The sequence below is a fragment of the Haemaphysalis longicornis genome, unplaced genomic scaffold, assembly GCF_048455015.1.
Source record: "Haemaphysalis longicornis isolate Haplotype H1 unplaced genomic scaffold, Haemaphysalis longicornis Haplotype H1 scaffold_6, whole genome shotgun sequence".
NCBI lineage: Eukaryota > Metazoa > Arthropoda > Arachnida > Ixodida > Ixodidae > Haemaphysalis > Haemaphysalis longicornis.
Window position 1 is genome coordinate 100,759,324 of NW_027526407.1, and position 139,535 is coordinate 100,898,858.

The window sequence follows — 139,535 nt, forward strand, 5'->3', positions numbered from 1 at the left end:
TACTTCGCAAAAAATGTAGGACACTTATCGCCTTCTGACGTCAGTTATGATAGGGTTTTATTTCTTCGTCTTTCGTTTTTTCCGGCTCGAGACATACTGTTATTATCAGGGCCTCTTTGCGCACTTCCCACATTCTTAGCATTTAAATCCACTCAGTTGTAGACTACGCAAGTATGACTCTGCGCTGCCTGGCTCGTCTTCAGTTATCAGGTGGTCGAGTTAAGCGCAACTGCCTATTCAGACAGAACGGTAAAACACGTGTTTTCGGCAGTGAAGAATAAAAAAATAGTTCCGCATTTCAATATTCCTGGTATAAAACGGCTTCTTCTAAACGATGCTTGCGGATTACCCTTTTGTTTACACATTCGACAACAATTCTATCACGTACAAAACCGAGGGGCACCGCGTATAAAGACGTTTACTCAGCTTCTTAACTATGCTTACGTGTTTTGAAGGCGAAAGCTTGACAATACCTACTAAAACCCTTTAACTGCTACATTGTACTTTCGTATTTTTTGTCGAGCTTGTTTGTTTGCCATTTGGAGCGAAATACTTCGACCGGCTCATTTGCTTGGTTGCTTGGAGCCATACCAACAACGGAGTACCCACTTTGGGGGATTGGCCAAGTCAGATTGTGGTCTCATATCTGAAAAAGGTTGAGAAATAAAACTTAGGCAAACTCGAAGCCCCAACATTAGGGTAAAGTGATGGTACCAATTTGAGAACCTAACAAAAAAAAAATCAATACTGCTGTTATAATAGTTATTTTAACGTTCATAAAATTCATATTGGTTGATACGTTTGACTTACAAGTTCAGCAATTTGATTCGGCAATGAAAGAGTGAAGGGTGAGACAAACATCTCCATCACACAAACAAAGCCCAATGCCCCAAATGACAATAAATTAGGCACCCTCAAGGCAAGGACCAGGCGACGGAGGGGTAGCTCCAGGTAGCGATTTTGGAGGGAGGAGAGCTGCCGCAAGACTACAGGAAATAGTCGATTTTATCCTCCTCTTAATAGAAGCCGCACATTGCCATTGGCGCTATGCGTGCGGGGAGTAGGTTAGAATTCAAATTACCTACACCCTCTTACCGTCTGAAATATTCAAATTTTCTACACCGTCTTTCCTGACTGTCGATCCCATGTTTTCTGCCTAACGGGTATTTAAATTATTACCCTAAGTGAAATTTTGGACCTAATTTCATGCCATGCATTACCACAAACTGGTCTTCTACACAGGCCATCCTAATTTTCTTTGACAAATTTTACACTCGTTATTGGTAATCGCTTGTAGTGTTTACGTCTTCATCTTTCATAAATAACAGCAGTTTTTGGCGCTCTTTGTGCCAGTTGACCTTGCGCCATTAACTTCCAACCATCATCCTCACCAATCCACAGCTCCTCATGAATCCAGTTATGCGCTGACGGTGTGCACCTGTATTACTCACGAGAAATCCCGTTCACGTGTCATGCGGGACGCACCTTTCTGCACCTATTACGTTTACTATTCGCAGTTTTGTCAATTTTGCGAAGCGGGCACATTATTACCTCAAATCTCCCTATTCCTGGACTATCCCCTGCCTGCGTATTATCCAAGAAGAAAGAAGCAACAACAATGACAACCTTCGTTCCAGCCGCAGCAACATGCGGAGATAGGGTTATCGAATGGCAATACGGTTGAGGTAAAAATATTTCTTAAAGTACGGTACAACACACCCCAGAAACACAGCGTCCCAGATATCAATAAAATATTGCTCTATTGTTCAGGGCTTCTTGCAATAACTGCTGTTAGTTTTTCAAGGTACAAAGACGCCGTTTATTTTGCCTTATTTTCAGTTGAAGAGTTGACAAGAGGCAGAAAAGTTTCCTATGACCTTTTCTTTTTAATTGGACGCCATATTCATTGGCACGCTATGATGATAGACCGTCATGCAGAGTATGCGTACTCATCGAAAAGCCCATTTCAAGAGGAGACTGCCCAAGTGCGTAGCGTCTATGAGCATTCAGTGGATGCCCTTCACTGGTTCTAGTGCTTCGATTGCTGCACGTCAATGCCCGACTTTATGTGGTTTATAGTGATGTTATGATTTTGTTGTAGCTGGGGTTTAAATGTAATATGTTTGCTTTCTAGCTGGTCGCGTTTCATATGCGACAAAAGTGCACACCCCCTTGGTAGCGGTTATTCGAGTGGCATTTGCTTCCCATGTAGTAATAAAACTGCGGAGATAGGGCAGCGGCAGTGCATTGGGCTCCTGTTGTGGGCATCCGAGTTAAATAGCATGGGACCACACCTGCCCTCAGTATTATATTACTTGACATGACAAGTACTTAAACAACATAACAATAAGGACGGTTTTTTAATTGTAACACTAAGGGCTTTTGCCTTAAAAATGGTGTTGATGATGACACATGAGCAGGTGTTCATGTGATTTCTTGCTAATTACTTTTTTGTATCGAATATTGCCCATTGACATTGGAGTGAACATACAGGTAAATCCTTCTTCATCTTGAGATCGAAGTGCGCATGGTAAACGCACCGCTGGGACAAGTGTCGAACATGCATATGTCTACATCAGAAACTGATTCATTTTTTGCTGTCGAGACTATGAACTGAAGGGTAAAACAATCGTTTACAAAAACAGAAACCGTGGAAGACAATATACAGAAGCGGGAGTAGGCCGCCGAGCATTGCTTGGTTACGTTTGGTAGGACTCGTAGGAGACGACGGGCTCAGACCAGTCCTGCCTGCAGCGCCACACACAGCAGCTGCTGTATATTGCCTTAACAACGAGCTTTCTAGCTCGCATGGCATTCTTTCCCTGTTCTTTTTACGTCATGTGGTCCCCAGATTACACCAATGCAGCTTGAGTATTTGGTAGAATCTGCCCTCACTAGCTATTGTATGCAGATCTCCCTTCACAGATCAGTGTTTGTAAAGACAAAAAAGCTCTAGCAGGATGGCTTTACAAACAAAAACACTCACGGATGTGCATTGTTTGAGAGGCTTTGCACTTATGTAGGACGGTATGTTTCCTAGAACGCCCTTCAATCGCCGCACGGCCCTGTTCCCCTCTGGGACCTTGAATGCAAGGTTTCACACTCGATAGACGTGAGGGTGTAAGGTAGGGCATTTTTTGTTCTCGCGCCCCAAATATGACAGCAAAAGTTTGGGACTGTTTGTTGCCTTCGTGACTACACGTGGCGTCATTAAAAACAACCAGGTAGCCTAAGCACTCGTAATTAGCACTTTTGACAAGCAAAAGATAGCAAAATTTTAATGAGCACTCTTCGCAAGAAAAAAAGACCGCACATAATTAAAAAACCCTATAATGTCGCATCCCCAGCCATCCGCCACGCAGTCTTTGCCCGTGTTCGCGGAAATGAAAATTCACTATGTTGGCCTTGCGCTGTATGGTCCACGTCGTTGTTGTTGTAAGCGGTTAGTAAGAAAAATAAAGAAAAGGGATTAATAAAAGAATTGAAGCCATAGGTAGCCATCCTATTCCGGTAGGCCACCGGCCATGGCTGTCGTCTTCGCCCGGAGAATCAGAGATTCCTCTTCTTCGTGCGGGTTGCAACGAAGCGCGTACTTAATGCTCAGGAGAAGAGGAGAGTAGCGTGAGGAGGAGGAATTGTACGGACATGTCCAAAGAAGGTTGGTGGTGTTGTAGGGAGTTTGCGTACGGTCGGCAGAAGGGGTAGAGGGTTGAACTGACATAGCGAAGTCGGGTGAAATTGTAGTAGGTCTGGGTTCGGAGGAGGAGCTGTAGGCGGTTGTAAGAGAGGGGGGGGGGGGGGGGTGATATAGAATGCTCGGGAGTTAAAGTAGCGAGCTAGAATGCCGCAGTGAGGGGGTGGTGGATTTGGCAGCCCCTTTGGTTGACGTGGGCCACCCAGCCTTCGCATTCTTTCAAACTGCGCGATTTATAAAATCGCAGAATTACGAGGAATTAACTGCGGGATAATTTGAACGCTGTATAGTTACTTCTACGTAGCGCAGACGAACGCAACCGTGAATGATGGTCTTTGATCAGAACGCGGTTTTTTGCTGAAATAGAAATGGGAAGGGTGATCATAGGCATTCAAGGTACACTAATACGTCACCGTTAGTTAAGAAGGCGTGGGTATGAACTAGTTGGCTTTCCATACGACCAAGGCTTTTTAAAGCGGGAATATTTGCACGAAGGACGTGACCAACAGGGACAGGCGATACTTGTCTTTGGTTAATCTAGTTTTTCCCTGCTTTACCTTTTTTACAACTCCACGTTTTTTTAAAGACGATAGGATAGGCTTTCTTGGTTAACCCAACACAAATATTTTGTATTTCTGTCAGACTGTCACTCAATTCACCGCATCGATAGAAGTTCAACGATTGCTTGGTGAAGTATTCTGTGTAAGGAAATCCGCTCCAACCTACTGAGCTTATAGCGTGCATGATGCTTATCAACATTGTTTAGCAAAAGAGAAGGCATTAGTTGTACCTGAAGCAAAAAATATGTTCCTTACACAGGGTAGCAGCGTTGTTTTTTAATAAAAATTTCACGATGAAATTGGTTTTAATGTAAACACCGCCAAAACAGTCCCGCAGACGGGACAGACCAAAGTAAGAACAATAAAAAAGTTGTTATCGAGCTGTTGTAAGTGTAATGGAGAAATAAGTTCTCGACAGATGACGCACCATCAGGTGGAGGGGGTAAAATCAATCTATTCCATGAAACCTATTTCAATTCTTGAATTGTATTCTACTTTATGTTCTTGGCCTGCAATTGCCTTTGTGTAAGCTTGTTCGATGTTCGACCCCGCCCCCCTTATGTTATACCCCGTCAGGGGCCCTTAAGTGTAAATAAATGATGATGATGATGATAAAACCTCGATTGCATTCATTATGAAAGACAGTTGGTGGGGGAACAAGAGCGTTAGGATTGGAAAGGGGAGAAAAGAGGAGGAGGCAGAACACTATCGTCTATGGCGAGAGTTGCAGCGAAGCAGCCAGAGACGCGGCATACGTAATTTCTTGCACGCGCTTTTTGCGTAGTCTCAGCCTTCGCCCGTAGATATTCTTGTACAGGGTCTGTGTGTAGCCATTGAAGGAGAAATGTGGAAACAGAAGTGGCAACGTGGACCCTGTATTAAAATTTGCGGACGGTCGCTTGGAGATAACTAATGCGAGGTTTAGTAAGCAAGTCTCGTTAACTCCTGCCATTGTCTTTCCTGATGCCTGGTAAATCGCTAAGTGCAGTTTCATGTTTTTTTTGCATTGAGCGAACAAAATTGTTGAGCCTACTTGTGCACTTGAAACTAGTGTACCTGAAGTTGAAAATAATTTTGGTCGTGGATGGGGTTAGACACATTTTGTCGGCGGAAATAAGCTGCACTGATTTAGCTGGTTCCTGAAAGGGTCCTATCATGTACCTGCTCTGCAAATTTTAAATGCAGAGCATTTCTTTAACGCACGATGTCACCCGGCGTTGTCGGCGTGCCTCGGCGTCCGCAACAGCCGTTCCAGGTGCGCCTTCTCACCCACTCCTCCTCTCCCGCATCACGCTACCCTCCTCACTCTCAACAACAGGTCCGCACCCCTCCCCCTACACTATATAAAAAAATAATACTTACCGGAGCCTGGTTTCGATCCCTCGGCCCTGCGGGCGGGACGCAATGTACATGGTGCTCTACCCACTGCGCCACAAAGCCGACACAGAATGGAAGGCTACGAACGCGCCTTACATCCTTGACTCATTCAAACTACGTCAAGAAGCTGATGATACAACGCATTCACTACCACCAACTCCCCAAACACTAAACGTTAACGCAATACACCCATCCCCTATGCGACGCATTTACTCGAGTCCCCCTCGCGGGGAGATGGGCGCTTTATTTTTATTTTGAGAGTATGGTATGCTGGTAGATGAAATGAGTGGAGCGGCGCTATATATTTCCTTAGTCGCACATTTCGGAATTGTAGCACAATAGCGCAGCGCAGAGGAACAAACCGCATGCCAAACCTTTCGCGTCGAAAAAGGTCCATTTTTCTGGCGGCAGCACATAGGACTGGTGCATTGTAATCTCTAGGAGACGCGCATGCGTGAGGCCGAAGTGAGGCATGTTTATTGAAAATGACACCGCGAATCGAGTTGCCATTTGCGTATTTGCTTTTTGAAAGGCAATCAAAGAGTGTGAAAATAAAAAAAAATAATACGGTTCACGTGCTGTATTCTGCGAACTCAAACTCTTTACGACGCGGCGGTGTTGGAAAGCGTCACTGATTATATATGGAGCGTAAATCTGTTGAGCAAGCGTTGGAATGAGCAGTAGCACGTATTACAAAACACCCTCAGGTTTTCGTGCGTTTGCGTAGCTTCTAAATTCGGCCGCTAGCTAGCGCAGCAGTTCTCGAAGGCTGTGCTCTTGACCGTTCGTATGTGTTTGTATTCCCCGTGTTCCGGTACTCGCTTCTACCCATATAGCGTCGGTGGCGTGCATTTGAAGGGGGGGGGGGGGGGCTACTACAGTTAATCCGTGAGCCTCCTCCGGCCAGCTTCTCAAAAGGTAAGTCGCCTATCTATTTCAATCTCGATTGCCCACAACGCGATATCCTTCTTACGTTCACCCCCCAAAACATTCATCGTCGTGGTCGTTCTTCACCACTGCACGCTGCTGCCCTTTCTTAAAAAGTAATTAACGGTAGCCTAGCTCCAGGGCTTCTCTTTGTGTGACGCCAATTCTTGGGATGCACTCTACGTATGTTTCAAAAAAAAAAAAAAAAAAACTACTGTGATCATACTGCAGGTTGTTTCAAAACGGCATAAGCAAGCTTCACTTCCTGCATGTACGCGAACTGGCCCAATGTATTAAATGGCCGTCAATAAAGGCTAGCTGCAAAATAAGAAAACATTCGTTTCGTTGTACGTGGTCAGATTTGGGTTTCGTGACTTTTTTAGCCTTTTTTTAGAGCACGCCTTTTTTAGGGGGATCGTTGTACGTGGTCAGATTTGGGTTTCGTGACTTTTTTAGCCTTTTTTTAGAGCAACCTTTTTTAGGGGGACCGTTGGCATCCTGTCAAAAAATAATGTGTTTGTCCATTACCCGGTTGGTGGGATGAAGATATCTGATAAGATTTCCAGACAGGCGGCGCATGAGTGAGACCGGGCTTTTATTGTGTCAAAACGGTTACTTGAATATCGTGAAGAAAAGACGGTGCTAGATAAGACAATACCTGCATCGAGCACGAGGAAGGAGCACATGTAGTATTCCTTTATCTCATAAACGACGTATCGATGTACAGGGCCGTCCACGCTAGGTGCGAACACGGCGCAGCGTGGCCGTGCTCCGCGGAGCGTCAGCGCACAAGCCGCGGCCGCGCATCGAAGCTCAGCGGCGCAGGCGCACAGGGGCTTGGAGGCGGGGCTTCGTGTCGTCTGCTATAGCGCGGGAGCGCGCCGTGCTTGCTTTGCTGTGAAGCTCGCCTAACTCTTGGCATGCCTGTAGCGTCTTAGCGCGCCGCGACGCGTTGCGGGAAAGCGCACTTTGCTCACTGCGGCGCGTTTGTAGTTTCTGCGTAAGACGACTGAGCGCTTCTCTTTTTCCGTGCCACCATCCCAGTTCGATGCATATATTGTTACAAACATTTCTCGACTGGTTTGGTTGGGATTATGGGGTTTAATGCCGCAAAACGACTCTGGCTATGAGTTTCGTCGCTCTTTCCGGTACGCTTGGACTATCCGGTTTACCGTTGAAAGCGGCTGATTCGTCATTTTCGGATATCTGCCCCTGAGTGTAGGCTTGCAAGCTGATATCGACAATTTTCCTTCTTTGGTCATCTGGAACATGTGACATCGCTGTCCTCCCGAACGTTCGTGGGAAAAGTGGTGTAGCTCTGCTAGGTTGCAGCCGTTTTATTACCGAATGAATGTGGGAAAGAAGAAGAAATAAAAAAGCGCAATCCCAAACTGAAATGCTCATAGCGTGACGTTGTGTCAGGCGATAAAAATACCGCGAGTAAAACGTCGGGTGGCTTCAGCGTTCACAAAGAATGGGACCATATTTCCCTTGGACAAAGCCGAGAGTTAGCTTAGAAATCATTTTCAACTCGCCAGCAGATAAGACACTGCCATGCCCGTGATAGCACAAGCCGCCATAGCACGCTTTAGAGCGACCTAGGGAAGCGAGAACGCGAAGGCGGGCGAGGCGACAGGCTTCTTCCGAGGAAGGGGGGGGGGGGCACCTGAAATTTGAAGCGTAGTGGCTAAGATTGAGCGTAGGTTGAGTATAAAGGAGGATTGATTTAGAGAAGTCGTTTCGTGTCGTGCAGTACCGGAATGGAAAGTGGATGAACTACAGTAAGCTGTCACAATCCTTGCGATTGGATTGAAGTAATATTGAACATACTGGTCATTTTTCTGTTCGTGGCGTTGATAGTCCATGCGTTTTGAGATGGTAAAGAGAAGGACGCAGAAGTGATGGACCGCAAGAAGAGAGAAGCTGTTACACAACGGTGGGGCATGGAACTAGTGACCATAGCTTCATTACTCACATAGGCCCATTGCGGGGAAGTACGAATCAGAACAGAAAAAAAAGCTACGCAGCAGGTGGCAAGAAAGGGTAGGTAGAGCCCCTGTGTCTCAAAAATTAGCCAGGTATATGCTTCGAAACTAATGATATATGAACTATAACGCAGCAGGCTACAGTGGGACCAGCCCAAGACTCTGCCGCAGAGAAGGATGATCGTGCTGGATGCGTGAGACCCGCTTGCTGGGCGGCTGCTTGAACTATCTCGACAATGGGCGATGATCTTGTAAAAAAATTGAAAAAGCTTGCCCAAGGTTATACAAGGCTTGATCCATAGCGAAGCCGAAGGATTTCTTGCTATCTAAGCACTGAAAGACACACCACCACGCATTCCATTAGCTTTGAAATTGTTTATTTACATGGCCTGTCGCCGCTTTCCACTTCGGTAGTAGCAGTCATCGTCATATCCATCTTCTTCCTCATGCACGACTGCTGGGCCCAATACGTTTTGTCGGCAGGTTTGCCCATTTCGCCCAAAGTGGAATGCGTCATGACGCGCTAAAACCGGCGGCAACCGCCTTCGCGAACTGGGCGTCTGTAGAGCAAGCTGTATTATCCCCCTCTTCCCCCCCCCCCCCCCCCGTTGAGGTGCAGACGCACGCGAACTTTTTCCTTGGTAATTATTTTGCGAGTGCCAGGCGCAATCCTGGACTTCTCCAAGCGCTCGTCGTGAGGTGAGGGCTGACATCAGCGGTAAACTGCGGGAGTAACCATGACCCGAGGTTTGCTGATGACGCCGCACACCGCACACATTTACGGCCTGCAACAACAGCACCGCTGTTAAACAAGCCAACAGATATCGAGACCAATGTCGCGGGATCGAAACCCAGCCGCATGTTGCCAAAATTCCATGGATGCGAAATGCACGGACCCTCATGTGCTGCATAATGCCAGTGCGCATTAAATAAATCCGGGTGGTCAAAATTATCCGCAGCTCTCCTCTTCATTAAATAAAAAAACCAGTCGAGAAATGTTTGTAACAATATATGCATTGAACTGGGATGGTGGCACGGAAAAAGAGAAGCGCTCAGTCGTCTTACACAGAAACTACAAACGCGCCGCAGTGAGCAAAGTGCGCTTTCCCGCAACGCGTCGCGGCGCGCTAGGACGCTACAGGCATGCCAAGAGTTAGGCGAGCTTCACAGCAAAGCAAGCACGGCGCGCTCCCGCGCTATAGCAGACGACACGAAGCCCTGCCTCCAAGCCCCTGTGCGCCTACGCCGCTGAGCTTCGATGCGCGGCCGCGGCTTGTGCGCTGGCGCTCCGCGGAGCACGGCCACGCTGCGCCGTGTTCGCACCTAGCGTGGACGGCCCTGTACACTCAGATCGTTCCTTTACGCGTTTAGTAATATTGTTGCCTCTTTTAGACTTTGGGCCACGACAAATAAAAAAAAACTTACAAACGGCTGATAGTCTTGCAAAAGAGGTTGCTCTGTATATTTGAATGATTATGAGGTTTAACGCGCCGACGCTAAACAGGCGATGAGGCGAGCCGTAGTGGTGGGCTCCGGAATACTTTTTACCACCTGTACATCTTTGAAGGAGCCACGAAGGCAAAATACAAGCTGGGTTTATTAGAAAGACTGCGTAGTCCCGATAACAATGATACCAATATCATCGCAATCTTCGAACAAGTAACAGAGATATGAAAGAAAACGTATGAAGCAGTCGCGACCCCCTAGCCAATTTCCCGCAACTTTTCTATGACGTCACGGAACCTTGTTTGTGCGATTGGCGGCTGCCTAACTGACCTGTCGCGAAGACGCATGACTGGACGTCTGTAATGGGGCCTCTAGTTCCATTTGACCGCATCACTTGAATGCTAACGTGCAGTTAGCGCACTGAAAATTGCGTTTTATTGATGGCCCTTATGACGTCTTCTTGCTCATAACACATCACTGTGCCGCAAATTTTGAAGGTTATTAAATACTTCTTGCTTTTGTTTTGTTAAAAAACATCTTTTGGGGCTGTAATGGAGTTGAGTGAGATACTGAATCCTAGTTCTTTCAGATTACACAAAGTTTTTTTTCTCTTCATGGCTCCTTTAACGTGCTCCGAACCGCGCACGAAGGTGTTTTCGCTTTTCGCCTCCATGAGAAATGCAGCCGCCGCGGCCGAGAATCGAACCCGCGTCCTTGGGCAAAGCAGCGCAACGCCTTAGCCACTGCGCGACCGCGGCAGGTTTGGTCCGTATTTGCTAATTTGCGGGGACGTTAGTCCGACTTGAGAACGGGTTAGTATTTCTTCAGTGCAGTATGCTTAAGACTGGCCTAATTGATTATATGAATCTTTTACAGTTCATACAGAAAGAAAACCTTCCGTATTAACGACACTAGTAGTATGTACAGCCTCCCAAATTTTTAATAATATAGCGGGAGTGACGACCGACCGGTATGTCAGCGTCTTATGACGGCGTTCAGCAGCGAAATAGGCGAGAGTACGCGCACGCTCATAGAGCCATCTGCTGAATGAGTGTAGTCTGCTACGCTGTTTTCTTGAGAGTGGCACACCCCCTGCCACTGCATCTGAATCCCTGTTCACGAGAAACCGGGGTTATTTGAAGCGCATGCGCATAGCAAGTGCGCGTTTGATTTTTCTTTTGGATACCTGGCGCCGCACAGCGTGCAGAATACCAACTGAAAGATAACTAAACGTAGAACAGGACGGGTTTTTGATCGGATTGGCCGCGGGGCGCTGAGCGATATATTATGATAAATTAAAAAAAAATTTGATAAAAATAAAAAAAAAATCGCGCCAATCCACCCCGTGAATGTGGTTGGAGAGCAAAGCTCTAAACGGCACCCATAACGATTACCCATGCGACGTCATTTAAATTTAAACGCACATCGCTCTACAAATAGTAAAACCAGAGAGAAGTGAAATGCACTTAACCACACCATTTATTACTTCAAAGAGATATTCTTGGTAAGGTTAAATCAATGCATGATGCATGAACGGTGTTTGGTTGAGTTGTATTGGTGTAGCACAAGAGTGGAAACTTTTTTTATAAAAGTAAACCACGCTCCAACCCGGTGTTAGACGATCTGACTTCTCCGTCTCTGCGCCGCGGACGGAGGCGACGAGATTTGCGGCAGAGAAGGAGGGGAAGGAGGAAGAAATACTTCTGTTCAGATTCCTGAAAGGCCCAGAGTGCAGCCCTGGGGAGTGATTCCTTCTTCTGTGGGGCCCATATGCAGTCCGCGCGGCCTGTGTTCTGTCCACCACTGAAGCTGGGTAGGTAGAGAGGGCCTGGACAGCAGCATCTCCCATTGCTCTTGTTGGGTAGTTGACGGAAAGAGAGGAGGGTGCTCAGGGCTAAACTCGCGCACCCCGATTACGAAGCGGAGTGTTCCTACTTCTGAGCAAAATTTACATTAAGCGTCGTAGCGATTCGGATGCATTAAGTGAAGACGCGTAGGCTCTGGGAAAGAGGCCGGATTGTATCAGCCGTAGGGTAGTTTGTTGTTCTCTGGAAAGGTCAGGGTAAGGCGAAGGTACGGTCTGTCTCAGGAGGCGATAATCCTGGGTTATCTCCCTGAACATGACAAGCGGGTGACTGTCCTCGTGCAGCTCCATAGCGCGGGAGTTTTACGTAAAAGCGCAGGCTTGTTGGGTGGGCGTATTTGTTGCCCTCCATTGAAGCGTGAGGGTGTGTCCAGATGAGCTGAATGGAACAGTTTGGGGAGTGGTTTTTTAGCACGCGCAGTGCAGGTCAGAACACCCAACCCGACTGGTAATTCCAGTAGGCTTGCTGGGAATCGGTGACTACCCTCCGAACCCCTGGTTGAGTGAGAGCCAAGGTGATTTCTGCCTCTTCTGCTGCCGTAATTTCTTGGGTCCTAAGCGAGGTACACGCAAGAAGGTTGGTTCTGGAGGTAGGCACGATGATGGCGTATTGCTGCCCTTGATGTTTGGAGGCGTCTGTGTAGATAACTTCATGATCCCCACCGGGGGTGGTGTTTAGCGCTTGAGCCCGTGCGTTTCGGTGACCCTCGTCATGTGAGGGGTTCATATTTCTAAGCAAAGGGAGCATCTTTAGTTTTAGCCACCAAGAGTCGGGGAGTACATCAAGCGGAGTGACATTCTGGGCTGCCCAGCCAATCTGGTGAAGCATGCGGTTACCCACCGCAGTTCTGAGTCGGACCTTCTGGTTAGAAAGATGGCCATCTATCAGCTCCTCCACCGTGTTGTGGAGCTCCGTGCTAAGCAGCCTCTGTGTGGACGCACTCATAAGAAGACCAATGGCCTGCTCAACCGCCTTTCTAATCATTATATAAAGCATCTCTATGTCTTCCCTGTCGAGAAGAAGTCAGGGGGTTGACGTAAGTGATTCTCGAGAGGACAAAAGCTTCAATTAATCGAAAGGTACCGGATTCCTTTAGGCCTCGCTTCTTGGTGGTAACTCGCCTGATCATGTGTACGATTTGATTATTGCTGTTTTTGAGGCGCTGCAAGGATATGTCGCTCTTGGTGTTAGCCTCGAGATGTAGGCCCAGTATCTTGATGCTGGGGCTTCGAGCATCAAGGAGTATTTGATGGCCTGGGCATCAAGGAGTATTTGATGGCCTTGATGGCCTGGGAATCAAGGAGTATTTGAATGTATTCCTTGATTTGACGTGAGGGCGGACGACAAGGAGCTGTGATTTTTACGTGAACACTGGAGGCCACAGGCTTTAGCACATTGGCGTACTAGAAGTGAGATTCCATGCATTGGTCTGAGCTTCCTTTAATTTTGTAACTCTTAGCACATGCGCAAGGTGTGACAGGGCCGCTAGACGGGCGTGAGTGGTCGCTTGACGCTTTCACGTGGCATTCTGCGAGAACGCAAGGGGTAAACCCGTAGATGTGCTTGGTGAGTACACCACCTGTCTTCCCCGTCTTTGCTTGGGCTCGTAGCTAACTCGGTAAGACAACGGGCTCTCGCCTTCTTAGTCTATTAGTTCCAGGTTCGATTCCCGGTGGTGCCAGTAAATTCTTTTATTTGTTCGCTGGAGTTTTCTGGTGACACCAACGGTCGCGAAAGAACCCTAGGGGGGTAGAGGTAAAAAGCTTTGCTATAAAAAACGTGTGTTTTACGCTGCTTAGCTACCATTGGCGGTAACGAAACGGCCTTGCAAGATAAGAAAAACAGGGGGTGTGTTGCCCTGACAAGAACAGAGGAGCAGACGACCCTCCCACAACAGATAGTTCCATGCGCGTGCGCGTACCCTCGCACTTTTTGCCGGTGAACACCGTGATCAGACGCTAGCATGCCGATCGGTCGTCACTCCCGCTATATTATAAAAAAAATTGGTGGCTGCACTCTTTCAGATATTCCAAAATACACAGAAAGTACGAACCAACTACGGCAGGCAATATTTTTTGCTTGAACAAACCGATATTCCAAACAAAATTGCAGACCAGAACATTTTTCAACTGCCTCAGAAACAAATTCAAAACGTCGGTTAAACATTTCGGTAAGAATATGTGCCTAAATGGCTAGAACTGTGGATGTCGTTGCCGTTTAGACTTGTAGTTTAGTGCGCTGGTTTTTTAGGTGTGCGAATAGTTGAAGGTCAATAATAGTTTTACTCTTGTTGTATTATTGTACTTTATAGCACTTTACTTTGATGTCCTTCAATGTACTTCGTTGTACTTCATTGTGCAGTGGTGCACAAGTTGCATATACTTTTTCATTACTCAAACACCAGTTTTCTCAGCTTGTATACTTTGTTTTATACTGTGTGTTTATGCTCCAACGTAACTTGACGATTTCGTTAGGTCATCTTCACAAGTTTACAATTTGTGGCGCGTCTATTGTATGTTTTTTTGTCTCTACAAAAGTTGCAGTGAAGTTTTGCTTATTCATTGCACTCAAGCTGCCACAGAACTGCACCAATGGGGGGCTGGGCCTCTGTCATGTTTTTGTAGCCTTTAACCACAGCTGTCTCCTCGTGATTTTGAGGAAATACAATATTTGAAAAACACTTCCATAGGTTTGTTCACAGTTTGCGATTTGGGTCTTTGGAGGATTGACGACTGATTGGGCGCCCTTTGAGCGAAGGTAGGGCGCACTTTTATCGAAGGTTTTGGAGTACCTTTGCGCAGTTTTAATGGGGGTAAGCTTTCGCGCTTCTATCACATTTTTTTGGAAGGGATGGTGAAATTTTATAAATGCTTCAATTTATGTAAGTGAAAATATTTTGCTACGTGGCCGATTTCTTGGCGGGTGCGTTGCATTTGACCAGACCGTAGCTTGAGATTAAAGTGTGTTCCGGAACTGCCTTAAATTTTTAAGTGCAGCGCATTTTCGGGGATCGCCTTGTCGCCGTTGCTCGCTCGCTGTACCCAAGTAGACTTACACAGCGTTCCGTCGTAGCCGCTGTCGTCGCGGCGTAACCCAGAGGTATCGAAAGACAAGCGGTTTATATAGACATAAGCGGTGGAAAATCGTGAACCACTGGTGCTTGTCATGCATCTCCGCATTGTTTAGCGCAAAAAAATCTGTATGTATACAGTCGGCAAAAGGCTTGTCTATAACGCGCGAGCGGCGTGCTCTGGAGTGCGCGCGAGACACCTAGTGATAACGCCTTGTTTGGTAGAATGTGAGTTTCGGTAGAATGTGAGCACGCGCGATCCGCATCAGCGCGATGGCTCTTTCCCTTGTCGCTGTGCACGTCGCCTTCGCTTCCGTTCCTTCTTTCGCCATGAGGAGCGCTGCCTGCACTGCCGGGCCGGGAAACAATAGCGGCAATGAGCGATTGCTAGTACAGCGTTGGCTGCGTTTAACTATGTGCAACGCCTATTTTTCGCGGCACGCCACACAATTTAGGCTAGAGTTTTTTCCTGTATACGAGACAACGAACGACAATCGCTGAAACGCATAGCTGCCGGTGTTTTATACTGACTAGATATCGGCCCGTGATCGCTTGCACAGTGCATTAGGTATTGTGGCGTGAGCTCGTCAGCAGTGACATGCAAAGCCGAGCCCACAAACTGGATAGTGGTGCTCACGGGACTCATGCAGCTATTGGCGGAACGATAGCTCAATGAACAGCTGTGTGCCAAGGCTGTAACGCAGGCGAAAATCTCGCACAGTGCGCGCAAAGGCATTTAATAGCCGCTTTTGTTTCCCGTCCCGGCAGCGCAGGCATGCAGCGCTTATTGCGGTCAAAGAAGGCGTTGGAGCAAAGGCAACGGGCACAGCGAGGAGGGACACACCCATCGCGCTGATACGGGCCGCGCATGCTCACATTCTACCTATCTCAAACCAGGCGTTATCACTAGGTGTCTCCCGCGCACTCCGGAGCACGCCGCTCGCCCGTTATACGCCTCGAGCGCGGCCTGTAGGGGCGCCACTGAAATCCCCCTAGCGGCCCGTTTCGAAAGCAGGCGCGGGAGTCCCCGGCCCGCTCCCCCCTGTCGCCGTTGCTTTTGGGGCTCGTTCAAGACAGCGATTTATCCTTTGTCCGCGTTCGAAATACCGAATAATGAGGAGCAGGCACTCTGTTTGCAAGCGTGGTGTGTTCACGAGAGTATAAACGTTTATGACGCGATCTTAGTGAGATGTCTATGAGCGCCGAGCGTGTGTCACAGGCCGGCGTCCCGAAGCCAGCATTTGCATGCAGCTGATTGCAATTCCGCTGCCCTGAAATTTAGTGGCAGTGTCTCCGTAAGCAGTGTTTCCTCCGATGGTCATGTAGCGGCCATACACACTATGATGTAAATCGACTTTGCGCACTTAGAAAATCCAGCGGAGCACTCATACCTGACAGCACGCAAGTTACGCCTGCCAATATCACATATCAGATATTGATCAGTACCATGAACAAGCCAATGCGGCATAGATTTCACAAACATTGTACTAAAGAAGTACGATAGATAATGCAAAATTACACTCCGGAGTCAGCACACGAGGACAAATGTAATGCTGTGTCGTCTTGTCCCGAGGTGAGCGCTCGCAAAGATTAATGGGTTACATTTATCCTCTACAGAAGCGCGAAGATGAGCTTATAGAGTAATCCGCGTCCGTGACCAAACTCTTCTTCAAAACATCGTCATATGACACAGGGAGACTGCAGAATCTAGCATAAACCGAAATCAGAGACTGTTATCAGATACGACACTCTTCCAACGAGCCCGTGAGTACGAGATTTCGGCGCACGTTAAAGATCTCCAGGTGGTCAAAATTAATCCGGAGCCCTCCACTACGGCGTGCCTCATCGTCTCCGTTTCGTCGGCGCGTTAAACCCTGCAATCAATCAATCAACTCTTCCAACGACACCTCGTATCGCTTGTGAACTGCCTACCCTGTATTCTTCAAAAAATGCGTCCGCCGAGTGATTGGCCGTTCGTTGAAGGCGAAAAACAAACGAAAAGTGAACACGCAGCTTGGGTGTGTGATTACTAAAACGTTCATTCGTTGATTTCGCTCCACATTTGGAAACAACGATAGTTGAGCGTCCTCCTCCTCACCCCCCCCACCCCCCATGTCTAGCGAAATAGTGCATTTCGCATCTAGTTGGTCTGGTGAATACTGCCTTGCTCAAACAAACGTCTTAACGTCTTTAGCAGTTCAGAGGCTGCACTCGTTTTTTTGTTTTCATTCCCGTACGACTATTATATTTATTCCTGACTTGCAGACCATTCATTTTCCCGTGGTTTCATTTACATATACCTTGGTTCTTACTATAAGGCATGAGTGGGCATATATCTGACAATGCACAGCCTTTGAATGTACTTAACATTTTCGCGTGGCTTATACTCCCATAAAAGGCACAAGTTTTTGTCAGCTATTGGGTTATCACATCCCCGAAACATATTTTTCTACGACGTACATATTCGAAGCAAAGCCGCATTTGTTGTCTGCGCTGCAAAACGAACCAACCTCTTACAGTGCCAATATCAGGTCTAAACGAGGCGACAATAAATAGAATTCACTTGTTCTGAAGTGATCGAAGGTGACAGCGGTGATATGCTGCTGCCGTCGCCGACGCCCGCAAGAGCGGCCAAGAAGCGCGCAGAACCGCCTCCCCGGGCAGCTCTTGTTGGCGTTAGAGCGCTCTACCAAGACGCAGCTGTTTTTTTTAAGTGCCTTAAACGTGCAGTTAACTTACAGACGTCTCCATAACAAGTTGTTTAGTGCGCGGAGAGGCAAAGAGAAGCGAAAGAGAACCAAAACACTGCATGACCACCTATCAGCAACGCAGCGCTAATCCCACAAACGCCGCGGAGAAGCGGCGGCAGGCGGCGCAGCGATCGCGAATCTCGAGGCGTATAGACAAGCGTTTTGCCGACTTTAGTACATTTGAGGCAAAATATACGTAATTAACCGGCAGCACACGCGTTCATTTAGTTAGGAACGCTAGTTGGGTTGGTTTTTACGGTAGCAAGCAAAATAAGTGGCAGTGCTACGGGGGCATGTGCGGGAGCAAAAGCAAGCACAAAAAGAACACAACTCCAGTTGGCGCAGTTTCAGGCAGGTGGCGTGCGAGCAATTCGATGGCGGAAAATTTGAATTGGATTGGGTAGTAGCAGTGAGCGGATAACGGCGCTACAGCCCGTTATGGCGAATCACTTTCTCTGCACTTACGACAGCTTTCACATTGGGTGGAACGGCTTTAATTTTTCTATTTTACGACACGAATTAGCTGAATGTAGTGCGACGAAGCTTCTTATTTCTGATGCTTACGATTCGTGGCCGTACAACCGATGCGGTAAAAAGCCAGTCTGCCGTTTTCCTCTGGTGACTCCATGGTGGCTACAAAAGCGATAGTACAGCTGTGCTTGCTCTATGTGCTTTATTCGTACGTGGGTATTGATTTCCTGTCTGCCTGTCTGTTTGCCTGTGACTTGGTTCAGCCACGCGGTCAAAGCGAAAGGAAAGCTGCGCAATAGCCTTATACACTCACACCCAAGTCTAAACTCCAAAGTACAGTGTCGGTGTTCATACTTGTTAACATTGCTGGACAAGAAGAAGGCATTACACAAATATCAGGCAGCAAATCAAGACATCAGTGATATTTGTAGTGTTCTTTTATTTAAAAACTCATGGATGCTTGGTTTTTGCAATAGCAATAGAAATATTACATCAACGGCAGGAAACCGTCGCCTGCTGTTGCGCGCGCCAACTCGTGGCGGCATTTAAGAAAACAAACGGCAGGAGCAACGAAAGGTTACACAAGATAGAATCCACGTTCCACTTGGAACGCTCACGGAGTAGGGCGATGTGGTTTTATAAACGTCGGAGTAAGGTGCCTGAATTCACGCGTATCCGCCGTACGGCAGCGCTTGCATCGAGACACCCGACTTAGAGCAGTGGAACGCGGTAAATTTAAATTAACTTGAGGAAGCCTCTAGTGTGTTATCTTTGGAGGAACGAGACGGCAGGGGAACAGCATGAGAGGTGAGCGGGAAAGAGAAGAAAAGCCTTTTCTTGGCAGGTGTGCCAATCGATTATCGCCGTTTGATGACATTTGCAACGAAAGAAGCAGATACGCAGCCATTTTTACAATCGGCGCTGAGAGGAGCATCTCTTGGTGACGGCCTGGTCCTGCGTCCGTCGTCGTTGTCGTCCGCGTCCGCACAGCTGTGCCTCTCCTCCGCTCACCTCCTCTCCTCTCTCCGATAGCGAACACTCTCCCCAACATCTGCGTGCGCGTGGCGCAGCGCACTCTCACTCCGCCGGTGGGCGGCGCTGCGCGCGTCGCTGCGCGCTGTGCGCATGTGCAGTACTCTCTCTCTCCGCGGTCTCCTCTCCTTCGGGTGCGTGCCGCGCTCCGGCTGGTCTCTCTGTCGACGGTCGCCCGCGCTTGCGCTTGCTCTCTCGCAGTACCGACGATTGCTTGATGCGACGGTTCCTTTAATAAAGCCTCCGTCTAAACGACAACAACAACAACGTCTCTCATTATGCTCAAAATTGCGCCCGCACCCCCTCGCGTGGAACCCAACGATGTGATTGAAACGCAATTCACGTTCACTACGTGTTCCACCCAATTCGACTAATCGACCCAACGGACACACCCAACAGAACCCCCTTCAGCGTCGCATCCCAACAGGATTCCCGCGAGGGGAGGTGGGCGTAATTTTTTTTTTTCAGTACGCGTTGCGGTCCCGGTGTTTTTGTACCGTGACTACATGAGACGACGGTTACGACGATGGCAGGAGACGCCAATGGTCCGATCCCTCAAGGGACTTCCCGCTAAAACGAACGCGGACTATGAAGCTTTGTAGCTGCGACTGCGAAGGAGAGGGTAGCGGCATCTGATATACAATATGACTGACGTCACAATTCATTCCGGGGCAGTGCGGTGAAATGCCGATCGCGGCGGCCGTTCTGTTTCTTCTCTCGTCACATCGTCGTCGTCGTCGTCGTCGTCGTCATCATAATCATCATCATCATCATCATAATCCAATCGACGCCCACTGCACGGCAAAGGCCTCTCCCATTATTCTCCAATTACCCATGTCCTGTGCTAACTACGACCAATTTATCCCCGAAAACTCCATGATCTCATCTGCCTATCTGCCCCCCCTGCAACGCTTGCCTTCTTAGGGATCCACTCGGTTACCCTTAATGACCAACGGTTATCTTGCCTTCGCATTACATGCCCTGCCCACGTCCAGTTCTTAATTTCTTCTAATATGTCCTTAACACGCGTTTGTTCCCTGACCCACTCCGCTCTCTTCTTGTCCCTTAATGTTGCACCTATCATCTTCCGTTCTATTGCGCTGAGTCATCCTCAATTTAAGTTTAACCCTCTTAGAGAGCCTTCAAGTTTCTGCCCTGTATATGAGTACCGGTAACATGCAGCTATAGTACACTTTCTTCTTCAGGGACAATGGTAGTCTGCCATTCATTATCTGAGAATATCTGTCGTTTGTACTTCACCCCATTCTTATCCTTCTAATTGTATCTGCCCCATGCTTGGGATCCGGGGTGACAACTTAGCCTAAGTAGATACATTCGCCTACTACTTCCATGGCCTCGCCACCTATCTCAAACCGCTGTGCTGTCCCGAAGTGATTGATCATTAGTTTGGTTTTCTGCATATTAATTTTCAGGCGCACGGTTATACTCTGTTTCTCCAGTGCGGAAAGCATGCTTTGCAATTCCTCCTCCGAATTACTTAACAAGGCAACCTCATCAGCAAAGCTGAGGTTAATCAGGTATTCTCCTTTAACCCTTACTCCCACCTGTTCCCAATGCAATGTTCGGAATACTTATTGTAGACATGTTGTGAATAACATTGGGGAGATTGTGTCTGCTTGTCTGACGCCCTTCTTTATGTGTATTTTACTCCTCTCCCTATGGAGGATGATGGTAGCTGTGGACCCATTGTAAATATCCTCTAGTATTCTTACATAATGCTCATCTGCCCCGTGGTTCCGTAATGCCTGAATGACTGCTAGGGTTTCGACCGAGTCAAATGCTTTCTCATAATCCATGAAGGCTATATATAGGGGTTCAGTATACTCAGCGCACTTGTCTAACACCTGATTGATCGTGTGAGTATGGTGCATTGTTCAATAGCCTTTACGGAACCCTGCTTGTTCTTTATGTTGACTGAAATCTAAGGTTGAAGAAATTCTGTTAGCTATTGCCTTGGTAAGTACCTAGTAGACGACTGACAGTGAGCTGATTGGTCTGTACTTTTTCAAGTCATTCAATGCACCTTTCTTGTGAATTAGGATGATGTGCGCGTTCTTCCAAGATTCAGGTACACTTGCGGTCATTAGGCATTGCGTAAACAGGCTTGCCAGTTTTTCAAGTACAATTTCTCCGCCATCGTTGAAAAGGTTTGCTGTTATCTCAACCTCACCAAGTGCTTTTCTCCCTTTCATTTCTTTCACAGCCTTCTCTACTTCTTTTGCCGTTACTGGTGGGATGTATATCTCCTCGGAACTACTTTCTTGTTCGGCATTATCCTGGATGTCCCGGATACTGTACAGATCTCTATAGAACTCCTCAGCTACTGTGTCTATTTTATCCCTATTTGGGTTGACATTGTCTTGCTTGTCTTTAAGTGCATACATCTGATTTTCCCGACATTGTTCGTCACATATGCCGCTAGGGTAACCTAGACCATGCTCTTGTGACGTTATCAAGCCACCCTCGGAGGCCTGTGTTTCCTCGTGTATTGTTCTTACTCCGTGGATTTGAGAAAGAAATAAGTGCCACTTCTTCGAAATGTATATCATGCATGTATGAAGGCCCATTGCGATGTTTTAACCAGCAGTCCCACTTTATTTTTGAGGGTTTTTTTAATTTCTTGAAGACGTCAATTTTTTAGCAGGTTCGTTTCAAACGGTAGCATGAGACTATCTGCTGGAATCACTGTATAATCATAGCTTACTTTGTATAACCGTCCAAATTCGTAGCGCTTTTGTTTTCTGTGGCCCCGTACACCAGAAGATCCCGGCACACCTAATTGCTCTCAATATTTCTAGCCATCTATTTGAAGTGTTACTTTAACGATAGGATCCACCTTTAGCCTCATTTTAACCCACATATCACCTTTGGCACGCTTTCATTTGACCGCTCTGCGCGGAGATTCGGTCGCGCTGTTTTGATCGTGCGCTCCCCCAAATTTCGTTGTGTGCATTGAAGTCGCCGCAGATCAGGCGTGGCGGAAGAGTGCTGGCGATGATACCTTCAAGCCTGGAAGCGTCAAAGGCAATCCCTGGTTCTAGTTAGGCAGCAGTTAGTGTGAACGGTTGAGTGCAAATATAGTCCTGGCAAAGACGTACACTTCGGTTTGATGAGGTGGAATATCCACTGCTTCAGCCGCTACATCATTGCGGGAACCTATGAATCGTCGGCTAACACTGTTTAAACGTAGCGAATGAGGAATATAATACTTCTTTAAACGTAAAAGTTCCCGAACGTCGGTACGTTTTGAACGCAAGCCACGAGTGTTCCACTGAAAAATCATTACAGTCTTTTAGATGGGTGTTTATGGACACTGTCGTAAACAGGTACGGCGGCTGAGTCGTCATTGTTGGGATATGCCATCTCGCTGTTGCGTGGTAAAGTTAGAGGCTATTAAGGGCTCTAGAGCCGGAACAGCTTCGACTTCAGGAAAGCGCCGAGAGGAAGTGTTCGCCCGTAGCAGCGAAGAGCACCGGAATTAGGAGATTCACAATGTTGGTCTGGCCGGTCGGGCTTATTGAATCCTCGCGGTCTCTTCGAGAGCGCCGTATCGAGGGAGAGGATTGGTCCTGAGAACCAGCACCAGAAGGGACTTTTGAAGTTTTGGTTGGCGTCTGTTCTTGGACTATTCCCGCATACGACTTTTTTGGGGGTGCACTTTGAAGTTGTGGGTTCTGCGTCGACTGCATATAACTTGTAAAGACTAGGCCAGGGTTCGGCGGAGGTTAACGTCGACTTGAAACTTTGCCCTTAATTTGCTCTACATGGCGAGAAGGAGTACCATCCTGCGTCGTACGGAGCTTGCCTCAAGAAAAAGGCTTGGCCAGAGCGCGTGCAAGCTGGCCCTCCCACATTGTGTGTTGCACAATGAAGCACGGACATTTTCGGGGGGAGTATGGTTACAGCTGCACTTTTTATATTATGAGTGCATTTGAGGGTTTCGGGGGGGTGGTTGGGTGGGAGGGACGTGCACTCTAAGGCAAGCTTTCCGCGCTTGCCATTACATTACCCGCTTTGCTGGTTGTGACGTTTCAACGCGGACGCCTCACGGCCCGATGCGACCTGACTGCTGTCCTCTGTGGTCGAGAGGTTTGTGTTGACGTAAGCTGCCGGGTAAGCTGCCTACACCGCGGGAGAGGAACTGAGAACCTCTTGTTTGTCGCCTAGAGGAAAGATATAGTCTTTTCAAGTTTCAACCAGTTTATTAAATAGAAAGCATGCACAATCGCAAATTACAAACAAACGCGTTTTTTTTTCGTGCACTCCTTGCATTGCGCCTTGCTTCGCTAGCAGTCGCAATGGACTGAGTGAAAGAACACTGCTTATACGGGCTGGGACTGTCGGCGTCTCATGTCGTCGCCGTAAGTGTCGTATCATGTAGTAACGGCACCAAAACACCTGGAGGCTTGCTTAGGCCTCGCACTAGGACGTCATTTCTCGCTACAGAGCTTCGTGCTTCAAAGACAAGACACATTTACAGCAAAGCTGTAAACCAGTACCCCCAACAATTTCAGTTTCATCCCCGTTGGCAAGAACGCAAAGGCGCGAAGAATGCACATATACACGGGAAGCTTCGCCCCTCCCCAAATTTGACTTTAGTGGCGATGGCCAGGGATTTATGGGCTTTCATCGTCGTTTGAAACAGGTGTCGCGGAAGAAGATATCGAAGCACGGTTTTCTTGGTTCAAGGCATTCTTTTATTGTTTTCCTTTTCTCGCGTGTACGATATAAAGCGACGGTGCGGAAGCGAATGTGCTCCCAGTTTTCCACGTCGTAACTTCCCTGGTGACGTCATGTCTGAGCATTTCTTTCTCCTCGGGTGTTACCAGGGATGAGGCCGGGTTCAAGGACATCTGCATGTCTGAAAAGTGGTGATTGAAAATAGTGGTAAGACAAGTTATAAGTAACTAATAGCAATTCAATACAGTCATATTGACACGTTAAGGACATTTGTTAGCGTCTAATGCAGCTTAACCGTCTGATGGGTCTAGTGGCTTAATTCTTCAGCAACGTCAGTTTCCAAGTCAAGCCTTGCCTTGAGGAGGGAGGGTTTCATAACCAGAATACAGTGATACGTTCACGACTGTATCCCTCGGTTAGATTGTTTTGATTATAAGGTTTAACGCGCCGAGGAAACGCAGGCGATGACGCGCCCCATAGTGGAGGGCTCCGGAGTAATTTTTACCACCCGGGAATCTCTAAACGTTCGCTGAAATCTCGTACACACGGGCGTTTTGGCTTTTCGCCTCCATCGGAAAAGCGGTCGCCGAGGCCAGGAATCCAACCCGGAACCTCGTGCTCAGAAGCCCAACGCCTTAGCCACTGAGGCACCGTAGCGGGTGAAATTGCTCAACAACGTGTTCATGATTTCAATTCCTTTTTTGCTTCTGTGTTTAATAAGAACAATTGTATTTGGCCCGAGTTTCTTGCGTCGTCTTTTCAGCAGCCAATTGATGATGCGGTAATTAGTGAAGAATTTGTCCTAAATGTTTTACTTCATATAAATACGAGAAAAAGCCCTGGCCCTGATGGTATACGAAACAAATTTTTGTACTCTGAATGGGCATCTCGCTTCCTTACAAAAGTACTTTAGTGGTCTTTTCACGGTGGTTCTTTCCCACCAGTGTGGAAGCGGGTTAACATTATCCCTATTCACAAACGTGGCTCTCTTTCGGACGAGCGCAATTGCCGACCTATTGCGCTTATCAGCACATGTTCGAAGCTACTCAAGCAGACTATTAACAAACACCTGATGGCCTACTTTTAGGCGCACAATGAATTATTTCTAAAGCAGCACGGATTCCGGCGACGCTTATCTACAACAACACAATTAATCGAATTTTTTTACGATCTTTCCGAAACACTTAATGCGTGGTCAAACCAATGGGGTACATAAGGATATCGCAAAAGCCTTCAGTAATGTTTCACACTCAAAGCTACTGTATAAAATTGACGACACGTTTCAAAATTATCTCTTCGTAAAATTCTTTGCGTCTTACTTTACATCTCGTAGCAGTCATAAGTTGATATTGGTTACAGTGAATTCCGGCGTTCCCCAAGGAATTGTACTGGGTCCTTTTTGGTTTTATTATGTCTAACTGACCTACCAAATCGTGCCATGGTTCTGATTAGGTTGTTTTTCGATGTCTCTGGGTTTTCTAGCAGAATCGAGACTGAACAAGACCAAGTTAACTTAAACAACAACTAACAACCTTCAAAAAATAAAGGATTGGTGCAAAGAATGGCAAATGACTTTCAACGCAGAAAAACAGCCTTTATGTGTATAACAGGGAAGAAGGCACCGATACAATGTAATCACGAGATTGGCAATACTAGAATGAAGAGCGTACACAACTATAAATGTGTTTGGATAAGCTTTGCGCCCGACCTCAGGCGCTGGAATAATCACATTGATTACGTCGGCTCCAAGGCTGGTAAGGCATTGTTTAGCCATCGGCATAACCCTATAGCACCACATCTTATATCAAGTGCCTGCGTTACAAAACCCGCGTCAGGCCTATTAACGAATATTCTAAAATTGTTTGGACTCTTCCATACAGTCAAAATGCAATGAAACATCGAAATAGAGTGACTCATTGTGCGGTTTATGTTTAATAAATATAGCCGGAATCACTCACCTACTGAGCTTTAAAGAACCGCGGGCCTTGAAAGTTTGAAAATTAGGTCGAAGATTGAGCGTCTGAAATTCCTTTTTCAGTTAACTCATAAATCAATTTAAACTAAAGTATTAACGTTTTTTCCAGGTCAACGCAAAAGAACACTCGATACATCGCCATAGTATGTACATACAATTCCTGGGTGCTTTAAGTTCATTACTTCTCACTGCTATGGAAGATTGGACTATATTGCGCGAGTCTATAATTGGTTGTTCCTCTATTACGTCATTTCAACAGAATCTAACACGACGATTTCTGAACGACAGTGAGAAAGGGCTTTGGCTTAGTTTTTGTGTTCCTCGTACGCTTGTCGTTGGTCGCATGAGACTGCCGTACTTGCATTTAGGTTCAAGTTTGTAGGGCGGTGCAAGAGTGCCCCTCAAAGCCCAAGATGCTTCACGTTCTGCTCTGCGTGTGTACATTGTACTGCATGCGTGTTCCGTGTTTATGTATAACTTCGAGCTGCTGCTCGCAATAATACTGAGGAATTTTCCTATGACTTGTAATGCACTGTTTTTTCGTGAATAATTTTTTTTGTACTTACGCCTTGTATGGGCCCACTTGTGGGCTATGAGTATAAATGACTGAAAAATAAAACTTCCAAGCTCTTTGAAACACTGTAAATAGTGCGCTTGTCAAAGTTGCCTTCAGCTTCCTTGTTGTTTGACAGAAATTAACCCTGTATGCGCGATTTGTGGCTGGGAACACTGCTACTCAGCCAAAATTTTCTGCACTTACGAGCGTACAGGAAACGCTTTTAAAAAATCGTTGCAATGTAAATCTCTTGAGGTAAAATATGAAATTTTGTTTTTTACTTCAAACGTTGCATTAATTTACGTGCTGTGTACGTTACAGCGGCCCCACAATGAGTGCTAAGGGCTAAACATATACGTTTCATTTGATAAACTAAACAGCATAAGGAAAACACTGGCTCTAGTCAGGCAAGGCATGTACATTTGTGCTTTTGAAGGTAGGCACCATTATCGAGAACTTGTACTGCACACCAAAGTGTTCCAAGCCTGGTGAATGAGTTCACGTTTTCTCCTCGACCGTAACTTTGTTGAATAGGATAATATTTAAGACTATATTGGTGATTATGTCTAAAGGATTTCTGTTTGAATTGGCATGTAGTACACCACCTAGCGCCGACGTAAGTAATTTCACTACCGGCGTTTCCATTTTAACTAGCTCTACTTTCTTCGTTTTTGGATATGCTCTCGAGCTATCACCGAGATAGCCCTGTAGCCAACCTTGCCCAGTTTGTTTCTGAAAAACCCAACTAACGCTGCTCTAAAAACGAGCGACTAAATATGGTGCATGTTTTCTTCATTTCGGACTTAATGGATACTTCGGCGTTCTTTGACTAACGGTTTTTAGGACGAAAGCCTTAGGTGTCCATCAAAGGCGAAACGGGGCAATGGGAGAGGTAAGCTGCATAGGGAAGATAAATTGCGTGCGTGTGGTATTTGAACCAAAGTCGCCAGCCATTTAAGCTTCCAACAGCGCTAAACCTATCCAAATGGAACAGGAATATGCCTGATGCGCGCGCCGTTACCAGCGCACGTGACGTCACGTGCGTTGAACGAGTCCACACGGAGGAGAGCTCTGACTGCTGGGAAGCCGGGGCGCTAAGTGCGGCCCGGAGTAATTCGTGACAAAAGAAGAAAATAAAACTGCCCGAGTATCTGCGTGCTTCACTGCAAATTCTGTAAAAAGGTGATGGTTGTCTGCCGCTTCTGCCACGTACCTCATTCTCCGCTCTTCGTCACCACCCCTCACGCTTCCCTCTCGTTCCTCACTTGACTAATTCAACGGAGGTTGAATAAATGCAATTTAATTTTTTAGCATTCGCACTGCGCGTGTCCAACCTCTGGGATACAGCGCATCTTTGTCTTTATATTTGTTCCTTGTACTACCTCAAACAGCACAAGCGGTAGCTTTAATTTTTAAGTGATTGCTTTTATCTTGCACGAGCTGTGGCCTCTTTGCGCGATTTGTGACATTCTACACGTGTTCCTTTTTTTTCACTTTGCATCGTATAAACCATCCTAACGTATATAATTAACTAAAATGATGTCCCCGGGAATATCGGCGAGTTCACAAATTTTTTCTCAAATGTGCCTAAGGTTTCCTTTGAGGTAAATGATGGCTGCGTGTATTACTTGCGGTAGGATTTATAATTTGGATTCAGGGTTCTGCTCGGCCGGTGTACACGTGTTCTACTCCCGGGCCATCTTCTGATTCCACGAGACAATCGCTTATCTACAGATTAAACATTTCCAAATTATAGTTTAATGATTTTGGTGAAGGGAGAAGAGATGCCCCTCGAAATTTCATAATCCTAACCAATCACGTATGTGGGTATGAGCTAATAAGAAAGGAACAAGAACAATGGCACAAATCTCGTTCTACCACAGGAAATATGCGGAGATAGCCCAGTAGTAGCACATCGGACCTCTATTTTATATGCCCTGGTTCATGCATCGTTTCGCATTTTCTCTATACAGTGGAGATTGTTTTCTTGACCTGAAAACAGCACCACCAACGACGACGGCAGTTTTTTGAAGAATGGGGAACTTACAGCTTTCTCTTTAGTAACACCCTCTTCTAGAGCTACGATGAGGTACAATCAACATGTGACCGTAAAAAGGCTCATACCAATGAAGTGTTCCGGCTTGCTGTGATCTTCCTGGACATAGCGCAGTTCGCAGGTGCTGGCTTTGAGGTTTGCATTATGGAGTATGTCTTCAAGATATGTCAGCCGAGCCTCGTCGTCTTCCAGATCCTGACTCTTGGGCACAAAACCTTCGAAAACCTGCAATGATAGGAGCCCTGAAGTAACGACCGTAAACGGGGGGTAGTAGCTGTATCCCCCCCCCCCCCCCCCCCCCCCCCGTGGCCGTTACATGGACTGGCTGGTGAGAGGAAAAGAAAACGAAGAAGTTAACATCTATTCCGTAAGTGAGCAGCTTTCGCTGCCGAGTGCCCAATTTGAATTTCTACCTTCACCGTGCACGCATAGCGCCTTCGGCCCAATGCGAGTTTTGTCAAGAGGAGGAGACAATCGAACATGTCCTGCTGTCTTACCGGCGGTTCTCCTCTATCCGAAATCGATTCCTGGAGGTTCCCCTCCGGCGCCCGGGTCTTTCCTTGTCTGTATCGAATTTACTGTCATTTGGGGCATCGGGTTTAGGTTTCTGCCACGGGGATGTTTGTCGCGCCCTTCACGCTTTTATTTCACAATCCGGTCGCCTACCCTGTTAAAAGACACTTCGTACTTTCTTTCTCTGGTACGTGTAGTATCTGTTTTTACTTCAGTATTTTATAGTTTTTTTCCCTCAAAATTGCCAACATCACTTCCCTCACAATCCACAGCTCTATTTTACCCTTAGTTTGAATTCTTGACCAGTTTCCCCAATCTGACTTGGCCAATTCCCCAGAGTGGGTACGCACCACTGATTTTTGGTTCCAACCAACCAACCAACCAACCAACCAAGTGGGGCTGTTTAAGCCGTTACTACGCCGCTGTGGTGAACGGCTCCACAATTTTATACGACAGATATGCTGTGACGAAATCTTGATATTTTGGTGGATTTGTTCGTATGGTCGACGTCTCCCAAAGCCGGGAGTTAAACACACGATATTGTATCAATACTGTTCAGTACTTTCCTTCAATAAGTATTCTTCTTGAATGACAATAAAAATAAGAAAAATATCATTCCTGTGGCAAGTGAACTCGCCACAAGATGAAAATTGGTGTCGTTTTAATTTTCCCTATACTAATCATTCGAAATGCTACCTGCATTTGCCCCATGGGTAGAGGTAAGAATAAAAAAGTCTACCTTCCTGAGTATTTATTGTGTGTAAACTATTATATGACTAGTTGCGACTTCTGCAACGAGAAGTATAATTAATGGTTTAATTCGGGTATGTTCATCCGTGGAGCATATTCCCGACAAAGACGGCGTCGGTGACAGAGCTTTGCATTTGCTACATCTCAGAGAAAAGCAAACCCTGGCACCGTTGACTGTACAAGCTTCACCACCTAGAGCAGTTAGCGTCATTGGCTCATACCCTGGAGAACATCTTTGAACGCCATGGTGCAGCCCGTCATGCAAGGACGTGATTTGCTGAGGTATGCGACTTAGACGCACTACAAAATTAAAAAAAAAAACAGCGTGATTCAGGATCCTACGCAGAAAAAATCTAGAAGAAATTATCAATAAAAGTATTCTCTGTAATGTCTTAACAGAGACGATAATAAATAGATTAAAGGAAAGGAATTAAAGAAAAACCAGTATCCTTTTGAATCCGATTCCATCAGTCGTTTCAGCGGTGGGTAGCGAAATAAAAGAGCTCTCGGTTTAAGGGAGCCTGCAGATTTGACCTGAGGCTAAGCAAGACCTGGTAAAAACGTAGGTGTGAGTCGATTATGAATTGGTTCAACCAGCTAGCGGTTCCGGGAAGCTGAAAGTCTTGCAATGAATTCGGGGTAATTAGCCATTGTTGAGAAATACCTCCACTTAATCATCGTCATCAGACTAATTAGGTCCACTGCAGGACAAAGGGTTCACCCATTAATCGCCACCCGTTTCTATCCTCTGCAGCCCAAATGTATTCTTTGTCCCCGAATGTCCTTATTTCGTCTCTCCATCGAAATAATGCGCTTCCTCTTCTCATTCCGTCTCTTAGGGTCCATTCTGTTGCCTTCGTGCTCCACCTTTTATCAGTTATCAGTTCGTCGTAATAAATGGCCAGCCCAGGTACATTAGTTTTCTTGATTAGAACTATAATATCATCTACTCGAGTTTGCTCCCGGATCAAGGAAGCTCGTTTCCTGTCCCTAAGTGGTAATCCGATCAGTGTGTTTGCCGTGGCCCGTTAAGACGACCTACGTTTTCTTTCTAGTTGTTTAGTACGACGCCAAGTTTACGCTACATATGCCATCACCCGTAGGATGCATTGGCTGTATTCTGTAAATTCTAGTTAATCCGGTAAAATCACGATTGGGTTACCTGCTGTTAATGCGTCATTAAGTAGCGCTTGAGAGAAGACGAAGGCAGGGGACGACAACAAAAGCACCATCGTTAATTCAAACTTTAAGGGGACACCACCTCAATTGGCACCACAGAAAGAAGAGCACAGAAGATGTACAATGCGACCGTGGATCAGTACAGCAAGTCAGCAACTGAATGCTTGAAAAAGGACGCGATTGAAGCCCGCCCTTTATCGTTGAACACGAACGCCAGTACTCTGCCTTTAACGAGCGAACGTATAGGGGAAGCCTCCTTTTCGCGTAGTCCTAAAGTGACGAAGAGACCGGTTGCATTCCATCCGATCATTACTTGCGAGTGATTGATGGCCGCACTTGCGTTTCGACCGTTACGTTCTCGTGGGCACTTGGAAAGACAGGTTCTACCCTTCGAAACTCAGGAATGTCGTCATCTGTCAGCACGCCCCACGCCCCACAACCTCAACTCTTGTGAACATCGGTGTAGTCCGCAAAGAAACAACTTCCAAGCGTCCCCCAAGAAGGTTTGATGGTTTTTACCCGATTTAACTTCTCTTCGTTGTTCTCTCCTTGCTCTAGGCGACGCGGCCTCGTGCTTAGGCAGCGGGGCCGTTTGTGTGGCTGTGGGCCAGGCCCCAAGCTGCGCGATGGTGGCGATTTTTGGTGGCCGAGGGTCCCGGCGTCCTATTACAGGGCTTTTTAATACATAACCTCTATGGAAACTCGGCCGGACCACATCATACGGTTGCAATTATCCATAGATTCGAGTTATTGAAGCTAGAAGTAACGAGCTTGAACTGTATTCTTTTTTTCAGTGATAGGAGATGCTTACTTTTCATTATTTGGGAGTGTTCGCCGAAAGCACTCCTGACCATACGTATTCTGCGCCAAATTTCTCTCTCATGAATGGTTCAGCTGTGGCAACCTGTCCGAAATAGATATACTCTTCTGCTTATTCTAGAGTTTCATTACATAAGCTGAAGAGGGTGCTTTCGGTAAGTTTATTCATCATCACTATAGATTTATTCATATTTATCTTTAGTCCCACCGCTTTGCTTTATGATTGTAGTTCCCCAAGCATTTTTTTCACGTGTTCGGAAGACTCGCTTAGCCAGACTGTGCCGTCTGCTAATCCTAAATGGCTCAAGTATTCTCCGCTTATCCGTAATCATATGCTTCACTAGCCACGCTTCCTTAATACCCCCTCCAGACATGTCGTGAATTTTTTGACGCGATGGTATCTCCCTGTCTAACGCCCTTTCTGAACGGGAATTCGTCGACTAGCCTGTTAAGAAGTATTCTTCCCAGCCTTCCAGACTGCTTCGGTGTCAGTTGATTCAAGCGCTTTTTCATACTCTGTAAATGCCACATGAAGTAATTTGGTGTACTCTGCGTATTTTTCTCCACAGTTGCGCTTCGTTATAACGAACATTAATATAGTGAATTACTGGCTATAGCGAACAAAATGCAAACTTCTGTTGTACACGCTTCAATTCAACGACGCTTATTCTTTTATAAAGAAACTGAAACCATGAGAGCCGCGCGTGATATCGGATACAACGGCAAAATGTTTGACCAGAAGATTGAGAACCTATTCAGAAAAACGCCCCGACATCCGAAACTGCAGAAGTATAAAAGCCCTTTTGTTTGTGGAAATGTGGAAAACTCGATCCTGCTTAGTGGTGTGAGTAGCCACCAGACGCAGATCGCATTATTCATCAAATAAATAAGCACGCAGGCCTGTCTTGTCAAGGAACTTTGTTCGGTTTTAATTTCACGTACTCAAGTTCCGGTTCATTGAGGTTGAAATGCAACAAGGAGAAAAATGAGGGTTACCTTGTTAATAGTGGATTCTAAGCCTAGAACATGCATTTTCGTCTAACGCACTTTTGCACGACACAGATTTTCGATTTGTTTAGGCCGATTTTTACGGCTACTGTTACAACTAATGTCGGACGTAACGAACTAATTCGCCGTCCTGGTACTACTTCGAGATGACGAGGTTCCACTGTAACCTGATTGACGATATGAATGTGACCATATACTGTGTATATTTAGAATCATGATTCGTAAGTTAAATGAATTACCTTTACGAAAGCACATACCTGTCCTGTTTACTCTCACCGCACGCGTGGCGATAGATCACGAAGCAAATAATGCACAACAGACTTACGTGTGCGAACCTTTTCCAGCGTTCCAGTTGCCCAATCTTCCTCCAAAGCATTCTAGTCGGTGACCATGCGGGAAATACAAGGAGGCACTCTCCAGAGTCGGTGAGCAGGCTGGAGACGTTCTTCATCGCGTGTGCCTGATTGCTGAGCCAGTTCAGGCAGAAGAACGAATAAATGCGGTCGAACCTGCCGTACTTTTGAACGAAACCTGTAACGTCGTTGCCAACATTTAGGTAGTCATACTCTATGCTGGGATGGGAACAGTTTTGACGGGCGTAAGACAACATGTCCTCTGAGGCGTCGACGGCGACTATTCTTCGGCAGGGTGGACATCGTGGAAGGAGCCAGTCGCGAGTGAAGTCACCAGTCCCACAGCCCAAATCTAAAAACTGGTGGTCTTTGGTGTTCGTTTGGGCAAAAGTGAGGTGAAAGAAGTCCAGTGTCTTGAGGTTAAGTTCGCGCTGGCGGTCATCGTTTTTAACGTAATGCTGTGAGTTGTAGCGCGGGTTATTTGGTACTTCTTCAGGCATACTCGGGTCTGAAGTTTCTGGGTGATTCCAGTGCACTGAAAGGGGAACGAGTTTCTATTAGAGGCACGGCAATTTTCAGGCCTGTTCTTGCGTGCTAACCTCTTAGCAGAGGGCACTGGCTTTTATTGAGTTCGAGGCAGACATAAAATGAAAAAATTTACACCATCTTCCCGCGAGGGGAACCATGGGGTAGATGCGACGCATCGGGGGTTGCCGTTGCGTTTCCGTTATGTTCGCGATGTCAGCGTGTGGATTGGTGTTGTTGTGTATCCTATTTACGCAGCATGTTCACCCCCGATGCGTCGCATCTACCCCATGGTTCCCCTCGCGGGAGGGTGGTGTAAATTTTTAACCGAGCGCAAGCTGAGCGCTAACGCACAGCTGGCACGGCGACGGGAGCGAGCGCAGCCGAGCGCAAGCTGCGCGCTGACCGCCCTGACGCACAGATGGCGCTGCGGTGACAGTGGCGGAGCGCGCAGCTGCCGCGGCGAGGAGAATGGGGGAGGGATGCGGACTACGCCGCGACAACGCGGGACAAGGCGAGTTAAAGAGATGCGTTGCATCTAAAAACCATCACGTAATTAGAACCGAGGCGTGAGCATTGGCACACAAAACTCAAGCTGTTAAGTGACATTCAGCATGGGTAGAGCGCGTTTACCGGATATTGATCTGTCTGAAAGACGACCAGCATTATTAGCGGCAATTTAATCGCAAATGAGGTTCACGTAGAGTACCTGAGCCCTTCTGAAACTCAGAAGTCTCCGTAGCATCGTAAATGTATGGTACCTGTAGAGAAGTCTAGAAAACAAGAAACACCCTAGAACACCCCTAGAATTAGGAAACCTGAGCCAGCAAATATTTATTATCTGGAGCAACAGATCTGCTTTCATCAAAATGTTTCTGCACCTGCATGCGATCATTCTCAAGTAAGTAAAGAAAGCAGCATCGTCAATTCCGCCATCGCCTTCATTATAACCAGCACTGTGGTGAAGAATCGCGCAAATCCTCCTAAAAGCATATATCTTCAGGAGTGAGCGTTTCCTTTTGGGTCTGCTCTGAAATGCACTGTTGAATAGAGCTTTCGAGTTTAAACTTCTTTACACGGAGGAGAAGGGGTGAGAAGTCGTATGAACATTTTTCTACAGGGTATGACACGTTAGAGGGGGCCGTAACACATATTTTGCGTACCCTCTCGTTCCGGAGCACAAACCAGAGGCAACGTGAATATACCGAACATTGTTTTGTCAAAAACAGGGCCACCCGGTGTGACAGCGAGAAGTCTCTCAGGTTGTATAATGCCGACATAAGAGTTTCTTGTTGTCTTTCTTGTGATTGAGAGGTGTTCTCAACTCGTATGGTATTTGGAATGGCACAAGAAATTTTATGTGCAGTGAACTTGCGATAATTAAAATTCGAGGGGACGCTCAATTTTGTTGGAGTTATCCAAGGTTTGAGTTACCAGACGTTCGTTAAATAGAACTCAAGGCAACTTGCAAATTTGTGCTGTAATGAAACATTCACAATGATTTAATAATGCAGCATTCACACACAATACTGAACTGCTATTTATAATTTGAAAGAGAAATCACGAATACACGACTAATTTGTAATTAGTTTCAAAACAAACAATTTTTCGATGCCAGCAGCTTGTTTTTTTTCTTCATTTCTTAATACACACGCGGGTGTTGGTACGCGCGGTTCCCTTTTGATGCATGTATGCAGGTAATCGGCTTCATTTACGACCGTTAGTGATAGAATCAGACAAGCGGTTGTGGCGCTGTGCTGCTGATTACATAGACGCGGGTTCAACTCCCTGCCGCGGCGGCCGGTGTTCGGATGCCCGTGTGTTCGAGATTTCGGCACACGTTAAAGACCCCCAAGTGCTTGAAATTGATCCAGAGCACGCCCCTACGGCGCGCCTCACGCCTGTGTTACGTCGGCGCGTTAAATCCTGCAGTCAATCAACTGATGTCATCATACAAATGTGAAGCTAGAAGCGGGAAATTCCGCAGATATTTTTCGGCAAGAACAAGAAACAAGTACGAATTAGCCGAACTTAGGCAATAAAGTTTGAATTATCAAATTTTGAACTATCAGCAGTCTTCTGTATATGGATACACTTTTTGTTGCTTCCTTTAGAGTAGAGAATGGATTTGTTTTTTGGCTGCCCCCCGCACCCTTTATGGTGGTTTTTATCTTCCTCTCCAAAATGTATTTGCTGCGTCATTCTCTGTTGCTAGTCGATAGACCAGGAGAAGCACTTCGAAAACTATTACCACAGTGAAACGAACCTACATGTGAAGAGCCGCTGCTTCTATCTACAATAAACTTCGGGTAGACATACTTAAACACTTCCGAAGTGAAACTAACATATAAAAAATTGCCTTTCAAGAGTTTCAATCACATTAGCAAATAGCCTCGATACACAGTGCGCGCGGAAACTCGCTATAAACTTCATCAATCCTGATATCTGCAAGCATGTCACACGCACGCTGAAGTTATGCTTCCCCAACACGGCAAAAAAGGTGGACTGATACCTCACCTATGAAGGAGACCCAATATAGGCGGGAAAACATGTGCTATGTGGCTTCCAATCGAAGCTTAAATATGCCAGACCATCCGGTCGAGCAGTTGGCCGACGAACGTTCCAAGCCACAATAATTCTGGTCGAATTGATAATTTTATAAGCGCTTCCACAAGCCGGCAGACCAACATATGAGGATGAAACCCAAGCACGTGTGCATTTATACTTCCGGCAGTTGCCGGTTTTCGTGGCAACGGCACAATAACAACCAGTGGAGAAGAGTATTGCCGTAGAGATGTATGTGCGAATGTTTAATGCACGACGGTGAAACACCTATATTTTATGACTGCGGGGGTGACAACTGAGGATCATGTTTCTAATAGGAGAGGTTTTGTAGAGGAAGTGCTTCAGCGTGAGTCCAACTTCTGATGACATATATATATATATATATATATATATATATATATATATATATATATATATATATATATATATATATATATATATATATATATATATATATATTGCGCAAGGACGTGGTCGAGCGTTTTGCGCTTTATAACACCAGCACATATAAAAATAGGAAACCAGGTGCGCGCTAAGCGGTAATGTTGAAATTTTACCTTTTCCATTTTTACAAAATAAACTTTCGGAAAAAATATCCTGATCCAAAGGAAGGTAAGAAAATATAGCTATTTTATCTGAAGGTAACGGGGATCATCACAGGTTTATTGTTGACCCCTTATGCTTTTGTGGGTCTTAGTAGTGGGGCCAACTTCATGGGCTATTCCGTTAGGTGCACTCTGCTTAACTCATAATGATAAAATTTTATACAACGGCTGCAGTTACTAGCGGATGGGATATAGCGTACATTACGGCCAATGCAAAGATATGTTCAAGAGCGGAGTTAATATCTGCATAAAAGAGTTGTGGTTACTCAAGAAATGGGTTTCTACCTTTTTTTGAAGAAAAAAAGCAGGCTTATTCCATCACGTAAACAGAATACTTTTCTCGAAACCGTGCATGTATTTCTTTGCCATGGGACGCCAGCGGACGTAGTTGCTGGACTTGGAATCAAGCCGTTCGTGCTCCTCTGTCTAAATTTCTGCTTCTCCGCTTTTCACAGCGTTGGCGGTGCAAAGCGCACACGCAGGCCGCGACTCTCAAATGGCAGCACGGCCGTTGGCGGAGCCTGTAACGAATCCACGGTGGTGTGTGGGGTGACCGCGCGCCGGTGTCAGCGCACAACGCGACGACATGCCATTGCACTTACCCGCAGAGCATCGGTGATGAGAGAGGAAGCCCACTTAGCGGCACTCATTCTTATTCGAGAATAAGGAGTGGCAAGAGCCCTCTTTTGCGTCCATGGGCTTGCCGCGACGGCTGTTCGCGATGTGACTCATCGCCTCTCCGTCTCTGCGAGAGTACTTTCAGTTGTGTGTATTTTCTGCTTAGAACGCCTCGGTACTTGTTTTGACCATTGCCTTGGAGACGGCTATTCGCGGCGAGTTCGCCCTATATGTGGGGACAGCGTCGCGTTGGTATAGTGTGGGTGCTCCCCTGAGCGATGGAGGGGGAATGCATGGTGTGGGCGCGCATAGTGCCTAAATAACCCCTAATGTACACATGAAAGGCGTAAGAACCAGTGTTACGCTGTAGTTCGGGTCTTCATCATTCGATGAATTGTATGAAATTGGCCGTAAGCCCGGATTGCTAAGCGAAAAAGCGTCTACTTGCCGTGAAACACTGCACGGTCGAGCCAACGACAGGGGCGTGTACGCTGCGGTTTGTAGCAAGCGCTTTCACGAGAATTATTTTGAACAAATGAAGAAAAACAAAAAAAAATATGGAAACAGCAGGAAGCCCCAAGTGCGGGTAACTCGTTTCGTGAAAGAAGTTTCAGTCGGTTTTTTTTGTTAACATATCGCATAACTGCATTTGCGGGATGCATGGAAGGTAACCGCCCTTCTCTGTTTTTACATTTATTGAAGGAGGTTGCGATATTGTGTTGCAATGGAAAGCGAAAACATTTGTCACCGTTTTTCAATGTACAGGTATAAATATTCAAGCACACGTACCTTACGTGTAGCCATAATTAATTTAAATGTTAGCGACATTAGGGTTGGATCGTAGCGGTTATTAAAGGCTCCCATTGTAATTAATGTTATGAATAAAGATATTACGCACCCATGGCTGTTATCTCAGGTACAGTAAAACTTGTGTAACCTGACTAGATGGGTTACAATAATGCAAAACAATTTTCTTAGGCGCTTACCTTGCAGCAAGCAGATATTTTTTTGACTACGGTGATAATTCTCTCTATTCTCTTTCAAATTTTTTTATGTGCCTGGAACAGCGAGGTTTGTTTGAAGCTATTCCAAATGTTGCATAGAGAGCCTTCTAAAGAACACTTCGTTACAAAACTTGGGAAACAACATGCCAGTTACAGGTGTGGCAAAACGTTCTTCCCCAATATTCTGTTTAAAAATAACGCGACGTGTTCACGGATAACTACCCTATTTTGTCGACTGAACCTCGTGTTTGTATTGACATTAGACCTTCGAGGTAGGCTAGCCCGCAAAAAAGTTATGTTTGCTTTTCTTTTCTTTCAAGTTCCGACCGACCTTCCAGTCGCACCTCGAAGAAAGCGTGTTCAATGCTAAGAGCCAAGCGTTGGCGACTACTGCCGCGTTGTCAGTGGGAGTGCCTGTCGTGTTGCGTAATGAGCAGACCAAAAAAAAAAAGCATGACCGAGGAGTAAGGCAGATATAATAAACATCGGTACATCAAAAACTAATGGTTTGAATTTTTGAAATTGTTCCAACCCAACCCTTAAGGGTAAGGCAGGAACCATTTCAAATGTCTCCTGGCATAAGCTTCTGATCAATGAATAGATGCTTGTAAAGATAACGGATGGTGACACCACCGGTGAAGCAACTGTAGCAGTTCAGGGTGGATTTAGCGCGGCTCTGATGATATAACACAACCTTGTTTACTTGACTATAACTGTAACTCATTCAGCTCCACTGCAGGCACGGAAGCTGTTTCCATCACGAACAAAACTCAAACAATGTGACAGAAAACTTTGTTTGGGGATACCTTACATTAGCAGTGACGCAGTAGTGCTGTGGGCATTAGGCTCCCCATATTTTTTTTCTCTCTGTATTGCTGGATCTTATTGCTAAGCACGCATGTTTGATTTGAACATGTCCTCGGCTGTGAACACCTCTGTTGTGAACTCCAGAGGGTCAGGAGCCCTTGTCAGGCAGTCAATGCCTTTAGCTCCTGCCCCGTCAGCAGGCATTGTAACAACGTCTGCTGAAAAACAAAGTCTTCTTCTTCTTACACCACGTCCCGCGATGTGCTGCTCAACGGGCCACTGCTTCGAAGGCACTTGTGCGACTCTGACGTGGAGGCGCCCTAGAAATTTCCCACTTCCTTGTATACCAAGGCGAAATCATGACGAGGCAGTGCTGGGAACAAAAAACTGTTGACTCTCCTGGCGGAAACAGGGCTGAAAGATGCCTTATGGACCCTCCGAACTTATACGATTTAAATATGTGTACATGTCTCCCCTTTTTTCTTTCTTTCTTTCCTTCTTTCTCTTTCTTTTTTTCAGCCGTTTCATCTCACCGTATTCGCCCCCCATCTGGAGTAGCGACCCTTGCGTTAGTGGGGCTGACCTGTTCAGCTTTTATTAATAGTTTTCTCTCTCTTTTTTTTTTCTCTCTCCCACAGTACAGGGAGTACTAAACCAGTTTCAAGCGTTGCAAGGGCATGTTGGCTTCCAAGCGGTAACATAAAAATACACCAGAGGGCACTGCAATCACACGGACATGTATCTTGGCAATGGCTTCGGTCGGCGACTTCCAGTCCTAGAAACAGCATGCTGTGATCATTAGAAACATTGGTTTCTTACGAGATATACTAAAGAGGAAGCTGGCGTTGCAACCAGATGTAACTGTGGGAATTATCGAAAAACTGTAGTTTTCCGATTTGCTTCGCATTTGGCTTGGCTTGTAACGTTTTAGTGAATGTGAAGTACGTTAAGTGGAGCAAAATCAACGGTGAATGCTTTAGTTACACTGATAAAAAAACGGTCCATAGAAATAAAATGTGGGGCATTTTTTCCCCCGTTTTCTGTTTCTGTTGTAGCTGTAAGTTTAGGTGAACTTTATTGTCGGCGATCGTCTGCGATTTTTGTCATGCCAAGCAGCTGTTACAAAAGTCTTTTAACTTTCGCACTACCCTACGAAAGCGCATTTAAACTCTTTTATCAGTCTTGTAAAATGTCAGAACAGGCCGTAAGTGTTGTATACGAACAGCAAAAAATTTGCACCGCGATGAACCACACCGGCGCCGTTCGTACGGGGGCGTAGGTGAGCTAAGGGTTGATCACGCGTTGCACATGTGTTGTCGTATCTATGCACATTTATTGACTTTTCTGATAACTCACTAGATAAAAAAATAAAGAACGATTAAAATAGGCCTTCGTGAGGCATTGTGACAGTTAGACGTATCTTGTAACAGCTAACTTGTTCTGTCAAAATCGCAGAACTTCGTGGACGATAAAGTTCACATAAAGTTCCAGTTACAAAAGCAAATAGTTAGGCGGAATAAATGAGCAATATGTTGTCTCTCTGCGTGTTTTTTGTGTTCGATTTAAGTAAATAAGCAATTGTATCGTTAATTTTGCTTTACGAAAGTATTTCCAATTTCGCTGAAACGGTACAAATGAAGCCAATAACGGAGCAATGCCGGAAACTCCACTCTTCCCTAAATTCGCGCGGCGACAAGGACAGCCTGCCACGGTTTGCATTACGCCAGTGCCTGTTTCCCCTCAAATATATGCAAGAAACTGTAGGGTAATTAGGTGGCTGGTTTGCACGACAGCATTCAAGTGATGTAGTCAAACTAGTCTAGAGGCGTCACTACAATCGGACAGTCCTGTTTCTCAACAGCAACTTCGGTTGAAGGCCGCCTTTCACACCCACGAGGCACTATGACGTCACACATATCCCGCCAGGAAGTGGAATGACTGGTTAGTTAGCACTACTTTATCTGTTTCCCCTAACGTCTAGACTGTTTGTTTGAGTAATGTGACAAAATTGAGGCAATTGTATTTGGATATAGCACTATGTTTAATGATCCAAACTTGTATTAAACTGAAAGTTTCGATGCCTCGCTGACCGCAACCGTACCGTCACGAAACAGCACTGAAGAAAAGCCAGTTTTGCACAATAGTTTAAAAAAATTCCCCCGCATTTCCCCGAGGGGGAGAATGTGAAAGTGCGAATGCACGGTTGTCGGCCCGCTTGCGGCGCTTGCGCTCGGCCCCCGCAGCCCACCGCCTCGCCGCCTTCTCTTCCATCTCTTCCATCGGGTTTGTAGTATCACGTGTACACCACGCAGTTATCAAGCCGCTATAACGCCGCTGAGTCGCCAACGCACGCCGCTGACGACGTAGTTTGAATGCGTTAAAGATATAATGCGCGTCACTAACACTGATATCACCGTCGCGTCCGTGGCTTGGTCAATAAAGAAAAAAAAAAAAGTCCGTGGCTTGGTCGGTAGAGCGTCGCGCTGCGGCCGCAAAGTCCTCGGATCGAAACCTGGCGCCGGATGCTGTTTCTTTTTTAAATATAGAGGAGCACTGCGGACGCCGACGCCGCCGCCGCCGCCGACGCCGGCGGTGGATGGTTTGGGGTCGCTTATAAAGTGCATTCGCACTTAAAAACCACGATGGTGTGAAAAGGCGCATCAAGCGGCTCAAGAAAAAAAATTGGTTCCAATCCACGCTGTGAATGTGGCTGGAAACCATAGCTTTAAACTACACCCACAACGATTGCCCGAGCGACGTCACTTGAATTCATACGCGTGGCTTTACAAAGAGGGAACCCAGATTCTGCAAGCCGTTACGTGGCATTCGCGGGGCGGTGTCCCGAGTGCACCTGCGTCCGCCACAGCCCGACACGGGCGGCGGGAGTCACTGTTCTAGCCCGACTATGCGTCGGCAGAAAGAAAACGGAAAGGAGCGTCCTTCGGAAGGTGAGGAGGAGGGCGGCACGTGCGGCTATGCAGTCATCTCTCTCACTGCCTCCCCCTCACTGTTGTTTCATGTGTCGCCTGCAAATAGCGCCCTCCTCCTCCCCGGCTGTTGAATCAAAACCAGCGTCTCTCTCCCCGTCTCCACGTGTGGGCGCAGCTTCGTCGCTAAGACGACGGACTCCGCTTCTCTTCAGGCCCAGGTTGGAACCCTGGCAGTGCCATTAGTTGTAAATTAGCCTGGTCTGGAGTTTCTTGTGGCGCACGCCACGACGAAGCCGTTGGCTAATTGAGGTAGAAAGCTTCGCTTTAAAATCGCTTTACGTGGTCGGAATGAAACCTCGGAACCTCGCGTTATGAATTAGGCGTATATGGGATTGCTGCATTCTGACATGGTCCTATCAGCCTGGTTTTGAAGAGAAGGTTTTCTTGATATCACTGATGGCGACTGTCCGGTCATGAAAACTCTCTAAAGAAAGCTCAGCGTTACAACCATCGCTGTCGTTAAATGAAGGGGAGTTTGATTTTTTTCTCTTCATGACATCTTTACAGTGTTGTACACGTTCCTCCAAAATAGGAACGAAAGCTCGTTCCTCGTTCCTTGCCAATTTTGAAACGAGTTCCCGTTACAAGTTCATTTATTGCGGAAGGAACGCGTTCCAGTTCCACTTCGAAAATTGGAACGTGTCGTTACATTAACGTTACAATTAGGTTTTCAAATTAAAATATAGTGTAGGATTATCCTGGGTTAAAAATAAGTGAGACATTTAAAACTCACACCGAACTACGCATATTATACTAATATAAACACCACCGGCAGCAGATTATCTGGAGATAAAGATAATCAAAAGAAACGCTCACAGGCGAATTTTTTCAGGGAGCACCGGAGAAACTCCAGGCGGCTCGAGGACATTTCGGTGCAGGATATTTCGGTGCGGAAATTTCGGTGTACAGACATATCGGTGTACGGGCGTTTTGGTGCACGCACATTTCGGTGTACAGACATTTCAGTGTACGGAAATTTTGGTGACCAAATTATGCGGTGCTTGCCTGTTTGCGACAGCCGTTACGTTTTTATTTCCGCTTAACGTGGGTTATGGACAACAATCTGGAGCAGTGAATTTATTTTTTGATTGATGGCATGTTCGACCTTTGCCAGGTATTTTGAGAAATTCAACATTCATATATTTTTGTTTAATACTTCTTCCTGGGGACACCTGTTATGCAGCCGATTGAATTCTTTAGCACACGTTTTTTTTTCATTTATGACAGGTTGTTAATTTATATTCGCTCTTTTTTAGCAAAGACAATTACCCGTGTTTACAGTGGTCTACCGCCGCTCTTGTATTTTTTTAAATTACACACCCTCAAATTACATAAATTACATGCACACTCTCAATATACAAAAAGTAACAAACATTAGCTAGCCCCCCCGAAAGAAGAAAACCTTAGGAAGAGTATTACGTAGGCTTGGCTGCCTTGGTAAAATGAATTCGCGAACACTGGTGTAGGATATTGTCGGGGAGGAAAAACGGGCTTTTTGGAAAACAGCCGCAGGTTCTAATGTCCTAAATGCTTATTAAGCGCGTACCGGTTGTGCATACAAATTCCACTCATTGTGTTCGGGACAACCAACCTTCGTTTATTGTTTACAAGCCTACATTTACCACATTTTAATTCTTTGTTCTAGCGCATCCCCCCTCCCACCCCTCCCCCTCCCACCTCCAGGCTGTACGCTCGAATCTCGACCAGATTTCTTTTTCAGCCATATTATTTTCGGTTTCCCCTGAAAATCCTACTGGCGTGGTGGAGTTCACGGTCTCCGAAGCGTCACCGCAGTGATTTTTTTATTTTTTATTTAGAACACAGTGCTAGCCTCTTAGTGGAGGCTTTTGCAGGAATTGGGTGATACATTCAGAACAATGGCACAGCTCACTTCGCGTTTAAAACAGAGAAAAAACCATAGGCGCACGAAACCTCTATAATGTGACACAAAAAGCCACCCAAAAAGCCGCTGAGAACACAATGGCCACTATCGTTTGCTGGCTACGCCCTTCCGTGCGTCGCGGTCATATCGACGGTGCCCCCACTCCAGGAATCACTCTTTCTGCGCCTTCAGTCGCCCCCTTGGGAATTAACTCATCAAGCCGCGCATATCATGGACACCCCAGGTATACATCGCTTCCTCCCATTATAAGGAGCAAAAAAAATGAACAGGCTAGTGTGACCAGAGCGGCAGCAGTCGTCTTCAAGTTGTCGAAGTCCAGCCGACGCAATGGTGAAGCACAAGTGACACCCCTCTCTCTCTACTTAGGGGGATGATTGCCGGCGGGGCTCAGCTTTCCCCTCCCCTAAGTATCTCCACCGTAAGTGCGATCGTTCGTTTGTTAGTTTTAGATATACTGACACCGAATGCAACGAAAGCGAGATTGATTGAGAGAATAATTCAAACTAAATGCACACGCGCCTAATCGACCTCGTTTTTGTGTTGTTTTTTCGCGGAAGTTTTGCTGGGGGGAGGAATAGACTAAAAGCAGCAGCGTCTTGCTCCGTTGGGTGAAGTGAAAGGAAAGCGCTTTGGTAACACTTAAAGTATTAGGGTTGTTCACATGAATGTTAAAATAGCAAAAAATGGTCGAACGGATCCAAATTATCACCGTTAATTTTTACCATCTGCTACAGAAATTGGGTTTCACGTGGCAATGCTCCGCCAGGGTTTAGCGTTCGTTTCCACGAACGGCGGCGCAAGCACAAGTCTCGAACGTAAAATCATATCAAGTCACGAAATTACAATATTAAAGCTAAAATATTCAAAGAATGCCTGGGACATCCCCTCACTCAAAATATCTGGGCCAAGACGTCGTGCACCAAGATGTCCGTGCACAGAAATGTCCCCACCGAAACGTCCTGGACCGAAATGTCCGGCACCGAAATGTCCGGATCCCGTTCAGAAGTCCGTCCGTTTCGTTGGCTACGTTGTTACCGGGTTGCCGGGTCCGGTCTGCTCCTGAGCGCGCGGAAGGGCGAGTAGGAAGGGTGCGGAGGCACGGACTTGGCGAAGGCAGGCCCGCGGAACTAATCCCCCTACCGCGACGAATGCCCAAGTGCCCAGCCGGGTCCCGGTCAACCCAGTAACAACGCATACGACAGAACGGACGGGCTGCTAAAACTCTCTATTCTTTCTCCGCCAGGGAACAATTCTATCAGCCAGACGCGCATTCTGGCCTCCCCAGACAAACGATGAAGGGTGAAAAGCATTCTCGCGGCTACGCTATTCACCCATCGAACGCCGCGTAAGCAACCGGCATGAAAGCAAGCACAAGCTGCGGCCTGCTGCGTGGTTATTCTTCTGCCTTTGACCTTCGAGGAAGCCCGTACGGCTGGAGGGCGAACAAACTAACCATCTTATAGGAATGGAAATGCAGTAGCACTTTGTGGATTTTTGTACTCGAGCCTTGGTATCACAAACAGCCAAATCCTAGCGATGTAACGGCAGGAACGCCGTTCCCGCCGTTCCTTCAAAAACGTAACGAGTTACCGATACAGTTCCACCGACCCTTAATGGAACGGTGGCGTTCCTTCGTTCCTCCAAAAAGGAACTAGTTCCAAGAACGCCGTTCCTTGTAACGCCGTTCCGTACAACACTGCATCTTTAGCCCTACGTTATGCGTCGCTCAATGTCTTGGATACGCTACCAAACAGCTTATGCTCTTAACTTTTGATTAAGGCACCTAGGAAATCTCCAGTATGTGAAGTAAGTTCGGTGCAACGCAAAGGCTGGCACGTTGTTCAAGAAAGGTCCGTTGGCCTTTAGAACGGCAGATCGCAAAGGCCATGCCGCCTCGATTGTGAAGCGATGTTTTTAAAAACAGCCGGAAATCCTGCTGCTAGGTTGTCAAGAGACAGGAAGCACACATGCACACTTGACACCTGCGGAGTTAATATAAGTACACCTTCCCGGAAAGAACGAGCCGCTAGCGAAACGGGCAGTGTTTTTCCGGAAGGCCCGTCGACCGGTAATAATTATAACCAACAGGTGCCTGGGAACCCACCCGGTAGGGGGTTCCTCTAGTTCGGAATACCTAGGCCTGCGTTGGTCACCCGGGCCCTCTCCACCGGGCTACGCTGCGTGGAGCGGTACTCATAAATGTTCAACAATTTTTTTTCACGGATGACTACGAGGCCTCAGGCCCCATTTTCAGGGTCTTGAAAGTTCTGCACCCGGGAGAGCTCAGTTGAAAATAGATGTTTAGATTGACTATCTTCTACGCCTTTACCCTTAGCGGTGGCTAAGTGGCTGAGGCGTTGTGGTGCTGAGCCCGACGACGCGGGTTCGACCCGACCGCCGTAGCTGCTTTTGCAATGGGGGTGGAAAGCGAAAACGCCCGTGTGTCGTGATTTCAGCGCAGCTTAAATATTCCCAGCTGTTCAGAATTAGTTCGGAGCACTCACTATGGCGTGCTTCACAGCCAAGGTGTGTCTTCGGTGAGTTGAGTTGCATAATCAGAATGTACGACTTTTCCATGTAGTGTGGAAGGTTGTATTTTAAACATCGTCGATCTCACAACTGTGCGTTATATCGGAGACGTCAAAAAAAGAGCGCGTTATCAAGGCAATGAGGGCAATGCACACGACATCTCAGAAAACATCCCTCAGCCGCGTAAGCTTTCAGGTGACGCCGCCAATTTTAAGACCATTACATCCAGTGTGTTCTAGTCGAGAGTAGGTTTACCGGGTCTTGGGGAAGTGTTCCCGAAAGCTTTAGCAGCAACATTTCATAGTGTTAATAACTGTAAAAATTAGGTAATACTTTTTTCCTACCCCACAAAACAAAATTGAGAAACATTTATTGATTGATTGTAGGGTTTACGCGCCGACGCAACGCAGGCGATGAGGCGCGCCGTAGTGGAGGGCTCCGGATTAATTTTGACCACCTGGGGATCTTTATCGTGCGCCGAAATCTCGTACACACGGGCGTTCTTGCTTTTCGCCTCCATCAGAAAAGCGGCCGCCGCGGCCGGGAATCGAACCCGCGACCTCGTGCTCAGCAACGCAATGAGGAACATTTACCTCGAACTTAGAAAGAACCGGTGCCGGAACATGGCAACAATGCCCTAATCAAATACTATGCACAGTCTTACGCGGTTGACGTTTGAAAGATTCCCCGAAGTAAATGCTGAGCCTGACACCTGTTTCCTGCGTGTGTTGTGCGCGGGTATAGCACGTGCGAATAACAGCTGCGCTTGCTTTACCATCCGAAAAACGTCTGAGCGGTCTCCGCTTCGCGTTTAGAGCTGGCTTAAAAGCCACCATACGAGTGCCGACAAGCTGTTGTTCCCAAAAATACAAAAGTTAATGGAGCGCGTCGAAAACGTTTTGATCGATAAACTTACATTTCTGTTGGCGGGTTCTTTTAAAATGATTTACTTTATCACAGTTTGTGCTCTATTTGGTTACATCAAGTTCAATTCCGAGTAAAATTTTTAAGGCTTCGAGCTTGCGGGGATGAAGTAACAATATTTTGGCGTAGTGACAATCAGCACGAAGTTTAAGGTAAAATTAAGTGTAGTCGAGCTAGCTCGTGTGCCGGTACAATATCTAGGGACCCGTAAGTCCGTTTAGGGGCTCTGAAGGCGACATTCGTGCGTAATATCATCTCTGAACACAGCAGCCGCTCGGTTTTGCCGTCCTAATGCATCTTGATTTACCATAACCCTACGTAATCCCCTATAATTCTGTCTCAGCTTATAACAATACCAACCTAATCATTTTAATCAATATTAATCGACCTTAATCCGTCTAAGTAAACATCAATTTTTTTTATTCCGTAATATTCCCCCTAAATCTATGTAAATATATGCCAATCAACCATAGTCCCACTTATCCCACCTCATTACTACTTTTTCCTACCTTATTTTATTACTGCGAATCACCAAACAATCGTTATATAATCTTAATTGATCTCACAAGACCTTAAACTACGTTGGCGGAGTTTATATCCATCTTGATAAGACAAACATATCGAATTTTAAATACTTGGCCAATAGCGTCAGCCTCCCCGAAGTGGATTCATATAATTATCTTATATTGCCGATAACAATAACCTGATTGGACAAAGCATACTGACATCGAAACCTCTAAGGCTTTTCAAAAACTCTTCTTCCTACGAAGGTCTTTGAGACTTTCACCTCCCCCGGTTTGCCTTCTTTCATGGAAATCTATGGACATGCAAATACAGTAATCCCTCGTTATAACGAACTCGTTTTACTCGAAATACCGCTTTATTCGAAACTTCTTCTGGTCCCAACCCCAATGCATGCATTTTAAACCGCATTACGGGAATCCCACGAAGAGCTGGACCCGCTAACAGAGAAGTGTGGCTAGCGGAGGTGCCCCAGAGCGGCGGCCAGGTCGGGTGGTCAACATGGTGGGTTAACGAGCTGGTGTTTCCCGGACGATTTTCTCGAGCCGGTCACGCTCTATTCGCCATCCTACTTCAGTGAAACGCCCAAAAGCGTGGTAGGGTGATTGAATTTTCATCTTTCTTCCTAGACATTGGCCAATAGCGTGGACGCGACGGTTCACGACCACCGACATTCGAACCGCAGAATTAGCAGTGCCGTCGACAGCAGGGCGAAGAAAAAGTCTTATTTTGCAAACTTCACTGCTGCAAACCTCGGCAAAAAATGGCTCAATTATCATGCAAGACCCCTAGTGCAGAACCGGTCAGTTTTTATGATTGAGTTGTGTACCCACAATGACGGGTTAATCGTTTTTTAGCTCAACAAACACAACCTCTGACTCCAACCACGGCATTTGTGGCGCTTCCCAGCCCGAAACTCTCCTAATGTTCAGTGATTCCCGCACCTGCCCCCTATAAAAGTGGTCACATGCCAGTCACTGCTTGGGCCAATGGGAGCAGGGGTTGCTCGTGCCCGGCAAAAACATGAAACAGCCAAAGCTCACTGCCTTTTATGCACCTGAGTAAAGTTTTGCTTCACTGAATACATTGGGTTTGTATTCTTCGCACTTGTGGCGCAGTTGAATCTCAACTACTTTAGCTTTTCTTGAGTGGTCGCTGATATCAAAATACTGCTTATAACAAAATTTTTCACGGTCCAGCTGACTTCGTTATAACGAAGGATTACTGTACTTGAATACACTGCTGTCATCTGAGATCCTTACTGTCATTCTAGTGTTTGTAAGAAAAACAAACGAGCCATTCGCTCCATACATAACGGCTGGGACAAACCTCAATAACGGAACTATTATATAGAGCAAATTTCTCTTTAATATCATATATAGGCGGGCACACAGGGGGCAGAGGAGCGTGCAAAGAGTGCATGTACCCCTATAACTACTATGAAGGAGCGCCACATTTGTGGTTTCTTTAAGTGCAGAGCACTTCAGGAGCTCGCCTTGCCGTCGTAGCGCACCCCACGGCGTTCCGTCGTCACGGCATCCCACAGCAGCTTTGAAAGCCAAGCGGTTTATATTGTCATAACCGCTCGAAACTCGTGAACTCCTGGCGTTTCTCATACATCTCGCCGGTGTTTAGCGCAAAGAAAACTTTAGGTACAATTGAGGCAAAATACATGTAATTAATCGGCATCTTCCGCGTTCATTTATTTAGCAACGCTTGTTGGGTTGGTTTACACGATAGTAAGCGAAACAAAAAATGGCAGTGCAAGAAAAAAATGGCGCTTTCGAAATGGCGCAGTAAGGCACCGGCACCTGCGGAATGAAAAGCAAGCAAAAAAAAAAAAAAAACCGCTCGCACTGTTTCAGGTAGGGGGCGCTAGAGCACTGCGAAGGCGGGAAATTTGATATGCGTTGGAGAAACCTCGGTTCAATTCGTCAGGAGAGGAGTGAGACTGGGCGGGGAAGATCGTGAAGGGTGGTAAGGGTGATTCGCCATAATCGGCGCAACAGCCGATCATGGCGAATCACTCCTCTGCACTTCCGACAGCTTTCACATTGAGCGGAATGGCTTTAATTTTTTAATGCACTCGCGGACGGATTTCTCTGACGCCCCATTTTCCCGACCTGCCTGAATATCCGGACTCTGCCTGGGCACCATCGTGCGCTCCGTAGAATCAATGCATAACACCGACCAAAATTTCGCACGTTTAAATCGTTCTCGTTCGATCTTCCGGAACTTTCATTTCGATTGCTAGTCAACAGCTGCCGGAGACGCAAACAACGGCGCCTTTTTGTTTTTCTGCAGCCTCGAACACGCTTTGAATGCGCATCGCCAGCTGAACTCGCATACAGCCTTGATAGGAAACACCTCTTGGCTGCACGGTGTCGTGTAGCCGCACGGACGCAGGAGGTCAGTCGTCAGTCGCCACGGTATCCGTTCAGACGCATATGATCGGTTGTACTGTTCGCATTGCCGCTTGCATTGCTATACAGCGTAGCGCCCCAAATAAACAGATGACGCGGCTTTTCAAGCCGCTCGGTAAATAACGTGAACTTTTTTGCGTCATTTGCTTTTTCCGGACTGTGTGATTTTCCGTACTCTTTAGCTCCTTCTGGATCGTGAAATAAGTCGGCAACTGTGCAAACAGTTGTACTTATTTTCAATTCAATTTCAATTCAAGTTTATTTTTCCCAGAATCAACTGGATGACTTCCTGGCTAAAAGCTGCTTGAACAGCTTGACAAAGGCCAGGAAGCCGTTACAAGGCACAGCAGACAAGGTAAATAAATACAGCTGGAATAAGACACGTTTTTGCTCAAGATTCACAAAAATATTTCATAAAGAAACATATTTCGGCAAGAAAGGAAAAGAAACGAACTTTTTGACTGGATCAGAAGAGTTCAAAATTTAGATTCATTCTCACGCAGAAAATTCATATACACCATACATAATCACAATGCAACAACTACGAAATCAGAAACAAACATGATGTATAACACACGGTACAGGCACACTGTACATAACAGTCAGGTCGGACACGGAAGCTAGATACAATAATGACTGAAAAACTCCAGATATCTTTTTTTTGTTACAATTGCGCCATGTATTTTCTAAGCTGCCTCCTGCTGTATCCAGTAGTTTCTTGGTGTTTGTTTATAGTTTATGGCCCTTATTTCCCTGACAATGCATTTCTTGCATACGCATCTGCGGCTGGACCGTCTTCGATGCGTTGTTGCGCACCGAAAGTACATGGATCTATGTTTCTGTGAATTGTATCACTTGAACCTTCACTTTTAAACCACATGCTGTAACACCGTTTATATTCAGCAGTGCCAGCGTTTCTCAAATTTCGCGATTTGAAGAATTGGCGAGCGCTTGCGGCCCGCGAGAATTCTGCATCCTAATCGTAGAATTGCTCTTGAATAGCTAACTACGGTTCCGTTTTCTGTTGCGCGGGTTCTCCTGGATGGAATGCGCGAAAATCAAAGACGCATAGAGTAAGTTCAATTACATGTATGTGTGGTCGCCTTTTCCTGAGCACTTCGGACTTCAGCCCTGCGAGCGCGCAAAGCAAACGGCTGCGAAACGAGGGCGGGAGAGCACCCCCTCAAAAGAAAAAAAGCATCTTTGTCACCGAGATTTAAAGTACAGCCTATTGTTGCTGCGAGTACGTTGGTTTACTGAAAATTACGAGAACTCGTGATGTCAAGGTGATCTTAATTTAGTATCGCGCACCGTTTGAGGTTTTGCCTTGACAGTCCTCCGGCCACCTCGACAGCTATCCACGCAGTTCTGAACACGTCGAAGTCTCGCGGTACACGGCTTTTTCTTCACTTTCAGTCTGTCTTCTATTGTTGCGGCAAACCCCTCGCAGTTCCCTTCAATATGTTCCACAGAACCGCAAAACACCAGAGCAGCAACGCTCGTGCACACTTTTCACAACAAAAATCAACCGTAGATTATCTTACATTCCGTTTTCATACATCTCCGTGATACACCAGGCCTAACCGCCATAATTTATGGCTGGTGGGCGGACATAGGTTTATTACTTTTAAAGGCCATAGTCTTTCTTGGGCACTTAAGCGCCAACATATAGGCCTGCCTTCCTGTCTGTCTGTCTGTCTGTCAGTGGATTAAGCGATGCGGGAAAAGATATAAAAAATCTTGAACGTGGTGATTTAACAACCAGAACATCCCCCAAACTACCATATGTAGACCCGTGCTTCCCTGTTCTACACATTGTTCGGAAAAAAAGAAGAGAAAAAAAAAAACGTTACGGATATTTATGACAAAAATGGATACCTAACTGATATTAGCACTGTTCATTTAATGGAAAACAGACGTGTCCGTAATTTTTGCGAAAGCTAACAAGAAAAACACGTTAAAACGATATTTTAACCGCTAAATACAGAGGGACACCGCTGAAGTCCAGGGCTCGTTGCTCGCAACAGTAGCAAAAGGCCCCAAAATATGGCGCAGCCGAAATTGGAAACGCGGCAAAGGTGAATTCAAGTCCACAAAACTACACTGTGTTTACCATTGGTGGACCGAGACAGGAGGGGAGCAACGTGATAGGCGGGAACCGGAGAGAAAGTAGAGGCAGTAAAGTGGCCAGGGCGTCAGAAGACTTAGGTATTACGACTTATCTTTCTTCCTCTCCATTTCTATTTTCTTTTCAGTGTGTCCTCCTCCTAGACTCAGTCCTGATTGAGGTGCCCTCAATCCGAGCTGCGGTAATCGGCTGAGTCAACTTCTTTCTCTTTCAATAAAGCAACACACTAATTAGCACCGAAGGAAGCAGATACGCGGCCAATTTGTTTTTTTTTTTTAGATTTCAGGCTTTTTTGTCTAAGCTCTTCTGCATTCGCGTCATTTGTCTGTTCATTTGCAAGAAACCAAGTTTTTTCCGCTGCACCCACCACTGTTTACTACAACGTACTCGGCCAAGACAATTTAGATAGTCAACTACACTCGCCATATAAATTGCTACCCTTCTCCCGCTAAAAGATAAAAATGAAACCAGAGAAACATTCGTTGGGGTTCCCGGCAGTACAACCCGCAGCAACTTTGTTACCTTATTACATGGCCCTAAAGGTTATCGGCATTCGACGGGCCTGAAATCATTCCCTGTTATGCAATGAGTGTGTGGTAGGCTAGTCAACAATTTTATGAACCTTCAGTCTATGTTCGCACTCACGGTAACGGAAATGGAGATGAAAATAAATTATTTATTCAACCGTGTGTTACCTTGCAGTGCTGCTGGGTTTCTAACCTGCCTTCTCACAACTGTCTCCTTGAAGACCAAGGAATTACTTCAAAATGTAAATCGAAAATAACTCGAGGACGCTCAATACACTCAAGAATGAAAAAAAATAGAACAAGGCGATTTCAAAGAATTCAAAATTGTATTTGCGATCGAAGCCCATTTTCAGCGAACGACCATCATGCCGCGGCTCTCAATGAGCCTCATCCTATCGAAAACACGCCACAGGTGGTCACGTGTTCACCGAGGGATCGATTCGCAACCACCAGTTGCGTGGGTGCGCTGGGTGGAGATACGATACGGGACGGCGGCAGTTTTGTGCGGCGGGAATGCGTCACTTTTTTACGCCTTCATTAATCTACTTCCTGTTTTGTTTAGTTTGATACGTTTATCGTGACTAACGTTAAACGTGCCGTCTTTCTTTTTGCTTGCTGCTACATTTGGAGCGCGATTATTCCGTGTGCCGTCGCATATCTTCGAGCTCCGTCATTTCCTCCCGTCCCTATTTTCTGATGCGCCACCCGCCTAGCTACCACCATCGATCAGAGGTTCGGGGCCCCCTTTCTGTGTGTTATGTGACAAGACAAAGACTGGAGGGGAGGTGTGTGCTTTAGGAGATCACGCCGCTCTTGTGAAGAGTTATTGGCTTTCATTCATCCGTACACTGCTATTCTAGTCAATTCTAACAAAGTACTCTCATTTAATTTTCGTGGGAGACTTTACTGACATGCGTTGCCGTATTTCGTAACACTAACGCCGAAGTTCTACCTTTTATTTTTAGGGTGTCGTGTCGGCACACGTATTGCCCCAGCCGGAAGTGGAAATTTGACAGCGAGCAAAGCTTGCTTTGTTTCTCGGCACTTCTGTGAATAAGTACACTGTAGTATTTTTGTGTGCGTACTATGAGCGCACTGAGCACTGGATAAAGAATTACAACAACCAAGGTCATCCGAAGCACAGTATTTTGACGTATTAAGAGGAATGTTGGCTGATATCTCGTGAATGTGTCCCATGTATTTGCTGAAAACAGTCGATGGTACACCAGCGCCCTCCCCTGATGGGACCCATTTTGGCACCCTACCGATCTAAAGAAAAAAATAACAAAAAAGAGAGATAGAGAGCGTGGAACGCATAAATAAACGATTGTATAATAAAGGAAAGAAGGAAAGACAGGAAAGAAGGCTCAGAATGATGAAAAAAAAGTCATACAAATTAGAGCCCCTTTGTTAAGAAAAAGATGGTTTAAATAGGAAGCTTGCTTCCATGAAACCTGAGCCACAATCACCGTCCAAAGTCCAAACTGTTCCGACCAATTCGGGATGCACAACGGACAGACGGCTTCATAACGCGAGGGACCCATGTTCAATTCTGGCCACGGGAAGTGTTTTTTTTTTCCTAAATTGCTTGATGTGCTTTGTGGAAGCCTATTATCACCAACGTCCTTATGTAGAACCCATTGTGTAAAGGTGGCTTTCCTGCGGTATGTTTTATCGGAAATTGACGCCACCAGTCAGGCATAGAAAGCTTCGCTTTAAGGAGTAAAGCAGGCTAAAAGAAACGCATGATAAGAAAGGCTGGATTGCTAACCAGACGGTACCCTACTTTGATCTTTTGCATGTGAGATGGACAACTGGGGAGAACAGGAGAAAGCAGAAAAGAAAGGTCGAGTGTAAGAACAGTGGCTAGAGGTGCTGAGCGTTACGGTAGTAGGTATTAGTGATTTGCGAGTACAAGCTGAGTCTTTCATGATGGAGTCTTTTGACCAAATAAGCCTTCGGAGGAAGGGCATGAGTGTCGTTCCGCCTTGTACGCTGATGGCACATAACGCCAGCGACTGAGGCTTTCATCAAAGAACGGCAGCCGAGAGTAGAGGTTCAGAGAGTGGAGACTGAAGCTGTCTTGTTTGCGATGAAAAACGTTGGCGCACGCATAAAGCAGGCATACCGTCTCCACCGTGCCGCATACTTCAAACGCCTCGCTGGCTGCCATTCGGATCAAGTAGAATAAGCATTACAGAGGCAGAATAAGCCACACAGAGCCAGAAGGGGGAGAAAGGGTTGAGTCCGACCGTGGGAGTGTTAATGGGAGGAGACACTAAAAGTGTGGAGCCCATCAAAGGGACCACTGAGCACATCGCAGATTTGTCGCCTAGTCATGCAGTTTGGACACTGTTGTGTTGTATCCTAGGCAAATATGCGTATAGCCATGGCTTCATCCCTCCTAAACAACGGAATGAGTATAGACTCCGCTGTATGATGATCTGAACGGGTGACCGCTTGCACACTTGTGTTGCTATCAATTCCTCAGTACTGGGAAGCCACCGATAGGGATGTCATCACTTACGTGGGGAGTGACGTCGTACAGTTAATGGCACTTGGGTAGAGAGAATTGTTGAGGTTCACTGCCCAGGGTTTGCCGAAAAAAACTCATGCTCTTGCGTTTGTTCCGAAATATTGTTAGGCGATGCCGCAATACATTTATACATTTGAAAGCGCAGTTGCACAAGCACTGGTGCATACATAGAGCATGATAACTATTTGAGGCAGCCGGCGGAGAAATATAAGGTTTTGTGCAGAAAAGAGCCCATCTCTTAATCAAAACGTTCCTGCTTCGGGCTTGCTGTTAACTCATTTGCCAAGTATGGTCAAGGCTCAGGTTGTTCCATCAGTGAAAGGATAATCTGCATTTAGTATTCCCCTTTAACAGAGACGACATTAGGCTAGTCGGTTTGTACTGGACAGTTAAAAAGTGCCCGAGGTATGAAGGACGGACGGAACAAACACTAGCAAGTAATTCTTTGTGTTCCTCCCTACCGTCCGCCGTTGCTTGCTTGTATCCACTCTGGTGAACAGCAAGCTGAGCAGAACAATGTAGACAAGAGCAGCATGTCTGAACAGAAAAGCACTGTTCCAATCCCGATGTTTTCCAATAAATGCTGAACAAGCTGCTGAGTATTCAAGCTCGTCTATACACAGAGGTACTTGACCGAAAAGCTTAAAACTGCCGACTTTTGAACTGCATGAATTTGGCGCCAGAGTTGGAGTCCGAAGATAATACCCAATAATGTCCGAGCTGCACACACACACAAAAAAAAACGAAATTTGGCCGACAGTATCACGGTTCCTTAAAAAAATACGAACCAAAGGGAAGCTGTCTAATTCTTAAGTATCACAAGCCTGGGATTCACAAGATGCCAAGTCAAAAGGCGGGTTTATAAACTACTACCCCTCGTAAGCGATACAGCCTGTAGCGTGCCAGTAGCATGCGAGACCCCTGCTTTTCGTTGGGAAATGCTTAAGTTTGCAAGGAAAATTTTCCTATTTTTCCGTCTTTTTTCTATGGACATGTGTTTTTGCTTCACGTAAGTCTATACCGCAAGGAAGCACGGTACCGATACAACTCGAATGCTCTCATAGAATGGCGTACCCAAGATGTGCGGGAAAATTAAGGCAGAATTCTGGAGAAAAGATGCTGCGAAACAAAAACCATGATGATCCCGAAGTCCTACTGCGAACCAAAGAGCTTCATTCATGCAGCATTTTCCAGTTGTAGTGAAAGAATTTTTCGCCAAATTTGGAAAGCACCAGCTAGCCAAATCAATGCGCCCGCTAGGAACGCGTCCACGTATTTTCCAAAGACTTACATCCCCTACACACCCTAAAAAAGTGCTAAGCTTGTGGTTAAAATTGCTGCGGACCACGCGTTAAACCCCCCTGTGAAAACAATGTGCGATCTTTGAGCACATGGGATATTAATAGAAATGAGTTACAAACAACTCGCAGCCGGGCTCCTAAGTTCACCTCTTTGTCGAGCCCAGAACTGCCACCTCACAGGGAAACCCAATTTTACTCACAACCTTTCCGCGCGCAGACCTCTCAGCGGGTATTGCATCAAATGAACTGCAGGATGCGGCTCCAGCAGCTTCCGAAAAAAGAACCCCCTCAAAACAGCCTGCGTATCATTTCCCTCCTTATGACGGCATGTCGTGTTTACCTGGTTCCAAGCAAACATTAGTATTGGCGAATACGCCTACGTCACATCCGCGCCACCCCCGTTGTCCCTGCCATCCTCATGATCTTCAACATATTAGTTAGTGTATTGCTGCCATCCGCATTAGAGGTAAGGAGCATGATGATGAGGCGTTCCGGAACTCGCTACGGCGCCTCCCTCGTGTGCATAGTTTCAGCTACCGAACCTCTGACCAAACTTCCTTTAGTTAATAAACCGTAATAACACCTCTCCCCAGTAAAGCGTGTACATCAATCCCCGTTAAGACACTTCCCAGCTAAGGGAAGGTACTTCCACTCCATTTACGCGTCTCCAAGTCCCGACGGGGGAAGGTGTGAGAGAAGGGAAGGGAGTTCAGAGAAAAAAGGGACCGGGCTGGCACCGTCATTGACATTCTCCAGCAACCTCGGTTGGTGCGGCCGACACTCGCAATCTCTGGTCGCCAGCCAACGAGGGATGCCAGTGACGCCGCTCTGTGGCGCTGACTTGTATCCAGGTCCCACCCCCGTCGCCTCGGAGAGGGGCGCATTGGGGAAAGGGTAACGGCCCTGCGAAGTTATAAGAACTGATAAGAAAGGGGGTGCCGAACGCATTCCGCCTCAGGCTATTCCCCAAGCTCGAATCGACGTCCCTAACCCTTTCTGCAGGACGACCTAGAGCGGAGGAAGCTGTCTAGAAATTATTTCAAGGGGCCGCACAATGGCGACTGAAGCGGTAACTGTAAGGCGCCGGAAACTTTTCCAGAGTCGACGCTGCTGCAGCACGCCTGCCATGGCAAGCCTGTCCGATTTTCCCGACTCGTTTATTGAAGAGATAAAGGTGAGTCTCCAAGCTAACGTAATTAGTTAACTGCATCCTTGTTTGTTGTTTCACCGATTATGTAGAGCCTGCTTAGTGAGCCTTCACACCCCAAAACAACCTGGAGCTCACTGTACGTGCCCCACAATAATTCCAAAACAGCCGCGTAGTTTACAACATAGGACTATACGAAGATTTTGTGTTATATTTTCGTCATTTCCAGATTTAAAATTTTAAATCTTCAGTGAAGAATTTGTAAAAACGTCATGGTCACGTCGTATACAAATAATTGTTTTGCGTTTAGTTTTCGTCAGCGTTATTACGCAATGACGCTTAACAAGTAAGTAGTGCCCCTCGAGCGCAATCGCCGTGCTTGGCTCCGTTTCACATGGAGGTCTCTCACCCCAGCACATTCTTTCGTTTTGGGCAGGTAAGCACCTTCAGCCCCAAATTATTGGGTTCGTGGAAGTGTGGGAATGCACGAGAAAACCGATTTTTTAAATTGTAAAATAACGGATTGAATTTACTTTTTAGCGCTCGGTGAAGATGCACCTAACTTCGTAAACTTTGATGTCTACTCTCCGTGTAGGGATCATGCTTTTTGTAGCGTTTCTATATATAAGGTTAGGATAGCCCTGACCCGGTTACGTGGAGTTTGCGAATTTGATGCCGATGTTGATTTTCTACTATTTCAGATGAATGTTTCAGGATTTTCTCACTTTTTCAAGTTTATGTTATCTGGCATAATCCTGCTGTCCCTGTTCGGAGTTCGCACCACTCCTGCCGAAGTGCTAATTAACAGCTTCGCCCGACGTTTTTAGTTACACCAAATCAGAAAAGCTACTAACCTGATGACGGGACGTGTGACATAGAGAGTGTCAGAGAACCGCTTGAGGACTGCTGGATTGGTCTTGAAAATTATTACACAATGTAATAAAAATTAAATACGTAAGACTCGTGTTTGGTTCCTCCAGTGGGCGCTCACCTATAAGCACGTCAGGCTTTGCCTTATTCTCTATCGAACACTGCTTTTCGATTTTAAAATACCCAGACAAGTTTCGCGCTTCGGTCGAAGATGGTGTTGATAAGTATGCGGGACTATCAAGCACGCAAAAATGTCGAAACGGCACGGGTTGTCGAGAAACTTGGCGCAAAACATCCAAGCTTAATAAAATAGAATTAATGGTCAAAAGTTTGGACCAGCACTTGTAATTTTCCTAAAGTTCAACCGAAACAAGCAAGGGCACTTGATCCATTAACCAAGTATAATGCGCGTGAGAAGAAACGACATACAAATAAAAAAGTTCTTCTTATACTTTAACCTTTGCTGTAGTCCCTGCCCTCATGAAGGTTTACTTACAAGCCCTCATCCCATTCATGACGTGCCACAGTTCCCCAATTCTGATTGAGTGTTTTCGCGCTATGAAATAAAATATAGTGATGTCTTACTTAACGAACACGTTACCCTCGGATGTGGCTCAGGGGCTAAGGCGTGGTGCTGCTGAGCCGAAGGAGGCGGGTGCGATGCCGGCAGCGGCAGCCGTTTTTAAGATGGAGGCAAAAATCGGAAACGCCCATGTGTCGAGATTTCAGTTAATGCTAAGGATCCCCACTTGGTGGTCAAAATTAATCCGGAGCATTCCACTATGGTGCACCTCAAACCCCACGTGTAGCATCTTCGCGTGAAACACCGTTTTTCGTTTACTTCGTGTATACGGGTTGTGCGCAATGTTGCCTTAGGTGAATTACACGCAGAATTGTAGAAAACAGGTATGACTTGGTATCGTTTATGACCGTTTAACCCGGAAACACCTTTTATTAGCTCTGACTCTCTTCTAGTACGACGCTAGGAAGAGGCGCACGTGAGGGACGTTTAAGTGGCCAGGCTCTCCAAGCACGCACACGTACGGCAATCAAACTACGGACAAGTAATAAATTCATTGATCGCTTTAAATACCCTGCCAGAGCCTCTTGCAACGGACGCTGTACCAGCACATATTAATGTCAATAAAACGTATTCTACTGCCCCACTTCGTGTGTGGGCATCAGACTTGTGCAGCAATGAGAGCAGGAACTGACTAGTTTGCTGATACCGTAAGCCCAACGTGACGCTTTGAGCTCTTACGACCTTAGCCGGTACGCGCAGTTTTGCGTATGACGAGTAGCGTGACTCCTTCCAATAGGTACCGGTTGACGACGTTACATCGAAAAGCGTTACGTTAGGCTTCACGTTCCATTTTGGGCGCGAATTTGGGTAGCCTTCAAAGCAACCTGCACGATATGTTAAGAAACGTCGTACTGGTTGTGCCTTGACGTGCGGGTACTGGGTTACGACTTTAAAGCTCAAAGCGGGAGGGTAGGGCTAACGTTGGGAAGTCAGATATGCGCATCGCCCCATCCCCCACCAAGCCAGTTTTGAAGTGCAAAGTACTAGAATAGAAGCTTCAGAGGCTTCAGCAGATTCAACATCCCCGAAATCATTCAAGTTGTAATAGTGCTCTAGGTTTAAAAATATATATAAATTTAACTTATGACAGTGAACCCACCCACCCCAAAAAATGGCAGCATCTCCACTCCGTGGATGATGGCGAGGGTGCAGAGTACGGGGACTCGAAACGACATCCAAGTTGCACCCCAAGTGACGACCGTTTTGCGCCCCGACCGTCATTCGATTTTTATCCGGGAGTTGCACTTTGATTATTTTCTAAATAATACTGCAACTCGCGGCTCAAATCGAATTTCGCTTGATTTTCGATTGATGATGGTGTGAGCGCGAATGGACGCGGACGGACATTGGGAGGTCCTAAGGTACTCCGCACCGCTACAGGTGAGGGAGTAAGCCGTTTGACTCTCGGGTACTAACTGACGGTCGCAGCCAAATGGGTAAGACGACTGGCACTTACTCTGTCTGGTCTACCAGACACAGGCTCGAATCCTGCCGGTGCCTGTGGGATTTTTCGCGATTGTAAATGCTATGCGGGCGGACACGGACGGATATTGTGCGGTCGTAAGGTACTCCGCACCTAAAAAGCTATTGATCATTGCGGGATGCCGCAGCTATAGCGCACAACAGGAAATATTTACAAACTGAATTTTCCTTTACTTTTTAGATATGTGTACTGCGTGTGCAACAAATCTGATACGAACAAAACGTTGCTGTGCCCTTGTATATTCAACTGATGTGAGAAATGTTACGCCCGGTATTCGTTGAAAATAAATAATGCCCTTCCCTCTGTGACAAGGAAGAATGCCGAAGCTTTTGGGCGTGACGTTAGCGTGGCCTTAGCGGCTAGTTGGCATATAATTTGTTTCAGGGCAGTTCCGGTAAAACAACAGGTGAAGCCATTTTTGGCAAGGATACTTACACCATAAATTGCCATGTATTGATAGCAAATAGTAATTCTGCAAAGTTTACAACATAAGTGTGATATAACTATTCGTGACGACTGACTAAAACACGGCGTAATTGTAGAGTAGTCCTGCGGCTAATTGTCATATAATGTGCTTCGAGGTTGTTTGGATAGCACGAGAGTTAGTCATTTCCTGTAATCATGCTCCCTCTGTAGATGGTCATTCTTCACTGTTCAGCACAGAGGGTGAAAAAGCCAGCTGACAAAGAACAAATCTTGCACCGCTCTATTTATATTATAATGGTGCTTCACCTCAAAGCACGAATTCATTGCTTGGAATGATTTTCTCAGGGGCAATACAAGCCGTTTTATAGCGAAATAGGGAGTCTCTAAAACCATACTTATTTTTTTTCAATTCTTTATACCTGGATACTAATTTTGCGCTGCTGTGAAACTGCTCCGGAGAGAGCATGACACGATACCAATCTGTTGGAGCCAAAAAACAAAAATTCCGGTGTGGTCGAGATTTGAGAGCACGTTAGAGATCCCCAGGTGGTCAAAATTGGTCCGGAGCTTTCCACTACGGCGCGCCTCATCGCCGGTGTAGCGCCCGCGCGTTGAAGGCCATTATCAATCAATCAATCAATCAATCAATCAATCAATCAATCAATCAATCAATCAATCAATCAATCAATCAATCAATCAATCAATCAATCAATCAATCAATCAATCAATCAATCAATCAATCAATCAATCAATCAATCAATCAATCAATCAATCAATCAATCAATCAATCAATCAATCAGTGACAAGATACCAGCAGAGACTGTTGTAACGACCAGACCAAGAACTGCTCCGCAGTAAAAGGAGTGAAGCCACGGGGTAAATGTGAGAGCATGCCCGTGGTGCCAGTGGTCACATGCGTGAAACGCCAGCTGAGAAGCTGGATTGCACACATTATTTACCAAAACATTCGTGAGATTACGTGTAAGCTCCCACTTCTAGACAACGTGCTTTTTTTTTAAAGAAAACTTTTGTTCCTATTTTCTAGATACCGCATTACCGCGCCTGCTTTTTATGCACTAAGAACGGGAAACCTGCACACTCTGCATAATGAAGTGGACATTCGCAGGTGGCGTGCCGTTAAGGCCTCTGATTGTATCCGCTCAGCACAAAGTTTCGTTTCGGTTATGCCAATATCTAAGATGTCAATGTAACAGACCGCCATGGTACATACCTGGCTTGCGAAACTACTGTTTTATTTCTTGGAAGTGCTGACGACAAGTGAGTCCGGCAAGCAAAACAAATAAGGCGAAACTGCGACAATAAAAAGTAACAAATTTTATCTCTAAGCAGTGACTTACGCCCGAAATGTTTCTGGCTGAGTAGTGATTATCAGTTTTATACCATAGCGACCTACCGACCAATACGATGCAGGTATAACAGCAACATGGTGTCTTTCTGCAAATACATGTGACTGGTGGTCGTCCCGGACGTTTCTCAGTGCATCCCGAAGAACGCAGCATCACCTGATTTTATCCGAAGAATACCTCGCATACGTATCGCGAGATATAACGTGACCGGAGGACAAGCCAGATTGATCACGTAGCCTTATCAGATAACTTTGGTTTTGCCTCGAACATGACGTCTCCGTTATCTTCGTCTTTCACTAGCGGCGTAAAAATATCGCCGTCATCTTCTCCAAAGAGCTGGAAGCTCTGTGCGTATCAACATACAACCAGAATAACGGAGACGCATTCATATTTATTATCATCATTATTATCATCATCATCGTCATCCTAGCCTGCTCAGGTCCACCGCAGGAAGAACACCTCTGCCATTGACCTCCTAACACTCTTGTACTGAGCCGCTCAAATCCACTGCTGGCCACCGAACTTCCGTATTAGATCCCACCATCAAGTTAAAGGAGACATGAAGACAAAATACAAGTTGGGCTTATTGGAAAGACTGCTTAGCCCCGATAACAATGATACCAATATCATCGCAATCTTCGAGCAAGTAACGGATATATTGAAGAAAACGTGTGAAGCAGTAGCGACCCCCTTGCCAATTTCCCGCAACTTTTCTATGACTTCAGAGCACCTTGTTTGTGCGACTGGCGGCCGCCTAACTGACCTGTCGCGACGACGCATGACTGGACGTCTGTAATGGGACCTCTAGTTCCATTTGACCGCATCCTTAAACGCTAACGTGCAGTTAACGCACTGAAAATTGTTTTATTGTTGGCCCGTATGACGTCATTCTTGCTCATAACACGTCACTGAGGCGCAAAATTTGAAAGTTTTTAATATTAGTTGCTTTTTTTTGTTAAAAAACATCTTTTGTGGCTCCAATGGAGCTGAGTGAGATACTTAATTCGAGTTCTTTCAAATTAAACAAAGTCGTATTTTCTCTTCATGGCTCCTTTAATGGCCTTCCCCTTCTTCTAGACGCAACTTTTGGTATCCACTCTGTTACCCCAATTGTCCACCGGTTTTCGGTTCTTCGCACTACATGGCTGGTCTTAGCCCATTTCTTCTTCATTTGAACTATGATATCTTCTACTCAACTTTGTTCACTACTTTCTTCAGTTACCATCATTATGAAACCGTCCTTGCGGCAGCCATATTGCAAATTAGTTTCACTTCTGTTGAAAAAAAAACGGATAGATGAACCTGTGTTGCCCAGACTCGTTTTCTGTGTCATTACATTTCATTATGTTCATTACGTTCCTCTCCTCTCGAAACAGGACAGATGCCTGCCTGCATCCCCCATTCAACTTTCCTAGAAAAAAGGATACCGCAGCCCACTCTTGTCAGCTGGACGCGGCGTCTTATATAATGTCCTGTCACCGGTCGCGTAATGCGTGTATGTCGTGACCTTTCCAAGGAGTCTTGGCTTCCGCCATTCTTGCCTTAGTTTCGCGATCGCTCCGTCAATTAGGGGCCGAATTCCTCGCTAATGCCACGGCTGTCAATGGTAGTCGCGGAAACAGATCCGTTACACGAAGGGTCTGGATGTAGTTCAGTGACAGGAAGACAAGACGAAATTCTGTAAGGAACAAAGCAAAAACTTAGCCGTTTCTCTCTGGACCTTCCTCAACGAGCCGTGCTGTTCGCTTGCTTTCTTCAGCGCTGTAGGAAGAGGTTCTTTTCGCAGGAAAATATCAATCATGACAGCGTCCCGGAACTGTGACGTCGGCACTCTTTTCCTGACCGAAATACCAATCACCATAACTAGGGCTATAATTGCAAGTTGCAGGGAAAACGGTGGAAAAGTTATAAAGCGAACGCGCTACATCCCTTTAAACGCAAGGTGCCAGGCCACAAGTGTATAGGTATTTTCACTAGTTTCCCGGAAATTTTACACTTTCCAGTATTACATTTCAGCACTTTAGATAAAGTATTGGACAATAAAATGGCGAAACAAAACGTAATTAAAGTCTGGTGACAAAATAAGTAGCATGGACATATTAAAACCAGAAACAATATGGTATAAATACCTGATGACGATACTTGTATCGTTAGCGCTCTGTGTATTTTCCGCAAATGTGTTCGAAGCTCGAGCCGTTTTAAAACTCGAGGCTTTCATAGCTGCTCGATGAGTTTAAGAACGAACCTCCCGGGTAGTCCACCCCTAATGCGCAAAAAGGTCTATGATTTCGATGGTCACCGTTCCGTTACAAAACTTAACGTGTTGTTCCTCTTTCTAACAAAAGTGGTATATGAGCAGGTGTCAAGATCAGCGAAGTCTCCGAACGCTTTCCGTGAGCATTTCCTCATTTGAGGCTACTTAACTTACGTGATAAAGTGGTCCGAGTGCGGGGTGGACGTAGGCTGGGGTTTCCTGCATTTTTTGTTGAGCTTGTGCTAAACAAAAACGCGTTGGGGCAAAGCCAACTTTATTGCGAGTGCTTGAGATAAAATGGCTGCTACTGTGTGTGTTTCTTCTAAAAAATTCACCGCCGTAGGCGCTCAACAGAAAGTATATTCTGTGATACTGGTCACCTAAATTCCTCGTCATCTTTTGAAATGGCTTCACAAGAAAACGTAGCTGGTAGGGGAACGTCCAATTCATTTCGGTGCAATGGCATTGCAGCGGCAAGAATGGTCATCTAGTTTCAGTTTTTGATTTCCACAAATCACTCTGGTTGTCGTGCTTAGTTCCAGGAAAGTATTTCGAACAAATCAGAAAAAGTGTATGATATTTGTGGTTATTTAAAAACGTCATTTCTTTGTTGAAAAAAGAACGTAAATGACCGCTGCGCATCTGCTATCTTATCTGCAAATGGCGTCGAAAGACTATAGTCTTCCGCAGTTCCCGGCACGGATCTGCGTTTACCTCTACATCACGTTTGCATCGCTTCGCATTTATTTCTTTGTCTTACGGCCCGAATTGCGTCATTACTCGCACTGGTACACACTACTCGCCTAGAATCGCGGGTCTCCGGGGCTGGTGTGCACCCTTCTACTCGTGCGCACTCACGCTCAGGGGTCACGTAGCCAGCACTATTATACAACTTGTACAATTCCAATTCACAGTTTTGTGAACTTTGTGAAGTGGGCACATTGTCCCTTAAAGGAGCCATGAAGAGAAAACACAAGTTTGGTTCATTCAAAAGATTGTCTCGTTAGAATCATACTGACACCACTTTTAACGTAAACTTTGCTCAAATAAGCTACATAATTAGGAAAAACGGGAATGGTCATGCGACCCACCAGCTCATTTCCCGCAACAGAACCTATGATGTCACATGAGCCAAGCTCTGCGATTGGCGGAGGCTGGCAGAAGCAGACGAAAATTAGGTAGAGCTTACAAACTAGACGAACGAGCGATTTGCGCTTAAATTTAGTGCACATTCTTTACAAAGCAATAAGAATGATGGGACAAACAGTGGAAGTTACGAAAGCACATGTAAACATAGAAGTACTGATGCGTTCTGCTGTTCGTACTGCGCACAGCATGCTTGGTTTAGCTGCACAGCACTACGGGGCTTGGGGTTGTCTCAGACGACACTGGCCGATTGACGCAAGCAACGGTGTCTTACGTGACCCCATTTGTCGAGCGAGCACTGTTTCAGGGAACGAATATTTTCTCCCAGAACAAAAACAAGCCAGGTTTAAATGCGGGCAAAAACAAACCAAACGCTTGCCACGGTATGGTGGCGCCATCTAGGTTACGGAACGTAAAGAAACGCGGGAACAAACCAACACCGCTGTACAGGGTGGAGACAACCTTTGAACGGTCCCGTGCCGCCGCAATTGGGCCAACGGGCTCAACGCGTTATTCTTTTCGTTTCCCACGAGACCTAGGAACACGAAACAGACAATATGATTCAAACTTCTTCAGTAAACCGCGTTGCGGCGATAATTTTAGCGCGGTTTTGACACAATGACTTGCTTCGGCGGCGAGCGAGCAACCGAAAATGGCGGCGCCAGCGTTTACGTGTCTCTAAGGTCCCTAAAATTAATAAGGTAGCGCCAACTGCTCCCTCCTTCTCCGCTGCCCTCCTCTTTTTTCTTTCCCCTCACCCGCGGCGCCGCGGTCCCTTTAACTCCGTGCCGGTGCCGCCATATTTGTTGGCCACTTGACAGCAGATGCCCTGGCTACGCTTCACGGCGCTCGCTGCAGTTTGCTCTTGTTTTCGCGCCGAAATCGCTCTTTGGTAGCATTTGTAGGCGTTCCGGTGTCCGCCCCTAGGCGAGACAATTAACGCCTGTTGGTGGACCTTCCTTTCTTTTTTTTTTGTGCAATAAATACATACATACATACATTTGTAGGATTTCTAAAGCCCCGTTTTACCAACACGCACTGAGTGATACTGTTTTGTCTTATATTTTTGTCTACAAGGGGATATTTCCGGGGCGGATGCCGCTGGCGCATACGCACAGCGCGGTTTTTGTTTACGTGTGCGGCATTCTGTATACACCTCAGGATAGCTCGTGAATGCGAAAGGATCGAGCGTGGACATTTCAAACTGCTCTGTTACGGTAGTTCCGTTCTTGCATTCGCGTGACTGTGGTCGTGCAATCACTGCACAGAGGTCTTGCGCACGGTTCGCGGCAGTATACAGAGCGCTTCATTCGCAAATGCCGTAGTTCGAGCGCTGCGCTGGCGTCCTTGTACTCGCCTTTCTTGCGATAATTGTGAATCCTCAGCAGCGTTCACTCGGCGCCCGCTTTTACTAACGACCTATATCCTACCTTAATTCCGCGGAGTTTAGAGTGCTTTGCCGTTTTTGTAGAAATGCTTCCTTCACCTTCATGTCGTTATAGGCTCCTGTGAGTAGATTAAAAACATACACATGCTGTTGTGCGTGTGTGCACGTACAGCGACGTGAAAAGCCCCTGCTTCTCCGAATTCGCAGCCGGATACACTAAACTGCACTCGCGGCCGTACGTTCATGTGCGAACCGAGTGAAAAACGCAGACTTGTAATTCTGGGAATACGCGCCAGAGAAGACTGCGATCAATTGATCGGGTAAACTGAAATTACAGATTTGCGGCCTCTTATTTCTCATACGAACCAGAGATCGAGTCCCTCTAGGTACAAATTATGTAACTAGTTACTGCAGTTAATTAATCATGCAATACGTTTTTTCACCGGGCGCGGTCGTTTACAGCCGTTATTAATGGGGGCGCCTGGACAGAATTGTTTTGTGCTGGGATATATTCTGGCATATTTGTACATTGCACTAACACAGGGATACAACCGAAAGAAATTCGGAAGAGGACCAATGTCACGATGATTATCAAGAGAAAACAATAAATCACAAAAATGAATTGGTGCCACCAAATAGATATTTTATTGGAACAAACGTCCGTAATGACGTCGTGCAGGTGGCTTGTGCTGCTGACGTGGCTTCCCGTGAGAAAAAATGTTGGGAGTGGCATTTGGGTTTAGTTTTTTTAACGCCAAGCTTCTCCAATATCCGTTGCTCAAATTGATCCGTGAAATAATCCTATTGAGAAGGGAAAAAAATGTCGCCACCGAGTTTGAGATGCGCCACAAACACTCCGCAAATATAGGCAATAATGCATTGCAGAAGGGAGTTAGTGACCGTTCTACCGTAGCATGGTCAAATTCGTGTTCGCGCATCTGCTCAGTGCCGCGTCCGCTCAACTCGCTACACTAAACCCGTTTAGCAAGCGCTTTGCTGGACAAAAATACGTCTCCTGAAAATAATATAGTCGCCCAGTGTGTTTTGGTTCAAATCGCAATGACTGGATACGCTGCGCCATTGACTAATAAGATGAAGTAAGCGCGCACACTGCAAATGTACGGCATCACGTGTAATGCAAACGTAAGTTGTAATTAACCTTCCTCTGTGCATACACGGAAGAAAGGGCGTACAGCCGTTACGGTGCGAATATGCATTTGAAGTGCTCATTCAAACGTGCGCGAATTTAATAAAGCGATACCAGAAATTGCGAATCAAACGTACGTCAACGGTGCGGTCACTATATTAGCTGGCCTTAAATTGTTTTACCTAGCCGCAATTTTTTTTTCTCGCAACAGCCTCAATTTGCGCCGCACCGACCAGCCCATATTACGCAGCAAATCACTCCAATGTCATAACAACGGGATTATAATACCACCCGGGTCGCTAACACACAAAACATGACTTCACGCCAAAAAGAACGTACACGCACTCGGAACGCACACGATACATGGTCAGACACAAGCTGCCGTCGGCCAAAAGAAGCATGAATTCAGGTGAACAATTCTCGCGTCACGAAAACCTTACGACAACTGACTGAACATGTTACGCCGATGATATTGATGCTGGAAGTTAAGCGCGCACATGACAAATACACGGCCTCTTATCCAAAGCAAAGCTTACGACGGGACGAACTCGGCGCTGCGCGCAATGCCTACTCAGAACAAAACTTAAGGACTTAAGCGTGGACGACGGCCGCGAAGGCAATACGCATTTCTTCGTAAGTGACCGCTCAAGCTCGCGCAGAATTTAACAGAGCAAGAACAAACATTCAGAAACTTACCTCGCTAAAGAGTGCTGGCAGCGTCGGCCTGAAGTATGCCTGTTCAAATCTATGCAACCAAACTTTTCTCCTTTCTGCGTCGCGTATCCCGCAAGGAATAACGAAGTCTTGTGCCCTGCCTGACGATATATTCGCGCTGCCTAAGGCACAACACATCGGCACCGAGAAGCAACATAAAACGACACCGGTGCGACATCTTTTCGAAACGAGCAGCTAATTCTTACTTTGCTATTAGCTGGCGCCTACGATAAAGCCGGTACTGAAGCTCGGTGGCTCGGAAGCCAGCAATGGCGTCGCAGCGGCGGCGTTGCGCAATGTCACAGCCGGCGAGGCATCGGCGAGGCGACCCGGCGGCGGAGCAAAAAAAAAAAAAAAAACCACGTGACTTTTCCCTTGGCCAATGGCGCGCGGCGTTCGCCGGCGAAAAAGAAAATGGCAAAAAACGAAGTAGGAAAGGAGCGCGGGCGAGGGTGAAAGGCGGTGAGATCTAAAGATGGCGCTACCTTAGTAATTTTAGGGACCTTACGTGTCTCTACCCTGTACGGCGGATGCGTGAATGAAGGTACTCTAGGCTGCAGAGCAGTCGGTTCCTGTGATGCCACTTGGGACCACGAAAACGCACGATTGAGCGGGAAAATCAAAATTTTAACCTAAATTGTTTGATTTCTCAGTGAATAAAGCACCGTTTGTATCCGGACAACCGCTGGGGGCACTATTAAACACGAAATCGTTCGAATAAAACCAACTTGCATTTTCTCTTCACGGCTGCTTTAAAGCTTCGGATTCTTAGTCACTGCTACAACCACTTTTGTTTTGCGCTGCTGAGCACGAGGTCGCGGGTTCGATTCCCGGCCGCGACGGCCGCTTTTCTGATGGAGGTGAAAAGCGAAAACGCCGTGTGTCGGAGATTTTGGCGCACGTTAAGGACCCCCAGGTGGTCAAAATTAATCCGGAGCCCTCCACTACGGCGCGCCTCATCGCCTGCGTTTCGTCGGCGCGTTAAACCCTACAATCAATCAACTTTTGTTCTGCCCTGGCAACATGCGGAGATCGTACACGGCTGTTACAACACTTGGCTGCTACTGTGCAAACTCTGGTTCGAATCCATCAGATTACACTGGCATTTGTGTGTGTACTATTTACAGGGACGACCATTTCCACAAGTACCCATACCAAGAACTACATTAGAAGAGGCAACTCGCCTGTAAAATAAAATTTCGGCTTTTTGAGGCCTGGGCCCTATTCTCGAAGCGCAAATCTTTGTCTCATTGACTTTAAATTTGGTAATTTTTTTCCGAATGACAAAATGACAGTTTGTGCTTTCACCATTTTAACCTGTCATGACGCGTACTTTGAACTGTTGTAAAGTTTGCCTTTTTTTCTCGCTACGAAACATGCGTAATTCTTGGCCTGCATCGACAAACAATGCGAAATGGAAGAGACATGACAACGTAGGCCTGCATTTGAAATTCGACAACAATATGGCTTGTATGCCAGGCCCTTTGCGCTATTGGGTAAGATGAAGTGCGTAATAAACAATTGGCCTGAACGTGCACGTCACACATTGCTAACTTTACCCTGCGTAAAAGTCGCGTGATCTTACGTAACAGCTTAAGTAACAAATGCCAGCTTCCATCGTGCAAACAATTTCACAGACCTTCGGAGCCGTAAAATCGTCGTAATTCTGCAGCAGGTGCAGTTTCGCATGCGGAACAGTTTACAACTGCTTTCTAGCAAAAGAAACAATAATTTTAACCGTTCGCGAGTCAGCACTAAAAGAACGTCAAAGAACGTCGACTGTTTCGTTTTATGTGCGGCAGTAAAACAGCATATATTGGTTCGGCATAACAGCAACCCAAGAGGGCAGTAAATGGGTTTTCACGAAAAGAGTTTAACGCATTGCATTGGTTACATGATCGAATTCAAGAGAAAAACTATAAAGAAGAGTGCCTGTTTCATTCATTACTGGGTTTGAGCTTTATGAATGAGTGAATCGGTGGCATCAATACGCTGTGCCATTATCAGGCATTGCGTTTCGAGGTTCTTTGCGCATCACAGGGCCCCTCGTTAGGCTGTCTTTTTCTGCGGGACCACCATAAACTTGTAACCAGAAGATAGCATGGTGGCGGATACGGCCGGGGAGGTCATAACGCAACAGCTTGCAGGTTACTTGTGATTTCAGAGAGCTGAACTGTATTGCTGAAAGCGAATGAAACGAACAAAATACACAAAAAAAGTGTGTGATGCCCTTTAGCTAAACACACGACTTTCGCTCACTTTTGGATCAATGCCATTTGATCTCTTAGTCGTGTTGACGCCAATTGTAGCCGCTAGATTTCCTTTTCCAGCCTCAGCTGCCGTCTTTATTTTTCCAATACGTATACGTGTTTCTGTATCCTATATCCACAATATGGGATGGCTCCTTTGTGATGTTTATAAGCTTAGGGCGAAATTACACTGCCTGCCTCGGAACTGTGCGCACACGCCAGTGATTCCTTACGTTTTGCCTACGCAAAAAAAAAACATGACTAATTTCGGAGAACTTATGGAGTCAAGATATGGCCTCTGCTTGTAAAATACAATGCTCGAAAATGTCGTCGAATCTTCGCCGCAACGTTGAAGAACTCAAAATCTCAGCTATTTTGTTTCTGCACTTCGCCCTCGAACTAAACCCTGCGGGCAGACCTATGTCCTCCACGGGCAACGTAATCCAGTGTAGCCTGAGTTTTAAACGCTCATACCACAGTGGTGTTGCAAACCGCGAGAATTACAAGAAAGAGCAAGTGAACGGCACGGGGTCAGTACGAGGAAATGCGTTTTGATGTTTTGCCGATTCCACTGTCTGTTGACATAAATTTCGCTCACTTGGCGCTCGAAGGGCGTCTAACATCTTTGCTTTCAATTCAACGAATCTCTCGACCAATCATATAGCTTTGCCCGGGGTGATGGCGTAACTCGCTTATACCTATCGCGGTGGCGTTTCTATATTTCTTTATGCAATAATTGAGCTTCCGCAACGCCTTTTAGAACACGAAACTTCCTGGCTTAGGATGCCGCAAGCTCAGAGATTCATCATCATCATCATCATGAAGATCATTATCCTGGTCATCCTCGTCATCATCAGATCTACGTTGACTGCAGGGCAAATACCTCTACCATATATCTCCAGTAAATCCGGTCTTGTGCTAACTGCAACCAATTTATCCCCGCAAACTTCTTGATCTCATCTGCTAACCTAACTTTCTGCCTCCCTCTGCCGGCCTTTCCTTTTAAGGGCTTAGCTTTCCACGCCAGAGATTGCCCCCCTGAACAGTTTGTTCCGAAGAGATTGGTCACTGAGCACTGATACACCCTCCTCCGCAGTTTTATTTCACGTACTTCTATACCCCGCTTGATACAGTCTTTTAATTTTTACAGCGAAGCGGTCTCATGCTAGCTTCTGGGCAAAATTGCTCGTGTCTATCGGGTCGCATCGACAAACAAATGGACGCGTTCACTCCAGAGCTAGCGTAAAATGTTGTCTCCCTCTCAACGTAATTTGTGCGCGCTCGAAAATATTATGCTGAAATTTGCCGCTAAGGCGACTGTATTATTACGCCAAGTTTTATTTACTCTTAGTATTATCGTAGTTCGCGTTGAAATTGTAAATAGTTTGAAATTCCCGCGTTATGAAAATACATAGGCTTCTGTGGGAGGAAAACGGGCGTTTCATTTTTCTCCAGTATAAATCTCAGGTCCTTCAATATTTCTTTCTGGTAATTATTTAGGATGTGCGCGTAACTGTAACTTACAAACAGAAGTGATTTGTTTGGAGGACTGTTGGAATGGCGCCCAGGTTCGCTGGTCGTCATCCTTCACAAAGTGTGACCACACTGAATGTTTTGTGCAGTTTGAGCGTTTTTAAATCACACCGTGTTTACGCTTTCCCTTGTGTTGAAACTTAGCATCTGATACACTCATTTCAGTTTATTTTCACCATGTTTGTTGCTTACACAGAGCAAAATCTCACTGAAGGAAGCACCAGTTGAGGTGGAAACTCCGGAAGCCCCGGAGGTCGAGCCTACAAACCAAGGAAACGGCACAAATGGCAAGGAGAACTCTGCAGTCGTCTTCTCGTTGCGCAACCAAGTCGGTGGCTTGGTCAGAGCTCTCAGAGTGTTCAAGGTAACCCACAAGTCAGTCTGATTATTCAGTGAATATTTAGTGAACTTGATACTCAAACTGACCTCTGCGTAAGGTAGCGCGAAGTATTGTAGTTATTGCGACATAAAACACTGAAGACAAAACAACGCATAGAGAAACACGGCGAGATCTTCACTCTGTACAATTCAAATAAACGTTTTCTCAATCAATGCACGAAAATTTGATATATTGCATCTTATTTGGCCAGAAAAAAAGCTGTCCATTATTGACCGTATGATCTGTGGCTTTGACCGTAGGGTTCGAACTAAGCGCTCCAGGTCGAAACATTCAAGAAAACGGTCGGTGGAAAAGTTCTTAAATTTTTTAATTTACAGCAAAGCAGTGGTGAAACCACAGACCTTGAAGATGAGGGCTGTTCAAATGCTGGTTGCTTATAGCATCAGGCCGTCAGTCATTCCAGGAAACCGCACAAGTGTTCTGATGTTTTCAGCACTGCTACCGTATGTTTATGCGTATTTATTGCATCGTTACCTGGCACAAATAAGAAAACTGGACTTTTAGTCCAGGCCAGACCCAACAAACAGCTTGCTCTTTGTAGTGTCAGTGTATGAACAGTAAGCTCAGCCAAAGCCAGGTTAGCGTCTCTCGGGCTTGCGCAAACAAAGCGACGAATCCCGCGGTTGTTTCAAGGTCAGGAGTGCAGGGAGAGGGATATGAGAAAACAGCAACGGTGCATGCCACCAGAAAGGTGCAAGGAGCAGCCCAGCTTCTTGTGTGGTAGTGCAATGAAAACGTCTAACCGTTCGTTTGGTTCACGGGAAGGGGTGCTGAGAGGGAGGTAAGAGGAAAAAGTAATGGTGCCTAAACTTCCGCGTCACCTCTATGTTGTGTGCCAAAAAAGCTGCGCTTGTAATTCACCTTCACGCTTTTTGAAGGCTCGAAATTTTTATTACTCATTTGCGCTTCCAGAACCCACGCCACTGCTTTCTTCTGACTCCTGGCTTCCAGTTAAACGAAGCAGCAATTGAAGTACACTTGCTACTATAGACGCATTCGGGTGCACGTCATTATTTTCTGTGTGTAATATGCAAAAAATTGCCAAAATAGACGCGTGATCTTTGTTCTCACGTTGTGAAATCTTATTGTCATCTTGCGTATACCAAAATTTCCCATTTTCGCGTACCATCAACGCACGTTACCGGTGAGAGCACAAGTCTAACAGGTACACATTGCGGGAAAAAGAGATAATTTCAGTTTTTTTTTGTATGTGCAAATAGGTGTAATTATTTGTAATTTATCTTTCAACACCATAATGTTTTAATGATGAACTGTGCCAGCGCGCAAGAATGGTAAACATGCGCCATGTATACGGTGACAGAAAAAGAGGAGTAAACGAAAATTTCCAGCAAAAAACATTTGGTGCGAAAATAATATCGTATTTTCAGTCTGTAACATGACAAAGTCCACCTAACAAACTTTAAATAAAACCCCTAGAGTTGATGCAACTACATGATGTTTTAGAAATTGCAAGACAGCGTTTGTAGTTGTGTGAAGCATCGTCAATGAGCGTCTTCTATGAATATATTCTGAGCGGCTTTTAAGAATTCGGAAATGTATTTGGTGATTCGTTGTTCTTGCTTCATCTTAGCCCGCGGGCAGGTTAGTGTTTTGAAAAAAACGGATAAACTAGAAAAAAGTATCCGGATTTTCGGTAATCACAGTATTTGCATTAGCAGTATCTGCTTCCTACATTTCAAAAAGTCCGAAGATTAAAGTCAAGAGGATGTTACTAGAAGGAGCAACAGAAGTGAAAATTTGTGACGTCGAACGACCAATTTTCATGACAAGTACACATCTGTGAATGCACGAGAGAATGTAGGCGCCCACTAGTACAAAACGGAAATTCATTCCCTTTGTTTCTCAATGGCTCACACTTATACTGAGCGTGTAACTAGGTGATAGGTCTTCTTGAGAAACATTAGATAACTTAACAAAACAAACCTCATGAATAGGTAAAAAAGAAAGTGCTGTGAGAAAGTGTGCCGACTTCTACACCGGTGCGAACTCCTTTACTATTGAAGCTGCGTTAGGAAAATTTATATCTTGTTGTAGTGTAGTGTGGCGTGTATACCACACGACATTGTAGCTTATTAGGGAAAGCTTGCCAACCACGGAGTGTTCATATATCAATAGTGGCAACAATAGTGTTCACGTGTAAAGATTGGATGGTGGAGGCAGCATCAAGCTGAAATTACGCCTGCTCAGCTTTCGTTACCTCTGTTATTCTATGCCCACGCAAGAGTAACCAGAATATATCAGTGACAATTGAACCGCACAACAAGCGCCATAGCATCCTAAGTGTTCCAGGAAGGGCGGAAATAAAAACTACGCCGCAATTCTGGCACTGAAAAAGCGAAGCCTTGTGCACACACTCGTTATCCATGAGAAATACGCACACACTTTCATTTTGACTCTACTCATCTTCAAAATAGTGCCTATTGACAACTTTTCCACTCCAACTGCATGCATAAGTGATGAGAGGTGTAAGCTTGAGGGTCAAGTCACATTCTGAACGCCATGTAACTTTGGCGGTCACTGAGTGGTAAGAGCACACACGCACACACACACACACCGGCACGTTCATTTTCCTATGTCGCACGCTTGGTCGCCTCAACACGTCACACTATGTGACGGACTATGTCATACCTTCTGAGAATTGCAGAGCGCCGACGCGAGCGGCAACACGTTTGCTGGTGTGGTTGACTATTTAAGTTTACTCCCTTGAGGACAGTTTTAAAGCGCTCCGACGCAAACAGCAATATGCGTTCGCTTTCACGCTAAGCTTGGTCTTTGTAAAATGGCTCTTCCACGTGGCGTTTTCCAACACGCGCGAGGATGTCACACAATCTCTGATCCTAGCTAAAGAAGATTTTCTCAAGTAGTGTTATTTTTCGGGCATATCTACACGCCTCGTTTTAGCGTAAGATGAAAAAAAACGTTTTCTTTGTTTTTTTGTTTTCTGTTGGTTCCCAAGAAAGAGCCAAGAGAAGAAACATGTGACTTGTTTTACAAAGTTTGTACAAATTCGGTCTACGCTCTACCCCCATCAGTTTACACTAATCTATTTTTATTTCAATACTTTCTATGCCCGAAAGCTTCACGGAAAAGGGTGGGGAATTAGAGAGAAAATGTGAGAAATAATGTTGCAGACGTTCCAGGTCGAAGATGAATTCAATGTAGGTGGATTGGTGTTGCCAGCTCTTGCTTGTCTTTGGAAAAAAGGATTCACTATAATGATTTGGTCGGCAAGGCGGTGCACTTACTTTGAAACTCGTTTTACTTCTCTCCCAGGCGAAAAATGTAAACGTGCTACACATCGAATCTCGCAAGTCTAAAGTGAACCCGAAGCAGTACGAGATTTTTGTCGGCGTTGACTGCGACCAGCGTACCATGGATGACGTTGTCCACGCTCTTAAGCACGAGGTGGACTGTATCGAACTCAAGGAGTATTACTCTTCTAAGGGAAAGCTACTGCTTGACTCATCCCAACAAAACGACAATGGCGCCCACGGGGGCGGAGATCAAGGCCCCGCACAGCCGCTGCTTCCCAGTTCGTCGGTGACAACGACGCCGGCGGCGGTTCTTCGTGGTCCAAGTCTTATACCCGGGGAGTCCCTCTGTATCGACGACCTTCCGGGTAAGAAAAGACAGTGCGGAGACGTGTGTCTGTGCAATTCTGTGCAGATGGCCTTCTTGCGCACTTGAAAGCAGGCATTTGGACTTTTGCTGACAAAAAAATATAGCGCCCTTGCACTACTGTGAAGATGGACGGCCAGTGAAGGGATGCTGGTCCGGACGGAAATTTCACAGTATATACAACTTCCCTGATAACTACAAACTAATAACAATTATAGCTAACGCTGCGTAATATTAGACACGCCATAGCGGATAATTATTACGTAATTTGTTTCGATGTAGGTGTTGACAATATAAGAGGGACAGCCGTTTCTTATAATCCAACTGCCTGCGCAGACGGCCATATATTGCATACAAGAATTCTGCAACGTTTACAACCTCGTGTGAACTAATAACGAGAAGTGAAACTAGACGTAAAACCCGAAGCGGTGGCTCAGTAGCTAAGCCGTTGTGCTACTGAGCACGTGGTCGCGGGTTCGATTCTCGGCCGCGGCGGCCGCTTTTTTGATGGCGGCGAAAAGCAAAACCGCCCGTGTGTTCGAGATTTCTGCGCACGTTAAAGATCCCCAGGTGGTGAAAATTAATCCGGAGCCCTCCACTACGACGCGCCTCATCGTTTGCGTTGCGTCGGTGCATTAAAGGCCAACTGCACTCAAATTTCACCCTGGCTAATTGGCTTCGAAATGTGTAGTAGTTACCATGATGATGATTGACGATTGTAGGGCTTAACGCGCCAACGCAACGCAGGCGATGAGGCGCGCCGTAGTGGAGGGCTCCGGATTAATTTTGACCACCTGGGGATCTTTAACGTGCGCCGAAATCTCGTACACACGGGCGTTTTTGCTTTTCGCCTCCATCAGAAAAGGTAGTAGGTACGATGAGAACTACTGTGACGCGACTGGTAGCTCTGTGCAACGCGTGGTTGTTCAGTTTCAGGCACTCAAAATACCGCCCTTGCAGACGACAAAGAACCTGCCGCCGTGTCGCGCAAACAGCCATTTAGCGGAAGTGACATGTCAGCCGTCCAGGCCGATCGGCCTGCCTCGCAGCGAGAGAATCCAGGAAACTTGTATTTCACGCCGGTACGCCTGGCTTTCTTGGCTCCGAAGAGGCTTCGAACCGTGCGGTTCTCTCCTTTTCAAATGTCGTCGCGACATCATGCCTACGCGGTGTGCTGTTGTCGGAGCGCACGGATAGTGTCGTGCTTGCGGTACGAGCGCTCGCTTTTCCGCGCGTCTCCCGCATGCCGAAGAAGTAGCGATCGCCCTCGCAGCTTCCCACGCTTCGTCTAAATTCATCCTATCCGATTCGCGAGGAGCGTGCCGGAATTTCGAGCTGGGTTGGATCACCACCACCGCTCAGGCAATACTTCGAAGAGCTTGTCGGGACAAGGACCCCACCTTCCGATATCTCGTTTGGACTCCAGGTCACCAGGGCTTACCAGGGAACGAGGCTGCCAACTCGGCCGCCCGTGCACTCAACTACCGGGCACCCGGCGTAGACCCAAAGGACCCAGAGCCAGATAGTTAACCACTATTATCATTTAAAGACATCGCCGCCCAATACAGGGAGAAACATCGTCTATACCCGTCCCCCCTCAGGGGGTTAGGCAAGGCCAACGAGCGAACACTTATCCGCCTCTATACAAATACGCTGCTGTGCCCGGCTGTCATGAAACACTTCGACCCTTCTTTCACTGGCCTCTGTCAGTACTGTGGGGAGGTGGCCGACACCTACCACATGGTATGGGCATGTCAGAGAAACCCTTCCCTTCCCCCTAATCCCCACCCCAAAAGAGAGGACTGGGAGGCGGCCCTGCTCGGCTGCCTGGACCTACCGGCTCAACAGGCCTTGGTTCAGCGTGCTCGGACAGCGGTCACGACCAATGGGGTCCCCGAATAGGGACTCCACCTAGTTTTGTGAGGAGGGTGCTATCCAATAGGGACGGCTCTCTCCAAGCTACCTCTCTGTAATATATCAGTTAATAAATGTTCAGATCCATCCATCCCACACCCCCGCACGTGCGCGCTCACTCTCCTCCTGGCTGGGCGAGCCGGCCGCGTCGGCCGGGCAGCACAGCTCTCGCCGTCAGGCCAGGCCGTCTGGCCGCTCGCGCCGACGGCTGATACGTCACTTCCGCCAGCCCGTAATGGCCGCGTTTTGCCCAGTTTCGTTTTCAAAATCGTCGATTTTAGCTGGTCGCTTGCGGTGTAATTACGCCCATTTTAGGCGTCATACTTCGCACATCGCGGTCTTTTTAGTCATACTATGCTGGAACAGTGATTTCACGCGGTCGAAATTTTGAGTGCAGTTGGCCTTTAAACCCTACTGTCAATCAATCTAAACTTAGCGTAATGACAAAGTCTACATACTTAGCTGCCAATTTCAGTGTATTTCTTCCAAGACAACCGCATTAGAATAATAGCAGCAGAACATTTTATTCTGGCTCTAGTGACGATAATCATTCTATGGGACACCGTCGACGCACGCAGGTTGGTTGGAAACTAGCATATCCAGCTCCGCTTTAAAATTGTAACCTAGATAGCTGCCCTGCGGCGTACGTTAGTATATACAGAATTGAAACTTTCCTTTGCGGAAGTCTTTACTTAGGTGTGAAATGACCACTATTAGAGCTAATAATTGGTTTGGTGTTTCAAATGTTTATGCAGAGTTCGCCGGAATGCCATGGTTTCCCCGAAAAATTTCGGACTTGGACAAGACTTCCAATAAAGTGCTTATGTACGGGGCCGAACTGGATGCTGACCACCCGGTAAGTGCACATGATGAGGACTATAATAATGAGGACGTAATGAGGACTCTAATACAACTATAAGTTTACCCATGAGTGAAACTTAAGCGCAAACAGACACACGGACGAGAAAAAGAAACGACACCAGCGCACTCGTCTCTCCATTTTGCATAAGTTTACTCACCAGCATTTGAATACATTTCGTAACCGTTGGTAACTCCTTCAACTTATTCCAGCCGCCAGGACCGTTGTGTTGACCAAACAAATAGCGGGTCTTACGCACTGTAGGTGGGAATCAACGTAAAGGGAAGCTTTTAAACCGCACTTCTCGTTTTCCACAGCCGCCGCGCGTCTTGGTTCCGCTTATGGCTTCTGGGTGGGGTGCTCGCGACACCAACCGTATTGCATGGTACCCAGGCGTCGTTGCCGTGCCTCACGCATTCGAGCTAGTACATATTCGCGGACTACACCACGTTTCTTTGCACAGCGAAGAATCCCCTGTTTCACGGGATGCTTTTTTCGGGTCTCGGTGTTTTTGATTATGAGGGAACGCTCGCGCGTTTTTGTTCTTCTACTGCATACGCAGCCAGCACGCTGTTAAGATGCCAGCTCTAAAGCCCGTTCTACATGGTGCGAATTGACGTGCGAATTCGCATCTGCGGCGTCGATCGTGCGGCGAAACGATGTATGTTTGTTGCTGCCGAAGATATGAAAGCAGGTCGTTTCGCCACACGAACGCAGCCGTAGATGCGAATTCACTGGTAACTTCCTACCATGTAGAACAGGCTGAAGCGTACAGACACAAACTGTAAAACGCCGGCCGAGCCATGGAGGTGAGCGGCATCTGAGAATGTTGCAAGAAACTCAGCGCCTGCGAGCGAGACCTCAGTGGCTAATTTAAAGTAAAGAGGATACGCAAACAAGCTTAGCTATAACAGATGACAAGTAATGAAAAGAAAATGCTAAAATTTTGCACTACGGACCGTCAGCGGGGACGCAGGAGGGAACTACTTCGCCTGGTTTACTTGCCCGCACTGAACAGCTTTGAAAAGTTCCTGGGCTCTACAAAACTGCTATCTTAATAGAAGTTATGTGGACTAATAAAACGCGGCACATCTCTGGATGCGTTCTGAGAAGAGCAATTGTACAAATAAGAGAGACACACTGAAAGTCCATTTATCAGCCCGTTAACTCCCTGTTAGCGTTTATTAAGTGGTGCGGGCTAAAAAAGATAGAAGCCATTCTACAATCGCACAGCCATATTTCTTGGCGGCGGCTTTGGTCGGTGGTAGTCAATGGCATAAACGAGTCAATTTGACGTCGTAGTAGCTGGGTAGGAAATTGGCTGGTTGTTCCCTGTGCATGTGTTTGAAGTCTTGATAATGGTGTATAGGTGGCAGCAGTTGTACTGTTTCTTAAACAAACAATCAAGAACGAGCTCGAGGTCGCGTTGTATTAAGCCGGATGCATGGGTGAATTCGATTGAGATGAATTCCACTAATCTGGAAGCCGAGTGCGGGCTTACAGGCTCTACTCGTTCAACTACCTGTACGCGACCGCACTTGTGCGCAGTTCAACAAACACTATGTCATTGATTAAAGGAACAAACGTGCATTTCAGACTATGTCGTAAGTCCAGAGCATCAATTTTCATTTTCAGAATTAAGTCTTCTCGCTCTGCCGAGCGAGCAAAAATGGCTGTTTTACGACGGCGATGTGTAGTTAGGAACTCATAGTTTTGACAAACAAAACCAAACTTTTTTCTGCCATTACGTACTTAAGGAGTTCTCAGTGAACGTATGACGACGAATAAAAAAATATTTTCAAGCAATTTTGAGTGCGTCATAATTTCCTTTTGTACACTTCGTTCAGTGTGACGACATCTCGTACAAATGCATTTTAATCCCACAACGTCTGAAGAAAGGCAGTTGAAGTTTTCCTGGGATGTTTGTACAGGATGGTGCGACAATAATTGGAACTTTAAAAAAAAAATTCCTGAGCGAACCGCCGCTGTGCTCCCGCTCAAATTTCACACGAAAGTAGCATTTTGTGGTCTATTTTGTTTTACACAGGGTACACCGACGGCACTCACCTGCTGATTCTGAAAATATATGAGACCGATTTTTGCCTATGAGAAAATTGCGGCAGATTTGGACTTGCGAGACAGCGCAAATTGATCTTGGGACGACGGCGCCCTCTGGGGTATGCAGAGCGAAACGCACGTTTGGGAACGGCCGGGCAGGAGAGGCGCGTGCACGTTCGCACGCCTTAAGTCCGGCCGTGGTTTGAGATTCGCGGTAGGAAGGCGCCAAATGGTGTTGTAGACGATCAGAAAATGGGTAAGCAGCTTTTCTGACCATCTGCTTCTTCATTTGGCTCCTTCCACGGTAGGAAGGAGCTAAATGAGGTAGCAGACGATCAGAAAATGCGAAAGCAGGCGAGGAAACAAATCCAACGTTTATTGGAAAGGATGAACCGCGGGAATATATTATTATTATTGGCATCAGCTGTATGCAAGTATTTGTGATCATCTCATACTACGGACGAAATAGATTTTTGGATCGTCTGCTACACCGTTTGGCTCCTTCCTATACCGTGAATCCCAAACGTGCGTTTTGCTCTGGATCCCCAGATGGCCCCGTCGTTCCAAGATCAGCTTGAGCTGGCTCGCACGTCCAAATCGACCGCCATTTTCACTTAAGCGAAAATCGTTCATATTAAGTTTTAGAATAAAAGGTAAGTATCGTCGTTGTTCCCGGTGTCAAACAAAACAGACCGCAAAATGCGACCTTCATGTGAAGTTTGAGCGGGAATAGAGCGGTGGGTCGCTCAGGAAAAAAAATGCTAAAAATGTTCTGCTTTTCGTCGCACCACCATGAAAATATTGCTATTGCACGAACATTGCTACATTTTCGCAAGCCCCTTTCGTAATAAAAAACCTACATTTTGAGAAACTGTTTTAGCAACCGCCGGAAATACTGTGATATCTTTTTTCCCTACTCTGTGTTTGTAATGACTCAAAATATTGATGCTTTAGTAACGTTTCTTTCTTGGCCTTGCGGTTGCAGGGTTTCAAAGATCCGGAATACAGACAACGACGGATGTTCTTTGCTGACCTTGCCATGAAATATCAACAGTAAGTTGCGTTGTTTAAGTACACAGCACTTTGGCGCCCGGTACAGGGGTTTGGCTGCGGCGGTGGAGAAGGTGGCGGTGTCCGCGTAACCGAGCGAGTGAACGGGGCAGCCTAGGAAGAAAGAAAACGGAGGAGCAGCGTCTGGTGAGGAAAAGGGTGGCACGCTCTGCAAAGGGGTCATCTACGAGTCCGTCGCCATGTCTCAGTATACGTCTCACTTGCTTCATCTCAAACTTTCGCGATTAGTCACCGCCGAGGAGCGTTCTCCCCCTCAAACTTTTTTCGGACGCTTCTCCTCTGTGTGTGGGTCATCCGAATCACGTGGCGTTTTCGCATGTGGTTCAAGCATGACTCGCAACAACATGCTCGGCGGCAGCGAATTGCTGCGAGATAACGGCAGAGCATCGCGCGCTGCGATGCGTTCACTTATCACGCGATCACTTTCTGAGACGCAGCAGATATGCGCCGTGACGGAGAAGACTGTTGTTCGCGTTGCATTTCGAATTAGGGAGTATGGTAATTGTCATGTGATTTTTTTTTCTCCGATTTTTTCAAGTGATTATTTGGTTAGCTGGTGTTTGCATTTTGCGGTAGTACGCGGAGCAATATAAAGACCCTTCTCTACACAGGCAGATCCTGTCCGACAGCACAGCCAGTGCTGCATGCATCAGTATTATTATTGAAAAATCAGTTCTGCTGTCTTCGAAATAAGGTGGGGGGGGGGGGGCACAGTTTAGTGGCCACAAACCGCGCAAACGGCATTTCTTGCAGCGTTTCCGTTATTCCGCGTGCACTCGTGTTCATGGCGCAATATTAACAGTTGCGCCGATGAAAGAGTAACAAGCAGCACCCGTTCCATGCCTAAAGTGCCACCCAAGTGGTCTCCGCAACCGGCCTCTGCGGCCCTGCCACAAGCGATAAAAATCAAGAATTGTTGCTATTGGATCAGTTTAAGTCCGTAGTTTTGTGGTCGGTTCGTTGTCGCAACTAGCCTGTATATAAAGAGACACGACTGTGGACGGGGTATACAATTGCGGTTTTCTCATTACGAAACTAGAATAAGCAACTTAATTTCCGGCCTCTTATTTGTGAGTTCTATTCTCCCAGAGCACGGCTTAGCGAGTAAACACGTTTCTTGTGAGTCTGTTTTCTTTAATTTCTGGAGGTACGGGTGCTCTATTTTCTCGTTCAAGCAAAATGCACCAGTTCATTGAATCCACTAAACATTTCTTCAGCAAGTTACTCCGAGTGGACTGAGCGGTTGGCAGAAATCCAACTCTTCCTATGCACCAGAAACAACAACTCAAATATATTTTCTCTGCAGTAGCGTACTTGGTGAACCTTTGCTGGATGCGGCATGAGCGATTGTTGCAGGTAAACAGTTCGTATTAGAGTTCATATTTCGCGCAAGTTATGAGCTTCGACTAGCGTAAAATTATCGATAAACGTTGGGCCTATAAAAAGTTTCATACCACACGGGCAGCTACGCTTGTAAATGTTTCAAATTTATCCCGCCATATTTACTACCACAACACAATTTCCGCTGACTGTGCACAAAATGCTCGTTCATGAACAATTAAAGGGGAAGTTTGCAGTGGGTAGAATTTTGACAATGTTAAGAAACTCCTCTCCCCTCCGGATTCTGAAAATTTTTTGCGTATCTAAACAGTACGAGGAGTAAAACCCTGCTTCCGCTTTTCACAGTGCATTTTCCTTTATTGGTGCCTAATATGTGTGGCATGTCGGCAAGAACATGCGACTCCTTGCTTGTGCACAGAACGCCACAAGAAGAAAGAAAGACATGACACCAGCGTTAAGAATGGGATCTGTCGAGAATTGGTCGCTGTGGCCTACACATCGTAACTGACTTGTCACGGAACGCCCAAGACGCTCCGGACGCACCCATTGCGGTCTCGACGCGTATAGTCACCGCTTTTACTCGTAAAGTAACGCATGCGGATTATAGCGCCCACATAGTACACAGTATGGACGACTTCTCTCAGGCACTCGTAGTAGAGGAATAGGACGACAAAATATAACCTTGTTAGGCTTCAAATATCTGATCATCATAATCAGCATCAGGCTGTCTACGCCCACTTCAGCGCAAAGGCCTCTCCCATAGATATCCGACTATCCTTTTCTTGTGCTAACTGCGATCGACTTATCCGCGAAGACTTCCTGATCTCATCTGCCCATCTAACTTTCTGCCGCCTCCTGCCCCGCGTGCCTTCTCTAGAGATCCACTCTGTTACTCTTAATGACCAACGGCACACTCCGCTCGCTTCTTGTCCCTTAACGTGACACCTATCATCTTCCGTTCCATAGCGCCTTGAGTCGTCCTCAATGTTAGTTAAACTCTTTTAGTGAGGTTCCAAGTTTCTGCCCGTAGGTGAGTAGCGGTAAGATGCAGCTGTTATACACTTTCTTCTCCGGAGACAATGGTGGGCTACCAGATATCTATCTTTTCGTAAGTCCTTGAGGTCTATTCAAACCACGAAGAACATTTTGTTACCCGAAAGAAGCACAAAAAGAACTCAGCATTTGCATTGAAGCGATAAAAGTAGCGCACGAAGATACCCTTGTGAGATTGCCCAGTATTGATCCTTGGCGGTGACCTGGGTGGACGGCCGCCAATTGCACAAACAGTATACTTTGATATCATAAGGAAACTACAGGAAAGTGGCTTGGAGTTGCGATTGCATTACGTGTTTTATGTATTGTGTCTACTGCTTCTTAATGTTTAAGGCAAAATTATATCATTGTTATCGAGACAACACAGTCTTTTGAAAAGAGCCAATTGTGCATATCATCTTTGTGGCCAGTTTAATAACGATGAATAGCCATCACGCTTCTTGTGCGGCTTAAGTTTTTGGGTTGTGATATTGTTTTGCTCGTTTGCAATTGCTTTCAGTGGATCTCCAATACCAAGAGTAGAATACACGACTGAGGAACGCGCAACGTGGGGAAGAGTGTTCAGGGAACTAAGCCAACTGTACACTACTCACGCATGCTCCGAATTCCTGGAGAACTTTCGCCTGCTCATCAAGTACTGCGGATACAGGTAGGAATGGTGATGTCGAGTTTTTGTAAATTTGGGGAAAAACATAGCTGCCCGTTTTATTTACTCATTGAATTGTGACTAGCCTACGTTCACCTGGTTTTCACGTTGGAAGATGGGATGCGAACAATAATAAATACGCCTGCTCCCTCAAATATTCCCTGTTTTCGATTGTTTTTGAACGAAAATGGTAGAGGAGACAAGCTTTCTGCTGCGCTGTCTAGATTTTACCATAAGGATAACCAAATTTTGATTGTATTCCCGATTTTATCCTTTTTATTTGTTAGTTTCAGAACCTCTCAAGCACCGACAGGGCTGTGCTGTTGGGTTTTGCGAACGAGACCTTTCAGCTGTATTGTTTGCATTTTTTCCCGTGCGTCATCTCTCCTACTGTACACCAGCGACAAAGAAATAAAATGCTTCATTGTTTTATAGGGAATGAAAGCCACTTCATAAAAGAGAGACGCATGAAACTGGTTTTTCATTGTGCATTACCGGTTATTTTTATAACGTTCATCTATGGGTCTACGCCTAGTAGCCTCGTAGAGTGCGCTCACCTCTGTCCAAATTTTTCTCTTGGGTGCAGAGAGGATAACATACCACAGCTGGACGATGTCAGTGAATTCCTGAAATGTGAGTATTTTTGCGGGTTCCTTAACACCGGGAGCGTGGGCGGTAACAAAAACAATCAAAACATTACGACCCGGAAGAGGCCCAGTGCATCTCGCTGTCATATCTCGATATAGCTGCAAGTGCAGAAATAAATGAGCGTCAGTAATGTGCAGATATTTATAGTAGTACTGGTGTTTCTTTCGGGATAAGCATATTCAACCTAGAATTTTTGCGTTAAAATGTCGAATGGAACAATATTTCCAGAAACTACTGAAGTTTAAAGTTGTGTGCAACCCCAAGAAATAGGTGCCATTTTTACAAATTTTATATTCAATTTAGTTCTCAATTCAGGCCCGTTGTTATGTAATAAAGGAATATGTCATAGTTCTGATACATTTCCCGGTTATCAGGTCGCTTTCATATGTACGAAATGCTTTCGTGAAGTAGAAATTTAAGAAGCCTGAAGTGCTTCACTAAATGTGCTCTGCGTTTTTTAACGCAGACAGGACCGGATTTCAACTGAGACCAGTCGCTGGATACTTGTCTGCCAGGGACTTTTTAGCTGGTCTGGCTTTCCGAGTCTTTCACTGCACCCAATATATACGACATGGATCCGACCCCTTCTACACTCCTGAACCGTAAGTGCTCTGAATCCTGAAGCGTGAAACATAGAAAGCATACTGATTTACATAATACAGCGTTAATAACTGCCTAAGAATAGGGACGGTTTCAGCTACAGACTCCTGTCTTTTTAAGACTCAGCAATACGTCCGTGCACGAAAACCCGAACGCACGCACGGGACCATGCCTCAACAATTCCACAACACAGGAATACTTGACCCACACTTTCCCTGTGTTAAAAATTGAGAGCAGGTTAGTGAACTCCCTTGAACACTTCAAGAAAAAAGAGTTGATCATTGTGGCCCATAAACGTGTTACGATTGCAGGCTAGACGTCTCTAGAGGTGGGTACAACCTTTCAGGTCTCATATCAAACACAGAACAGTAGCAAACATTTGGTTTACACTTGTGGAGTGTTGTGCAATGCTCCCAAGAACATTCGTCATTGAAGGTGAAATTACGATCCCTTCCTAACGAAAGTTAAGAGAAACGCGAAAGCTAAAAGTGCCTCTAACCATCGCTGAAGTGCGTCCAGTCGATTATCAGACCTTTAAAGCCCAAAACCGCAAACAAAAAACGAATGAAAGCAACAATTTTGTGTGGACTGAGGCACGTACGAACAATTTAAATGTGTTCCGGTGCGTGGTTTATGAGGTGAGGCAACAATTATACTCGTTCTTCAGGCTAGATGCGTGTATTGTCTTATCTAGAACCGTACGGTTTCGCGACTCTCAAGTAACTACTTGACATAATTGGAGACCGGTTTTACGCGAATGCCGTGTGCCCAAACATCTTTCTAGAGTTTCCCGGTCGAGCAACCGGTCTATGGGGAAATGCATTAGTTTTTTGACAGGACGCCAACGATCGCTTTAGGAAAGCTTGCTGTTTAAACAACTTGCCTTGTGCTCAGTATAACACTCTCCAGAAAAACTTGCTTTGCGGTAAATATAATATTTTACAGATGGACAAATAAAACAGCGGAACCTTCACTTTAATAAAGGTTCTCCGAACATGTTTGAGCCAAATAATTTTGGCAGCAGCGTGCGACCACTCGCATAACTGGATTGCCCTGACACGTTGAATACAAACAAACTACGGCCGTTCAATGGCCGTGGCGAAACGTAACCCAGATTATCTGTTTAAACTTATATACAACCCAACGAAATGAACATCGGCATTTTCAACTTCTAGAGACTGCTGCCACGAGATTCTTGGACATTGTCCCATGCTGGCTGATGCCAACTTCGCGCAGTTCTCCCAGGAGCTTGGACTGGCTTCGCTGGGTGCATCAGACGACGAAATCGACAAGCTCGCAACGGTGAGAAGGAATGAAGTTGAGTAGCTTTCACACTGAAATGTGCGGAAAAAAATTGTTGCCTCCTTGACCACCTAACTACTTTTTTGGCATGTTATATACGGGAACAAATTTAGTCGGCCGGCAATTGTAATATCGTATGTCCAATTTGTACTCTTTAGTTTATTACTTTGATTTTAGTTTGAAAGTTACAATAGGGCTGGATAACAACTGCTCATACTCAATATTTGACATACCTAAAGTCTTATTTACAACTAGCTAATCAATCCTAATAACAAAAATGGTGGTATACACCATAACAAAAGAGCCCTGCATGCATGCCTCGGCAAAACTGGAAGTCACTCACTCGCACTTACTCAAAATATATATTTTCCCTCAAAGACTAACTCGCGCTCACGACTCGCAGTGACTCACGCTGACGCTAACGAGTCACCACTCGCCCTCACGACTCGCAAACACTCGCACTCAAGCTATCCCCTCGTCATCACCACTGGCATTCACTTGCACTCAGCCTCACCCCTCGCTTTTACCACATGCACTTACTCGCACTCAGACCCACCCCTTCTCTCACCCACCCCCCTCACTCCCTCTCAAGTTAAGCACTCGTTCTAACCACACGCACTCACTCGCGCTCACGCTCCACCCCCCCCCCCCCGACCTTACCACTCGAACTCATTCGCACTCGCGCTCAAAACCGCAATCGCCACTCAAACTCACCACTCGCATTACCCACTCACACTCACAACTCAAAACCGCCACTGACACTTATTTGCGTTTCCATTGAATTTGATCTTTCTTACAGCATTGAAATTTCGGCTTGCTTTGTTTGTAAACCACATGAGTCATTCTTTTTGTGGAAAACTTCAATGTGGCCCTATCGTCGTCTACCCTGTAGATTGAATATTAATTAACGCTGGGATGCGTCACTTGCGGTCTGTATTTCTTGTTTTCCCTTCATTTTGGAAACATCAAAAACCACCTATGAACCCTTCAATGTATTCGTTGGAGTGGTTCTGGTCACAAGTTCAATTTTCGTAGGAGGCGTCATCCCCATAATTTGCAAACTCGTGATCTCCTGATCTCACGCAAGCGAGTGGTCACTCACGGTGAATGGCGCTCACGCAGGCGAGGGGCCATTCTCCTCACGTTGCGTTCACGCTGGCTAGCGGTCTACCTGGCCTGTGAAGCAGCTCGTATAGTTTGTGTAGATATTTTTTCAATAAAGAGTAGCTCTTCTTTCACATCTTATGTGGAGTGGTCGTCATTAGGCAGCTATTAAGGGCGAAGCCCTTTAGAACCTCGCAATGTCCCTGCCGATCTCTGGAGTTGTCCGTGCGCAACGGGCTTAGCGTGCAGGCAGCATTGTACGCCATCGATCGAGAGCGGCGCGCACTGCAGTACCATCCGCGCGCAATTTGGGGAGGGCGCCGGTAACTGCAGTAGCAAAGATCGCGAATTTCAAAGGGTACAAAACGTAAAAATAAATAAAAAACCCTAAACTATCTAACGATAATTCGCGGAAAAACACGCTATGAACGATGCCGTGGGTGCGAAGTACTGGGACGCGAATTGTGTTTCGTGTGGCGCTGGTCATTTAGAGTGCATTTATCGCACCTCAAAATCATTTAAAACTCAGATTGCATCAGTACGCACGGACGATGACGCTCATCACACCGGCAATACACAACTGCTGTCCCAGTGCTTCGCACCCTCGGCATCGTTCACGGCGTGGAGATGTGTTATTTTTTTAGTTTTCGGCGTGTTGATTTTTTCGAGGTGGGACAAGGTTCATCAGATTTTTACTAGAATTAATGCATTGATTTTGATATGAACGGTGTCCTACTTCTTGGCCATCTAAGGAACGGAGCGTTTGGGGTATGAAAGGCTCACTGATTTGAGTTAGAATTTAACTTTCTCATGAATTGTATCACCCCTTTCCACAAATCTGTATTTGGTTATTGTAAGCACATATATTTATCTCACTGTCGACGCGGTAAACTTGGCTGCACGTTCTTCCCAGATGAGCAATTCCTCGCTAATCAGGACGTATGTATGTTATTTTGTTCAGGCAATACAAAGTAAAAGAAACAATGCAAATTCTGACAACGGTAGGACACAAAAGAAATCATCTAGTTAGAAACAAAAGCTAGGAAAAGCTGCTGCAATCATTCACCACACTGGCTATCGCCCACAAATGATCCTGTCGGGAAGCACGCTATCAGCTGCGCTAAATTTGGGCAGTCTACAATTCCTGCCACAAAGCCATCCAAAGTAAAAACAGTGTGTTATAAAAGTAATTCAAGCTGAAATGAGGCGCAGAGCGATTCGGAATGCCCAGTAAAACTCCACCACGAAAGTATTAAAAGAGCGAGGAAGGTGTAGGAAGGCGACTCAGGGGGCTTGGCGTTGAGCACTGGGGAAAGACAAGGCAAGGAAGGCGGGGCCACGCTATCTCACGGGCGTCCACAGTGGAGACGAGCACAGTGGAGACGCACCCCCTCCCTCTCCGTTATCGGCACCAGTTTGCTACAGAGCAAAACTATGGATACCTTGATCCTCAACTGTACCCTTACGGGGGATCTCTATCATCAGCCTTGAGTCACCAATGAACTTACGAGATCGGATGCAACTTTGCTGCGCCGTATCCGAACGGGTTCAGCGAAGACCACAGCAAAGGTATTCAAGGTGGGCCTCGTGCGATGGCCTCTCCGTCGTCATGTGCAGTGATAAGGATTGTACACCACTATGTAATGTGTTGCCTAGAGCATGATGTTGAGCGGACTGCAATGGTCTCAGCAATTCGAAAGTTGGCAGCCCGACACAACACTCTGGGCAGCATCATCTCCCCAAGGGGACATTGGATGCTGCGCATTGACGTGTCACGCCTTCTACTAAGATTCCTTCAGGGCACGGAACTGGGAGACACATGTTGAAATGACCCTAACATTGACTAATTAGAATGAGCTCGGGCCAAGGACATGCCGGCATATCCAGCCAGGCTAACCCCGCCGGATCCCACACAACAACCACCACCACCACCACCACCACCACCACCACTCTCACACAGTGCAATGAGACGCGTTCACGCCGGAAGTCAGCCGGTGGCTTTATCGTGTGCAGTCGGCTTCACTAGGCTTCCAGTTAGCTGGTGGCGCGACGATAACAAGGAGCCCCTGTCGCCAGAAGCAGACATCAATAAATCGTTTGTCATTCACAGGCACACATTAGAGCATTGCAGTAAGGCGTACAACTGCAGAATGTCAACTTCTGATGACACCGTGATAATTGTATTCAGTTCAATAAAAGTGAGGGGTAAACTTAAGAAAAAAAAATTCGGTATAGTACGGACATAATTCTGACAACTTTTTGTCGTGACAGAAGTGTTTTTAATGTCTCAAAAAGCGTAGAATTGGCATTGGAAGTTATTTTATTCATTATACGTTCACAATTCAGTAGCGGTAGTGCTTTTCGATTTGTCGAGCAACGATACAAAAGTGCGGATGATGCCACAATCAGAAAAATTGACGTTTCCGTGTTCAGCAGCAAAATTCAGTGTTCCCAATTCGTACCCTTCATAGCGATCAACAATGAAATTGCCAATATACACACGAAACGCCAACGTAGTGGAAACAAAAATCCGCAAACACAAATTTGCCCTTAGTGAGGCGATTAAAGTGACGATTTTCTAGCATGTCTTCTGTGGGAGGGCTCTCAAACAGCCGGCGTGTATTGAGAAGAGCTACCACTTCTAGTACAATGTGGTATGCGGCAGTTTAGTCGATGCATAAATGATGTGCCCCTAGATAACAAGAATTCCACAAGATTTGACAAGCGGGGACAACTAAACATGTTGCGCGTGGTGAAATAAAAAGCGAAGCTAGTACGGTCGTTCGGTACCATGCAATTTCAAATATTTTTTTATTCCAAAAATGGGCGCACTGATTATTTTCTTACTACCAAGCCGTGGCCCGATTTGATTGCAAAGGTCTGAATACAAATCAACACGAACGCGAATAGACACAAGCCCGTCACTTTCTGTCGCTTTGGAAACAGCGATAACTACAATAAAGTGGAGCCTCACAGGTAGCAATAACGTGTAAACACGGCTCGCAAAATGAACACGCACGTCCTCAGTCACTCATTCACTGGAATCCGATTTCTGCAAAACCCAACAATTCCCCACACCACAAAGTGTGGAGAGCAATGACATGTACAAGTAGCATGTGTACCAGCATCCTAACCGTTTCGCTCTTCTAATACGTGAATCCGTGAAAATATGCGACGCCTTCTCCAATCAGATCGGCCGCTCACAATTTCTGCTTTAAAATGGCCTACATATTCACAACTGTAGCAATCACGCCAGAGATGTACACCAGCAACATGACATCATAGCGCGGTGCTTCGTGATGCTTCCATCGCAGCGAGCAGCGGTAGTAAAGTGCCTTCGCTTTGTTACCACGACGTCACCGACATCAATTCCAACACAAAACGCCACGAGCCCTGAACAACATCTGCAGAAAGTGCGCGTAGCAGTCCCTCCATGAGCCGTGACGCGGAAAAGTGGCAGTACATTACGGCGTCACAAGTCCAATTCAAATCATATTATTAAATGGGCGCGCCTCCAGAGAGTTCATTACACGGTGCCCCATATCAGGTGTGCAGTGACGACATATTCCTGAAGCTAAAAACAATCGCGTTATTAACAAGTCGCTGTGCCAAAAAGTGAAAACGGCCCTGTGTTCGAGATATTGGCGGACATTAAAGATCCCCCGGTGGTCAAAATTAATCCGTAGCCATCCACTAAGGCGCGCCTCATCGCCTGTGTAGCGTCGGCGCGTTAAACCTCTTAATCAGCAAAACAAGTGGCTGCGCGTACGAGTGGATAACGCTAGCGGCAACTACGACAGTGGGCGGCTCCTGCGACGAATAACCAGCAGCGACTACAAGCGCAAGAGTGGCGCTTGCCGCTGTAGGCCCCGCGTATCGCAAGGGCGGTGAGTGCACTCCCCCTGGCGAGCGGTGAGCGGGGCTCACCGCGAGGGGCGCTCGCACTCACTCGCAGCACCCGCCAGCTCGACACGACGGCGAGGCTTACTCACCACTCCATCGTGAGGTGGGGGGGGGGGGGGGAAGGAGAGGGGGTCTGCGAGTGCACTCGTGAGAGAGCCTGCCGACTTATGTCTCCATGACAATAAACAGAGATGTGTCTCTTCGTCGTTAAAATATGTAACGGGTGTGGTGTAGCAACATTTCCGCAGTGTAAGAATTCAGTATCCAGAAATTGCACACCCATGGCACCGAGTCTTTACTCGTTTGTAACTGAATCGCCTCCCCCAGCTGTCGCACTCCTTCACCTTCAGGCTGCTTTATGTGACATTGCTTTGTGCAGTACCGTTTCTCCGCTCTTGTTCCCCGTCCATAACTTTCCAGATAAGAACGGTTTTGTTTATTGATTCAGTTTCAAAATAAAGGAATTAAGCAACCCACGTTTCCGCAATACCGGTTTGATTATGTGATATCTATCACCAAATGTGACTAAAAAAAGCGGGATGCTCACCTAAACTTTTGGCGTTTTCTCTTTCGCAGTGCTACTTTTTTACAGTTGAATTTGGGCTGTGCAAGCAAAACGGGGAAATGAAGGTGTATGGTGCTGGATTGCTATCTTCGGCAGCTGAGCTACGTGTGAGTGAACCTTTAAAGTAATATGTTCATTTCAGCAACAGGGTTCTGGAAATGCCTACTCCGATTTCACCTGTTTTATTTTATCTGTTTCATGTTCATCGTGGATTCCACTGAACTTGTATAAACCTGCGCATCAAAACCGCAATATTCAGAAGACACTTTTTTTAAAATAGCGGAAACTATCGAATTTACTTCAAAAAAGCTTATTCTTTGCGTACGGACGCCTACATAGTGAACAACCACTTTTCGAAGGGAGGAGGAGGAGGAATAAACATTTATTCAACTGTATTAGTTCCGTTGTGGGAGGCCTCCTTAGTCGTTGAAACTTTATTAAAGTTTGTCATAAAAATTGAATACAGGCGGTGAGATTATCCTATCAAAATACTTCATAGCCAGGCAGTCTTACCTAGAGTTGACAAGGCATGTCTTTAGTGAATTACATTGCATAATTGTAGGTATGTCTGGTTCCACTGAACAATCAATCAGTGTACTAATGTCCGCCACAAATGCTTGGGCTCCAACTTAGTCTTTCTCTAGCACCCTTTGTTGTCGTTTTGCTGCAAAGCCTTTAGGGCACTTAAAATAGCTTGGGCGTTTATTTTTTGCAAAACGTAATGGATCTTAGGTATTTCTGCAGTGATGAGAACTGTTGCGTTTCTCTGCTAACAAAACCAAAGATTTTGTTTGTAACCCCAATATTTTATATCCGGTAAACTATTTGAATTTTCTGTTAGACTAAGGGCTCTTGGCTTGACTGGTGCATTTGAAGTTGTTTCTGCTCGCAGAAAAAAAACTAGGCTTTCATTTCCAACGTAGTACAGCTCACGCCTCTTGGGTATGGTCTAGAGTGATGAATGCGTAACACTTTTTGACCCTAAATATATTTATGAACGAAGAATTGAAACAAAGAACTGCACCACAAGACCCAGCCTAAATATTTTTCACAGCAGTTGTTTTATGCGTACAAAGTGATCGATAATGGAAAAAGGTCAATCGAAAATGCAATTCCGGAATGAAAGCTGTCCATTAGATAAAAGAAGCTGTACATTGCAGGTAATGCTCTAACGTCATCAGAATATATTTTCCGTGAAATTTCTTTGTGCAATTATTCGCAGTGCCTTTTCGTATGTTCGCCGTCCGTCCTCGTAGCCAAACAGAATATTTAATTGCCAGCTGGTTTCCTGCAACACTTCTTGTTAACTTTAGAAGAGACATCTTGGATGAAATGTGGGCTCGTTTCAGGTAAAAAAAAATTGACTGAGGTGTTGTATTTTTGATTAGAAGAAAGCTGTTGTTACATAAGAAATTGAAGTTAGCCCTCATCAGCAGCGTACGGCTACTCCAAAAGGGGGAACGGAACTTGTTTAACTCCTTAATTTGGGCCTCACAGCCCTAAATAATTACATGGTCAGGTGCACAATGCAGTGTTATGCGATTAGCCTTATGTAATGGTTTCTTATATATACTTCTCAATATTCCTTTTGTAGACTTCTCTTGCATACGTCGAGAATAAGGTTGGAACTTATTTTGATAGTGAACAAGAATTTTCTGTACTAAGAAGCTTTAATAGGAGATAAATGCAGACAGAAATATCACTAAGTACAAAAGCCTCCAGAGACAACCACATATTTGCGGACTTGGCATGACACTTCATACACACTTTTATAGTCGCACTGTTACCGAGTAACCGGAAAGCAAGGGTACGAACGCGAACATTTTTCACGTATTCTCCTATTGGTATTTTTATTCAGTGGTTTTCACGAAATCAAAAATCAATACCACCAAAGTGGGTTAGTAATTTATTGTGCTGGTCTGTTTTTCCAAACAGCATGCTCTGACAGACAAAGCAAATGTGATCCAGTTTGACCCGGCTATTACCATCGAAACAGAGCCCATCATTACAGCTTTCCAAAACGTGTACTTCTTCACGGAGAGTTTCAACGAAGCAAAGTTGCAGATGAGGTACGTTTTTGCAGTGCTTTCAGTGTGGTAAAGATTGAAACGAAAATTCGGTTGAGCGGAAGCTTGTATTTTAGGCCTCGCGAAACATTATACCCGGAATAGAAACACTCCTCATGTACAAGTTGCGCTGCTGAGCACAAGGTCGCGGGTTCGATTCCCGGCCGCGGCGGCCGCTTTTCTGATGGAGGCGAAAAGCAAAAACGCCCGTGTGTACAAGATTTCGGCGCACGTTAAAGATCCCCAGGTGGTCAAAATTAATCCGGAGCCCTCCACTACGGCGCGCCTCATCGTCTGCGTTGCATCGGCGCGTTAAACCCCACAATCAATCAAATCAAACTCCTCATATACAAGGCAAACATACAGATGTGAACGGATTTATTTGCGGTATTTGTGGTAAAATAACTAGGAAAGTATTTTAATTAACAGTCTATATAGCTGTAGATAGGAAGCGTTTTTAAGTTTATATGGATTTTATATATTGCGTATTTTTAAAAGCAAATTGCCCGTGGTTTAGTTTGTGGTTTAAATTTACACTGGTGGTGCATAACATATGATACAGATGTTGTTCTCTAATATTTAACGCTTACCATTTTTGGAATTAACGTCGACAAACACCACCCCTCTGGACTTTAAAATTGCCATACGAAACCCCTATAGTGTTCTGCGCGTATCTAAGGTAACAATTTATCAGCGAAGCTGTTTAGCAAACGCAGTGTTTAGGGTGCCGTCCGACGGCACTCTAGCTGGCCGCTGCAGGCATGGCTTGAAAGCCATCCGAAGACATTCGTATATTTAAGACTAGGCTAGCACCGGGCCGAATCATTTGTCGTTGTAGTGTACAGGATCCGCCTTAGGTTCTTGTTCTCAATGACGGTTGTTCGAAACCAGTTCTTGCCTCAGTTTTTTTATCTTTAATTTGAAGTACAATTTTTATGCCTAAGGTTAGTTTTTGTGTTTCAAATGATTCCTTTGTGTGCGTTAGGTTATCTTATGTAATGTTTAGGTTAGGTTGCTTAGCTTTACGTTATCTAGAGCGATGTAGTGCCAGACACGGCAATTTTGTCACAAAACGGCGGTGGACGTCGATATAGTGCACTGTTTATAATACCGTCGGACGGCACTCTAGACACGGCCTTTAGCAAATTGTAATTTTTTTGCGTCCGCAGTTAAAAATACAAAGAAATTGCCGAACGCGCGTTCGTGAGCGCGGGTCTCGCGTAGAGCGCCCAGCGGCCCCGGCGCCCGTTTGTCAAGACAAGCATACCCGCTTAGACAGATTGGCTAAGATTGGCAAAAAAAAAAAACTGCAGCGTTCGCCGCAACCGTAGCAACCCTTGCTCGGAACGAGAAAGACTCCAGCGTTTATCGTAATCGGGGCTAATCTTCCTCGGAACGAGAGAGACACGTCACAGTGTAAACCCTTCCAACGATTATCACTTCCAAGAAAATGAAGCAGCTTTCACTGAGAGAAACAATGATAGAGTAAAGTCGTTAGGGAAGCGAAGAAGCAAATCGGCTGCAATTGTGAACTTACTCTTCGTTATGGTCGTGAAGGTTGTGAAAAGCTTCGCTACATTCACGTATTACGGGTTAGTCGGAGCTCGTTTCAGTTCTTCATTCATCGCAAAAGATTCATATTCCTAGGTACACTAGCTGCATCGCCCCCATTAAAACGTTCCCGTTATTGCAACCCAATGGATTATGGGTTACCAACGAGTTGAAGTGTTCCTGGTTCTAACTTTTAAGCGTACAGGAGCTTGATAAAATTGTATAACGTATCTCTGGCTCTTCTAAATATTACTTCGCCTTCAAGCGCGTACTATGCACTGGGTAATCACTCTAGAACTTACGAGGTATCTATGCGCGCATACATAATCCCTGGAGATTGGCGCCATAACACTAGCTCCTACTGTTCACTTGTTCAGACTTTATTTACCCGATGTACAGTCTGCCAAATCTCACTAGCGTGCGCGAGCGGCGACTTTCTATGCGTCAGCGCCGTATGACGAAAGCCAAGTTGCAAACAGGTCGAGATTAGGCCTCAGAAACCGCTCTCAGCTGTCCCCATCGTCTTCTATGTTGTTCCTTCTTAAGATCGTCATAAGAGACAATGTCCTCGCTTGCGCAGGGAAGTTAGATTTGGCCGACTCTGCGTATCTAACTGAACACATCTACTGTAATCTTGTGTGTTCTACTTTTTCAGAGAGTTCGCCAAGACTATCAAGCGACCTTTCGGCCTCCGCTACAACCCCTACACCCAGACCGTCGACGTGCTCACGAACACCAGAAAGATAGCCAACATAGTCAGCGAGCTCAAAGGAGACCTCTGCATTGTGACCAACGCTCTGAGCAAGCTTAAGGAGTCCGATACGGACACTATCAACCGATGAACAGCAGTATATCGAGACAACACAAATTTACGTTGCGGATAGTTTTGTTTCACCTCTCAGATTGTGTTCTGATGTCATCCTTAGGACGTATATCTTTACTGGATTGTTAGGACTGTGCTAAAACATTCTTTAGGAAAGAAACTCCGCAGGAAATTGTGGTGTAGTATGTGACGAAAATGGGAAACATTATGAATATCGAACGGAGACAGAGTTCCAAGGATGGCATACAAGCGACGTGATTCTGAGATGCGGCAAGGTATACAAAACTGCTAACGTGCAAGCGATTAAAAAAAACTACGCCTTACGCATATTCTTTTAGGTTTGCGTGATTTGAAGCTTCCGAATTGTCAGGAGGCAGCCAAAAGTGATCTCTTCGGGGCGAAGATAGCGGTGATAGGTAAACGATTTAACGTCAAAGGACACGTGTACGCATTGCAAAAAGTCGGCCTATAATTGAGCGAAATGTACACACATTGTCTAATATGTTCTCAAGTGCACTCTATGAACGACATGGAAATCCCTACACAAAGGTGTTGTTTATGAATATTTTTCTGTCATGCACTTTCATAAAATAGAAGATTTTGTTTTTTTTTCTGTCAAATCTCACTTATGAAAATTTAAACTGGTGCGGTTCGGGATTCAGCCATTAGCAGCCATCAATCAGAACCTTCGATGATACCACTCATTTTTTCTCGACCTCAGTAGAACTGTGCGCTTTATTTTTAAAAAATACGGAACCATTCTCACAGAGAATTCGTGCAGTTGTTAGAAATTCGCTGCCGCAGCTGCTAGCTGTAACACTACAATAATGATTGAAGCTTCTAAGGCCAATAATCATGACAGCTGAAATACAATGAATATATAAAAAATAAAACCATGTCTAGGAGCAATCACCTTAAGATAGAGCATGTTTGACCATTTCAATTTCTATGGGTCTCGTGTAAAAAAAAAATGACATAAAACGTTGTACGCATGGTTGCTTTGAACAGGCAGCTTTACATTTAAAAGAACATTGTATCTTTGCTACCTAATATAATACAAAACAACGCAATTTCAAGACGGAACTAACATGGTCAGCGTAACGCTAATAACGAGTGCACGTCTTTAGGTGTTGAAAGATTTCACTGTTCTATCTTTTGTGTCTCTATATATTCAAACTGAACTTGCGTGAACCAACATCTCGCTGGGCGCAAAAAATGTTATTCTAGGTTTATCAACGCTGTTGATGTCCCGAAAGAGGAGACACGAGATTTAACCCCTCTAGACAGATTTATTTCGGTGAGAGAGAATGCTAGTTCAACTATCATGAGGAGGATAGAAAAAAATAGCAAAATGCAAATCTGGCTTGAGGTCACTTACCCACCCTGAATTATTACACCTTCATCGGTTGCTAGACACTGACGTCTGCTATCTTGAACGACAGTCAAGGTTTCGTTATGACACCCGGCACGTGCAAACAAGCGTGTCCTTTCGTGTTTCAAGGGTAGCCCCACTGAAATACACCAGGGAACGTTTAAGGTGCCCAAGCTGAATTCACATGCGGTGCCACCGATGTGTACCGAGAAACTGAACCCGCGCTAACTTGCAAAACAGGTACCGCGGCCACGGCGCCGCATGTTTGGAGTAAACTGTTCTATCACGAGGTATCAACCGTACGTGTAGCGGCATGTCTTTGTATTCTCCCTACCCGTCCTTGCGAAACGTGTCAATACCTCTCGTGACCTGCTTTGTAAATTAAGAACGCGTACCAGTCTTTCTAACCAAATGTTTTATGGTGCACGTATCATTGTTTCTTGTATGCCTGGCATTAACAGTTAAGATGTCGAAACCATTTCATGTGACGTGTCCGTTGCATGACTGATGTCGTTGTGGCCTACAATGTTGTCAATGCCGCACGAAAATGTTTATGCGGCCGTTAAGGCAGCTTCCATACTCCTTTTCTTTTCAAAAGTTCTGTCATGAGACGTTTCTCCATCTCTACTTGAAAACAACACCAAAGACATGACAAAAATTGAAATTCCCCACTACACGGCACCAACATTGACGTCATTCTGGCATTATTAACGAGAAAGGAGTTGTGTGTATCACCTATATACTAGCATTCAAAAGAAGAGGTGCAAGAGAACCAGAGACGTTACAACAGCCGCATATTCATTATTTAAGGCGGCGGCATCAGTTGGTGACCGCAAATCACGCAATCTAGACCCCGTTGAACATAGGGTAATGACTTCACACTGACTCCTTCAGTATTTTCTGATCTTGTCTTTTGGTCTCACTGGTCCTACTTGTGAAGTTGGCTTTAAAATTACCAATGTTGCTATTCCGACGTGCCCTATTCTAAATGTACCAAAATTCCATTGCGTATTGAGGAAAGGGAATGAGAACTTTTAAACGCCTTTCCATTGTGTCTAAGAAGAATGGTGCCTGTGAAAATATTTTGTGGTAGTCATATAATTAGCGTGGTCTCATTTATTTCTGACGGCAGGAAATGTAATTTTTAACCAAGTAATTTTTGGTTAATTAGTTAAACTTTGTTTAGCTGGTTATCTGCCGACATAGCAATTGGTTATCTTCCATCTTGTAAGTTTAGAAAGGGACAATGAAACAGTTTTGTTATATTTTGAATATTTGTTGGTTTCACCGTAAACTAAGTTTAGCCTTCGCTGACCACACTCGTGTGCGTCCTCCTACTAAACAGTGACATTTCCATATAATTTGTTCTATACCCCTGGAAATATTTCTACCTTAATGTTCGCAACTTAGAACCCTCCCTCCAACAAACCAAATGAATTATATAATGCTTAAGTAAATTACATCTAACTGCATTCAGTTAGATGTTCAATTGGGCCGGTGTCGACCGACTACACCCCCCCTCTCTAATTACTTTCTGCTTGTTTCTCTTTAGGTCTCCTGCCTAATAAAGGTTTCACTACTACCCCTGCCTTTACTCTTTACTTTGGAGTTCATTGGATCCCGCACACCTGATAAATGTATAGTTTCGATCACAAGATAAAATTACACGTCGTATAAAATAATATAATCCCAGCAAATATAAATGCAATTATTTATATAATAATTTATTGTCATATTCCTCCCCGTACAAGCTTACGAACACCCACATGTGTGTGAGTCGTGGGCTCAGTGAACGGCGTTCCGACGTTTTCATTGTACGACGTCAAGACAATGTTGCACTGAGATGAGATTCATATGTTGAATATCCATAAAAGATACCGCTTTACGTCAGTAGGGATGACCCGATTGTTTCTGTATTTGCATTTTTTCCTCCGTAGGCAAAATTCAAGCTAGGTATGCATCCTGTTCTTTCCCTTGTGTCGGCGGTGGCCAGAGGATAGTAAATGTATTATTTGCATTGACTACCTCAAATACAATATATAATTTCTATTACTTCTGACAAAGATCTAAATAGAAGTAAACCCTGTTTTTGTAAAAATGAACCTCTATCGATGGTCAAAAAGCCCAAAGACTCGGCCTTGAACCCGAATGCGTCGGCTGCCCTTCAGATGTTGAAGTAAAGTGGAAACGCCCGCGTGTCGCGATTTCCGCGCGATTATAAAATGTCCCTTCCCCCTCCCCTCAGGTGGTCAAAATAATCTGGAGTCCTGCACTACGGTGCGTCTAAAAGCCCAGGTGTGCCTCCGGAGCGGTATGTTAGCCCAATAGTTTTGATTATTGAAAACTGCTTCAGAGACAAAACTTTTGGACATCTTTATCAAAAGAATCCCAAGCAGACTGCTTCTAAATTGTACAGGAAACATACATGTATCTCTGGGATTGACGGCGCACGGTGATCGGCAGTGTCATAAGTATATAGCGCGTACAGCGGCTCAGCAGGGATAATCAATGCCTGCCCGAAGCGCGCAAGTGTTTGCAGTTTTTATGCGTATTCTGAGGTGCATATGCCATGCGTCTGGAGAGGCTATTGCATCATGCGAAAATAAGAAACGCCGAAACGCACGAATATAACAGGGAAGCATTCACCGTCTCACTGACGTCATCGGTAGTCCATATAAAACGCACTGCAGAAAAGCCAACTTTATGTGACGGTGTGGACGATCGCGTGTGAAAGGAAAAAAAATGGTGGTTGATTCTTTGGTCATAGGAATCGGTAAAACACGAAAGAGAAATTTGCAGCGAAATCTGCAACAGAGCATGATTTCCGTGTCGGCGGCTGTTTTGTGGGTGTGCTTGGCGAGTGACGTTCAGCTGCCGGGCAGCTTCAGCAAAGCTGTACTGGCGTCATTTCCGTGACGGATATGACGCCACTAAAATCGTGGTGTATCCCGGCATAAAATACCTTCGTGTTATAATAAAAAACCCGGAAACAGACAACCTGAAGTATGACGTACTCGTTTGCACTAACGGTTGCTTCCCTGCAATAAATCCATGTCTGCATGGGTGTACCCTTTACAGGCCGCTGGCTTCGTCGTACTGGCGTCACTTCCGTGACGGATATGACGTAAGTGAAATCTTCGTAAATTCCGGAATAAAAGTCTTTCGTGTATAAAAATTAAAACACTTTCCGCGGGTAATCGAACCTTGATCCTACGCGTTATGAAGCAGACAAATATGCGATTGCGGCATTTCTGCATGGTCGAAGCAGTTTGGTTTTGGAGAGGGCTGCATAGGCGCGCAACATTAGATCCTCTGTTTAACGACGACGATGGTTGAACGCTGGCGAAAGCCATGAAAAGCACGTATTAGTAAAGCACTAGAGAGCACAATCGCAATGCAGTAAACCATCTTGATAACAAACTAGAGTTCGCATAAACAGGACACAGTCTAACATCAACCTTCGACCAATACGACATCGGAACGGTAAATCACGCTCTTTAGACGGAAAATGCAATCCATTGCTATGCAAGGACCATTCACGTGAGGTCCGCTAACATCTTGTTTGGTTAGTTTGTTGTTGGACTTGATATTGGGAGCATTGGTGTTCCCCACGTCGTCGTCGCTTCGAATGAGGGTAGCTGGTTTTTCGTACCGGACCCAACACGAGGACTTCATTCTTGTTTGAGAAGGGCATCGCATATTAATTTCCAGCAGTAATTTTATATAACCAGAAAGTAGTAAAAATCAGTTAGGCAAATTTCTGTGACCGTTGAGCATCGCCCATATTGACGCCAAAGAGATGGCAGGACATACTGAATGAATGAATGAATGAATGAATTAATGAATGAATCTTTGGCAACAACATTATATAATTAAAATAGAGTTCATTTACGTATATGAGCTCATACAGACTTACTATTTTTCTTCCCCCACTATCAGAAATTTCCTAACCTAATTGGCAGGCTTGCAATACCAGAGTTCAAATATGATTATGATACCTTCAAAGTTTTTGGCACGTACCTAAATGGGTGGATTGGGCAGGGCTAAATACCTTACTGTAATTCATGAGGGCCTCAAAATACTATTTTATCTCTGAAAAGACAGAGGCCGTAAAATGAAAGTTCTTTATCATTAAAACCTCAATTGTCCCATACTTAGTAACCGTCAGCAATGAGCGACTTAAAGCAGAAAAAAAGCTTCAATGCAATTTTATATATAGCCCGTTTCGCATACCCCAAATTTGTCGCTCCAATAGATACTATAAGTGGAACAGATAGAGTCCACCACAAACGCTTAATTGTGTCCTTCAAAAGCAGCTGTCCTGCGGCCGAAAAGCGGTGGCAAGCGAGAAAATAAATCTTAGATTGTTTCAGGGACCTGGCGCCGCAAAGATAGTTCCGTATGTGAAAGCCCTGTTCTATGCAACTAGAAACTTAGCCTTCGAATTCTGCAGCGAAGCTCGGTAAAGGTCACTTCGCATTGCCAAGAACCACAAAAATGAACATTCCAACCGAAATTTACATGTTCATATCCTGCAAGGGAGAGGAGTGCATCAGAACGTGTATCATGTAAATACCAATATCGTCTTAATTCTGAAGTTGCAAAAAGAGCTAGATTAGGTATGCCGAAATGAACGGGGCTGTGAAAGCGATTTCAGCTAAATGGTCCGGTAGCTTATCGCTCCTAATATCCGCACGGCCTTGAAACCCAAGCCAAACGTACCTCCTTCACGTGCTTAAAACAAGAAACAATAGTGTGCGTTACAAGTGAGAGTCGGAAGAGGATCCTTTTCCGACTCTTCGAAGTTAATGCCGTTATAACTGACATCAAATTGGATAATATGGTGATAGATACATTTTGCTGTAGCTTACATAGAGCGAGAGCAATTGCTAGAAGGTCTGCCATAAAAATGGGTGCGTTGGCTGCATACCAGGCTGGTTGGTTGGTTGGTACCAAAAATCAATGTCGCGTACCCACTCTGGGGGATTGGCGAAGCAAGATTGGGTAAACTGGTTAACAAATCAAACTAAGGGTAAAATAGAGCTGTGGAGAATGTGAGAGAAGTGATGTTAACAACTTTGAAAACCCCCCCAAAAAACTATAGCATACTGAAGTAAAAACCGATACTACGCGTACCAGAAAGAGAAAGTATGAGATGTGTTTTAACAGGGTAGGTGACCTGATTGTGAAATAAAAGCGTGAAGGGCTCGACAAACATCCCCGTGGCAGAAACCTAAAGCCGATGCCCCGAATGACAGTAAATTCGACACAGACAAGGAAAGACCCAGGCGCCGGAGGGGAACCTCCAGGAATCGATTTCGGAGAGAGGAGAACCGGCGGCAAGACACTCATTCGTCATTGTCTTCGTGGTCATCGTCGTAGTGATGGTGGGCCATGACCCCATGCGGCACTCTCCGCCATATCCCGTGACAAAAGGATGGAGGTTAGCTTTCGCGGCGCACCACTGGCAGGAACCTTTATAAAGGTCAGGGTTCAGGTGGTGTGTCAGTAGCGGTGTCGGGGAATGTCAGTTAGACTGCAAAAGCATCCATGGCATGGATCGCCACCTGGCCCGGGAGTGATGTAGTGCCTGGTATTTTTTAATATTTTATTATTTCCAACAGTATTAAAATACATTCAAGTTACTATACAGACAAGGGTCCCATAGTCAACAGATTGCAACGGGACCCTTGACTGATTATTGCAAAATAAAACATACACAGAAAGCAGCAAAACCAAACAAAGAGTCACTAACAACTAGCTAAAAAGAATAAACGCAGCTTAGCGAGCGCTGAAGTACAATACAAAAAAGCAAGAAACTCGGTTTACCAAATGTAGAGAAAAAATAAGTGTTGCGCAATATTAGCACAGTACTAATTCAAGCAAGGTAAAGAAGGTTGGCAGCAAAAACAATACATAAACGAGACAATCGCACTATAAACACAATATAGCTCAACTCAAGCAATGTTGGTAATGAAATAAACAGTAACATAGCAAAACAGGTTATAAAAAGAATACATCCCTATTGAAAATTCCATCAACCAACCATCAAGATTCATTGCTGGAAAGGTTGATTGCGTTTGATGGTCGCCTCGGAAAGCTTGATGTACGTAAGAAACTGTAATGGAAGCTGCTGGAAGGGGACGCTGGAAGGTGCTGGCAGGCATGGTGGCATGCCTTCCATCGTCTTCCACCACCTTCCTCCATGCTGGCAGGCTTGCGGCGCAATGGCGGCAGATTTTGGCGTGATGGCAAGCTTGACTGCTGAATTGATGATGGAAAGGCATTTTCCGAATGAATTACGGCAGCGTGCAAGCCAACATTCATTCGAGAGCAAAGCGGTTGTAATAACAGAAACACAGCGGTGGCAGCGGTGGCACCGAACGTTTCGAGAAAATTACAAAAACTACCTTTTTGGTGTTTGATGCACAAATGAACTTTGATTGCGTGTGATGGAAGAGACACAGGCAGGTGATGGTAGGCGCGCTGTGTCCGCATCGGAAGATGCTTGCGCGATGGTAAATCTCGCTTGCTGGAAGGATAACATATCGGCATGGTGATGGCAGATGGAAGTGACGGAAAGCTCGACGGTTGAGTCGATGATTGTAAAGTGTGATGAAGGACAGGAAGGCAGACTTTATTATGTGTAGGACGAACTTCACCTATACATTCTGCTTCGATTAGCGTTTCTGATTCTCGAGCTGAACATCAGAAGGGTGACTCGATCTGTCAAATTTTTTCTCCGTTTTCTTTGTCCAGAAGAGCTAGCTAATAGAGAGCTCGGTTTAGCATATCGTTACCGTGTTTCGTTACTGTTTACCGTGTTTACGGGAGTCGACTGCGCAGCGCGAGACTTACCGCGAACGGTAACTTACTGGCACAGTCTTCACCGTCGCCAGCGGCTTCCGGTAACGCGGTAACACGGTAAACGGTAGCGCAAACACGGTAACGATATGCTAATTATCGCAAGCCCTCAAAACACGACCTCAAAACAATCATTATTTCCGCTCTGCTTTTATTTGTTTCGTTGCGGATGGGGCGCTGTGCGCGCGGTACTTACGCGTCAAGCGCCTCGCCTATCCAGCCGATTGGTATGCCCCGAAGACAAATTCAACCAAGCGATCGATTGTTATCCGAAAGCTGTTTCATTGCGATGGCTCATGCGATGGCTCTTTCATCAGTTAAGTAAAGGCGACCCGGTAGTATTAGGCAGACGGAACCCACCTGTAAGTCCGATGCGATAGAAATTCGCTGGTCGCGCATCACGCTAGAATATCTCAAAAACGACAGAAAGTAGATCGATTATCTGACAATGCAATTTTGACGAGTACTGTGCTTTGTATGCTGCATGTTCTACTATCAACTCCGCCGCTGAGTTAGCGCAGTGGTTGTAAGCGCATTTTTGGTGCAGTAGTCCATGGTTCGAGCCTCCATTGAGCGGTCCACCATCACACACTTTTTTTTTTTTGCTTCTGCGAACATTTTTTACAAGGTAATTTGCCTGTTGACCTTGATTTCACTCCTGAGGCGATGTTCCTAAAGGACAAAATGTACGGGTACTTCTTGTAGTGTGTTCGGTGAGAGTACTGCGTGCTAAAAACACGAAGTTTTTTTTTTTTCCCCATGGTCTTTATTTTTAGCAAATTACATATGGTTTATTTCCTTAGTAGAAAAGCAGTTGCCGAAGCCTTGGCATACTCTGTACAAGCACAAGCTTCTTCGAGGAACATGTTTCTAATCTGAATATATTGGAAGGTTTCACGTGCCCTCATTTCTTCTTTTCTGGAGAGCAAACTGCATAGCCTGCCTTAAAGCATTTTTTTTTTCAAGCAAATTTGAGCAAAGACATTAAGCAAAAAAATTTTCAGCGCTTCAGCACTGAAATTTTTTTTCTACTGTGCTTATGTTTGATTCGGGCTTTTAAGGGGCCCGCTGCCAGGATCTTTCGTATGCAGCAAAGCTTTACGAATCCACCACTCCGCCAATATCGTTATATACAAGTCCACGCTTGTATGAAGCTGCAGGAAACGATCCCCACTCTTTCAAGCACATTTATTAACCCAGTATTGTTGGATGAGTGAAGTGCACATAGCCCAGAACGTCACTCATGCAGTAGCCTTAATTCCACTTCAACCAAAGTACTGCCACATACTTTAAATCAATTCAGGTCAGAGTATATTTGCAAAAAAAAAAAAAAAACACACCAGTTATAATGGACCCATTAATCTACATTGATATCCACCCTTATTTTATTCTCTGCATCCCGTAGCTGCGGCATATATTTCTATGGCAATTCCAGCTTTCAGTAATCTACAATGCATGTAGTTAAAAATAGTAATTGCAACTTAAGTAAGCATGAGCCAAGAAAATACATTAAAAATACATTTATTGAGTGGAGTTCCACACAGGGGCAAAAAAAAAAAGTTTAATGATGCTTTCTTGAAAAACTGATTGCCAACATTTGATTCCTTGAAAAGCATGGAACAAAAAGCATGGTTCTTTAAAAAATGCATTATGCAAGCATCAAAGCCTGTGCTTACACATGACTAACATTGACAAAAATGAATCTGTACATTGGGACAGTTCGCAAGATTTTGTTACGTGTTTTCATTGAGAACACTTCGCCAAGGATAAGGTTAAAGCAACTGTCATATCGTAAGACATCTCAGGATGAATCATACTGACAAAGCTACATGAGCTGAGCAACAAATCAATAGCACGAAAACCACACGTGGTAGAAAATTTAAGTACGAAAAAGGCCGCAAAAAATGCACTGTGAAACATAAGCAGCGGAGTAACGACTGGAAGAGAGGAAAAAGATGAGCTCTGTGGGGCCACTGCCTTTAGTCCAGTCCTTACTGCCCTGTTAATTATGTTGTACAGTTCATGCAACCAACAAGCCCAGATTTAATGCACTGGCTACAACAGTGAACCGCTTGGCAAGCAAAAATATAGTGGCAAAAGGGCCATAGGTACAGTGCTCAGCGATTGAAACGCGATACTGGGAGCGCGTGGCTGCCGGTGCTTGTTGCGCCACAGGTGAGCGCTTGCGAAAGCGAGCTGATGCATTGTGGTATACGGTGAGGGTGAGGGCGTTCATGACGCATGCTGACTGCACCCGGCAGACACCGCTTTAGTGTGTGGTTCTTGGCGGCGTCATAGGGGTGCTACATGCCATGGCTTCAAAACGCTGCGCCTGCGTGCTGCGCCGCGCCGCGCGAAGCTGCGTGAGCTGGCGCCGCGCGCGTTATATAAGAAGAATTTGAATGCGCATTTATCGCGATGTGTTATCGTGGCGCGCACGGCACGCAGGCGCAGCGTTTTGAAGCCATGGCATGTAGCACGCCTATGGCGCCGCCAGGAACCACACACTGAAGGGCTGTCTCCCGGATGCACTAAGCATGCGTTACGAACGCTCTCACCCTCATCGTATACCACAATGCGCCAGCTCGCTTTCACAAGCGCTCACCTGTGGCGCAACAGGCAACGGCAGCCACGCGCTCCGAGTATCGCGTTTCAATCGCTGAGCACTGTACATCCTAGAGGCAGTAACATGGAAGTTAAAATAAACATGATTTCTTCTGTGTTTATCCTTGAACTAAGAATAATGTCAGAAAAACAAACTGCACAATACATGAAAACAGGAAGGGACAGGTTAGTTCCAAATACAAGTGTAGCATTGAAGTTACTTCTCAGCAACTTATCAGATGTGCTCAACATACAAGCCAGATTAACAGAGGGGGCTTCTTCCTTCTTCATGGGCCCACCCAAAGACCATAAAGTATGACTGTTTAGTGCTCTCGTGAGGAAAATGCTGAGTAGGTTTTGTGTTTATGAGACTGGAGCAGGCTTTTAGCAGCAACTTGCCTGCTTCACGTGATGGGCATCACGAAACCTTTGGTCTGCTTGGTGCGTGGGAAAGTTTACGGCGGCACGTTCGAGCGCCATGTTCGTGCCATGGGGCAATACAACATTGCAGGTCAGATTCAGTTTGCAGCCATCTGGAATGGTTGCTGTTGCGCATGAGATCTAGCTCTCGCCTCGCTTCGGGCAGCGGCATTATTTCAAGAATCTGAGGCTGGAAACTTGACGTCTTGCTTTTACACGGGGTGAGTGCAACATTGGTGACCCAGGTGTTCATTGACAGACAGCAGAGTAGTCTCGTATGGCACCTTCGGCTGGCTCAGGTGGCTGTAGAGAACACGTATACAATGAATGCGGTGCCGTCTACCCGTGCGAGGTGCTCTTCTGAGCTGGCATGTTCTGCAAATGCCGATGGCGCATCCACCTCTGCCCCTGCTCAGCTTTCGCATTCCCCTCTTAATGGCGAAGCTCAAGCGGCCTCACAGTTTTTGTGTTCATGGTTGTGCAAAAAAAAGAGTTTGTGGCAGAAGACGAATTAAAGAGGCGCCAAAGCACCTTTCTCATTGGCGTCTACAGCCAGCATAGCCGTGTGCACCCTGCTGCAGCCTGCCTGACAGGCTTTGTGGTTATTCTTTTCTTCCTTCGACCTTCAACGAAGAACGCTCCATGAAGGGCAGAAAAATTTGGCAGCTTATAGCATGAGAAGGACACCCTAAAACCTTGGCATCAAAAACAGCCAAATCCTAGCAATGTAACATTTACAGAACGAACGCTGTACCCTATGCTGTTCTTTCGTAAACATAACTGGAGGTATTGTTACAGTTCTACCTACCCTTGACGGAACGGTGATGTTCCTCTGTTCCTCCCAAAAAAAACTTTCCAGGAACGTTTTTCCGTACAACACTGAAAATTTCCTACTAACACTAAATACAGGTAAATATTTAAACACTAAATGCATTTGAATGCTAACATGACCTCCAGAACACATACACAGCAAAAATGAGCCCATAGCAACACAATGTAAGTGAAAATACGCTATACTGTCCTACAACAAGCTGCCACTTTAGTCCCTTTCAATTTTGTTAGGAATATTACAAATAAACATCTTTTCTTCTACAGGGAAATCTATAAACAGACAGGAGTCCTGAACCTCCTCTGGTAGCACAATATCCAGCACTGCAGAGTGTGAAAGAAAACACTCTTTGATGTGCTGAGGCATGGCAGGCACACCAGCAGGTACATCGGCAATAATAACCGGACGACACAAAATAACACAGGTATCAGTGCCCCTCAGAGCGAGTACCTTTTCCACCCGCTTGTAGTCACCACTGGTCGTTCTAAGAAAAGTGGTGTCCGACCTAGCTGGCCTTGTGTAGGCAGTGCTGTGAAATACCTGGCCATCTAGAATAAAACGCTCGTACTGCAGTGCACTTGAAGCAGCAATCCCACAACGAAGCTGAATTGTCCTCTGCTCATCACAGCTGAGGGCCGTTACTTTGCCTCTTCCCAGAAGGCACAGCTTTTCCCCAACACGTGCAGCATTCTGTACAGGTGTGTAACCAATCAGTTCCTTGCACACCTGCTGCTCTTGCAGTGTCAGCCGACCACTGTCACAGAGTTGGCACAGCTGCTGAAACATGACAATTCTTTCGGTCACTTGTTGAGGAATGCCCTTGGCTGCTGATACTTGCCGCACAATGTTGCCATTGCCACCTTCAAAAACAAAGGCAGAGTGGGCCCACAGTGGCCCTAGCGACCGCACAGAGTTGGCCAGATGCAGCAGCCCATGGACATTGAACGTCATGAAGCTTGGACCGTACAGAGACTTGCAACTGCGCACAAAGCTTTCCAAGAGCAATTCTGAAAGAGAATGAAATAGCATCTTTTTAAGTGCAGCAGACAACTCAACATGTGTCAGCACCATAACCGCTGACTAGGGGATTTCCAAATATCTGTTACACTCACAGGGCCCAAATGGCATTTATTTTTTTACCTCCATAACCTCTGACTAGGGGATTTCCAAATAAATGCCGCAAACACAGGGCTCACATGGCAATTATTTTTTACCTGTCTAATGTACACAAGCTATGGCCGCTGCTTTCTTCTACTTCCTACACCGGGCAACCCATCACTAGCCTTCCAGCATTGACAATTAAATCTTTTCTCCACAGTATCTAATTCTACCAGTAATGCCGATACAGTAGAACCCCACTGTTACATTCGCAATTGCTGCATTTTCCTGGCTGCAACGTCATCATCAATCAGTCCCGGCATGGTTCCCATAGGATCTCATGCATTAGAAACCCCTCTATTATAAATCGTAATCGCCAAAACTTTCCCGCATGCTACACAAAAACTAGCACTCTGACCCGGCCCAACCGACGAGTGCCAACGGCCATGTTGACTTTTCTTGCTGAATGGCCTCACTTGACTAGGAGATTAGTCGCATGAAGTGGTACGTGGTGTTGCTGCGACAGGGAAAAAACGCAGGGGGTGCCTGGGAAGGCTGTGCTATTATGATTTTTGATTGATTGATTGATTGTGGGGTTTAACGCGCCGACGCAACGCAGGCGATGAGGCGCGCCGTAGTGGAGGGCTCCGGATTAATTTTGACCACCTGGAGATCTTTATCGTGCGCCAAAATCTCGTACACACGGGCGTTTTTGCTTTTCGCCTCCATCAGAAAAGCGGCCGCCGCAGCCGGGAATCGAACCCGCGACCTTGTGCTCAGCAGCGCAACGCCTTAGCCACTGAGCCACCGCGGCGGGTGCTCTTATCATTTTTGTCAGTGGTTGCTTCATGTTATGCCTGTCATTGCCCTGCTTGCACTTGCTGTCGCCTTGTCACTTTTTTTTTTTTTGCCTTGTCGCCTTGCCTCCTTGTGAATGAAAGTTTGACATCCACCTGAATGCAGCCATACGGCTACAAAGGAAAGCTATACAGCTTTCTCAGAAACTTCGCAGTTGAAGAAAAATTTGTCCTGGTCTAGGATTCGAACCCGGGACCACTGCTTAACCGGAGCAGTCGCTCTACCAACTGAGCTAACCAGGAGACTAGTCGTTTGTAGCGCGAGAACAAATTGATCGACAACTCCAAGTGAAGGACAGGTGTTAATCGACCAGATTTAGGGGAAATCCCCAAGGTGGAGGAAGTAAACTTTCATTCGCTGAAACTTACTCCACCTTGGGGATTTCCCCTAAATCTGGTCGATTAACACCTGCCCTTCACTTCGAGTTGTCGATCAATTTGTTCTCGCTCTACAAACGACTAGCCTCCTGGTTAGCTCAGTTGGTAGAGCGACTGCTCCGGTTAAGCAGTGGTCTCGGGTTCGAATCCTGGACCAGGACGAATTTTTCTTCAACTGCGAAGTTTCTGAGAAAGCTGTATAGCTTTCCTTTGTAGCCGTATGGCTGCATTTAGGTGGATGTCAAACTTTCATTTGCTGAAACTTACTCCACCTTGGGGATTTCCCCTAAATCTGGTCGATTAATATCTTGCCTCCTTGTGTTGCATACTTCTGATACCCATGTCGTCATGGTCATGCGTGGGCTGTTGCCAGCGGCGTATGTCCTGTGCGTGGCCCTACGCAAAACTAGCCTGCTGCAGAAGCGCAAGTTGTTTTCCCACATAAACCTCCCGAGTATGGGCAGTCCTGCCTTTTGTAGTCCTGTACACATGGCTCCAGTCGCCCTGAGTACAAATAAAAGTATTATTATTATTATCTATGGAAGTGGTTTTCAACCACGAATGTTCTAGCCTAACACCTACATACTGCATTTTGCGTGTCTGGCTTTTCCACATGGCTGGCGCATTGTGCAAAAAGCCAACGTTGAAACTAGTGCTATGCAGTTTTAAAGCCTGCGCTTTACTATAACAACACAGCAAACACTGACCATCTGCCCAATACTAAAAACTCAAAATAGCAGCGATAGGTGGCCAATCAAAGGCTTCAATGACCATTAATAATGGCATCCAATGGCTTTTATGGCTGAAATATCAAATGACTTAACTTATCAATGCCACTCAACACTGGCCAGTCACTTGCAAACATAAGATGCAGCTAAAAATTATGACCATGTTACTGTGTTACTATGGTCCATCTATCCCAACAAGCATTTGGGAAAACATTTCGCATAACGGATTGCTTGCAACACAATTGAAACATTGATGTTACCTGCTCTGTCGATTTCATTTGAACTGAGCTCTTCTCCCAAAAGGATATGCAGAGCTTCTGACAACTTCGACAGGTGCCTCCAGTATTCAAGGTGAAGAATTCCCTCAAGACATGGCAGGGCGTAAAACAGGATCCAATGCCTCCATTCTGAAGCTTTCCAGTAGCTCCGCTCGGAAAGGGGCCGTGGCAACCTTGTCACACAATGGGGAGGCTTGATGACTAGGAGCCGTGCATCTATTTTAGCCACTGTTGATGTGAGAGCTGTAAAAAATAACCTCCAATAAATGTATAACCCAAGGAATGTAAAAGTAGCATCATTTCAGCAGCAAATCACACCATACAAAGAAAAGAGAACATATGTGCTATTACCTTCGTCAAAGCAGAGATTGGAGTATGGAGTGGACAGGAGTGCCTCTGTGACTTGTTTTGACACACCTTGCAGGACGCAGTGCATGTACTCCACGCTCTGAGCATTGACCAGATCTAGCCCTAAAAAAACAGCGTGGTTAATAATGTCATTAACAAATACCCCATTAAACGTGTCGCCCAATGCAAGAAATAACTACTCCTCGTATGAAGAGTAAAATGGCCGATAAAATACTGCATGCCATTAAAGTTCTCTGTGACCTACACCTGCACCATAACCTTATCCCTGTTGCTAAAATACCCAGCAGGAGCAGGGCAAAATAGTGCTGCCTTGATGACTGAAGTCGGACTACCAGGCTGTCATGAAATGCTAAAGCCCACAGTCAATACACAGAGCTCAGTTAACTATTTCGAAATGTGCATTCATAAGGCGGGGAGGGGGAGGGGGGGAGTGCAAAGCAGAAATAAATTTCTCGACAATAGGATTTATTGTTTTTTGTGAAACCACCTCTAATTACAAGCTCAAAACAACTTCAAGAGGTAAGTGCACCATTGACTTTATCTATGCTTTCATACAGACACCTCCCGTATTCTTTTGTCATTAAGGAAGGTTCAAAACAATAGATGTTTGCTGCCACCTGTTATTTCCACAAACAGTGTTGTGCAGGATTTTTTAAAATCCCGCAAAAAGCGCTTACTTTGTTTATGCCCTGAAATAGACTTGCCTTTCTCACCTTATACTGATGTTCCATTCTGCCATTTCATTCTTTCATTTATTTTTTTCCCACTTTACCACAGAACAACAGAAAGCATGAGGAAGGTATGTACATAATGGTTCAAACTGATGTATAAAGAATTATTAGCTGTGTCGCCACACACTGCGTATAGACCTCACCAGTCATACAAACTCCTTAAACTGTCATTAAAACATTGTCTACTGAGCCGGTCCCTACACTTTGAATGGTCCAGCTTCTAAATTTACTCCATTTCTTGACTTGCCTTAAAACCCTGCTTTTTGTGCACTCTTCTATCTGCTACACTGGTGTCCTTGCAGGTGTTTGGCAAGCAAGAGAAATATAGACAAACATTAGCACAAATCTAGAGCTGACATCTAAATGAAACAGCACAGTGAATCAGCTGGAAAGCCTCACAGTTACAATGTTCCGTTACGTGGAAAAACTTGACAGGTTTTGGCAAGAAGATTATCATTAGCTGCGTGTAGCATTACACAACCTTTGAAGAAGAAAGGCCAGGACGCCGACCAGGTTATTTCGAGTTTAAAGGAAATTAACGTTTCGGCTTCCACACTGAAGCCTTGGTCACAATAAAACCTTGAAGGGAAATAATCACCTTAAGTACGCTTCACAACGCTGCGCAGGCAACTTGCGTAGATTGGCGGCAGATTTCTGGCGTTCCTATTCAGCGTGTGTTCCGTCGTCTGTATGTGAAGTGATTCCAGTAGCAGGCGTCAGGTGGCATTCCTTTCTTTTGCGAGGACACATGTAGCAGACCAGTAGATTGTGTGCGATGTGGTATCGCAGTGCTCGACAAGGGCGCTTGTCGACACGTGGTTCTTGTTCACATCATTTTGATGCTGCTGCAGGCGCTGCGCAAAGTTTCCTGACTCGCCAATATACACGTAACGGCAGTGTGCACAAGGAATGACGTAGACAACTCCTGGATACCTCTCTGTCGGCAGTTTGTCCTTTACGTTTACAAGTTCATGCCTTAGTTCGCGAGACGGCACGGGTGCAGTTTGCACATTGTATGAGCGGAGTATGCGTGACAGAGCCTATCTGATGCCGGGCACGTACGGAATTGCTGCGTGCTTTTGAAGTCCGACGCCGGCAGCATGCGCAGGGCGAGGGCGTTGTCGCTGAACAGAGTTGATGAAGCCCTTAGGGTAACCGCACAATGAAAGCTCGTAGTGAACTCGCGTAGTCGTGAATTCACGGCTGTGAATTCATCCAATTCCCGACTGAGGAAGAGGCCGACAGGCGTCTGGCATTCCTGGACGTCCTGGTGAAGCGTGATGGTGTGGGGCTGTCCTTTACGGTGTTCAGAAAGAAGACTCACACTGGCCTGTGCCTACACTTTAATTCGGTGCATCCGGCAGGAGAGAAGCAGTTTGTGGTGGCCTCCCTTCTCTGCAGAGCTGACAGGACCTCCAGCAAGCCAGAGGACCGGGTGGCAGACAATATGCGAGCTCACTACGAGCTTTCATTGTGCGGTTACCCTAAGGGCTTCATCAACTCTGTTCAGCGACAACGCCCTCGCCCTGCGCATGCTGCCGACGTCGGACTTCAAAAGCACGCAGCAATTCCGTACGTGCCCGGCATCAGATAGGCTCTGTCACGCATACTCCGCTCATACAATGTGCAAACTGCGCCCGTGCCGTCTCGCAAACTAAGGCATGAACTTGTAAACGTAAAGGACAAACTGCCGACAGAGAGGTATCCAGGAGTTGTCTACGTCATTCCTTGTGCACACTGCCATTACGTGTATATTGGCGAGTCAGGAAACTTTGAGCAGCGCCTGCAGCAGCATCAAAATGATGTGAACAAGAACCACGTGTCGACAAGCACCCTTGCCGGGCACTGCGATACCACATCGCACACAATCTACTGGTCTGCTACATGTGTCCTCGCAAAAGAAAGGAATGCCACCTGACGCCTGCTACTGGAATCACTTCACATACAGACGACGGAACACACGCTGAATAGAAACGCCAGAAATCTGCCGCCAATCTACGCAAGTTGCCTGCGCAGCGTTGTGAAGCGTACTTAATGTAGTGTGTCGCGTCTCGACTAGATGGCGCCACGGCGACCATCATCATCAGTGGATTCTAGGTGCGCTAATAAAGCGAGCTCCCCGCCGGGGCGGGTTATGTTCCTGCTGGTAGCATCGTGTCTGTACGTGTCTCTCAGGGCTGCGTGCTCTGCCGGGGCGGTCCCTCGGCGTACCCGCTCGGCCACCCTCAACACTTAAGGTGATTATTTCCCTTCAAGGTTTTATTGTGACCAAGGCTTCAGTGTGGAAGCCGAAACGTTAATTTCCTTTAAACTCGAAATAACGTGGTCGGCGTCCTGGCCTTTCTTCTTCAAAATGCATCCCGACCAAAAGGGCTTCCGTCATACCCTTGGCTTAAATTACACAACCTTTTGCTCAATAATTTCACCCTCAGGGTTGAGAATGTTTCCATTTGTATCGTGCTCAGGTTGCTGTTTTTGTATCATGCCATGAAAATCACTAAGCGCACCTATAGCCGATAAAAGGAGATTAAAGGCTAGCTTACCTTTCAAGTTCACAAGAGCAGATGGCCCTTTGATGCCATTGATGGTGTCCTTAAACCGAACAGCCAGCTTCATATCTTGAACCATCATCTCAGATGTCCTTGCTTCTGGTGGCTCATATATGATGTACCGCATGCTCCCTGAAATGAAAAATAAAAACTCGTCACACAATGTCCTCACTACAAACATGGCACAGAATTTACTATTTTTTTACTAACAGTATTCTTCTGAAAACATTTTATGTAAAACTTTATTTCGCTTTCTTCGTTTTTCCTCACGTTTCACGTGTGTTTTCCTGCCGCATTAAAGCGCACTCAATTGTTCGTCAGCCCCTGTACTCTGTGTTTCTTGCTTAGTCCTGCCATCTGCGCTGTTTTTTTGAAGTTAAAATGTATCAACAGGCCCTTCAGTGCACCCTTCTGCTTTCGTGAAGTTGGAAGCGTTGCTGTTTGCATTTATCCATGCGATAAATAAGTTTTGCAACGTGTTTGGGAAAGTAAATATTAAGGCAACTGGTTTACTGTTTTCCACAGGCCATACCAAAGAACTGCAAGATAAACATGGCTTACCTTCAGTGTGCTCCCCAGGAATGAGGCACCATGGGCATCCAAAGTAGCCATTGAAGTTGACCATGTTGAGCGTGGCTGCTCTTGCTGGAGCATCAACTGAGCACCCCAGGACAGCTACCTTGGACACATGCGTGTGAGCCTCATGGTTCCACTTGATTGCCTTCATGCCATTGAGCTCCTTCACAAATGTGTGCAAGAACAACTGCATGTTGGGATGCTTCTTCCCAAACCACAGTCCTGCAAGAATGGGATGCTTGAACCGCACCTTGGGTGGAAGTTCATTAACAATGAACTGAAGGGGCCAGATAGAAGTCTTTGAAGACTTCCACACAGGGCTTCCATCCGTGTTGATGAGCAGTGTCAAGTCATCCTTACTCAGGTTTCTTGCCTTTCGCAGCCTTTTGTAGCACTCTGCACTGGTCACATCAGTAATTTGTTCTTCGGGCTGCTGAAGCTTGTTGAGGTTTTCATGAAGGTCCGCTTTTGTTTTTTCAAGAAGAAAGCTGAGCTGCTTCTCCATGTTAAGAATAACAAAAAACAGGCCACGGTCTTTCAATGTCTGAATTCGATCAGTGTGTTGGCACATGGGGCAGTGAGCTGACAGCCCTTGTGCCTCCATTTCAGATTCACACTTCTCACAAACGTAGTGCTGTTGCACTATATCCTGTGTTTCCTTGGACCAGAGCTGCCTAAACAAATACTTGCTCTTGGGCAATACATCCGTTCCGAAAAGAAAGTTGACCAGCTTCGCTAGGTCACCAAGGGCTGACCATGTCAGCCCATGGGCAACAGCAAATGACATAATGGCTGCTATAGCACCCGACCTTGTAACTTGGGAATTGGGCAATGTTTGGTCATCAAACTGCGCAAAGCGGGAATGAAGCATGCCATCCTCATCTGATACGTCCAAAAACCCGCTGTCACTCTCATCGTCACTGTCATAGCTGTACTCCGAGCCGCAATACTCGCTGTCATGGTCGCCTTCGTCAATCAGCTGATCGTTTTCGGCCTGACTAGTTGAAGGTGCCGCGCCGCCTTCATTGCTTGCATTTGAAGGTCCGACATCGCTTTCCGAGTGCTCCTGGGAGACGACCTGTGCGTCACTTGCAGGCTCAACGTTAGATGCGGTCGCACTAAGCGCTGAAGCTTCGAAGTCTTTTTCCCGCTTCCAGCTTGTTGACGCCGGCACATAAAAATAACTGTCACGGTCCAAGTACCGTTTCCGCCGCGCTCTCGCAGGGCTGTCGGACATGGCCGGTCGTGTCCGCAGGTGTCAGATGGTAAAGCACATACGCATAGTCGCAACCACAGAAAAACAAAAGTATTTGAATGCGCCTATGCAACAAGGCTGCGCTGTGATCTAACAAATGCTTGCGACAGCGCGGGCCCGTCAACAGAAAAAAGAAACAAAAGAAAAACGCACTAACACTGCAGAAACCAACCAATTTGTTCAGATGGCGCTGCTAAACTGGCAAAAAAAATATTTTTTTGTATCTCAAAAGTATATTTAGATACCTCGCAAAATATACTGCTTGCTGAAACTGTTTTTTTTTTGTTTTTTTGCTTCTGTATCAAAGTTAAATTTATACATGAGTGAAGAATGGCTGGCAGTTAATTGTACGATTTAAATTGGGTCAGCAAGAAATTAAGGTCAGTTCAACTGTTCAGGTCAATTTCCTGAAGGAAGGCTCTGGCCCAGCAAACGCTGCTAATTCTGTTTGGTCCCGCCCGTGAACGCCTTAACGTTAGGTCCCACCATGTGCACTCGTATGTTCGTGCTGTGGCCTACATGACAAGCGAGCGTACAGCTGAAAACTGATTAAAAAATCGAAGGATGCCTAGTTAGAAATAAATGGTTGTTATCAAATCAAAAGCGGAAGCTGGCCACCATCAGAACGCGCACCTTTAATCCTTTTTCCTTTGCGAACATGGAGGTGTGGGAACGCGTCACCTAGGCCTGATGATAGAACTTTTTTTCGAAGATAAGGCCACGTCACGGCGCCGTAATTTGTTACTGCGAAATTGAAGTCCCTTCATCAGAGAGGGACTTTATGCGAAATATAACCATGATCAGTATTTCGATATGAACGCAGATATACGTCGGAAAGGTTGTCTGTCAAAAAATGAAGAAAACAGGAAAACAACAATGCACATTGACAAAGTTTTCATGGCTGCATGTGATCTCAACACCAAAATCAAACCAAGAATGATGAACAGACTGAACAGGAGGTCGCATGAACAGTAACTGAACGGGAGGTCGCATGAACAGTAATAGTTAAACCTCATGCATGCAAATGCCTCGAATATAACTTAATGCATTTCCTATTTCTGAAGTCGCTAGCAAAGCAACTGCTAGCGGCCAAACCGACCACATCTGGGTGATGGATGAGGTGACCATCACCTTATCACTCGGGTACACCAATCACCAAGAAAAGAAAACCTGGAACTGAATTTTTGTGTTCAATGTATATTACATATGTCTTTGTTCCGGCTAGAGAGCAGCTATTTTCCTTGCGTCATACTGATGAAACTGCTGCAACCAAGTACTTGGTTCGTGAAGAAACCACGCATACCTTGATATTACCAGAGTCCTATTAAGGGACTCTGATATTACCTAGCAAAGGAGATAAAGGTATCAACACCTTCCACTCGATGCACACACACGCACGTGCCTGGCCTTGCCACTATCCCCCTTGTGACACAACAATCTGCTTTTTTGTATATTTCGGCATTTCTGCGCAAGTCTGGTGTCAATAAACGCTTCAAAGCTGCACCATGAGCCGAATATATTGGCAGAATGAGTTGCCAGGGCTCGAGTGTCTTTTGTATGGGTGGTGTGGAGATCGGTTTTTGACATTTGCCTGCTCTGAGCAGCTCCGTATTGTATTTTCCATTGAATTTCTATGGCGGAAGCAGTTTTGGGCTACCCAGGAACTGCTCAAAGCTGCTTTAGGCAGAGAAATTTTCAAAAGACATGTTCTAATGATGAATCACAAGCCGTATCGAACATTCAGAAATATCAATTATTCCACACTAGTTCTTGTACTAAAACGCGTTTTATAAATGCGAACACACACGTCTCAATGGGCCATTGTACTTTTCAGCAACAAAAATTAATTACTTTGTTTGCTGTAAACAGTTTGATTGTTGAAGTATGACCAAAACAAATGTTAATTTTCTTCTCTTTTTTTGTAGCAGTGGCGCACCAAGACATACTTACTCTGCGTACTGCGGCGCTGACATTGCTAACACCCCTCCATAACAGATGTAGCGCTGTGGGTTTTAGTGAAAAAAATGAAAAAGAAAATAAGGAAATCTGGCAATTCTTAGAAAAGCAGTGTATAACCATATATAACCATCGGGTGCCCCCTTAACCATCCCTCACCAGCCCCTGCAGCGCATCCGTTCCCTGACCAGCCCCTGGAGCGCATCCGTTGAAATCTCATGGTGTTTTTAGTCATCGAACAGCCATGCTGGCGTATATCAAATACGAAGATAAGCTACGTGCAATAGTACCTGTTCGTTTGATTAAGAATTTTCACCCGTATGATGAAACAGACTTCGATAGCACGAAGAGGGTTCAAGCTTTTTGGACGAACGAAGACGGTTCCGTGGAAGGGTATTATCCCGGCCGCGTCGTCGCCCTCGCCGGTAAGTAGGCTTGCCTGCTCATACATTTAACGCAAATGCCACAGATTTACTTCTACCTTCTCATGCGTTCATTTCGTGCAAACAAAAGCAGAGATGCCGTGGCATACAAGATTTTTAGATTGTTGTGCGTTGATGTCAAGCCTATTCGGCGCTTTGAATCCTGACGACAACTTGTGTTTTGTTAAGCACGAAGTCGCGGGTTTGCATTCTCGTCACTGGAGGTTGTTCGCGTTTCAATTCGCGAAGCGTTTGCCGGGCGTGAGAAGGGAGAATGGCCGTTGTCTGAAGTGTGAATTGCTTTTTTTATATTTCATACGTCGCCCGGCGTGATCAGTGAGGATTGGCTGGGTTCACGTTGTGTGTTCGATCAGTGTAGAAACACGTTCACTCAATGGTCAAAGCAGTTGCCCGTGCCCACTGCGTTCGTTTTGATGTTCAAGCACGTCGTCTCAGGCTGAAGTCGTGTGCATTGTGCACTTTTGAAAGAAATGGACATGTTGTGACATAGTGTTCAAGCACTTGCATATGCTGTCTAAAAGTACGCCTCGGTGCCATGTGTGGGCGAAGGTCAACAGCTTCGTGCAGTTTCTTCACTCCACATCCGGAAGTCTGCAATGTCTCGTACAATGCATATAGGATTCGAAACGCCGGGAATGTGCAAAACTAGCTAAGGTTAGTGTGGGATTTTTCAAAAGGTTGTAGCTGGTATTTCACTAGAATCTTATTTCACTTTCACTCATCCTGTTACCCATGTTTTAACAATGCGCTTCCTTGGCTTTCCTCATTGCTGGAGCCTAATAAAATAAATTGTGGCCTGTCATCTCCCTTTTAAGCATGGTATTCACTGTGCAATCGCACTACACCAAAAATGTGGCTTATGTATGCAGCCACGAAAAAGGAAGGCACAACAATGTATAGCGATATAAAAACAACTGTTGCTGTGTCCACAATACTGTACACAGATTGCACAATTATCTGGCTGCATATTGCTGCAGGTATGGCACCAAAACCAAAACAAACTAGCAAAACAAGTGTTTGGAGTCGCTGTGGGATCTATTGGTTTCTGGCTTTCATTTTGTTCTTCGATGATTAAACACGGCACTACAAAAACTTCCAGTTGAGATTTTATAAATTTCTGAAGGCGTATTGTTAAAATACTTCTCATGCAATCTCAACCACTTCCAGTGTAAGTTGCATGGTATAGCCAGTGGCAGCCACAGCTGTCTTCATTTTTTGCTATTTGCTACCTTATTTTAGAAAGGTTGCTCATAAGAGTGTTCTCAGTGAGGTCTAAAGCAACTTGCATTTTGTCTTTAGTGTCCTTAAGAAAATATAAGTGGGTGAGTTTCAGGTTTTTTGTGTGATTTTAGTTCTTACTCGGTGCCCTCATGTTTCCAGAAAACCTGGATTCACTTCGGCTGAAGGCCAAAGGCATGCGGGAGCCGTTCCCGAGGGTTCTTGGAGTGGGCATAACAGAAACGACCACACCAGCTGCATCCAAGAAAAGGGCAGCTGGCCGCTCTGTAAGGCAATTTAACAATGTGTAATTGCAAATTCCTCTTAGCAAACTTGTTCCTTTAACACGAAGAAAGGCTCGGGAGAGGATTGTAGACACTACATTGGTTGTGAGAAGTGTGGCAGTGAGAGAAGCTCTTCATTAGAAAACAGAGTAAATGTGTTATAGAGATCTGGAAGCTGCCATGCACCGCCTTACGAACAGGCCATGACTTGGGACCATGAGGACTTGCTTAAATTAAGTGTCGATTACGACCTGCCTTGATCCACTCGTTCTCCACGCATAGCCGCTCACGGGCGACCTCAACAAAGTTGTGGGGCTTTTAGTGGTTATTGGGGGTCGATAGCAATAACATTGTAGCAGTGGTCGTGAAAGGCTGGCGTACCAAAACCCATGTTGAAGTAAAGCTGAGCCGATGTCCACTGGTTGTTTGGAGCAGTGACAGATGTGAGTAAAGGTGAAGGAAGTGGAAAGTGTGAGCAAAATACAAAAGAGACAGGGAAACCTTCTAAGATGGCATTTCACATCACATGAAACTTCACGTGAAGGCTGGTTAGAGCCTCTTTTATCCTTTTCCTTTCCCTGCTAAAAAGCGTGACTAAAAACAGTTATAGACATGCTGGTGTCCAATTATCAGGACGTGGGTGATGGCTAAGAAAACTTGTGGCACCAAACAGGAAACAATGTTAGTATCAGTGCAAAGTTATTGCTTGTTTTTCCAGACCAAGGACACCGAGAAGCAAGCGAAAAAGAGGAAAAAGGAGGCCACTGAAGCTCTCCATGAAAATATCATGGCAGAGTTGAACCGAAGCCCGGATGCGAGGGTATGTGTTCTTTCATAACATATTTTACTACACAAAAAAAAAAAGAGTTGCACATGCCTGAGCCATGGTTAATTACATACACTTATTTTGGATCAGTTGATTTAATATTGCATGGCAGTTCAGGTTGTAGTGGCTTGCTCGAGTACCAGCAAATCAGGCAAAAATTCTAGGTAACATTGGGAATGGGCAACGAAAAATTTACATAATTGCAGCTACAAACTTTAACCTCATCAAGCAACAAGTAGTGAGATCCAATGTTCTTATTCGTGAAGAAGCCCTGGTGGTTACATTGGCAAAAGTACAGTTGATTGCCATGCTTATTATTACTAATACACAGTGTCTCAATAGGTATAATCTTAAACCAAATAGTAAAACTAAATTACAGGACACCGTTTGTGTTTTAGTTGCGTCTGCTTTCATAATTTACAGTCTACAGCAGAGCCAAAACGACCTCGCCTTGGTGCGCGACTGCGGCGGACAAGGGAAGCTATGAAAAAGCTTCAAAAGAAGCTGGACCTAGCTGAGGCACAGGTTCAACGGCTAACCAACGTGCTGTTGGATAGAATAGGTAACTATGCCTTAAATCTTGGTAATGTGCCCACATTGAAGCATTATGCCATTCTGCAGTACACTGTACTTATAAAGACAATGCATAGGATTGCCACTTGGCTAATCTGTAGCACGACTAAATTTAAACTGTCACGATTTATTCGGTGTTATTTTTTCTGCATTGAAAATTTTGTTACGCATTTCCATGCATCTTGTTCGGCTGTTCGAGTGTCATTGCTTATAAAAGATGCCCAAGCAACGCCGTGTGTACAACCAACCTCTCATGCATTCTTTCTTTACATCACTGAAATTCACACAACCTTTATGCGGGATTTTGTTTTTTCTTGCAGCTGCTGTTGAGATATTTTTGCTATTCGCAGACGAAGTTTAAGTTTTTGGCCAAGCAGGACTTTCTGCTATACTAGTTGAAGTCTCTTGGTAGGTAGTGCAGTGAAAACTCATGGACAGTGAGCACAAAGTAGAGAGGACAAGAGCTGCATTTTTGTTTTAAGGGAGAGTGCTTGTTTCTTGCCTTTCAGAAGAAAGGATGCTATAGTGGTGTATTACATTTCGGCGCACATAAAGATCCCCAGGTGGTCAAAATTAATCCACAGCCGTCCACTACAGTGCGCATCATCGCCTGAGTACAGTTGGCGCATTATACCCCACAATCAACGGGATGCTATAGTGGCTGAAAGTGCTGGTTTGGAACATGATAAAAACGGGTTACTGCGTTACCTGCTATTTTGTTCACTGAGAGCAAAAGATTCAGGTTAAGACAACTCGGCAAGTGGTGGTAGCTTGCGGTCTCCAGTGATTGTAGTTATATGTGAACGAGAAAAGGTTTTTTTTTTATTTTCCGCTGCCAAGTCCAAGAGGAGTGCCATGCCAAATTCCAATTCTTTCTTGCACACCAGCTGCTCCGGTCGTTTAGTGAGCCACCCAAAAGACCGCCAGTATTGCATTCAGGCTTTCGGCTTTGTGGTTAGTGAACTGGTGGTCGCAAAAACCTGCATGATATTTATTTCGTACACAAGGGCTTACATTTTAAATAGCCCCACTTATTTAAGCTTGACTGGTTATTTTTGTTAGTTTCTCTTGCGTTTGCCTTTGGCAGGTCACTGTTAGCATAGGTGTGCGCAGGGTTATAGATTAGGGGGGGCGAAGTCTTACCGCAGCGCCCCCCCCCCCTCCCCCCCCCACCTCACCGCCAACTCCTGACCTCTTCCCATGTGTAAGAATTTATAAGATCCATTGAGAAGAAATGGAAGAAATGCGTATGAATTTATAAACTTAATATGGTCTATTCTGAAACTCGCTTTTGCGCGGCTCTTTTGATCAGTGCTGCGCACGTTATTTACGAGGAAAAGTAGAAAAAGGACAAGCTCCGCAATAGATGGAAAATTTAAAATTATGTGATAACGTGTTTCTCACAACAGCCTGCGTCTGGTCGATCCCCACCTTTCCGGGACTGAATTAAACAGCTTTTGGAAGGTAACATGAGAGTTCTTCGGCTGCCATTACCGTGAAAACACGCGTGGTCATACCCTTACGGAACAGGTTCGGTTGAGTAAAGGTATGGGGCAAATTTGGCGCCCCCCCAAGATGATTTGGGGGGGTCACACCTATGACTGTTAGCCTGCTAATACGGTTACTGGTGCTTGTCAGCGGCCATGAAAAGCCAACTGGAGGAGTGTAAAAGTAATGGGGCTTTCGTCATTTACAATTACCAGGGACAGCTATTTTACTATGTGCTGTTTTCAATTTTTCTATTAATTCTGGTTATGCAATTGCTCATTGCATACTGTAATTTCTGTTCTTGTTGTCACTGCAGAGGCTGCTGGTACAAGCTCTCATGTGCCGGCGTGCCAATGCCGACAACCTGCCGGCGAGGTTGTGGCAGAGTTTGTTGTGCCATCACTGGATACAGGTAATGTTTTGGTAATTGTGGCTACTGAGATCTAGTATTAAGCTTTTGTGTCAACTTTCACAGCCTCAGGTCTCCCAAGGGAGATGATTGAGGAGCTGGACGAGGCTCCATATGATGATCGAGGTATGTTTGTCAATTCAAAACTCATCTGAATTATTTCTGGTGAAACACTTCTGAAAGGCATGCTTTGCGTGTGCAGTGTACACCCACTAGCAGCTGCAGATTGTTGAAAGTGACCGAGGGGGTATATTTTGGGTAGATCATATTGCGTGGGATTCTGTAACACAAGGCACCGGCACCTATTCTCGCTTTTCTTCGTGGTGAGAGGCACCCTCAGTGGGCACTCTATTAATAGACAACAATGTATCCTCCACAGTGCTGCATGCAGCTTGCGGTATGAACTGTAGGCTTTCGTGTTTATGAATCTGTGCTTTCACCTCTGACAAAATGATTGCTTTTCAAAGGTGTCGCTTGTTTCACTAGGAAGCTGCCATCAGGTGTAGTCTGCAAGCGAAGAGACGACACACAAACAGAGCTTTTAAGCTTCATATGCCATGTGTAGGACTTGCAGCCATATTTGGTTCTGTTTATTCTTGGTCCTGTAACATTGTCCCGTGTTGTCATAAAATATAGTCTGAAACCGCTTTGCTAGTTGAAAAGCTTAACAAATGAGAGCTGGATGCCTTAGCTACAGCAATGAAACGGCCGTGCACATTTCCAGGAGTACATCCGAATAGTAGCTTAATTAGCCCACTGTGTGAGTAAAACTCACATTGGCTGGTTTTAAAATGTGTCCTCAAGCGGTTTGGTTTCAGCCCCCTTTGGGGCTGGGGCTTTATACTAAAACATCAAACTTTGCAGAGGAATGAAATATAGTGCTGCTTGCTTTTAGTGAATCCTCTTTGAACATAACCATTAGTCTTTTGTGGGGCTGAATTAAGTGCTTCTTTGTTTTCGCTCTACAGGCATCGAATTCTGCGTGCCTTTGAGCACTTCGGTTGCGCATGAAGAGGGCCCATCACTTTTGGGTGAGTGGTGTGTTGTATCTGTTACTTTCGCAGTACATATTTTACTGTTATAATTGCTTGTGGTGTGTTCTGCAGGCAGTGGTGCTGCCGCAGTGCCAGTGAGCAGCGACTTCGAGTGCCCTTGGCCACAAGGGCCAACAGGTGAGTGTGGTGTTTCGCTTATCGAAATAATTTTTTAACACATTTGGTGGGGGCCACCTCATTATGTTATGCAGGTGTTGGTGCTGCAGCAGTGCCATCCGCCAAACTTGCTGAGTGTCCCGAGGCCTGGGGACTGGCAGGTGAGCCTAATGGTTCACTCATGTACAGAATTCCTTAACATATAATTTGTTGGGGGGCCACCTCATTATGTTATGCAGGTGATGGTGCTGTGGCAGTGCCACCCACCAGCCTTGCTGAGTGGCCCGAGGCACAGGTACTAGCAGGTGAGCCTAATGGTTCACTCATGTACAGAATTCCTTAACATATTTGGTGGGGGGCCACCTCATTATGTTATGCAGGTGATGGTGCTGCAGCAGTGCCACCCACCAGCCTTACTGAGCGGCCCGAGGCACAGGTACTAGCAGGTGAGCCTAATGGTTCACTCATGTACAGAATTCCTTAACGTATTTGGTGGGGGGCCACCTCATTATGTTATGCAGGTGATGGTGCTGCAGCAGTGCCACCCACCAGCCCCGCCGAGTGTCCCGAGGCCCGGGGACTGGCAGGTGAGCGTGGTGTTTCGCTCATGCACAGAATTTAAAGGGGAACTCACACGAAAATTTTATGTTCCACTTTTATCGCTTTTATTGATGCTTAATGGTCTGGCGAACTCGAAACAGCGCTTCAAATACTTCAGCGCGTAGTAATTAATTACATTGAACGGCCTGAAAACTGCTTGTTTTAAATTCTTGCACTTTCATCCCGAACTGCGCATATGACAGAATCCCGGCGTGACCTCACCGCTTTGTGAGGATGTCAAAACACTGGGGAGGCCGGTGGGGATGCTGTTTCGGCTGAGCTGCCTGAAGGTGCTAGGCCTACCATTGCAGCACAAGTTCGATGACTGCTTTCAATAAAAGTCCTGATGGCGACTTCTATTGTGATTCCGGGCTATATTATCGCTTCCTTTCCCATGTGTGGAACTTTTTTTCCAACAGTGCCTTTCTGGGCAGCAGTTATGCCTCTAGCTCTGGCTATGTGCACCCGTTTGTGAATGTGCCGGCGCCCACTCGGCCCTCGCGGGGCCGTGTGCGTGAAGTGACGTCATGATTTTTTGACGAGTGTTGTCGCGTCACTTTTTTTGGCTTTCACGGGGTGATGTCACGCGGATGTCCATTTGCTGAATGCTGCTCCGCGCGCGTCTCCGTCGGCGCGACAAATGAGATCCATAGTGTGTTCGCGTCACAGGCCGCTCATATTTCAGCCAGGGTATTCTGTTGAGTAAAGGAAGTGAACTGTGCAATAATAGTAATGCCGAAAATTGGTGTCAGTACTCCTTTAACGTACTTGGTGGGGGGCCACTTCATTATGTTATGCAGGCCGGGGTGCTGCGGCAGTTCCGCCCACCAGCCTTGCCGAGCGGCCCGAGGCCCGGGGACTAGCAGGTGAGCGTGGTGTTTCACTCGGGTACATTTTTAGTTGGGGCACCTCATTTAAGTTCTTCAAGCTAGGGTCATCAGCTGTATATAGTTCATGTAGCCAAACATCATCTATTTAGTGACAGTTATATGAATCATGGCTAGTTGTGCTTTTATTGCTACTACGCTGAGTGTAAGGCCAAGATCTATTTTTCACTTCAGAAAGCTGGGGTTGGGAAGTAGCTGTGGCATGAGGCCAACTGTCATTACAGGGGTGTTTTTCTCTATGGTCACTAATTTATTGAAGATGTTCTGTTGTGGCATTCTCTTAATCTTCAGTACCAGTGAACTATGATCGTTCATATCAGTTTTTCTAAAGTGTTGCAGGTGGATGAGTTCAGACGTTTTAGTCAGTTCAGCCTTTTTTTTTTATTTTTGAATTTGAAACTTTTTTCAAGCCATCAATAGTCTTTTATACAAACTTATGTTATCCTGTGGCCTTGTCTCATTAATGTGGGCACTTGACAGTCTGGACAAAACTTTCAGTGTCAGGCTTCATAACATTAGTTGAAACATGCAGTCCAAACTAGGAATGGTCTTTTGTATGAATGGCTAAGTGCATTCATTGCCATTGCATTACTGTGGACACTTGTAAAAAAAAATGTCTACAAAGGCTGCAGTGCATTCTCAGATTTCTATATTGTTTATGGCTCTCCTCCGTTCATTTCTTTTTTTGGGCTTCAACAGCTAAACAGGAACGAAATCTGTATTGCAAAAAGGCTGCAATGTGGTGCCAGTAAAGCTCCAAAAGGGCAACAATTATGTGATACTAGCTCGCCCAAGAGAAAGGTGAATCTGTAGTTGGGCAATGCTTAATATCACTCGGTACGAGTTTTTAAGGTGTGTTGAACTCTCTGCCCCCGAACATTACTGCCGAAATTGAGCCTTCGGAACAATGAATTATTTGCTGTTAATGCACACCACAATAGTGAACTTGTAGGCCATTGCTGGATTTGTGTGAGAAATGAGGTACTGTGAACTGATGATTTCAGGTGGTAGCTTCGAAAACTGAAGATCTGAAGATGGTGTCGAATTCACTTAAAATTTAACCAGTATGAATGACTGGTGGCATGCAAGAATTGTCGGCAATACCTCTGCTAAGGAAAAGGAAAATAAAAGATAACCTTCTGGCCTTCCAGAAAAAGCATCAGCTTTCTTAAAAATAATCGAGCGATGATTCCAATGTTTGGGAATCAGTGACGAGCGCATTTTGGAGCTTGTCAACGAATTTGCTCAGCAAGCCCATTTATTGGATGAAAACCCTGTGCGGTCAGAAGCAGGCGATGAAAAGGCGAGATCAGATGTCGAACTAGGAGTTGTTTTCCATAGCATAGCGCCCACATTGGATGCAGGAACCATGTTAACGGGCACTTTAAGTAAGTGATGTCATTTGCACTTCTTACATGCTAAGTGAAGCTAAGTTTATCAGAGAAAACCCTCTTGACTTCGTTTTTTTTTTCACTGAAGAAACAGTAGTTGTGTTTTTGCTGCACTTATTTATTTTTTAAACATTCATTAGTATGGATGACTTGCATTGTAGACATTTTTTCTGGGAAACCAGCATTGATAATACTGTGCTGCATTTTTTAATGATCTGTAGCTACTATGTTAGTGACATAGTAGCTTAACTGTTCTGTCTCTAAGGGCATGCTTTAAATCTGGCGAAAGTGAGACGAGATGATACGCATTGATTCATTCTTTCTGTGTTTGCAGTAGCTGCTGTAGCCACAGCTGCGGTACGGGGTGGCGCTGGCGCTGGCCTGGCAAGCAAGAGCTCAATTGCACCTCTTCAAAGCTCGTTTAAAGTGGCCGACGGCAAGGTGACTGACACTTTTTTTTGTAGGCTGCTGTAAGAACTTGTACTGTATGCACATATGAATACAAAGAAAAAGGAGCAAAGCGTGTGCAAATATTGTAAACTGGACTCGAATTATGCATTAACTTGCACTGCTCAACTGTGTGGCCAATAGAGGTCTCCAAGGGCACCTAATCACTCCTCATGGTGTAGAAAATGCAAAAACATTTGTGTCCAATTGCCAAATATGCCTTTTCATTATCATCCTTTCTCTATAGGCTGTAACTGCATGTGTCCAGTGAAGCGACTGTGTCCAAAGTCACCCTGTGCCCTCTGCTTCTTCACTCTGATACTGTGTCTGACCCCTTGTATTCAGAAATAAAACTTATGCCACGAGGCAGTGTTTTGTACAAGTTTGAAAAGGAACCAGAATGGGAAGAGGCCGTTACAAGTTTCAAAAACTTTCCTTAACTCTTTCAAGACTGTGCCTATTCAGAATCGTTCAATTTGAATGATACCTTGGGAGATAAAGTGTTTTCAGAGATAACTGACAGTGAACGGCAACAAGCACCAACCACAGAGTTTCGTTTTCAACTTCGTGCATGTTTTTCTGCATTGCATGCTTGTCCCAAATACTGTGCTGGCCGTAAATGAAAAGTCAGTCATTGGCAAGATGTTTTTATGTTACGTGGGGGCGAATGCGTGCCTTTGATAATGTCAAACCGCCAGATTTCTTCCGGGGAACCACCCGAAATTGCAAATTCAAAATGGAGGTTGGGCTTCACTGCCAGACACGATCGCCACGCGTGCTGAAATTTTTTTTAATATCTGACAAACAATTCCGTGCAAGTTACATTTTTTTCTAGGGCATGTTTTTTAAATGTTTCCCTATAAAAAATATATTATTTTTTTTCTGCTACGGGTGGTTTGTTATACACAACTCCTTTTTATTATTTTCTTTGACAACCTGGCAAAAATTTTGATTTTGATATTTTTTTGCAACTATGATGCATGAAAACATTTTAAAAACTTGTGTTATTGGAAAGGCCGTTAAATAATGTGCATTTTTTGTTCCTGTAATTAGTGCCTAACCAATTTCTTTTGCAGCAGGAAAATGTTTTCTTGGACCCCTAAAAATATCAATTTTCCCGCAGTCACGAAAGAGTAAAGGCATCCTTATCAGAAGCACCCTTTCCTGAGCAAATTGGGCTCCTGCAAACACGGCTGACACACAACTCTCCAATTTGCATATAGCGTGTGGGTGGGACCTGGGTGGGCCAGTGGGGAAGGATACTGCTGTGCTGCCAGTTTTGAAGCCCTTGAATCACAGCTGCGTCAGTGGCTGGTCCCCTGCTTGACATCATGGAAGATATTTGATCGGCACTTTCTCGACTAGCCAGAATGACTATTCGTTACGTAAATTTCTACCTCACTATGATCCCATTTTTCGCATGTTGAACTTAGTTCTTGCGGTTGGTTACATTTTGCCAAGTGGCAACAAATTTGCCCCACATGCCTTTATGACTCATTCCTTGGGAGGGAGCGCCATGGTACTGGCACTGGGCGCATCACATGTCACCCAGTTTGCACGCAGATGTGATCCTTTTTTGTGTGTAGAAAGCGCTTCGTCCTTTACAGCTGTATCAATTTCTCATGATAATGCACAAAATTTGCCACCTTAGCTAAGCTGTCGTGACGTTGGTTGGGAAAACACTCCTTACCCCTGTATTCAGAAAGCATACTTAAATTATGCCTTAAGGAGGCCTTTCGTAAGCGTTCGAAAAGGACCAGAATGAGAAAAGGCTGCTTTGCGCTTCACAAACCTTCCTTAAGGCGCACTTATCAAAGGCACCCTTTTCGAGGCATGCTAGGCTTCTGCGAACGAGGATAGCTCACGATGCGCCAATCTGTAGACGGCGTGTGGGCGGGACTTGAACTTTGTGCCAATAGGAGAGAATGCTTCTGTGGCACCAACTTTGAAGCGCTTGGATCAGCCAGCTCTGTCCGCAGCTGGCACCCGGAAGGAACTTTAGGCTTAACATCGTGGCAGAATACTGATCGTCGCTTGCGCGACTACCGCGCATGATTATATATTGTGGGAATTTTCACCACAGCATCATCCCCTTTCTCGCATGCATAACTTGGTTTGCGCGATTAGTTCCATTCGGGCAAGCGGCAGCAAACTGTAGCTGCACCTGTTGGCGTCGTTCTACGAGCGGAGGCAGCGCCATGGTGCAGCGCTGGCCGCATCGCGTGCCGGCCGGCTCGGTGTGCGCACGGCCACGTCAGGGTGACAGGCGAGTCGCCCTGACGTGGCCTCATATCGCTTCATTCAAGCATCTTTTACATGCTTTATGTTGTTTGCTCTGTCACTCATTTTGTGGAGCCTTTCTCTACCACAATGGCCCTGTGTTCACATCATTCTTTTTTGTGCTGTGTAGTAACCATGAAAATGGATTACCACTGCAGGTGGAAATTGGGCCAGCCACCTACATGAACGTCGACAAGTTCGCGTTCATCATGCGCAGCACGTCAGACGCCCGGTGTGTGCTAGACGTATCGCGGCACTTGTGGCTGGAAGAAGAAGCAGCCCAGAGAAGCCTGACCGGGTAGGCTCCCCGCACCATCTTGGGCGCAAGTGGCAAGTGTGTCGCCACACCAGAGAAGGTCGACATTGTCAAGAGTAAGTCTTTGTCCAGCACAGCATTTTGCAGCAGAAGGGGCATTACGTCTTCACCTGGCAATATGAGAGTTTAAATGTCCCGAAGAATTTTTTTTTTTACTTTTATAAAAGTGCACATTTGCATACACTTCTCATCACTACTTTTTCAGAATCACTGTTCTCTGTAGCTAAGCGTGCCTACTCCCTTGAGCTGTTTCGTGCTCACGCACTGCGCTTTATGGGGTTTTACACCACCTGTGGTCAACAAGGCCAGATTTTTTTACTTGACGCATAAAAGGCCTCTGCCTTAAAGCATTTAAGGAGGTTACCAAAGTTTTATGGCTAGTTGGTAATTTTACAACCAAATTTAGTCTGCACTGAATACTCAGGTACAGGGGCATCGAAACAAACTACATTAAAGGAGTACTGACACGAAATTTTTATGTTACGTTTTTTTCGCTGCTATGCGTGCCTACCAGCCCACTAATCATAGACTGACAGATTAGACGGTCGAGTGCAGCGTAAACATTCATTTACGGCGTCGTTTATTTGTGCCAGTTTCGGTTTCGGCAAAAATACGCCGAGCGGCCGCCATGACAGCATGTATCACATGGCGTCACCATTCTTGCCGTATCGCTGCCTCTCTGGAAGCGCGCGCCCAGACCGGCCGAGGTCTTCGCCGTCCCCACAGGCCCGGGCAGCATGATGTCAGTCCCAAAACCATGACGTGTACACACGCCCCAGCAGCGCGCGCCAACCACAGCCAGCGCGTCGGCTTCGTCACGGGAGCCCCGACGTCGGCAGTTTGGGGCACGTAGCAGATGATGTCACGTCGGCCTGCTCTGGGCTTTCTCGTGCGGGCGAAGATTAAAATGGATTTTAAATATGTTTCGCTGAACGGTTGCTGTTGAAACTTGCTGGGAGATATCTCCTGATAAAAAGGAAGCGTTTTACATAGTTATCTCAGCTTTGAAATTTGGTGTCAGTACTCCTTTAATGCAGGAGGGTAGATAAGAAGCACACATTGCATTGTGATGGTGTAAATATACTCAGCCATTCTTGGTTGTTCGTGTTTTTGTTTCTTGGCCACAGCCCATTTTAAGCAGCGACAAAATACAAAAGGTACGTTTTGTGAAACTCCGGCTCATACTGCCCACACATGCTGACTAAATGCATATTTTTTTCTGCAGCACATATTAGTCTCAGCATCATGACTCCATCATTGCCAGTTTTTAAAGGGACAGACAACCGATTTTTGTCGCGTATATGTTCTCTAGCTCTAATGAAAGCCAGCGTTTTATATAGCCCGGTAACCACAAGCAATTTATAAACAAACTGACGGAAATAATTTTAATTTGGCAGCAAACTTCCTGAAAACGGAAGGGTGGCGGTTCGTAGTGTCGAAACTTGGCACTACAATATGTGTCCCTGTCACGTGACCCGCAAACCTAGCAGCTACTGTAACTGCCTAAATGTTTATTTACGTATTGGAAACCTTTTAACACAAGTATTTGTACAAGCTTAAATTGTATATGTATTTTGAAATTTTTTGATACACGCCGCCCGCCGCCGCTGGGTTGCTCTCAGTGTGGCTAACTGAGCCTCCATGCCCAGAATCAACGGCAGCGTTCAGTAAACAGAGCCAGCGAAGGAGCTTTGACGATTCTGCCTGAGGCAGAGGCATTTGTTCTGCCAAAATATTTGATTTCAGTTTTCAAATACACCAACGAAAGCTTAAAAAAAACAAAAAAACGTCGCGACCGGGGAGAATCGAACTTCCCGCCTCCACAACGTGAAGCCAGATTCTACCTATCATCTATCCCAACAGATGGCGCATTCGTGCAAAATAGACCGTTGCATTAAAAAAACATATAAAGGAACAGGAAAGCCTGCGATTCAAACTTTTTTAGCTGGGAACAAGTTTTTAAATATTGTTTGTTATTTCGCATACAGACAAAAGTATGTTGCCGAGCTACTCTGTCATGGTTGCCAGCACTAGTTTTGGGAGGGACACATACGGCTCGTAGATAAAAAAATTCAATTTAAAAAGTTCTGGGGCGTTATCAGCAAAACCGTCTCGTCAAGGTGCTTTAAGTGATGCCCTTTCAGTTGGGATAGAGAATATATACACGACAAAAATCGGTTGTCTGTCCCTTTAACACAAAATGTTAAACAGTGCAACTGAACCCTACGTTGAGCTGTGGGAACCCTGGAATGCGTTTGTGACACTTGTGTAAGCAGGCATGGCTCTGCTTTGGTAATGTTGATAGCAAAAAATGCCTGTAGTTTAGTTGCTGTAATTTTTCAGTCAGTGATTGTGATGCAAAAAAAGATGCAAGCTGCGGGAGAACCCATTTTGCAGCTGCAGAACGTGCTAGCATCTTAGGTGCACCCAATTCATGTGCAGGAAGGACTGTGCACAAACTTATTTCTTGAATAAATTTTTCTGTTTGGTAGAGTACACTGTACTTGATACTTCTCGAATAAAAGTAAGCTTGAATCTAGCACTCACAAAATTGTTCATTTTACAGTAATGTGTAAAATAACAAGTTATGGACTGCATTTGTGTGGATTAGGAACTTTATATGTATGTATATATATATATTTTCAGACTTCCTGGCCAAGTACATAGCGGAGCACCCTCGACCTGGGGGGCCCCCGGCGGAACACCGGTTGGGACAAGTCCGCAAGCACCTGCGCAGCTTTTTTACTGAGTCCAGTCGGCGGGGCAAGCGGGGCACACAAAAAAAAAATAAAGCCGATGAGTAAGCACTGGCTTTTTTGCATTCATTGTAAGAAGCTGACAGTAATGCGGTCTGGCTGTGTATTTGTGTAAGTTATTGTACAACACACTCATGACACTCAAGTTATTGGCATGCGCGTGTGTGGCTTGTCACCTTTGTCAAGGCCATAGGGAGAGCACACAATTTGTTTCGCCGCCAACCACCCTGTTCCCTGCCGCCAACCGCCCTACCGCCAACCGTCCTGCCGCCAACCGTCCTGCCGCCAACCGTCCTGCCGCCAACCGTCCTGCCGCCAACCGTCCTGCCGCCAACCGTCCTGCCGTCAACCGTCCTGCCGTCAACTGTCCTGCCGACATCCATTATCCAGCATGCCATTATGTCTTCCATTACCATAATCCACCATGTGGTTTCCATCAACTCCACATTTTCAATAGGGATTCTTTGATTCAACAACAAAAGGTAGTTGGGGCGGCCTAGACGGTAGCAATTGGTTATTTCCTCCTGTGTGACTAGCCTGTCCCTGCCCCTCGTGTTGAGCCCACAGTCGGAAGAGTCGAGGTGCTCCCGGCAGCTAAATCTTCGGGTTGCCCCATGAGCGTGCTCGTTTCCCGTTAGAGATGAACGGGCTGGCACCAATATAAGTCGAACATGACGTAAGTGGGCACCGTCGTATCGGCGAAGTGCGCGTTGAACTTCTGGGAAGATTCTACACGTAGTGAAGTTTCGGAGGGCTGTTTTGAAGTCGTTGCTAGGTCTGCTGTATTCGTTGCACACAGAGTCTGGAACGTAGTCAAGTCGCAACTACTTTCTAATGAATTGAGAGCCCACATTTCTTAACAGCGTACATTTCTCAGTATCGGTTGTATCGTCCTGTGTGGCGTTGGCTGTCTGTACGATCGAGCGGTGGGTCGAGATGGTAGCAGCAACCTCAACGCGGCGCAAGGGCGTTGTTGCTTGCTTTCCCAGATTAGGCCAGTAGACCACTTTTTTGTATAATTTGCATCAAAACCGCGAGGACGGGAGAAGGTAGTGCCCACAACCACAACAAAAAAAAAAATCACGCGGTCACATGAGCACAAGAAATGTGTTCTAGCGGACGACAACATAAACCGGCCTCCTGTTAGTGACGTCACTCGTAGGTGGCGCCACAGCATCTCCTCGAGATTAATAGCTCAAGTTGAATAGGAACTCGCGAGAGGCGACTGCAGATGCTCCTCGAGCACTAGTGATACCGCACAGCGGGAAATTTTAGAACTAAAGAGAGAGGGAGTTAGCTTTTCGAACAATCACCAGTCCCCTGCATGGGTTCTACTGCTTGTCATTTAGCTAATGGTCAGCGCTCGAATGCGCGTAATGTAACCATTTGAATGAGCGTTTTTGAGACCACAAAGAGCACCTAAACACTCGCCAGTACAGCAGTTACTTAAAGCAGCGGCTTTGAATACCGTGAATATTTCCCACATTCAAATACCTCATATGTGGCTCTATTTAGTCACTGTAGCCACAGGACCAGATTACGTGGTTTGAGTTCATAGAAGTAATGAAAACGTATACTTGCAGATCGGAACTTCTCTGTCGACGAAAAGAAGAAAAGTTTTTCGCGTCACCATCTACAATGGCGCGCCAAACTGAACGCATTCTGGCGCATGCGAACGCTGAGCACTCAGGTCAGCTGGCAAACACACGGCGTGATGCTGGTGGATATCAGAAAAGCTGACCCCTCTCTCTGCAGTTTTTGAAGGCCTCGCTGCGTGGTTCCACTACCCGCCCGAGGAGCACCTAAGGTCCCCGCTCGCCTTTTGTGAGTAAATGTGAGCGCAACGGAACTTCCAGATGACCTGCGGTAGCTGACAAAATGTCAGCATCTCTCCGTTCCCGCGGAAAGTTGTTTTGCCGAAAAATTAGAAACACAGAGTAAACTCATATGGTATTTTTGGGGCATTCTGATACTTCTGAAACGAGCACAAAGGTTTCGGAACAAAACAACTTGTCACCAACAGTGAGCAAATACAATACTTTCAAAATGAAAAAGAAGGTTGACGCTTGCGCTCACACAAGTGAGCAATAATTGGTTCAATACTGTGCAATGCGGCAGTCAACATGACACTGGGGGAGTCAAACTAAAATATAAAACTTTCAGGTTTATTCACATGAATGCGTCGTTGATAGCAATATATACGGCGGCATCAATACTTTTCTAAAGCCCATTCTTCGCTTTGAGGTATACTGTACGCATTCTTAGTCATCTCGCTGCAGGCCTTTTTGAATTCAGAGGACGTAAAACAGCGCTACGGGCACATATCATCACCTAGGAAAAGTGTCGTCTAAACTCGTTCCAGAAGGGTAACATGAAGTGGTTTGCTACGAGTGCTCGCTCTGTTTATAGACTGGGCCGTAAAATATAGGTAGCATGTTTCTTATTTAATTGAGGGTGGGGCTTCTGAAACTTTAAGACTATTTTTCTACCGCTAGCGAAAACATTTATTTCAATTAAGGAACCCAACTGCGCATAAGAATGATTTAGGTTGGGCTACAAGCATGTATATCCAGATTTTTAGCAAAATAGCGGCTAATAATTGTTTACAGCGCCCAGTCCCATTTGGCTGTAAAAATGCCCAGGTTTAAAACTTTTAAGCCAAGTTACCACTACTGAAACCAGAGACTGTATACGCAGTGTTTTGTGAATCTCTCCCTTTCTTTGACATTTCGCTTGCTGTCTTCTATCTGTATACTAGA

At 45.7% G+C, this 139,535-nt stretch overlaps 4 protein-coding genes across 6 annotated transcripts; 2 read left to right on the top strand and 2 right to left on the bottom strand.

The window, feature by feature from the left end:
• Window positions 1-23,524: 23,524 nt before the first annotated feature.
• Window positions 23,525-36,288, bottom strand: LOC144141098 (juvenile hormone acid O-methyltransferase-like). Its single transcript, XM_077672621.1, has 4 exons — window positions 36,130-36,288; window positions 33,060-33,622; window positions 28,534-28,690; window positions 23,525-24,059 (listed from the first exon to the last, which is right to left on the bottom strand). Exons 1-4 carry the CDS (start codon window positions 36,161-36,163, stop codon window positions 23,896-23,898), a joined length of 918 nt encoding a protein of 305 aa, XP_077528747.1. The 5' UTR covers window positions 36,164-36,288; the 3' UTR covers window positions 23,525-23,895.
• LOC144141097 (tryptophan 5-hydroxylase 1-like) lies at window positions 33,082-99,663 on the top strand. Its single transcript, XM_077672620.1, has 12 exons — window positions 33,082-33,159; window positions 73,497-73,664; window positions 76,995-77,340; window positions 80,009-80,109; window positions 83,156-83,223; window positions 86,135-86,284; window positions 86,868-86,914; window positions 87,396-87,531; window positions 88,705-88,831; window positions 94,415-94,510; window positions 96,339-96,472; window positions 98,676-99,663. Exons 3-12 carry the CDS (start codon window positions 77,094-77,096, stop codon window positions 98,860-98,862), a joined length of 1,293 nt encoding a protein of 430 aa, XP_077528746.1. The 5' UTR covers window positions 33,082-33,159; window positions 73,497-73,664; window positions 76,995-77,093; the 3' UTR covers window positions 98,863-99,663.
• A 10,166-nt stretch (window positions 99,664-109,829) lies between these two features.
• LOC144141099 (uncharacterized) lies at window positions 109,830-119,504 on the bottom strand. Its single transcript, XM_077672622.1, has 5 exons — window positions 118,482-119,504; window positions 117,915-118,052; window positions 114,623-114,742; window positions 114,254-114,514; window positions 109,830-111,939 (listed from the first exon to the last, which is right to left on the bottom strand). Exons 1-5 carry the CDS (start codon window positions 119,365-119,367, stop codon window positions 111,143-111,145), a joined length of 2,202 nt encoding a protein of 733 aa, XP_077528748.1. The 5' UTR covers window positions 119,368-119,504; the 3' UTR covers window positions 109,830-111,142.
• A 2,280-nt stretch (window positions 119,505-121,784) lies between these two features.
• On the top strand, window positions 121,785-136,824 carry LOC144141100 (uncharacterized). Of its 3 annotated transcripts, none has more exons than XM_077672624.1 (16): window positions 121,785-122,132; window positions 123,531-123,655; window positions 124,371-124,472; window positions 124,902-125,040; window positions 126,856-126,951; window positions 127,015-127,074; window positions 127,917-127,979; window positions 128,055-128,120; window positions 128,195-128,260; window positions 128,339-128,404; window positions 128,480-128,545; window positions 128,621-128,686; window positions 129,500-129,565; window positions 131,315-131,418; window positions 133,863-134,076; window positions 136,667-136,824. In XM_077672624.1, exons 1-15 carry the CDS (start codon window positions 121,952-121,954, stop codon window positions 134,004-134,006), a joined length of 1,410 nt encoding a protein of 469 aa, XP_077528750.1. In that variant the 5' UTR covers window positions 121,785-121,951; the 3' UTR covers window positions 134,007-134,076; window positions 136,667-136,824. The 3 variants fall into 3 exon arrangements, with proteins under 3 accessions (XP_077528750.1, XP_077528749.1, XP_077528751.1); XM_077672623.1 differs by having other exon boundaries at window positions 121,787-122,132; window positions 131,312-131,418; XM_077672625.1 differs by lacking the exon at window positions 128,480-128,545 and having other exon boundaries at window positions 121,787-122,132; window positions 131,312-131,418.
• The last annotated feature ends 2,711 nt before the right edge of the window (window positions 136,825-139,535 follow it).

Bases quoted from the DNA above. Each gene is read 5' to 3' on its own strand.
- LOC144141100 (XM_077672623.1), top strand. From the start codon at position 121,952: ATGCTGGCGTATATCAAATACGAAGATAAGCTACGTGCAATAGTACCT. The intron at 124,473-124,901 runs GTATGTGTTCTT...CATAATTTACAG, and splicing joins ACCGAAGCCCGGATGCGAGG to TCTACAGCAGAGCCAAAACG. The intron at 126,952-127,014 runs GTAATGTTTTGG...CAACTTTCACAG, and splicing joins TGTGCCATCACTGGATACAG to CCTCAGGTCTCCCAAGGGAG.
- LOC144141098 (XM_077672621.1), bottom strand. From the start codon at position 36,163: ATGTTTTCCCGCCTATATTGGGTCTCCTTCATAG. The intron at 33,623-36,129 runs GTGAGGTATCAG...TTCCCCTTTCAG, and splicing joins ATATTGGGTCTCCTTCATAG to TGCACTGGAATCACCCAGAA. The intron at 24,060-28,533 runs GTATGAGCCTTT...ACCACTTTTCAG, and splicing joins CAAGCCGGAACACTTCATTG to ACATGCAGATGTCCTTGAAC.
- LOC144141099 (XM_077672622.1), bottom strand. From the start codon at position 119,367: ATGCTTCATTCCCGCTTTGCGCAGTTTGATGACCAAACATTGCCCAAT. The intron at 114,743-117,914 runs GTAAGCTAGCCT...CTGTTTTTTTAG, and splicing joins TGCTCTTGTGAACTTGAAAG to GGCTAGATCTGGTCAATGCT. The intron at 111,940-114,253 runs GTAACATCAATG...ATTCTCTTTCAG, and splicing joins AAATGAAATCGACAGAGCAG to AATTGCTCTTGGAAAGCTTT.
- LOC144141097 (XM_077672620.1), top strand. From the start codon at position 77,094: ATGGATGACGTTGTCCACGCTCTTAAGCACGAGGTGGACTGTATCGAA. The intron at 87,532-88,704 runs GTAAGTGCTCTG...TTCAACTTCTAG, and splicing joins CCCTTCTACACTCCTGAACC to AGACTGCTGCCACGAGATTC. The intron at 96,473-98,675 runs GTACGTTTTTGC...CTACTTTTTCAG, and splicing joins GAAGCAAAGTTGCAGATGAG to AGAGTTCGCCAAGACTATCA.